General features: G+C 38.4%; 6 protein-coding genes across 14 annotated transcripts in view; 4 read left to right on the forward strand and 2 right to left on the reverse strand.

Annotated features, from left to right (window-relative positions):
- The first annotated feature begins 1,960 nt into the window (after positions 1-1,960).
- itprid1 (ITPR interacting domain containing 1) lies at positions 1,961-16,162 on the forward strand. 3 transcript variants are annotated; one of them, XM_057323361.1, is made up of 17 exons: positions 1,961-2,095; positions 3,507-3,677; positions 4,094-4,142; positions 4,302-4,339; positions 4,707-4,763; positions 6,268-6,316; positions 7,111-7,185; positions 8,376-8,578; positions 8,878-9,296; positions 9,381-9,441; positions 9,970-10,094; positions 11,080-12,018; positions 13,660-13,787; positions 13,875-13,986; positions 14,071-14,349; positions 14,737-14,785; positions 15,434-16,162. In XM_057323361.1, exons 2-16 carry the CDS (start codon positions 3,581-3,583, stop codon positions 14,782-14,784), a joined length of 2,679 nt encoding a protein of 892 aa, XP_057179344.1. In that variant the 5' UTR covers positions 1,961-2,095; positions 3,507-3,580; the 3' UTR covers position 14,785; positions 15,434-16,162. The 3 variants fall into 3 exon arrangements, with proteins under 3 accessions (XP_057179344.1, XP_057179346.1, XP_057179345.1); XM_057323362.1 differs by lacking the exon at positions 1,961-2,095 and adding an exon at positions 2,108-2,284; XM_057323363.1 differs by lacking the exon at positions 9,381-9,441 and having other exon boundaries at positions 8,878-9,333.
- Positions 16,163-17,339: 1,177 nt separating this feature from the next.
- ppp1r17 (protein phosphatase 1 regulatory subunit 17) lies at positions 17,340-19,430 on the forward strand. Its single transcript, XM_057323014.1, has 4 exons — positions 17,340-17,387; positions 18,322-18,403; positions 18,543-18,665; positions 18,762-19,430. Exons 2-4 carry the CDS (start codon positions 18,334-18,336, stop codon positions 18,830-18,832), a joined length of 264 nt encoding a protein of 87 aa, XP_057178997.1. The 5' UTR covers positions 17,340-17,387; positions 18,322-18,333; the 3' UTR covers positions 18,833-19,430.
- Positions 19,431-19,530: 100 nt separating this feature from the next.
- pde1ca (phosphodiesterase 1C, calmodulin-dependent a) lies at positions 19,531-88,466 on the reverse strand. Of its 4 annotated transcripts, XM_057323012.1 has the most exons (19): positions 88,177-88,466; positions 82,651-82,701; positions 82,111-82,276; positions 36,540-36,653; positions 36,093-36,275; positions 35,362-35,428; positions 32,087-32,203; positions 31,751-31,891; positions 30,416-30,516; positions 30,210-30,338; positions 29,611-29,712; positions 29,320-29,440; positions 27,716-27,797; positions 26,972-27,092; positions 25,509-25,681; positions 24,908-25,249; positions 23,888-23,944; positions 22,918-23,001; positions 19,862-19,977 (listed from the first exon to the last, which is right to left on the reverse strand). In XM_057323012.1, exons 1-18 carry the CDS (start codon positions 88,259-88,261, stop codon positions 22,943-22,945), a joined length of 2,211 nt encoding a protein of 736 aa, XP_057178995.1. In that variant the 5' UTR covers positions 88,262-88,466; the 3' UTR covers positions 19,862-19,977; positions 22,918-22,942. The 4 variants fall into 4 exon arrangements, with proteins under 4 accessions (XP_057178993.1, XP_057178996.1, XP_057178995.1 ...); XM_057323011.1 differs by lacking the exon at positions 19,862-19,977 and having other exon boundaries at positions 22,049-23,001; XM_057323010.1 differs by lacking the exons at positions 22,918-23,001; positions 23,888-23,944 and having other exon boundaries at positions 19,531-19,977.
- Positions 88,467-100,303: 11,837 nt separating this feature from the next.
- On the reverse strand, positions 100,304-105,600 carry vim (vimentin). Its single transcript, XM_057322456.1, has 9 exons — positions 104,955-105,600; positions 104,225-104,285; positions 103,487-103,582; positions 103,134-103,295; positions 101,633-101,758; positions 101,323-101,543; positions 101,131-101,174; positions 100,802-100,878; positions 100,304-100,726 (listed from the first exon to the last, which is right to left on the reverse strand). The coding sequence occupies exons 1-9, from the start codon at positions 105,485-105,487 to the stop codon at positions 100,691-100,693; spliced, it is 1,356 nt and encodes a 451-aa protein (XP_057178439.1). The 5' UTR covers positions 105,488-105,600; the 3' UTR covers positions 100,304-100,690.
- trdmt1 (tRNA aspartic acid methyltransferase 1) lies at positions 105,592-111,155 on the forward strand. 4 transcript variants are annotated; one of them, XM_057322460.1, is made up of 10 exons: positions 105,592-105,667; positions 106,888-106,997; positions 107,720-107,796; positions 107,891-107,962; positions 108,425-108,490; positions 108,923-108,992; positions 109,082-109,165; positions 109,319-109,632; positions 109,765-109,952; positions 110,909-111,155. In XM_057322460.1, the coding sequence occupies exons 3-10, from the start codon at positions 107,723-107,725 to the stop codon at positions 111,007-111,009; spliced, it is 969 nt and encodes a 322-aa protein (XP_057178443.1). In that variant the 5' UTR covers positions 105,592-105,667; positions 106,888-106,997; positions 107,720-107,722; the 3' UTR covers positions 111,010-111,155. The 4 variants fall into 4 exon arrangements, with proteins under 4 accessions (XP_057178443.1, XP_057178441.1, XP_057178440.1 ...); XM_057322458.1 differs by lacking the exon at positions 105,592-105,667 and adding an exon at positions 105,674-106,173; XM_057322457.1 differs by lacking the exon at positions 105,592-105,667 and adding an exon at positions 106,182-106,570.
- cubn (cubilin (intrinsic factor-cobalamin receptor)) overlaps positions 110,974-123,103 on the forward strand; it is a 31,251-nt gene continuing 19,121 nt past the window's right edge. The window contains exons 1-26 of the mRNA XM_057322455.1: positions 110,974-111,085; positions 112,181-112,310; positions 113,106-113,234; positions 113,335-113,436; positions 113,523-113,626; positions 113,715-113,841; positions 114,736-114,904; positions 115,002-115,133; positions 116,054-116,149; positions 116,584-116,708; positions 116,815-117,001; positions 117,114-117,232; positions 117,928-118,162; positions 118,289-118,470; positions 118,560-118,722; positions 119,479-119,669; positions 119,752-119,908; positions 120,001-120,179; positions 120,280-120,445; positions 120,565-120,790; positions 120,905-121,035; positions 121,181-121,367; positions 121,442-121,602; positions 121,773-121,954; positions 122,054-122,210; positions 123,069-123,103. The exon at positions 123,069-123,103 is cut by the window's right edge and continues 153 nt beyond it. Coding sequence (XP_057178438.1) covers positions 111,084-111,085; positions 112,181-112,310; positions 113,106-113,234; positions 113,335-113,436; positions 113,523-113,626; positions 113,715-113,841; positions 114,736-114,904; positions 115,002-115,133; positions 116,054-116,149; positions 116,584-116,708; positions 116,815-117,001; positions 117,114-117,232; positions 117,928-118,162; positions 118,289-118,470; positions 118,560-118,722; positions 119,479-119,669; positions 119,752-119,908; positions 120,001-120,179; positions 120,280-120,445; positions 120,565-120,790; positions 120,905-121,035; positions 121,181-121,367; positions 121,442-121,602; positions 121,773-121,954; positions 122,054-122,210; positions 123,069-123,103 — 3,774 coding nt within the window. The 5' untranslated portion in view covers positions 110,974-111,083. The remainder of the gene's footprint in view (positions 111,086-112,180; positions 112,311-113,105; positions 113,235-113,334; positions 113,437-113,522; positions 113,627-113,714; positions 113,842-114,735; positions 114,905-115,001; positions 115,134-116,053; positions 116,150-116,583; positions 116,709-116,814; positions 117,002-117,113; positions 117,233-117,927; positions 118,163-118,288; positions 118,471-118,559; positions 118,723-119,478; positions 119,670-119,751; positions 119,909-120,000; positions 120,180-120,279; positions 120,446-120,564; positions 120,791-120,904; positions 121,036-121,180; positions 121,368-121,441; positions 121,603-121,772; positions 121,955-122,053; positions 122,211-123,068) is intronic.

A 123,103-nucleotide genomic window follows, 5' to 3' on the forward strand; every position in this document is an offset into this window, starting at 1 on the left:
CGAACACAGTCCCATTCCAAACAGCATCACTGTTGTGCTCAGATCTAAAATTGTGAGATTTAAACCCACACATGAATATTGTAAATGACTACACAGAGTGTAGGGAGGTTAATATTAAACATTCCCATCTGAAATGTTCTGACCTAAGAAATCAAGAATCGTACTGGCAGGGTATATATTTAGTTATTTATTGATATCAGAGCAACAATGCAAGATCCTTTGAAATATGGGATCCTTTATCAATATTCTTTGTTCTAAAGCTTAATACTAACAATAAGCACTCTGCATTCATGTTTTGTAGGCAGATTTGTGTGTGGAAGCCGGAGTAATTGTAACAGATGTTGAATGATTAAATTAGCAGTTGCGGGCTGCTCGAATATTCATGTCGCGTTGAGAACGCGTACCATTACGAGCAAACCCCATCGAAGACTGCTTGCATGCTTTTGTTTGCATCACGTAAGGGCGCAAACCTCTCCAAGACTTTCTAGGTGAGAACGATTCCTTCTGCTGGGTTTTCTTCTGCTTTTCTTCCTTCAGCTGGGAAGGACGATTCCTTGAGACATCTTCAATGCTTAATACGCCCGTTTAAAACATTTTCACATGGCTGTTAGCTCTGAGGTTCATGAAAGTTTAAGACACAGATTCTTAGTGATGGCATGGGAAGCATCTCGTACAGCAGAAAGGCACGCCCTGGAGAAAGGTACATCACACCTATCTGCTCCAGATGCCCCCGTCAGCACGTGTGAAATCCCACACGGGATTTGTAAAGTAAGAAATTTGCTTCTGAGGACTTGTGCAAATAGAATTTGAAACGAGACAAAAGAAGAGAAACACCAAAATGTAACAAATGCATGCCATTGTATCATTATTTTATGAATGACAGTAAGCAAAATTACATTTTATAATTGCATCTGCTTCCTAAATGTACAGTACATTGTATACATGGAAAAGTCATGAAATTTTGAGACACCGTGTGTTATTGAAAATAATGTATCTTCTTGGTAATCCACATTGGACTCATGGTGACATCTAGTGGTTAAAGACTAAAACTGCAGTTGAGTTGCATCAGTCGAGCTAAATGGCTTCATTGTGGTTATACTACTTCAGAATCTATCCTTCATGTCAGAAAAAAACTAAAAGGCAAAATGTTGAACATTTATGACCTTTACATGATCATTTAAAATAAATACATAGATAAACACATGTAACAAATAAATAACAGATCATTTACATTTAGGAACTAGGCAACAAGAAAGAAACCACAATAGAGCTCAGTTGTTTTGAGCAAAATGACGTCTCCCGTTTCGCAGGAAAACGTCTACTGATCTCTTCCATGTTATTTAACAGTGGCCTTATGCCAAGATACAAAAGTTTGCAAATGTATACAAAACCTCCGAGATTTACATAAACTCATCAAATCCAACCCAATTATCTGAGCTACTGTATACAGATTGATTTAATTGTTCTGTATGTCTGAATTCTTGTCTTAGAAACGTTTGATACAATGTTGATACTTGTATTAAACGAAATGCAGACCTCCAATAATTTTTTTGAGCATTTCTGCGCTGGGTGTTTGCACATATGGGATATTGTAATGTAAGTAGAACAAGTTTGCTTATTTGCAAAGTATATTGCATAAACAGTGACTGCAAAGTGTAATGCAATCAACTGCGAGAAAAATAAATTTGCAGAAGATGGTATGAAAAAGCAACTTTTGATCTAAATGTTAAACGCATAAAATCAATTTAACTGTCGCGTTTGTTTATCAACTTTTAAACTGCCATTTGCGCTATTAGTAAATCCTCTCCATTATTTTTTTTTTTACTAAAGATACGTTTTACAAAATACAAGCATCGGACTAGTTTGTGTATTTTTTAGTTTTGTGGACAAGAGTCTGTCTATCTCAAACTCCTCCTCGCGCTGCAGGTAGCAGGTGGAGCGTGGAAAGACAGTATTGTGAAATTCACACACTTGCTATTATCTGGTTAAGTAACAGATATCATGTTCATCTTCAAACAGAAAAATACCCTCTTTCTTACATGCAGAATGTTGAGGTGTATTAGAGAAGAGCGGAAAAGGCTGCGGATTTAGACAGGTTTGTGTGGCTGTTGTTTTCCTCTCGATTTGCATACACTTTCTGGATGTTTTGTTAGCAGACCTAAATGTGGACCAAAGCAGAAAGGCTGTTCTTTTTTAGCCTTTGATTAAGCGATAAGCATTCAAAACACAATAGTCGTGTGACAGGTGCTCACTCACTCACTGCTCAGGACCCACAGACGCGCCGGTGAGGACTTTATTTTTACGCCTAAAAGCGTAATCTTTGTTGGTCGTATTACTGTCAAAAATGGGCAATTACAAAAACGCTATTCTATCATCGTATTCTTTCACCTTTTATGATATAATTAGTGTACTCTGCATTTGGCTTAGCCTATTGAATGTTGTAAATCATTGTATTTACTAATATTTTGTTAAGAGATACGTGGGTGAGTTTTGTCAGTATTATATGGAATCAATGCAGTTGGTAGCAGGCTTGTCTTGTTGTGGTTGGTGGTGCAAGAAGCTTCATGGCTTTACTGTTACAATATAATGGTATATACGTACAGTAGATAGTACTATAACTATAGTGTACTATGAAGTAATTTTTTAACTTACAAATATTGACTATGTTGTTATTATGTTAATTTTCCTACATTTATTTAACACAATGTACGCTACTGTAAACAAACAATATATGCAAGACTTCATCAAACACATTTTAAACACATATTAAACTTTTAAATTCTGTGTTTAAACATTTTAGGAGCAGCTAGTTAGATACTTGAGACTTGAATATAGTTGCTTATATAAATGTAAATGTGACCCTGCGAAATCCAGGCTAAGGTTTTATAATGTAATTCAAAGTTTAAGCTCTAAATTCAATGAGCTTTGACATGGCCTTACTCGGTGGATATTAAAGACATCCAGGTTGTATTTTCACACAACGTTCTTTAGGATGATTTTATGTAGAAAACAGTAAATCACAAGAAAAACATGATTTTGGGGGTTGTTTTTACAGGCAGGGTCACAAATGTTTTACTGAATTTGAGATGTCAAGTTGATCTTTAATAATTGTGGTCAATGACATTTGACTGTTTTAAATAAAAGGAAAGTAACATTCACATGAATGTAATTTGAGTTTGAAATCAGAAATATATTTTTATATAGAAAGATAATATGTATTACATGTAAATATACTTTGTACCTTTGTGAATGCATGTATTCATATTTCAGATTCAACAGTAAAGATTCCCCCAAATAATGATTACAGGTAGTAAAGAAGTACAATTTCTTAAGTATTTTTGCCATGCTTAATATAGTCCTTTCTAAAAAATTCCCAAAATATCAGTACATTTCTAAAACAAAACAAAGCGCCAAACAAAACACACTTAATGCAACAAGAAAGTGTCGTTTTCCTGATCTGACTGTCGCCAGCTTGGGTGAGAAATATTTGCATTTTTCTCTCTTAGAGCGTCTTAGAAGAGTTGACACGTCTTATATCGTAATGTGTGTTGGCACTTGATGTTTAAATGGGGCGGACCTCATGACCACCACAATGGCTGCAGATTTATTGGCCAACAGAAGAACGACCTTACGGACTTCAAGGAGCAGATGGAGCAGGACGGACAGATCTGAACTTGGTGAGATTTTGAATCCTAACACAAATGGATATCTAAGATGTTTGTCTTTAGGATTTTGTGCTAGTACATGAGTTTATGCATGGATAGGTTGACTTGAAACAAAGCTGAGGAAGCTTCAGTTCAGACAGTTTTTTTTCTGTCTGAACAAGAGCGAATGGATTAGTCAAATGTGGTTAGTGTTAGCCAATGTTGGACAAATTGTAATCCCATGGGCCGTGCAGACCTCAGGTCTGGCATATTTCATAGAACATGCAAAGCGATTCAGAGAACGCCACCTCTTTTGAACTGCACCTCTTTATTCCCACCGATTCTCTCGTCGATCTAGATCTTTCTCATCACACCCGTCGTCTATGAATCGGTTTGTCTTTGTATATCAATGGAGGTCTTTAATGCTTGCTCTGTATTGTTTTAAACAGAAACTTTTAACGAAGACATCGTACAGAACTGGCTTACGTCAATCTACAAGTAAGAGCCGAATCTCATAAATGTACAGGTCTGTTTCACTCTGGCTTCATTTAGGATGGCCATAAAATCTTTGTTGACGGTTTTGACCTTTTTTTCATTGTGATCTGTAAAGCTTTTCCTTGTAGTGACGTGGTAATACAATGTAAATTCTTTGTTTAGGGAAGAAACAAAACCAGAGGTTGCCCTGGAGACGACAGGTAAGGTTATTACTGCATTTGCAAAAACAAAAAGTCCTTTGATGTTCAGTTAAAGGGGTTTAGTTTAGAAGCCATTGGATAAAATGTGGTCCTATAGAAGGAAATTCATTAGATTTGTGTATTTTTATAGCATAGTTTCTAGTTTACATATGTAGGTTAACAGACTAAAGTTGGATAAATCATTTTCCATCCCTGTTTAATCCCAGAGCATGTAAATGTTGTGTTTATATTATTAACACGATCTGTTTGGTAAACAGTCTGGTTTAGTTTTTTGTTTCATCACTAAACCAGCAGGTGATCCGACTGTATTGGTTTTACATTTCGCTATTTAAATACTGTATTGTAAACAACGTCGATTTGCTTTCAGCGAAAACCGTAAGGGAAACTGACAGCAAAGATGATGACCTGGCATTGGGAGTGGAAGGTAAGCATTCTTTATTTTATAATATTGGGTTTGGTCACACCGAAACACAAGCAAGTTGCATCTCAGAATAGTTCAAATGATTTAGAAGGACCGTGCTAATCCAGTATTTTAAACACGGCAAACCTTTCCATACCTTCTAACACAAACACCAGCGGAGTGTGAGACATTCCAGCCCCGGCTGTCTCCTGCTTCGGGGCACAACTTGTTCAAAGTGTGCCACAAATCATTTGTAGAAACATCTGCTTCTGTGTGGTTTCCAATCAAGCGAAACAGATAAGGAGTAGATAAAGCAGGGAAATATGTGCTGTTTATCAGAAAGCGATTTACCCAAGTAGGACATGTTCCTGGATCCTTCTTGGACCCGAGACAACTTTCCTGTCAGTGTAGTATTTTATGGCGGACGTTTCAAGGACGTTGTGATACTCCTGTGAATTAAAATGAAGAGAATAGTTTGGATTATAGGTTTGGACCAATAATGGATGTTTGAGTTGGTACCTGCTTCTTGTGTTTTTAAAAGAAAATATAGATATTAAGATTGTCATGATTTACCCACCCTCATGCCGTTCCAAACTCTGATGACTTCCTTTAAAGGGATAGTTTGGCCATTTACTGCCATAGGGAAAATAAATGCCACGGGAGTCAATGGGGGATGAGATCTGTTTGGTTGCTGACATTCTTCCAAATATCTTCCTTTGTGTTTAGCAAGTTTTGAACAACCCGAGTGTGAGCAAATGATGATAGAATTGGATCCCTTTAAACGTAACACAACAGCATTTGGATTTGTAATGACGTGAGGTTGAGTAATGACTAAATTTTCATTTTTTGGCTGAGCTGTTCCTTTAAGCGCACACACTGAGGCTGTAGGGAAATTTACTGAGGTTTACCTACGAGCTTTCGTTTAGACCAGGCGTCCTTTCGCCTCAGTACACGGGACATTCAACAGCTTCCTAAACTTTTAATACGTAATTTAAAATGTCTCAATATAGTGTTTACTTTGCCCATCCGCACTTGTTTTCTTGCCATCTTCTTTATGAGGTTTGCTGTTATATTTTGGCTCTTGTCTGTTATCATCCACCTCTCTTTGGAAAATGTTGCTTACCTCCTCTAAATCTCTGCTTCCCATTCCGTCAGTCAGATTTGGTCAGTCAGACACGCCTCTTGTAATGTGGTGCTTTGGTTTCGTAACACAGTGGCAATGGACGCTACAGAATGGAATAGATTGTTACTCTTTGGAATCTGCTACGATTTAAAAAATGATTGCTTGGACAGTATTAGCTTTCCTTTCTGGACCAGCTTGTGCTTATAAGAAGACATCAAGACCCGACACGTCCCTGACAGCATGCCAAAGTCTTCTGTAGAGTTGTTTATGAGAACATCAACATGACAAAGAAGAATATTTACCTAATATAGCTACCGTACAACCGTCCGGAGGTGTTTAATTGAAAGCGGAGCTGTTTTCCATCTTTAAATGACCTCCTCTTTTCTTTTCCTGTGTTTGACGCAGCATCTTTATATGGTAAACGCTCCTTCAGGACTGTACGCGAGTTTCTGAGGTAAGAACTCGACTGGTCTTCTTGCTTTGCTTCATGCTATGTTTAACTTTTGCAAAAATGAAAAACTGTCATCATTACTCACCCTCAGGTTGTTTCTAACCTGTATACATTTCTTTGTTCCAATGAACACAGAGAAAGATATTTGGAAGAATGTTAGCCATTTTCAGTTCTGGGACATCATCCACTACCATAGTAGGAAAAAAATGTATTTTTTTGTTCTGTTGAACACAAAATAAGATATTTTGAAGAATTTAGGAAAACTTCTTCCTACTATGGTAGTCAATGATGTTCTTATACAGGTATGAAATTACATGAGTGTGAGTAAATCATTTTTGGATGAACTATCCCTTTAATTATAGTCAGCGATATTACACTTTGACGATTTTAGTGTTTGGAAAACCCAATGTAAAACATACGGTTATGGTGTGTATATAGATGTATATGCGTGTATATACAGTATATATATATATATATGTGTGAGTGTATATAATATGTGATGAAGTCATGAAGGCACGAATATGTATATCTATGTGAGCTGTGGGTCTCTAATTTGGACACCTGTCAGCAACCCGAGTCACATTTCCCATGCAAATTCTTATCTGGTGGCGTTCACCTGCTGTCTCATGGGCTGCTGGGCTGGTTTGCATGAGGTGGAATGTCGCTGATGGAGAGAAGAGCGATTCCAGGAGTGACTGTAGGGATGTGGAGTGTTGAGTGGAAACTAGGGGATAGGTCAGCAGTGTTTAATCACGTCTCGGGGTCCTCCTCCTAAAACTTTCCGATGTCACATACAGGTCGTCTCAAGATCTTCCTGCTCTGTGCAGGTGGAACAGCTTTGCATCTGCTTTCTCGACGCAATCTGAAGTCAGGTCAGGACCACCTTCACCCCCCACCCCATCCATAATAATTATCTTAAATATATCGATGCTGTCCTTCGGAAAACGTGTATGTCCAAATTAGCTTTTTTTCAGGAAATGAACTACTTCTTAAACGATTAAATAGCGTGTTGTCAAAGTTGACAAGCACTTACTTTTTATTGGTTAGATATTTGCAAAACCCAAAGGGTGACTGTAGCGAGGAAGGTGGGACGAGAGCCGTGGGGCAGGAAGGCGGGGCCGGTGGCGTGAGTGATAATGAGTATCAGCTGTACGCCACCGGCCCCGCCTTCCTGCCCCACGGCTCTCGTCCCACCTTCCTCGCTACAGTGACTAATAATAATGATTTATGACAAAAAAATAAAAGTCATGAAGTATGGAGATACAAGGTTTCAGAAGGACAGCGGCGATGTATTTGTGTCTACACGTGTTATGCCTTTATTGACTAAAATAAAAATATCGAATGACTTATGACTTGATATCTCAAGGATTCTGTTTAAATTCTATTTTGTTTACATTTACCAATACCAACGCTACTTCAATAATGTTTTCATAGTTTGTCTGTGTAGCCTTTATATTCAAAATTGTAATATTTTGTTAAAAAATAAACTTTTCAACTAATTTTCTGTATTGTAAAGTATCTATCAGACCCAGATTATTTCTTTAAAGTCCCCGTGAACCGGAATCTGCAACCGTTTTTACTTCCATATTCTGACACATTTCCGAGTGAAAAGGAAATTCAAAGGAGACAATTAGTGGGCGTGGCTTGCGTTTTTCACTGCGAATTGATTGGATGTGTAAAAACAGCTGTTGCGTTGATTTTGAAATGAAACTGGCAGCAGACTGACAGTTGAAGGGGAGGAGTTAACGGATGCTCCGCCCAAGCCGCTAGTTTACGTCATTTCAGATGGATCGTCACTACAGGACGGAAGTGCATTTTCAGATTTTAACTGAAGAATATGAGGGCACGTGAATTTAAAAAAGAAAATGACCCACATTGATAAGCTATTTACTATAAACGCTGTAATATTTCATGAAAAAATAAGAATTGTCATTTTTAATTTCACTGGGACTTTAAACCACAGAGTTTGTCTCATTTTTCTGCACGCTTCAAAGGGGGCAGGGCTTAACGTGCACGTCCAAATTGCTTTGAAGATATTAATTCAAGTGTTTTTCTTACACAGCGTTATGGATGTGTTGAACATGATGAAGGACGACCCTGAAGAATTCCTGCTGGATTTGGGGTTCGGCATTGATGAGCCTGACATCACGGGAAGAATTCCGGCACGATTCCTCAGTTACCAATCCAATGCCCGTGGCATCAGCTTCCAGCTGTTTCTGGATGCTCAGCAAAGCCGAATTGACATCGAAAACCCAGACGTCAGGAGTGAGCAACCAGTTTGCAGAATATAGGAGCTAGTCTGACCTCTATATCCATCGATCTTTTCAGTAAAAGTGGTTTAAATTGAACGTTTCTTAAATTGGGGGAGGTGCAGAACTACACATTGTTCAAATTGACCTCAATACCTTAGCCGTTGGATGACTAGTAAACGATCGTAACCATGAAAACACACTTTTTCTAAAGATTAAAATTTGACATTCATTTCCTGTACAGTATGTTGAAGGTCTGATAAGCGAGCCAAATGTTTTTTGAAACTTCATCTCTCTTCCTCTATCTGTTTCCAGGTCGGTTTAGACAGCTCGAAGTTCTCCAGCAGGTCACCACAACGTTCTCCAATCTGGTCGGTGCTCAGGGTTCAGACCCATCTTTCTCCCAGACGGAGGCACGTGAAAGAAGAAAGCGTGTGGCCACCATTCTGCGTAGGGCTGCCAAGAAGACCCTCAGACAAGAGCGAACGTCACAGGCCAAGCCTTCTTCCGCAACCTCGGCTCAGTCCGATCCAGAATCCTTAGTAGATAAAAGAATCCCTCCAAAACGCAGCAAAGTGTCTGACAGCAGCAGTGTCTCTCCTCTAAAAGAAGAGCACGGCGTTAGTTCGGAGCCTGTTGTGAGAGTAACAACAGACCGGTTGAAACTTGACTCGGTCCCATCGTCCGTGGGAAAGGGGACGCGAGAGCCCTTGGAATCGTTCGAGCTGGAGGAGGTGAAGTGTAGTGGATCTGCTGTGACATCGTCCCTGTGTAGGTCCACGTTGCTCCGTTTCTAACGTTGATCTGTCTTCTCCCAGATTCAGAGTGTAGATGAGGGAAGTGTTCTGGGGAAATGCAGCGGTCCTGTGGATCCTGGAGGTCTGTGCTGTTGATTTTAAGATGACTGAAAGGGATAGTTCACCAAAAATGAAAAGTCTTTCATCATCACTCACCCTCATATCAATTCAAACTTTATTCAGACTTTATTCTTCTGCAGAACACAAAAGAAGATATTTTGAAGAACGTTTGTCATCAAACAGCATTGGCCCCCATTGACTTCCATTGTATGGACGCAAAAATCGTATTTTGTGTTCTATGGAAAAAAGCTTTTTTTTGGGCGAACTATCTCTTAAAAGATATCGTTTTATTTGCATGAGAAGTAAATGTTTTCTTTTTAAAGTCACCGTGTGGATTCAAATAAGTTACATGCAACAATTTCCATCTTAGATATTATGCAAATGAGACTCATGAGATTGTTCAAACACTGTCATGCGTTCAGTTTGCGTTACGGCCACGAATAGTTCAAACTTCCGACCTATCACTACAACAACATGTTTATTTAGTCTGAATAAGACGCTTCAGTGTTCTTTTGAAGGACTGGTGATAATAGCTCTTGGTTCTGTGTAGGTGGACTTTTGGACTCTCAGGTGATGAGAACGAACAGCTGTCAGTCTGACAGCAGCGGCTTTTTAGAAGAACCGTTCATACCTGCCCTGCTTCATCACAACAGCCCTGGATCTGAGCTCAGGAAGGTGAGATATGCGTTCTTCAATACATTTAACAGAGGGTGTGTGCCATCAAACAGTTTTGAATCTGTGCTTTCTTTTATAATTTAGGCTTTTAGCATTTAAGAATACCATATCATTCATGATAGCTAGTGTACTTTCAATGGTAAGATACTCAGATGTATAGTAGCTTGGGATGATTTGCTCACATTTATTTAGTGTAAAGCTGCTTTGCAACAATTCAACATTGTAAAAAGCGCTATAGACATACTTTTGAATTGAATTAGACAAGTAGACCAAACTTGGCTATAAATAGTCAGTTTTCGAAGTGTTAGTATCAGATTGTACTGTATATAAACATCTGTCGCTGTTGCTGTATTTATAAAAAAAGTAAATATTATAACATATCTTGTGTGTGACTTCCTTCAGAAAACTAAAAAAATAACATTTACGGCAGTGCATCTTCACCTTTGTACTTTAAGGCTCCCTTAAGAAACAAAAATATATGGGAATATACTGGAAAATATAATGCAAGATATTAAATAAAATATTTCCATATTGGAACCAAGTGATTATAGTTTTCAAGATATGAAAAGTGGCAATTCCTTATGTATTGTTCAACATATTTTGATATTGTAATATATGAACATTGTATTATTCTATGTATTTTCAAACATATAAGATGATTTAATATATTGTCAGTTAATGTATAGAAAAATATATTTTCTTTGCATAAAGGGTGTTGTCCACTTACAATTGTTATTATATATAATATTCTACCTAAAGATGTATATTTGTTATATATTGAAATATGTATATAAAAAATCTAAAATAAATATAATAAATATATATTGTTATATATTTTAGATTTTTGGGCCCTTTAGATTATTTTAATGCTAGTTTTGTATTATTTCAAATATTTTTAAGTCATTTGAGGCCCCCTAGTTGGCCATTTAAAAGACATTTATTACTTACTTTGGTGTATTTATGAATATCTGATATTGTTTTGCAGAGGCTGAATGGCATTTCACAAGACGATACAAAAAGCCGGCAAAAGAACTCGGTACACACAAAGGAACATGCCGTAGAACCACACAGAACCACAGAGAACCACAGTCACACCGACTCCTCCACATCACCCTCTATCAACAGTGTTCTGGGAAAAGAAAACTCTGGAAGTATTCACAACATAGTGGACTCGCACACTGTTCTGGGAACAGCAGACTCGGACTCGGGCCAGACGGAAAGAATACTGACTGAAAAGAGAAATTCAGATTCTTCGTCACCAGATATTAGTCAAATGAACAGTAATGGTGTTTACACACTAGCATACTTCGTTCAGATGGATCCTGTGAGTTATCCGATGGAAATTCGTGACAGACTACAAACCCCCGATCAGCGTTTTTATACTCAAAGCACATCCCTTTTTGAGGAACTACAATCTGCTGAGACAAACTACTCTCCGGCTGTTCCGGGAACCATTGTGGAGAATAGGGTGACCACTCATGAGGCATGTGAGCCGGTTGTGTCCTCAGAAACCGCAGTCTCCGATCACATACCAGAATCACAGTATCAAACCGACCGTGCTGTCGGACTCAATTCCCCCACGGCGCTCAAATGCAGAAGAGAATCTTTCTCCAGGAGGTCCTGGTCTGATGTCTTCATTGACAATGACTCTGGAGTTGAGCGAACGCCCACCACATATTCTCCTTTTACATCTGTGGAGACCTCCACTCCTTACTTGTGGAACTCTATGGAGCGTTCTAGAGATGTCAGATGTTTGCACGTGCGGTCCATGTCTCTGGATACGGGGTTGTCTTATGAGGAGGAAGACCGCAGGTGGGAGTGCACGCTGTGGGCAGGGACGCAGCGATGCTTTTACTGCGGGTCTCCGGTCAGATACAATAACAGCTGGGCAAAAATTCAACCTGAGCTGCCGTCTGATCTGCCTGTGAGTGATTCACACCATTCATTTATAAGGTGCTGTGTGTCATTTTTTAAGATGATCTATTGATAGAAATGCAATATAGTATATATAACTATGTCGTCTGAGGTGTAAAAACAGCCTTACAGAATGAAGCGTTATGTTTTATTACCTTAGAATGAGCTATTTCTATCTACATACGCCGCGGGTCCCCTTGCATGGAAGTCGCCATGTTGTTTCTACAGTAGCCCTAAATGGACAAACTGCTCTGCAGAACGCATTTCGTAAATACATGATCTCATCTGGAAAAGACGCGAAAACATGATGACATCTTAGTACTGTGTCAGCCGTTATCCTATCTGCAAGCTATATTTAACATAGCCTTGATAATATTTTACCAAATGTAGATTTGTGTGTTTTGTTTCGTTTCTCTCTTTAAAAGTTCATGAACCTGCAGTATTTCGTTTGCTGTCCTAACCACGGTTAGTTGTATAGTTTAATTGTTGTTATTTTTAACTATCATTATAATTGTATTCTCTCTGCTGACCATGACCCTCTCAGATAGAGACCCTATCAAACATGCAACCAGTGTTGGCCAAGTTACTCTGAAAAAGTAATGAATTACTAGTTACTAATTATTACATATTCAATAGTGTAGTTAGATTACTGTACAAATTACTCTCTCCAAAAAGTATTTAATTACTTATTACTAATTACTTTCTATATCCCATATCAACCTTGATTAGTTAAGTGAATCAAGGATAGACATGAAACGGCTCTTTTAATTCATTCAAATAAATAATATAAAACTACATAAAGTAGTATTATTAACTGACCAAAGTACTAATAATGTGAGAATGATACATTAAAGCATGGATTTTGAATCCACTTTTGCACACAGTATTTCGTTTAATTACATCAGAAGTAACTGTAGTTAAATTACAGAAAAATGAGAGTAATCCCTTACTTTACTTTTTCAAGGGAAAAGTAATTAAGTTACAGTAACTAATTACTAAGTAACTAGTTACACCCAACACTCCATACAACCCACTTTTCAGGTTTTGACAAACCAAAAAACAACTTGTTCACAACTACACTAGTATCTTTCTCCTGGTTTTAAGAACAAATTACGATTAAACATGTTCTATTCTTGGACAAACTCTTGTACCTCGTCCTCTTCAGTCTGTGAGATTAAAAGCTGCATGCGAGAGGCTTACAGTATGTTTAATGAGGCTCATTGGAATTTGAATACTTCATTTGCATGCGTAATGGAAAATACTAGAACGCGTCGACCACTTCAGAATCTTCACACCCTTTAAACACAGACGCACACAACTAAACCTCTGTAGCTCACATCCTCGCTCGAAAACACTCAAGTGAAGCTCTGCATTTAGAGGTCAGAAGTCCCAGATCGACCAAAAAACCTGCTTGCGATCATTTACCCCAAAATCTCAATTCCCCAAAGTCTTCTGTGGAACACAAAAGGATGATATTTTGAGAAATGTCTGTGTGGTTATGTGCTCATAGAATGGAAGTCAATGCGGGTCCGTGTTGTTTGCTTACCGACGTTCTTCAAAATATCTTCTTTTGTGTTTGAAGAAGAAAGTCACACAGGTTTATATTGACACAAGGGTTAAGTAAATGAAATATATTCTTCTCTGTTCTCAGTACTCTCTGAACGAGCTAGAAGACATGATGAAGTGCATGAGAAAGTTTCGGACGGTTTTGACTGAAATTGAATTGAGGCTAGATGAGGAGCAGGCGTCTGTGCTCGGCACTCTTTCAGAGTCCTACAGGTGAATTTTGGGTCTGCATGGATGTTGTCGTGTTGTTTTAACAGTGCTGTTAAAGTTTCGGTGTTTGAAGTTGAGCTTGTGTTTCAGCGAGGAAGTGGAAGATGTTTTGAGGCTTCGAGCGGCTGTCAAAGAGGAAGCCGGCGTGCTGGAACAGCAGTTATCTGATTTGGTTCATCACTATGACGACAGCATCAAAATAGTACAAAAATGACGTATACGGTTAATGAATCTTTCTCATACAGCAGTAGTGGGTTTGCTTCAACCTTGTGCTGTTGTGTTGCAGAAGCTGAATCGACTCTTGGACGAACAGTCTCAGCTGTGTTCCCAGCTGCGGATCGTTCCTTCTGACCCACCTGGTCCAGAACCCGCCTCCACCAGGAGCGTCGCTGTCCAGTGCTGTCTGATCCCTGTGATGTCCAGCCCACAGAGATGTTGCCATCATCACTGCACATGTCACACACATCAGAGGACATGGCAGGACCCTCACAGGTCCCCCTATCAAACCCAGTGGGATTCAAACTACAAGCCGGACCAGTTGGACTTTGTAGCCTTTATTAAAAGTGTAAGTTCTCGGACCGTCTTTGACAAAATAATAATGACTTAATGTTTATTAAAGTGTTCATTAGAGATGTAACGATATTATCGATATCATGTTATCGCAATAGCAAAATTGTGTAGATATTATCGTGGTCACATGACTGGATGAAACAGTAGGTCTTCCGGGCCTAACATAAAGTTGGAAAAAATAATAGATGTTACCTTTGTCAAGGTCCATCTGGTGCAATTCTTTTATTTTATAGTAATAGAAAGACACGTTTCCAAGTCATCGTTTGCCATTTTAATTAGTGCAATAAATACCGTACCGTGGACTTCATACCGAGGTATTACCTACAGTGAGATTTTGATATCGTTACATCCCTAGTGTTAATTGTGCGTTTTTATCTTTCAGTTGAAAAATTCATTGCAGCTGTCTCTGAAAAGTACCTCGTTGGAATAAGGTATGTGATTTTTTTGAAAACGTGTTTAACGTTTGGAATCTAAAAGAGGTTATTTTCAACTTAAAGATCCCCAAAATTCATAAACTCATATTCTTTTCCTATGACCAATGTTATATATGGTTGGGTATTTTAAACCCTCTTCCTAAGAGAGTCAAGGTTATAGTAGTTTACTAAATGTACAAAACTAAACTAAGGCATTTTTTAAAACATATTAAAACATTTCTGTGAATTAAAATAAAAATAAAATGCCTAAATCTATAATAAATCTGCCTAAACATATCTGGAAAAATAAAATAAAAACATAATCCAAAATGTATAAAATAGAAATAAACTTATATAGCAAAATAAAAATAAACGAATAAATAATAAAATGACAAAGCGCATAACAGAAACAAAATTGCTAAAAATTGAACAAAATAACTATTTGAAAACTAAAAATGTGAATAAAAATATAAAACTGAAAACAAAACTATTTTTCTGAGAGAGAATGTACAGTATATACAGTATATGTATCTATAATGTGTATGAATCTGAATAACAGTTAACACACATGGATTAAAAGCCACAAAACTTTGAATTTAATTTCATGGACTTTTTCACATTTATATCAAAATTTATCATATTTGTCTCTCGTCTTATTTTTTTTAGTAATGCAGCGACACACTGTGACGTCCTGCAGATTCCTGCCAATCTCTGAAGTGTTAGGAAGTGCTGACTCCCGAGTTCAAGACTAATAAAGAATGATGTGTAAACTGTCTAGATGAATTCATGTCTATACGTATCTTCTCTGACGCAGCACAAGCCCCCCACAATGACCACCCGGCAGCTTCACTCTCCCTCTTATTCTTTACCTCTGTTTGTCGTCATGTGTAATGAAGCACTTCACTGTCACGCTGTGTGTTGACCGTATAAGGAAGCAGCTGCTCTCCTGACCGACCAGAGTGTTTCACATCCCTCAGAGCCAATCCTGCTGCTTCCTGTTGGATCCTTGATCTCATGCCTCTTCCAGTGTTTCAGAGACGTTCACATACATGTATATTTGATGTTCCTGGAGAATCCAGGAGATACATATACAATAGCGTGGCTTGTTTTCAGTTTTATTGCCATCAGAACTGATATTTTGGTACCACCATAGGGAAACCCCCTACAATAAATAAACTGATGAACTTTATGAATGATCGATTGTTAAATTGTTACATTGAATCCTATGGTAAATGTTATTTGTTACTTTACAAACTTTAGAAAATGAACCATGTTTTTTTTTTGTAGTACAATCATGGTTAGTTTTCGTAAGAGATGGTTACAGCCAAGTTTTCATTGTTACGGAGTTTAACATTAAGTGTTATTTTAATTAAACCTTGTCAATTCTGTAAAGTACATTTTGGTTGTTTTTTTCCTGCATATCTTGTTATAAATTGAACATCATGATGCCTTGACTTTTTCAAAAAATATATTTTGTACAATGAGATTTCAGTCCTGTTGCAGAACAAAATGCTTGAAATGAAACCGGATAAAAACATGGCTAATAATGGTCCTCAACTCGATTAATCGCTTACAAAAAAAAAGTTTGTGTTTACATAATATACAGTATGTCTGTGTACTGTGAATGTTCATTTTGAAAATATAAACACATACACATACATGTATACATATTTAGGTAATATTTACATGTATTTATTTATATTTACCAATCATTTAAATTATACATCAATGTATATACATTTTTATATTTTTCTTAAATATACAGTATGCATGTATGTGTTTTTATATTTTCAAAATGAACATGCACAGTACACAGACATACTGTATATTATGTAAACACAAACTTTTATTCTGGAAGCGATTAATCGCTTTGTGTGCACTTATGATGTTGTTTCCCAAATATGATGTACATTTAATAACACTTCCATCAACAGTGTGACTAAATTCACTATCTGTAATTGATCTTATAATTATATCAATACTACGTCATGGCAAAACAAACTAGACTGTTCTGGGCACGTTTCCTTATCACTCATTGGGTACGCATGTGTAGTTTAAGTCCTGTATAACAGGACTTGCGTTCAATGAATAATAGAAAAATATGAAAACCACTTCACATGCACTCCATACACACTCAACACAGGAGGAGGAAACAAAACTCACATCAGAGGTGAATAGAAAGACATCAAAGCATCTCAGCCAACAATGCATCCACATTATTTTCCTTCAATATTAATATTATTCATTTACTCTCAAGCTTTGGATGGGTCGTAAATATTGGTTATTGCTAAGGCAAACATGTTTCTTTATTATGTGGTATTTATTAATTTATTTTAGATAGGCTGAACCACATTTCCGTGCGTCCATCAAAAACAAATGATCACATTGAGAACATTGTCTAGTACGTCATTTCTGTGTGCAAACTGCTGCTAAAATGGTTGGAGTTCATTTGATGACCTCGATGACGGAATGATAGACACACCACAAGGACCTCGGTCACCGTGACAACCGCCTCTAATGGAGACAGAATTAGAGGAGACCCCTCCTCCTGCAGTACATAACCCCTCTCTCTCATCTGGTCTGCACTCTCTCTCGCTCTCGAGCTTTCTGATGCACTGAGGTAAGGCCTTCCTCTTTAGGTTTTCATACTAACATGAATTTCATCTTTGAATTCAAACTTGAATAATAAAGCACTTTAGTGAATGTTTGCTTGGTTACAGACATTTAATTTGTGGAAAGTTTTTTGTGGCATGTAATTGTTTGTATTCACTGTGCATGTTTTCTATTTAAAGCACAAGCAAAATGGATTTGTGTAAAGTGCGTGTAAAATCATTCTTACTTTAAAATGTAATATTTTACCATGTATATAGACATTTACTGTAAGTAACACTTTACAATAAGGTTGTATATGTTAACATTGAACTTACAATGACTCCTACACCATTTATTATTCTTAGTTCATGTTAATTTCAGCATTTACTAAAACAATTTTTAAAATATATTGTTGAAACTGTTAACGATAGTTATTTCATGCACTAACAAACATTTGCATTGACATAACTAACATTTACAAATATTACTAAATGCTGAAAAGCTATTATGCTCATTGTTGGTTCATTTCTGTTGATGCGTTTAACTGATGTTAACAATATAACCTTATCGTAAAGTAGTACTGAAATCTGCAATGCATATTTCATAAATGAAGCCCATTGTGTGTAAATAGTTGTATAAATAAATACATAAATAAATTATAGTAGAATGTCTTCATGGGGCAACCGATTTTTGTCAATTTATTTTCTTTATTATTTTATTTTCTTTATTTAGTTATTATGGCTAAACATAAAAAATACAATTTACTTGGAATAAGCATAAATAGCATATTATTAAATAATTTTCTCAGTACAAAAACATTTAGCCAAATTTTATTTTTTGGTATTTTGTAGTAAGGTCTATAAATATGCCTTCCAGTAAATAAAGCAGAGCCTTTGTCATGTGTCTGAGTGTGTGTGTGTGTGTGTGTACTGAACACGAGCTGTTATCTGATATGTGAACAGACCGTGCAGAGCATGTCCACAGGCTGTGTGAGGTCACTCTCAGACAAAGCCGAACACACGCTCACCATGCACGAGCATCTCTGTAAGTACTGCTCGGTTTGCCACTCAAACTCTGTTTTTATATATATCCTATATATATATATACTGTATGTATGTGTGTGAGATGTTTTAGATTCACTTGAGAAATAAATGTTGATAGTGAAAGGGCTGTTTTTGTGCAGATGGGAATGCAGACATGGACAACCAGAAGCTCAGCTCCGAGGAGCATCAGCAAGACAAACTGACGCAGAAGAAACCTCGCAGGAAAGACACTCCTGTCCTCAACAGCCCTCCGCTCATACCAGGCAAGACTTCAGTTTCTCACTGTACCATGAGCCTGTCTTACTTACGGTCTCTCTTTGTCTCCACACGTCTCAGTTCTTTGCGTTTGTCTTTCACAGGCGTGAGATTGATGAAAACAGAAGCTCGGATGATTCATCAGGAGGAGGAAGAGAAGGAGATGAAAAAATAGATGTGTTTTAGGTCTTAAAAGCTTTTGTTCTCATTTTTGTCATCGTGTCATGTCTGATTGCTTTATTAATGCAGGTCTCGCAGGTATATTTTGCATAGTCGTCATCATTGCTGTAATGTAGAAACACAACTTGCACTGAAGTTAAACACTTCCTTTTAATCACAACACAAACATTGCGACGCTGACGCTTGTACAATGCAAATGAATTTGCAAATTCATGTCTTACAGAGCAGAGATGATTCAGTCAGTCTCTGGCAAGCTGTGAAAGCTGTATTTTCTGTATGTTGTATGTGTTGTGCAGGTGTATCGGTGTTTGATATGTACAGCAGGTATAGTAACTGGTTATATTTGGTATATGCATAAAGAGAACTGTTTTTGGACTGTTTGATTTCTTGTGATGTGATTTTCATGATAATATTACCCAATTCCCTGTAGCACAAACATAATTCTCAATACTGTAATGTGAAGAAATATCTGCATCAAGCATTTGTTGTGTTGAATTTATGCTAAATAAATAACTATAAATAAGCATTTAAATAAATCCTTCTGTCACAGCACAAAATAAAGATTTATATATAAATACTGTAATAAAATAAACGAGAATCACTATTAAAATAGATAAGATGCAAATACACTGCACTGAAAAAAAACTAGTTGGATTTACTTAATTTTTGTTTTTTGTTTGTTTTAAGTCAATTTAAAGTAAAGATTAAGGAAATTTACTACAAAAACAGTAAATTAACAAAGTTTTTTTTCAGTGTGTACTATTTTTCTGTTTTAATTTTTTAAGTACAATCAAATTGGCTTTACAAGTCATTTATCTAACTGTTTTAAATTTTGACAAATTTTAAGTTGCAGTAACTTATAAAAATTTAAGTTGAAGTTACAGTATGCAAACCCATTTATGGTATGTGAGGGGTGTGCGAGATTTACCCAACTATTGCAGTATTTAAAACAGACAGGTGCTGAGCTCAGATGAGGTCACCTGCCCCATCTCAGAGAGATGCTCTGGAGATGTCTGGCTTTGCTGCGGGGGTCAGCGGGCCTGTTGTCCTCTCTCTGCGGGCGGGACGGTAAGTAGGAGTTGGCACAGTAACTGGGTTTCTTACTGTATCGGACCAAGTGGTATTTGCGCCGAGTGGGGCCTGCAAAACAACAGCAAAATCTGTATGAAGATATGCTTCAGAAGCAGCGTGATAGTTTCATTTTGAAACACATACACAACACAGGTCCCAAATAAAGACTCGAACTCATCATCTGAGCCCTTTGAGTAAAGATTTATTGTCACAAAAGTGCAATTACGGACAAGCATGATCACATGACCACACCTGCTGTATGAGTTGACATTTTCATTTAAAAATTAAAAACTTAAATTCAACATTAACAGAAATATTTGTTGGAAGAAATTATTAAAAACAATATTATGGCGAAAGATGCTTTGGGAATTAAAAATTGGAGGTTTTAAAAAAATCTGGCAAGTTTTGATTGCAGTGGCGCAAGATATCCACCAGATGGCAGCACAGCATTAGAAATTATATGTTGCTTTATGTCCTGATCCAAGTTTTCATTGTTTTCAGTTTATAAAGTATTTGACTAACAGAAAATGTTGTTTTGTGCCAGAGAAATGACTTCAAATTCACACAAAAAATTTTGACAAAAACATAAAGTCCGACAGACACATATACTAAACTGAGTTGGACACATAAGTTACTACAAAGCAGAGAAACAGACACATTAAGGCAGATCTCATTGTGCCATATCTACGCTTGTCAACTTCACTACAGCATTTCATCTACAGGATCTCACATTCCGGGTCCAAACATGCGATTGAAAAGATAAAGGACAAAAATCGAAAAACATTCAATCTAAAAGTAGAACAGTAAATGGAGTCAACTTTAAATGTACAGATTTCGCCAACTTTCTTCTCTGCTGGTGGAAAATGATCACAAAAGCCTGTGCACAAATAAGCAAAACCATTCCAGCGAAACAACAATGATGAAGTACGTTTGATATAAACAAAACTTTGACACAAGCACATTAAAAAAGAAAAAAAATGTTTCGTGACCCATTACAGACTCAAGAAAGGACAACAACCAAATCATGATGGAAGATCGACAGAAACTTTCTCTGAATATTCTATTTTACGTAATGAATTCACAACAATCATGAATTAATAAAAGATTTAAGGCAACAATGCATCTTTCCATCTTCTCATTAAAAGTATGCATGTATAATGGCTTCCTATGACCTTCAGTTAACTGATGAACAAACATTATTTATCATTTTCTTTGGTTGAGGCATTTACACAAGAGACATTTACACGAAGACTGTGTTGGCTATTTCTATCAGCCTATTGACAAGGAGGCCTTTACCTATTTACTGTTCTTTACCATTTGTGTATCTTACAGATTGTATAATAGTAACTACGAGTGCACACTTTCAAAAGATGGACGCCACAGTTTTCTCTAAAGTTCATTAAGGCAGACAATCTAGATTCGATTTGGGACATAAATACCTCAGCAGGACATGATATCTTTCTTTACACACATGCTGTGTGCAAGCTCAAATTAAATACACTACTTCTTAATTCGTCAAACTGAACAGCAAAAATAAACTCCCTTCACAGCTGGATTATAATTTTCCTCCCTAAAAGTATCATATATTGTTACTAAGCCTATATTGTTCATACCAAATTTAAGAAAAGACAATTCTTATAAACAACACTTCATAAATAATGTCATCTTTTATATACATTAAAATACAAAAATAGAAGAAATTTCAAAATACAACCTAGTGTCAAAAAAAATACATTTACTACACTTTGATAAGCCAATAATGTTTGAAGGGGTTTGAGAGAAAGCAGAGTTGGCCAAAAAAATGAGTAGGCCTATTATATGATCATGTCAGACGGAAACCTTGTATCTCCATTTTTCATGATTTTTATTTTCATAAATCATTCATATTGGTCAGCTTTCATGTTTGCTTGTGGATTTATATAATATTCACTTATTATTCAACCAATAAAAAGAGCTTGTCACCTCTGACAAAACGGTGTTAGATTATTGAAAAAATGCAGATTCTTTTTCTAAGTGCCAGTTTTGGAGATACAAAGTTTCACTCCAACAGTGATTAATATATAACATAAACAGCCATTTCAGTGTTTTCTAATCAAATGTAGCATTTATACAATTATATTATATATATTATAAATCATATGTATTCTTATACAGTATATACGAATATTTAAATAACTCAATTTTGACAAAAATGTCAGATAGAACCTTATTATTCTGAGGTGGCGATATATCATTACAATAATATATATATATGTATATTCAGCTGATATACTCTTTGCTGTGTCATTTACAGTAACATCATTTGAATGGTTACAGTCGAAATTGGGGTATTTTATGAACTAATAAAACAAATTATTTTTATGAATTAGTTCAAATCGTCTCTGATTGAAGTGACATTGGCAAAGGATATTGGCAAAGAATTACTGATCACTGTTCTAAGGTTCAAACCCTCGATCACTTACATACGGTTTGAAGAAGCTCCTGACTGGCGTTTGTACAGATTACACACACACACATTAAAACATGTACAGTCTCATAGACACAAAAAACAGGATGACAACAACATCAAAACTACTACTACAAACAAACACTTAACAAACAATACTAATAATGCGCAAAATAAGAGGTGAACAGACAGAGTTCTGTAGACATTCTTTGGATGCTGTAATGACAGTCTGTGATCTGGCTGTATTATGAAGGAACTGAAGATTTCTGAGGTTCTTCTGTAGATGCGTCTGATGTTTGTGAAGGTTTGGCGCTTTCAAACCACTTCCACATACACGGGCACACAGTATATTATGTTGTACGTGTCCATTTGTGTGAAAGCCAAAGTCTCTGTTCTTGAATGCAGACTTGTGCATCTCTGACCCAACACCAGGTTCGCAAGTGAGGTCATGAAATCCTCAGTCAAACACGAATTAAAGAGAAACAACGTCCCTCAGAGAAAGACAGAAACGTTAACTTTTCAGAGAAAAAGAAAACAGATGAATAATGAAAGAAAGTAACCACCAGGTGACAGCACAGAGCAGGGTTTCTAGTTTGCATCAGGCGCGGACCGGTGTGGAGGGGAGCTCCCGCGCTCCTCTTCTGAGTCTGCAGAGGAGAGCAGATGTTTAGAGCTCGTGTTCTACAGCTCTGACGGATGTGTGATGGGGGAATGACATGTGACGTGACGAGGAATCATGGAAAAATGATTTAGGATGAACCGATGTATTTAAGCATGTTGTTATTGTTAGCATGTTTGGTGAGATATTCCTTTAAGCAGAGAAAACCAAAGAAAACACAAAATGAAAGATAAAAGGAAACGCACAGATTTTTGACATGTGGCCATGCTCGGATGAGAAGAAATCAATCTAAAGTGGCCGAGTCCCAATTCGCTTTTACAGTCAATAGTATTTGAGATTAAAGGATTAAAGTGTCCGAAATTATTTGGCCCCCATACGACCTGCAACAGCCCGTCAAACCGTTTTTGCCCAAATTGTCGTTTTACTATTTTATCGAAATTGTGTAAATTGTAAAAGTGGTTCAATCGCACAGGAATTCATAACTTTTCTATGAGTTAACAAAATCGTATGATTTCGCATGATCTTATTCGTTCCTTTTAGTACAATTTGCTTTCGTCCTGGTGACGTAAGGTTTACGGGTGTGGTTAGGGGATGGGCTTCAATATTGCTTTTCTCTAAGAATCGTACGTTTTTGTACAATTCACATCATACGAATTCATACAAATTAGCCACTTCGTAAAATAGCTACGAATTCTCGCGAGATCAGGTTGGATGGTTTTAGGCAACACGCGCAGCAGACGTTCGTGTTTTATAAACAAGTCTCTCAATCTTTTTATTTAATTTCTTTGTTGCGTCACATCTGGTCAGGTCATCGCTCCGGCGCACCGCTTACGTTTTATACGTATCAGGACTCTACGAATTGGGATTCAGTCAGTGAGTGATGCTGACAGCAGTTAAAGCAATGATGTTGTTACCGTCTGATTTCTTGCTTTCACTGTCGGCACTGTCAGGAGAGTTCAGGTCTTCATTCCCTGACATTCAGATGAGACACGGGTCACTGATTTAGGCTTAGCCCGATAAGAGCAACAATAGACAAAAAACAAACAAAACAAAACATTTTCCTCGCTACATACGGTTTACTTTTAGTACTCACTGCCGCAGTAGTCATTAAACGATAGTATGTAAATGTGTGCACCACACAGATTAGATAAATTGTAGTAAACTACACCTACAAACCACAACAGGCTACATTTAAGAGTACATTACTGATAGATACGATGCAGCAGGTAGTGCACTTGTAGTGTACATTGCACTCTATTTGCCATCAAGCACACAACACACTATACAACATAGCCCACAGTAAAAACTACAAAACACACCATACAGATAAGTCCACTACACGCTTATAAAAACAAAGCCATATCGAAAATTGATATTCAAGATTTTGCTGTTAATACCGTTTGGTTACAAAAACACATCAGAGAAAATAAATAGTGCATTGAACAAACAAAGTAAAGTTTAGTGATCGACAGAGACATTGGTCATACTGAGATTATCAACATACATATTATGAGACAATTATGAGAAATGATATTTTTCAATTTACTAGGTGAAAACTGCAAAAAATAAATTCAAATATACCATTTATAAATATACAAGTATATACTGTATTATACGTAAAAATATTACTCCCCGTTAAAAAAAACATTTCGTTCACGGTTACATATGCGTTCAAACTATATAACAGGTCTGCACGATAAATCGCTCTAACTACTTCTTCTGCGGCGTATATTTGGGGTTTCTGCGCAAGAGCGCCCTCTGGCTTTCAGATGCAGCAGCATTTAACCGTACTTCACTGCCAAACTGCGCAACAAAAAAGAAAATCGCAGAATCTCCAAATCGCGTGCGGTTTTATCGTGCAGCCCTACTATATAATAAAAGTTGTGTGAAAGTTTTTAATGGATCATAGTTTAACGGAGCTTTCTGTCACTCACAGTTGTGTGCTCGCTGACTGTTGTCCGTGTTGCTGCTCGTCTCGGGCTCTTTGGCATCCGATCCCGGATCTTTATTTCCCTCTTGCTCTCTGGGCTGCAGTTCTGCGGGTTCAGCATCACCTAACGTAGCGTTGTCGTCTTGAGTCTTTGAATCTTTCTCATCTGTGCCTTTGTCTTGCCTCTTGTCCTGTAATTTGTCCGATGAGTCCGTGTTGTTTTGGTCTTTGTCCTGTGTTTTAGTGTTGTTCCCTATTTCTGAAGTGTCACTGCTCTGCGTCTCCGTAGGATTGTTTGTCTTCTGTTTCTCCTCCATCTCATCCTGTTTGGCCTTTTCTTCTAGATCTAAAATCAGAGTTCAACAGTTGTCAATGTAATGCAATTGTAAGAAGACATCAGCTGTCAAGTCACTTCAGTCGTGAATAAATATTTTAACACACTTGATGTACGAAATCTGTGCTGAAAAAAGACATGGTGTTACTTCATGAGCATTCATGTTTTTATGTTATTCTGTTTTTGTGCATAAGCTGCTACATCAGTGCTAGGGTGTTGTGGGTGGTTGTCTATAGAAATAAACTACTGACAATTGTGTGTGTTTGTGTACCTTTAGCGGCCTGTGCTTTCCATGTTTCTCTGTTTTTGAGCACCTGATCATTCCAGGTGCTCCTGAAGGACTTAAAGTCAAGGGCGTTTACAGGGCAGTTGGTGGAAGTGCCGCCTTCAGAACCCGTGCTTCTCACGCCGGACCGTTTACTGTCTGATGGGATGTTATTCAGACTGCACAGAAAGAAAGGGCTTCGTTCATGTTTGTCTATGGTTAATGTGGTTATACCTCACTTTTAAGAGTCATGTCATTATTTTCAAGTCAATGAAGGATCTAGTGACTGTAAGATAGATGTGAGGTTCACAAGCTTTAGCGCGGGGAAGATTATTTAGAATGTATTGCACGGCTTCAGAGTACGTGCAATATGAATCATATGTAGCCTACTACTCATAATGACCAAACCTTTTTATTTCAGGTGAACGCAAGCCTTACACACCATCTGCAAAAATCATTTTGACTCGTCTCACCGTTTTTGTAAACAAAATGTAATAAAAGTCTAAAGGGTAATGCATTTGAGGGGTTTTAAAAGCAAAAACGTGCAGCTCTGTACAAACGCAAACGTCTAAATTTGCTTTTAGTAATGGGACCGTTGTTCATTTCACATGGATGAATTCATCATTTTGTCAACAGCTTTCTGGTATCCATGCAAATATAACACTAGTGAAGTTATCATGCTTGACTGGATAGAATTATTGCTTTTTTGATCACTTAAATTTTTAAGTTAGTAATGTAGATAAAAACATAATGTCATGCCTATACCAAAAAAGGCATATTTAATTACCAGAACAATGCATCATCAAGTGAATTAGCTACTGTATGCACATACTCATATTTTTTCTAACCACACTCTGAAAGTGTTGATTATATATACACTGTGAGTGTTAATTTGACCATTTTTAACACTGGCGATTTTGCTGTGTACTATTAAAATACAGTAATAATAACAACGTAAACTTAGCACCCAAGATTCCTGTTCATTGTACACACATGCACTATTGCACTTGCTCTTTTTGTGCATATCTGACTTACTGTAAACATACTGTAATCAGTGTTATGTGTTACTAGTAACTAAGTAATTAGTTACTGTAATTTAATTACTTTTCCCTTGAAAAAAGTAAAGTAAGGCAGTACTCTCATTTTTTCTGTAATTTAATTACAGTTACTTCTGATGTAATGGAGCTAAATACTGTGTAATATATTCAATAGCGGAAATGACATCAAAATTATAAGTCTAACTTCAAAATGTATGCTTTAATGTATGCTTCTCACGTTTGTATACTTTGGTCAGTGAATAAGAATCATTTATGCAGTTATTTATTATTTATTTGAATGAATTAAATAAGCCGTTTGGTGTTCATCCTTGAATCCATTCTAATCAAGGTTGATGTAGGATATAGAAAGTAATTAGTAATAAGTAATTAAATACTTTTTGGACCCGTTGCTGCCCATTTGGTCATTCTCACCTGGAGCGTCTAAATCCAGCGAGGCTGGTGTGTGACGACTCTTCAACCAGCGGGGTCACGATTTTTTCGATCATGTCCGTGAGAACTGTGAACGTCGGCTCTACGATGAAATCGATGAAGCCTGTGTGGATGACATGAATGATGCGTCATGCACAGATTTCTCGCATCTCCCTAACACGCACGCACGCACACACAAAACCAACACATGCACGCACACACACACATGTCTGGTTTATTATCTCCATGGGGATAGTCCATAGGCGTAATGATTTTTATACTGTGTATATTTTATCCCCTAAACCTAAAGATCATAGAAAACTTTTTGCATTTATAGATTTTTTTTAAATATTGTTCTGTAAGATTTATAAGCTTTTTTGCCCGTGGGGACCAAAATTGAGGTCCCCATGGGCAAAAAAAGCTTATAACACGCTTGTGACACGACTCCCCATGTGTTGGTGTGTATTCAGGTCTAGGTCCCGACCGGGATATAAAAACAAGGCCACACTCACACACATAGGTGTAATGATTTTTATACTGTAAAAAATGTATATTTTATGCCCTACCCCTAAACATCATAGAAAACTTTTAGCATTTCTAGATTTTAAAAAAATATCATTCTGTACAATTTATAACCTCAATTTTGGTCCCCTTGGAGTCCTCACGAGCTGGTGTGTATTCTGGTCCCCACCGGGATACAAACAAGGCCACACACACACACACACACACACACACAGATTGGCTCACCAATCTGAGACTGCGCCACCATGGTGGATTTGCGGTCACACAGGGGGGAGAAAGGAAGTCCGAGTTCTGCCTCCTTATCACCCTGTAAAACACATCAAACAACAGCCAATCACATTCGTGCACTGTCTATCATGCAGGTATTTCCAGTTACTGCAGGGGTCATTTTTTATTGACTTGGGGGGTCGTGTGTTAATTCGCTCGCCTGCCTGACGTCAAAAGTTTCAAATCCTCATGCGTTTTTATTGATTTAAAATTCCACCATGCATATCATGATCCCTCATTATTTCTCCGACTTTAAGTCCACAGCATTTCATTTGCAAATATCAGAGTTAATCCTGAGAAACAATAGCTGTAATTATCTTTGCTTGATTAACTTTCGAGCGAATAATAAAGCTACGACCTCTAAAGAAACAAATGACTTCAATCCTGCAGCAGACATTTCGCTGATCTCAATTGTTACAGTGTCACCATCAATTTTCTGAGGGTGATGTGTCACTCACGCCCATGAAATTACAACTATAATGTCTGGAGCTGTCTTACCTTGTAATGAACTGATCAGATATTAACATAAATACATGAATAAATCACGTTTTCAATTTTGTTCTTTTAGGAACGCCAACATGGGACTATTTCGCTACCAAATTCGACAATGAGATATTGAGTTTGGCGCTAGAAGAAACCTCGCTGTGTTGGGTTAGGATGTAAAATCTTTTCATTAAGAAAGGAAATTGAATTCCACTGAATGATTTGTTCATATGAGACTAAAATCTTGGTTGGGAGCTATTCTGAATGACTACACGCAATCCAGAAAGATGAGGATCCTAACCCACACAAACCAGCCGAGATTCAAAGGTTGATGTTAAGATTCTCGGAACGGGTGTTTAGCGGAGATTAATGGGATTTTTACAGTGGACGTTACGGCCTTGGAATGCTAAATAAGATTAGGACTCAATTTGAGATTAGATCAGAGAGATGACCAAAGTGATGAGAAAGTACTCCGACTCTGTTTGTGATTTAAGAACCATAAACGTGTCAACGGGAACCGCTAACAGACCGTCTGATGCATACTGCGGACAAAAGTAGTGAGCTTTTATTGAAACCATAATCTCTGATCTTATTACGAACACAATTTCACGGTACAGGTGTATTTAAAGGGATGGTTCATCCAAAAAGAAAAGTTCTGTCATCATTTATTCATCCCCATGTCATTCGAAACATGTTTATGATATTTTTAACACAAAAGAAGATATTTTGAGAAATGTCTCCGTGGTTTTGTGTCCATACAATGGAAGTCAATGGGGTCCAATGTTTTTTGGTTACCAACATTCTACAAATAATCTTCTTTTGTGTTCCGCTGAAGAAAGAAAGTCATACAGGTTTGAAATGACATGAAAGTGAATAAACGATGAAAGAACTTTCATTTTACGGCGAACTTTCCCTTTAACACTCCACTAAAAAAACTAGTATTGGGCCGCTGTGTTTTGCATTTCATAGGACGAAAAAACTCGACGTAATATAAATAATATCTATTTTTACATTATATATATATTTTGTCTGCAACGGTTTAGTATAGTGAGAAACTCAAAGACAAACTTGAAACCGACCTGTCTGAAGAACTCCTCCAACAGCGAGGTGGTCCAGCGGTGATGCATGTTCCAGATTTTGGCAGGGTGGCTGATGTCGGCTGTGTGCAGTAACAGTGATAATGCCTTGGGTTTGTCGATCCTGTAGAGGACAGAGACGTTCAGGCCCTCAGAGCCGTTACAAACACTCTGTCCAACCTCTCATTATGTGGATATGAGGTTCTGTAGATGCAGAAATGTGCTTGCGTGAAGATTGTTTGATAAACTAACGCCCCTCCTCCTCGCTACCTGGACGTGCACCACCAAACTTACGCTTCTGGCTGCTGGAGGAAGTTCTTCATGGCTTTGATCTGCTGGAAGTGGCAGGACATGTCCGTGGCCAGGACCATATCGACCACCAGGGTGCGGAATTCCCTGGGACAAGAAGATGCTTTTAGACAAAAAGTATTTCAGCTCAATCTCATTTTGATCAATTAAAAAAAAATCACTATTTTATGATGTGGAAAATTTGGAAAATTGGGATAGTCTTAACCCTAAAGACTATGAATAACTATGTCTTCAGAGGTGTATAAAGACCTTACATAATGAAGCGTTATGTTTTTATTACCTTAGAATGAGCTATTTCTACATACAGCGGGTCCCCTTACATGGAATTCGCCATGTTGTTTCTACAGTAGAACATAAAGGACAAACTGCTCTACAGAACAATTTCGTAAATACGTTATCTCCTTCAGCAAAGAAGTGAAAACGTGACGACATCTTAGTCCTGTGTCAGGGGGAGGGGTGAAGTGAGCCATTGGTTGCAATTTGCAACCTCACCACTAGATGCCGCTAAATTTCATACACAGGACTTTTAACAGAAACTTTAGTGTTTATTCGATATTTATTGATCTGATCTGTATGTTTCTAACCTCCAATCGTCCTTGGACAAATTGTTGAGGATGTTCATGTCGTCGTCATCTTGCATGAGGCGATACGCAGCGCTCACGTGGTGGTTCTCCTGAAAGGCGCGGTCATTGTACAGTATGGCAGAGTCTGACCTGTGAAGCGCACTGTACTTAATATCATTCAAAGACACAAACTACATCAAAATGGTGTTTTATTGTAATGGACGCACTTGGTCTGAATGTGGAAGTTGTTGGTGGTGCCCGTGTGTTCGTAATCGTGCACGACTGCGGCAAACAGCATGGCGAAGATCTCTAACTCGGTCAACCAGTGCTGAAATAAGAGATCAAAACATTTGTAAATTATGTGTTGGAGCATTGCATGAATTGAGAAAACACTCAAGAGAGTTTTGCATGGGCATGCAATGTAAAAATGTTAAAAATTCAACCTTTACGACATCAGATTTCATTACATACGCTTCAATAAATAATAACGCCGTTCTGCTGAACTGAAGATAAGCGTGAAGGAAATGAAATCACATTACTTCATCATTCTTGTGAATTAATGCACGTGACGTTGTTTTATATTAGCACTAAATCACCCGAGTGCCAGTATGACAAAAAGAAATAATCTGTGGTGTAAATGCTGGGGGGCAAATCATTTGTCAGAAGTGCGGTGTGATGTCTACACATCACCGAGAGGTTAATGAGCCCACGACGGGAGTGACACGAGCCTGTTTTGAGACGTCGGGGGAGATTAACTTGCTATTGATTGGCATGAGGTAGCTGCGGACCGCTGCACATACTCACATTCTGAGGGTCTCGAGCCTCAATAAACACCACGAGCGTGGTTTCAGGTTTAATAAAACATGTACGGCACACAGATCAGAAGTAATAATAGTCATCTCTGGGAGCACAGCAGTTGGTTATATTTATGGGGCTTGGGACAAATTATCCATCTATGCAATGCATTTTTCCTTTTTAAAACTTTCTCAAACTTAATAGTACTATACATTTAAATTCCAAGTTTCTTGACATTCCAGATATTCAGACAAGCAGCAACAATAAAATAAAATAAAAAAATATGATGTAAAATTCTATGCAATAAAGTTTTTCATTTTTATTTCTTTCTAAAACTTTATATTATATAAGTTTCTTGACATTCCAGATATTCAGACAAGCAGCAACAATAAAATAAAATAAAATAAAAAAAATATGATGTAAAATTCTATGCAATAAAGTTTTTCATTTTTATTACTTTCTAAAACTTTATAGTACTACACACATTTTTATTCCAAGTTTCTTGACATTCCAGATATTCAGACAAGCAGCAACAATAAAATAAAATAAATTTAAATAAAATAAAACAATGTATGCGAAAATCTATGCCATAAAGTTATTTATTATTTTATTACTTTCTAAAACTTAACAGTAAGTTTCTTGACATACCGGATATTGACTACACAGTATGAACAAAAAGATTCAATTTCATAATTGCGATTCAGTTCTAAAAATTTGAAACCAAATGTGAACCGGGTTCAGTGTGAATTGAAGGGTTTTTGACTTACCACCATGCCGGTTTTAAGCAGAAGATAATGAACCGTCTGGGTGACGTCTGCGGCATGGATTAGGTTGTGGTAGGGGTTCCTGAATTTAGTGTAGCCCACCTCCAAAGCCTCCACAAAAGACACCAGAGCAGAAACGGGTATCTGAAGAGACAAACGTCAACAGAAAAGACGAACACAATTTTTGTAGATCATTCAGTATCTGTCTTACATTTTCATGCAACTGGTTAAGTCAAGTTTGTTTGTGTAAAGATTAAAAAACAGAGCTGCAACCATTCTGAGGTTTAAGGGTTTGATATCCGGTTTGGACTTCTTATACGAAGAAATAGAAAATCCTACCTTAAAGCGATTGATTAAGTCATATCTGGTGAGAAGTTCATAAAAAATAAATTTCAGTGAATGATCTCCGCTGGCATCATTCAGTGTGAAGACATCAAACGACCACGTGTCCACATGCTGGAATGACAAAACACATCGGTCAGTGCCATAATATTTTTACCATTATTGCAGATTATATTTAAGTTGGAACATTGGCTTAGTTCTCTTTATATCTCTGATATTGTTTTGGGTATCCTACTGTATTTACAGTACTAAAGAGATTAAGTAAGTTATTTGTGACGTGTCTTTTGCTTCTCAGCTTTCTTCCATCTAAGGAAAATACCTCACAAATAAAAATGTGTCTATCAAAGATTTTCAGAAGAGATCTCAAAAAACAAGCGTATTTTGTGTTACACACATTCATTTTATAGCTGTATCATTTAATATATTTGCATTTGTCTACTGCATATATCATTTATTATATACTTAAATAATTTATAAGTAAAATAACAAATACAATAAAATACAAATGCAACACAGCTGAATTAACAACAAACTATTAAGTCTTAATGTCTATACAAGAACAAGCATTAAAGCAGAGACAAAACTTCAATTTGGAAAGTAGTAAGGTTCAGGTTCACTGTCACAGCTTCACAAAGCACTAAAAAAATCACTTTTTATTTTTCAACATAACAAACATTTATCCAACTTAAAAATAAAGACTCTGATACATGATTTGTAATTCTATTCTTCTTTGTATTTAAACCCTGAATCATAAGAGTTGGTCTACATCGTGTAATTCATTCAGCTGCATTTTTCCCCATTCGCTCATAGTTCAGACCCTCATTTTTTATTTTCTCAATGTTTCTAAAGCAAAGTTCTCTGCGGGTTTGATTAGTTGGTTGCAATGAACATTTGGAAAAGGCTACATTAAATATTCAGATTGGAAGGTTTGTCCTGTGCTCCATCACAGTCAGTGCTGAGAGCTTTCAGTAGCTCCGGGCTCCGAGAAATTTATGCAGATTCATTGACTGCTGCGAGAGAAAAGCTAAAATCCTGCTGTAAGGCCGGTCAGACAGTTAGCGGGCATTCGGCACAAACCTGGGGCTTACTTTATAAAACACAAGCAAAGTTTATACATGAAAAGTTAAAGGTCCAGTGTGTAATTATTTTGGAGGATCTATTGACATGCAATACATAACTATGTCTTAAGAGGTGCATAAAGACCTTATATTTTAATTACCTTAGAATGAGCTAATTCTACATACGCCGCGGGTCCCCTTACATGGAATTCACCATGTTGTTTCTACAGTAGCCCTAAATGGACAAACTGCTCTGCAAAACGCGTTTCATAAATACGTAAATACCTTCGGCAAAGAAGCGAAAGCGGGACGACATATATGTTCTGTGTCAGCCACCGTAGTGCTTCGAAAGGGAGGGGTGAAGTAAGCCGTTGGTAGCAAATTGCAGCCTCACCAATAGATGTCGCTAAATATCATACACTGTACCTTTAAGCAGCTGTTGATGCACCAGTATGAAAAAGAATGCGTATCGACAGTCTGATGACAAAATCTTTTATGGCAATAACTAGAAAATGATCATGTGTTCACACAAAGTATACTGCACAAAAAAACTAATCAGAAATTTGAGTTTAATACCTTCATCATTTTTAATTAAAATTTATTATAAAACGGTCAGTTCTTGTCCTTGATTCTAATTGGTTGAGCCGAGTTCTAAGCCGCTATAAAATATCCCGATTTGACAAACTAAAAATCATTTTATTTACTTTATTTCATGAAACCTTGCTACGCATATGGAATAATCGTTTTATAAAAGCAATAAGCCCCGAGAAGCAGTGGGTTACAAGTGCATTTTATAAGAGCTAAGGGGGTTTTAGCCACGACGCGAATGCTGTTATAAAATGCACTGTAAGCCACTGCTTCTTGGGGCTTATTGCTTTAATAGATTTAAGGGGATCCAGCCAGTAAATAACTACTAGTGTTGGTCTAGAACTGTATTAGTATTCAACTACTCATTCGTGCAACTTCTTATATATTCATATATTGCTTAAGATACAGTTTGATATATTCATATATTCTTTTTAAATGATATATTTATGCATTACACAGACAGTTTATTTATTTAATTGCAGATAAAGCAATGAGAAGCAAATTGCTTAGCTTAAGGGCATAAGAGGCCTGCAGGACATATCTACTCCATTTGGTTTCCTCTCTGAAGTTGGAACCTCTGCCCTTTGTGATAGCAGCCGAGATGCATAAACCACTACGACAGCACATTATTCTGTTCCTTTGACTTCCACGCAACTGGGAAGAAAATTTCTGCCACGTGGCTGGAATTTCAATGGGTTTGGATGTGTGCAAATACGGAGGCTTTCCTTCGAAATCTAACAAATGCATACAATGCTCAACAGAACTGTTCTGTCGATAAAACGATTTTGCTTTCTTTTGTAGCATTTTACTTTACTCTCTCTTCAGTATGCTTGGAGGGTTTCTTGAACTACCAATTTTGAATGAAAATTTGATATGCAATAACTTGCAAAATAATGTACAATATATATTTTTGTACAATATCTAATGCTTAAAGTTTGTCAAATAAAATGAATTTGGAAACATTAACATCATACTTTCTTTGTTAACAGCATCAACCTAAATTTCGAACACAAAAAAAGTAGTTTTGTAGTATTAAAATCATTCAAGCACCTTTGCTATATTTCTATAATTTATGTATATCGTACGGCCATACTGTGCAGTATAGATTGTATAGAGCCAACTGTTTTAGCCAGAAAACTCTAAGATCACACCTCTTTTGTTCGGTCGGCAGTTTTACAATCACAGCGGGACAGTGCATGAGTATTTCAAACGGCAGACGTCTGACTCATGTGAAAACGGAGCAGTGAGAAAAGTGAAAGATATAAAACTCGAAGCCGTGCCGCCGCAAATTGCTGAAATCAAAAATTAATGAGAGGCTGATGGGAGAAGAGATGGCGAGCGACACAGCTGCTCTCTGTCAAATCATGGCGAACTGCTGGACGGATAATTTGGACTATAATTTCACGAACCCAGCAAGACAAGTGTGAGACTTACTTACCACATGCTAAACTCTCACGCCCTGATCAATCGTATGCATGTGTGTGTGCAAGGTTACCCAGCTGGCTGAGAGGAGATCAATTTTGGACTTTGGTTGATCAAACAGGGCATTCAAAATGCATCAATGTGTATTGTGATAACCATCACGCTGTGACCAGGTTGTGTGTGCGTGCCAGTCGGTAATATTACCTTCAAGGCTGTGATCACGCTGGGCGGATAGCTCAAACCCACCATGTTGGAGGTCCGTCGGTACATCCTGTCAGACACAGATAACACATCTTTGTTAACACATGCTGGAGGAAAATGGGTGGAAATCCTGTTGCTATTGGTCCTGATTTCTTTAAGCATTAACAATTTAAGGCCCACGCAGTAGTGAGAAGATGGCAGATAGGAAACGATGATAGGAAATGAACGGCACGGGACATCAGGTCAATTTATCATTGCAGTGAACAATCCATCAATGTCCCAGGTTGAGATGTACATCAATACTTTGAAGGTTATTATCTACTGTCTGCGGGATAGAGAGGGTTTAAAGAAGTCAGGTATTGTTTTATTGGTTGTTCTATGATGTTGACAAATAATGTTAGTCAAAACTTTTTATGACCGTTTTCACCCTCTTTTTATTCTTGCTACTGTGTCTTTAAGAAATGCCCTTTTGCACATTAAAGAGATGATAATTTTTGCATCATTTACTCAAACTTATGGTCATTCCAAACTTATTCTGCAGAACACAAAAGAAGATATTTTGAAGAACGCGGGTGACCAGACAACATCAGCCCACATTCACTTCCATTGTATGGAAACAAAACCACTGAGACATTTCTTAAAAAAATCTTTTGTGTTCCACTGAAGAAAGAGTCCTACGCAGGTTTTGAAGATTTCTTTATTTAAATGACCTTGGAAGGACTCCCCCCACTCACCTTTCCACAAATATCCCAGCCTGCACCGCGTGCACGATGCTGCGAAATCGCGGCTTCTCCTCCGACCGCCTCAGCATCAGCCCCATCTGACGCGTGAACGTCGACGCCAGCCAGTCGCGCACTTCTGAGGGAACGGAGTCGGACTGAATGTCACTCAGCTCATCTTCCGTGTCCACCAACCGCCTGCAGAAACACACGCACACGACACAATCGCCGTCTGAAGAAACTCAAATGGGTAACTCGTGTCACTCTTAATCACGTCAGATGAAATTTCAGTGGAAACGCCTCTGAGGAAAACATAACATGTGATGGAGGGATACAGTGATAAAAATATACATTTTAAACTCAAAATACCTTCACAGTGACCTAAACATAATTGAATGGATGTCCCAAAATTTGTGTGTCATTTCTTTGAAGTGTCAGTTTATGTATGTGTGTCCACATTACCTCGTCTCTTCTATATAGACAGATTCTAAAACGGATGCAGCATATTCGAGATTCTTCTTTAGGTCGACGACAGAAGCCTCGCCTCTTTCCAATTGTTTCACCAAACATCTCAGCCTGCGGACACACACAAAAAAGACCAAATCTGATTATTACAGAGGAAAAAAGATATTTGTTTTATGAAATGTTTAAACTTTTCTTTGTTATGTTATGTTGTTTAAATGCATGTGGCTCGAAAAGCGGCAACAAAAGCAAATAAATAAAGATCAAATAAAACAAAACATTCAAAAGTTACTACACCATCGCTGTCTGCTGGATCCTGAATGACAAAAATGTGTTTTATACTTCATTTTTTCAAAGCTAAAATTATTAAATTATTCAAACTAGAGATTAATATCAAATTAATTTCGACATGGATCTGACATTGCAGGCACTGTGGTAAAACATATTGTCCATTTACTTGCTTTATTTTTTTTTATTCTGTCTGAAGTCAAAACTATGAGCTGAAACTCACTTGTGGTTTGTGGCAGCCAAAACCTTCATCCATCATCTTTATCACTAAAGATGATAAAAACTCTTCTCGTCACAAATCCTTTATACTGCCAACCACTAAAATTAGCTGTTCACTGTAGATTTTGACAAAGTGTGCAGCAGTTTTGTAAACACAAGTACATTAAAAGTACATAAAACAGATAGTGCCAATACCAGATGCTGATGTTAAAATTTCACAAAATATATTTGTGTTACTTCGTTTTCTTGGCCATGTGACCGAACAAGAGACATTTAAACTGACCAATCAGGGCACAATTAACTCCCGATATACTGGGGGTCTGACAGACCCTCAATGTATAATATATGTCACATACATCTCATAAACATATGCTTTCTATTACTAACAGAAATTATTGTGACAGAAATTATTTTTTCAAATTCAATCCTAGAAAAAATAAATAAAATATGTATAGTTAATGCGGACAAAAACAATGCAAATAGAAAAACTCAATAAAAAATATATATGTTTAAACCTCGAATATGAAAACACTTGGTAGTAGCTGTCTATGTCGTGCCCTTTAATCAATTTCCACCCTAAGTAGCAACTTGACGTGACTAGTCCGGATGAGTCTCTCGTCTTCTAACTTCAAGGAGTCGGCAGCTGTGTTATTTGAATGAAGTGCTCTCGTTCGACTGAGAAGCGTGACGTTGGAAACAGGGTCGAGGACACGCTGTTTGAACAATGTTATCAAAAGCGGCGAGGCAGAACAGAAACACATTCCACTGGTGTCCCCGAGGAATCCCTTCCTTCAGACCAACACGCAATCGATGCTGCAAGTCAATGCCATCCCATTAGAGGATAAGTACTTCCTAGAATCTGTCCGGAGCACAAATGATAAGAGCAAAATTCTTCAGACGCGCGAGCCTACCCGGCCAGCGGCGCCCACAACGCGTGACCTTTATAATGCGGAGAAAGAGCACAATTAGATGCTTACGATTAGACCTTCAGACCACGCCTTCCGTCTCAGAGTCGGGATCATTCATATCAGATTTCACATGAAACGCTGCGAGTAGAATTGTGGGTAAAGACGACAGGAACGCATACATGCTTTAATCGTAATTGCTATGGTGACGTTAGCGAACAGGAAAGGGTAAAGATGACGTCCACAGATGTTGACGTTGTCTGCTTTCTTTTCACATTAGTGTTCTGACCAGGGGCGATTCTAGGTTTTCAATATTAGGGAGGGCACAGCCTCCCATGAGGAGATATACTGTATATACTGTGTATATATGTATATATATATATATATTACATAGCCACTCTCTAAGCACCTCGCACTGTATACATTACTTAAATAAATAATTAAGAAAGAATATGCAGAATAAAGTTATTGTTTTTAAAATTAATATCACATGAATAGATCAATCTGCAACATTTATAATTCAAAGTGACAAAACAGCCACAAATAGTAGAAGGAATAAATTGATATGATGTTTCCCTGCCATTCATTCTGATCAGCACGAGCACTGTCACTCCTATCACATCCACAATTTGTTTTAAATTAATAATCAAAATACTGAAGCGTCTGAAAAATGACAAAGAGCTTCTAGGTACACTTTTGTTCGGAACTCAGAACAATGAATAACGCAGCCGCACCAGGCTGCCCGTCGTCTTTCCGGGGCTCTCTATAACTAGGTGCAGAAAAATAAAACAGCACTTCATTCATGAAGGACACATTTCTGTTCCCTACTATATCATCGTGATCGTTTTCTAAAGTATGCCGTCATTGGTGTGAAGTGCTTTCCTTTTGCTGGACGTAAACAACTAACGTTAAAGGAACATTCTGTCATCATTTACTCACCCGCAGGTTTTTCCAAGCCTGTATATTTCTTTATTCTGCTGAACACAAAGTAAGATATTTGTAAGAAACATTGGTTAATCAAGAACCGGTGGTAACAGATGGTATCATCCTTTTAACGAAATATTTACTTTTTATTTCTGTTGAACAAAAAAGATATTTTGAAGAATGTAGGAAAGCAAAAAGTTGGGGGGCACTTTTGACTACCGTTGTCATTTTTCCTTACTACGGTAGTCAATGGTGGCCAAGAATTGTTTGGTTACAAGCATTCGTCCAAAAATCTTTCTCTGTGTTCATCAGAACAAAGACATTTATACAGATTTGGAACAACTCGAGGGTGAGGAAATTATGACAGAATTTTCATTTTTGGGTGAACTGTTCCTTTAAGAATAATGTACCAAATGTAAAACAAACTATGCTAAATAGCTAGCATGGCTAGTTTATTAGTTGCCCATATTTTGTCTGACATATCATTCAGCCCAGCAGTGAAATCACACAGTAATCTCCAAGTGAGCATCTGTGCTGATGACTCATCACAACTCTTCTGTGTTTGCAAAGCAGAGCAACTCCAGCCGAAGGTTTTTAAACAACATCAGAACCATTATACGGTATTTACAGACGTAGACAAGAATACTGTACATTAAATACGTTATGCTAAGACTAAGGTCCATGCAGAGCCTTCCAGGACTCTCAAAGGTCATCCAGGATAACGGTAACAGAGAAATGCCATTAAAACCCGAGGTCCCTGGAGAGACGCGAGGATATCTGGGCTTCCTTTTCTGTCGTCTTTCAGCGCTGTGTCACGGCAAGGTCACTTTTAATCCATACTTTAATCTCCCCTCTTACTTTTTCCTTTCTTTTTAACGTATTACACATGCAAACATGCACAACAACACAGATAAATGACTCAACTAAATGCTTTTCCCATACCGTCTTTATTCCTTCCTTCTCCACACTGAGAGATCTCAATCAGACGGTCAGTGGTTTTAAGGTCAGTCATTCAAAATCGGGATTTATCATACTTCTCTGACATTTGTTGGATGTCTAAGGGAGTCTGGTTAGGATTTCCACATCCCCTTGAGTTCATGAATGTATGACTTTTCTTCAGTGGAAGACAAAAGAAGATATTTTGAGAAATGTCTCAGTGGTTTTGTGTCTATGCAATGGAAATTAACCAATGGTTATCGATGAACACGTTTGTGCTGAGTGGACTATTTAGACGACCTTGGTGGGGCTGGTGAGCTCATTTTTGTGATTCCATTCACCAAGTGCCACCCTGAGCTCTGGCACTGCCGAGGTTGCCGTGGTGATGTGTGATGCATCAGTCTGGCACATGTAGCCTGAAACATATGTGGCTTCCATGGGGGGGACCCAAATGCCTTCCTGTCGCAAAGTGGGGGACTGGACCAAAGGGACATAATGGGAATCAGGTCCCAAACAATCAGGACTTCATTTTCCCGACGGATGTGGCTTTAGAAAGGAAGATGGGTCAGGACCCTGATTTCTCATTAGTTCTCCATTTCTGACTCACTACCGGAGAGCCACGGGGAAGCATACTAACCGAGCCAAACTGAACCGGAAACCTTTGGATTGAAAACAGTGACATGGTACTCTCTCCAGTGACTTCTAAACATCCAGAGTTCACATTCGACATAAGAAACAACTAAAAAAAAGTTGAATAGTTTATTTACACCTGATAATGACCAACGGTTTGAAGTTATTTGTATTAAGCTTTTTTGTCGCTTTAATTAATAGGCACAATAAAAAAGTACAACGGATAGAAAGAAGAGGGGGACCCGATTAGTACAACACAAAAATACATTTCTTAGTATTTTCATCTGGTTTTCCAGTAAAAATATATTTAAATAAAATAAAATAAAGTGCATTCACTACAGAAGCAAAATGACCTAGCTAGCCTTTTGTAAAAAACATTAAAATCAATATAAATTAATAAATAATAATTAAGTTATTGTTTATCAATAAACATATTATAAAAAACTTAAATTGAACTTAAAATGCATTTACTACAGAAGCAAAATGACATAAGTTAGCTAGACTTTTCTAAAAGAAAAATTTAAATAGATAGATAGATAGATAGATAGATAGATAGATAGATAGATAGATAGATAGATAGATGATAGATAGATATTCAGTTGTTGTTTTCCAGGAAAAAAATGACATAAGTTAGCTAGACTTTTCTAAAAGAAAAATTTAAATAAATAGATAGATAGAGATAGAGAGAGAGAGAGAGAGAGAGAGAGAGAGATAGAGAGATAGAGAGATAGAGAGATAGAGAGATAGAGAGATAGAGATAGAGATAGAGATAGATAGATAGATAGATAGATAGATAGATAGATAGATAGATAGATAGATAGATAGATAGATAAAAATTAAGTTGTTGTTTTCCAGTAAAAAAATTGTTTTACTTAAATTGCATTTACTACAAAATGACCTAAGATAGCTAGTCTTAAAAAGATAAATAAAATTGTAATTATCGTTTTCCAGTAAAATATGTAAACAAAAAACAAATTGAACTTAAAATACCATTATGACCTTGTCTTTTCTAAAGTGATTAAATAAAAAATGACTATGCTTAAAACAAGAAAATCTACCTGCCAATGGGGTTCAAAAGAATTTGAATGAGTTTATTTTTTATTGACTTTTTTTTAAAGAAAACCAGACATATTATCTCAGGTTATCTAACTTTTTAAATGAATGTACAATAATTTTTTGATATTTGCTTTGGGAAACAAATGTAAACAGCAGTGTAAATGCGTTGAAAGCTATAAACCAAAGCTTGCCTTTATATTATAGAAAAATGGTCACATTTTACACAAAACCAAAACATAAACAAATTCTATTTAGCATAAAACACACATAAAAAACAACCACGATTATGTTATTTATTTATAACGTTGTCTTTAATTATTAAAATATTACATTTATTGACAGTATGTGGAGATTCACACTAACCGTCAAGCCACAGCTCTGACGCAACCGCATTGATATCTTCACACAACTGTTTATCCACCGGACCAGAGATGATACTAAGCCTGTCAACAACAGGTTCAGAACGTTAAGCATAGTGCCGGATGAAGCATAAAAAACTGACGTTGGGCCGACCCTCTCAAGCTCACAGAGTTTAAACCGGATTGAGAAACCCAAACACAGTAAAAGCTCTATAAACCCTTTAATCAGGTTGGGCAGAACAGGACTAAGTGGACCATAATCTTCTTTAACGGCTCACTAATTGGATTCTGGTGGAACTACTCGTGCACAGAATTGAAATGATGTCTGTGGCTCCTGATAACTCGACATGGACAGATGTGTAAACCAGCCACCAGAAACACGAAGGAACTGGCATCTGATACATTGTGAGGGATTATGAATAAATTCCGGTCACATCCGCTAATACAACATTACAATATCACATTGAGCCATATACATGTGGGAATGTCACAGGCTGAATATTTTATTAAGCTGTCTGCTAGCACATCTGTTATTAGGAATAGCATGCTAAAGGTACAAACGCAGACGAAGCGGGAGAAAATCCCCGATCAGGAAGTTGGAGATCTTTGAACTCTATTAACCAAAAGCAGACTTTCCTCCCCGTCACTAAGGCCACTTTTACACGATGAAAAACGGAAGTTTTTCCTTTGCAGTAATCAAAAAGTAAGGTTTAGAGAAGGGGATTCCCCTAGCGCACACGCAATGTCTGGTTCCCTCCTCTCAGCGAACCGAGGTTCTGTTTCATTCCTCCTGACCGCCAGAGGCGGTGCTTAAGCACTAGTGGATTATCGCAGCCCCAGCTCGATAGGTCAAGATAATATACCGAAAAAGTCACGTAGTGACGTAGGCTGAGCAACAGTATAATACACACACTCAGCCCACAGCCTCTTTCGCTTTCTCGCTTGTCTACGATAGGTCATTCTTCTCCGCTGTCAGTGCAGCATACTAGAGCAGCGAAGTTTCATCCTCGCAAGCTGTGACAGCGTTCTCTCGAGGGATTGATTGGTAAGTCTTTGGTGCACTTGTGCTTCTCGGTTCTACCCGGTACCTGGTGTTACCAAGCTATTACTGCTTGATTTGTTACTGATTCTGTACGTCTTGCTACTCGGTGCTATCCGGATGCTACATTGGCTACATTAGCGGTTCCTTGTTAACTTATCACATCAGTGGCAATCTTGTGTATGAATCAATCGTGCTTCTCGGTGCTATCCGGAGGCTACATTGGCTACATTAACGGTTCCCCGCTGATTTTCACGTCGGTAGTGATCGCTAGTTGTGACTCGAGTGAGCTTCTCGGTGCTATCCGGAGGCTACGTTAACGGCCTCCCCTACTTTTTCGAAGAGAGACGGCTGGCTCCTCGGTGCTGTCTGCCGGCCGGTTGTCAATATACTTTGCTTACCTCGTTATTTGCCCTCGTTTCCTGCAGCGGACATGGCTCATAGTTCTATTGCCTCCGGGTTTCCTTTAACATGCAAATTGTGTCCCAATGCTCTTTTGCCCGACGAAGGACACGAGGTTTGTCCATCGTGCTTGGGGATTCAGCATCTTAGAGAGGATTTCACAGACCCATGTATACACTGCAGTGTTCTACCCATGTCAGAGAGACGGCTGGGTCGCGTCCAGCCACAGGCCTTCGGAAACGCGGCGCATCTGCGGCCGTCGGTACCCCCCATCTAAGGCGGCGGCAACCCGACACAAAAGGATTGATGAGGCGGCTTCTCTTTCTAATACGGTTGCTGTCCTTTCGTCTGAAATGACAGAGATAAAACACCTCCTACAGACGCTCCAGCCGAAGTGTGCTTTCCTCACCTGTTGATATTACACATGAAGAGGAGGAAGGTTCCAGTAAGAGTATGGGTGATGAACCTTTCAGTTTCTCTGCCCCCTTACATCAGGCTGATTTTGATGCGCTCTCTACAAGTGCATCTGACTCCTTTTTTCAAAGTGCAGATGTGGTACATGCTGCTGCGCATTCTACGCCCCGGGAAAATAAGGCTTCTTTGGCTGATGGGGGTTCTAGTGGGGATTCTGTTAATTCGGGACAAAACCTATCCTCCAATGATAATACCTTGGCTGTGCTTAAGATGGCTGTTGCTCGCTTGGGGCTGGATGACTCGCCAGTGCAGCCGCTCCAGTCTAACGTTTTTTCAGACAGTCTTCAGCTGGCTCTACTTTTGCCATGCCACCGTGCAAAGATTTTGTGGCAGAATTTTCAACCTCCCTTACGGGGTCTAACGTATCTAAACGAAGATCAAAGACTGCCCGTACGTTGGCTTCTATGGCAGACGACAATACCATTGGGGTTGGCCATGCTCCAGAATTAGAGCAAAAGGTTGCCGCTCTGGTGGTGTCACCCGATGAGGCTATGTGAGGCAATGTGCGTTGCCCTAGCGCTCAGTGTGGTCGCACAGACTCGTTACTCAAAAAGGCATACGAGTCTACTGCATATATCACCCGTGCAGAGAACACTATATGTCAACTACTCCTTGCCACTACTAGCACGCGTGAGTCTGCGAGTGTGGACCCCTCAGTGTCACAGTTCCTCCAGACTGCCCTTTTTGGCTATGGGCCATATCACCCGTGAACTGGGTGCTATTACGGCCACGCTTCTGGCGGCTCGTCGGCAAGTGTGGCTCGCCCAGGCAAAGCTGCCTGAGGACTGTAAAAGGACTCTACGAGACCTCCCCATTGTTCCTGGCCACCTGTTTGGACCGAATGTTCCAGAGCTTCTGGAGAAAAGGTTAAAGTTGTCTGAGGCCACTCATCAGTTAACTCAGCCTCAGTGCACTCCTGTTTTTAAGGTGCCAGGCACTCGGGCTCGCCATCGTTTTGCTGGGCCGGAGCTACGTTTCCGCCAGCGCTCTGTTCCACAACCCCAGGGCTCTCAGAGGCCCCGTGCCAATGAGGACATGCAGGGTTTTCGACCTCATCAGTGGCAGTTGCCAGGGAATTCACGTCAGCGCCCCCATACTGCTGTTAAAAGCCGAACTCAAAAAGCTTGAAGTCATGGGGCCGGTGGTCGATCGTTTCTCGAGCCTACACCTACAATACTGAAAAGATGTGACCGTAGATCCTTGGGTCTGGACCACATTGAGCAGGGGGTATGTTCTGCAGTTTCGACGCCGGCCTCCCAAAGTTTTCAAGAATTGTTCCTACAGTGATAGGAGACCCAGTTCGTTCAAAGGCTCTCTCTCTGGAAATTTGTTCTCTGTTGGAGAAGAGAGCAATAGAAAAGGTTCATTCCCATGTTCAACGGGACGGGTTCTATTCAACTTACTTCCTAGTTCCGAAAAAAGACGGTGGTTTTCGTCCAGTTCTGGACTTGAGACGTCTCAACGTGTTTTTGAAAACTCCTCCCTTTCGGATGTTACGGGCAGTCGAAGTTCTTCGGTCTGTCAAGAAGGGAGATTGGTTTACAAGCATCGATTTGAAAGATGCTTACTTTCATGTGCCCATTGCTCCGCACCACCGAAAATTTCTTCGATTCAGTTTCAAGGGCCAGGCCTACGAATTCAAGGTTCATCCATTCGGCCTATCTCTCGCTCCTCGTGTTTTCACGAGGTGTGTAACTGCAGCTCTGCATCCACTATGGTCCAGGGGGATGCGAATCCTGCCTTATTTGGAAGACTGGTTGCTGAGCGCAAGCACAAAACAGCAAGCGATCCTCAACACCAGATTGCATTTGGAACATGTTCAAAGGCTAGGTCTTGCTGTGAACATGGAAAAGAGTTGTCTGAGTCCAGTGCGGGAAATAACTTACATCGGAATGACTCTGGACTATTGTGCAATGTCCGCCACTCTCTCGCAGGCTCGGGCGGACGGTATTCTGCGACTCCTTGTTCGTTTCCGGCTGGGAACACGATTGCAGTACAGGACGCTGTTACAACTTTTAGGGATGCTGGCCGCGGCCACTTCTGTGATCCCACTGGGCCTGCTCCACCTCAGGCCTCTTCCACGATGGAACAACGGTTTGCGGTTGAACCCTGCCAGGCATCTTCATCGACAGATTGTTGTTTCAAATGGTTGTATCCAGGCATTGGTACTGTGGACTCATCGGGAGTTCTTGATGTCAGGGGTTCCTCTAGGGGTCACTCCTTCTCGTCGGGAGGTAGTCACGACCGATGCTTCACTCCTCGGGTGGGGAGCATCGTGGAATCACAGAGGTGCGTGTGGCCGTTGGTCCCCAGCTCGGTCCAGGGATCACATCAATCTTCTGGAGTTGCGTGCAGTTTTCCTGGCCCTGCGGAGTTTCTTGCCGGTTAGGGTGGGCCATCATGTCCTCATTCGCTCCGACAACACCTCGACAGTGTTTCACTTGAACCATCAAGGTGGAACAAGGTCCCTCAAGTCGCTGCATCTCACACGCAGAATACTCACGTGGTCTCTGCCTAAACTAGCATCATTGAGGGCGGTTCACCTGACAGGAACCCACAACCAGGTCGCGGATGCACTTTCGAGGGATCTAATACACCCGGGGGAATGGAGGCTTCACCCCGATGTGGTGCAGATGATATGTCAACGGTTTGGCGAGGCATTGGTGGATCTTTTCGTGACACGGGCGAACGCTCACTGTCACTTGTGGTTTGCAAGGACGGAGATATCCAGTCCGTTGGGACAGGATGCTCTGTCCCACGACTGGCCAGACTGTCTGCTTTATGCATTCCCTCCCCTTCTGCTTTTGTGGGACACGTTACACAGAAAAGTACAGGGCAACCACAGAGTGTTACTTGTGGCACCTACTTGTGCTTCTGTCACGGTTAGTGAACAGGCCATGGCAGCTTCCGCTTCGGAAGGATCTGTTGTCACAGATGAGCAATGCGGTTTGGCACCCGGATCCGGCCCGTCTTTATCTTTGGGTTTGGCCGCTGGGACCGACTGTCTCTTAGCCACCTGCGAACCTGCGGTGGTTCACACCATAGCTAATGCTAGAGCCTCATCTACACGCCTGATCTATTCGGCACGTTGGAATATTCTCTCGTCATGGTGCAGAGAGCGTGGATTGGATCCTGCACGTAGTGAGGTTCCAAGAATCCTTAGTTTTTTGCAGCACCTTTTGGATTCAGGCAAAGCTGCCTCCACCTTAAAGGTTTATGTTGCAGCCATCTCCGCGCATCACATACCGGTTGATGGTTCTTCCCTTGGTTCTCATTCTCTGGTGTGCAGTTTTCTGAAAGGTGTGAGACGGCTGAGGCCAGCTCGCAACCCTCATTTACCTGGATGGGATTTGCTGCTTGTTCTTGAATTTGTTTGTCGGCCACCATTCGAGCCTTTGCAGGCGGCTGGCCTGAAATGGTTATCTCTGAAGACTGCTTTTTGTTGGCACTTGCTTCTGCCAAGCGTGTAGGTGAATTGCATGCTTTGTCCGTTAGCGAGTTATGCATGCGTTGGTTGCCGGATGACTCTGGGGCTGTTCTCCGGCCTAACCCATCCTTTCTACCTAAAGTCCTACTTCCTCAGTTTATAAACCAGTCCATCAGTTTGGCCGCTTTTCAGTCTGTGCAGCACTTGTGTCCTGTGAAAGCCCCTCCGGTGCTATGTGGCTGCTACTGCTCAACTTCGGCGCACGGATAAGCTTTTTGTGAGTTATGGTGGTGCACGGAAGGGGCATGCTCTGTCAAAGCAGAGATTGTCAAACTGGATTGTGGAGGTTATCACTTTGGCGTACAGGGCTTCCCAGAAGCCTTTGCCTATGGGTGTCTCTTGTCATTCCACTAGGGCTGTGTCTGCATCTTGGGCTGTTTTTAGAGGAGTCTCTATGGCAGATATCTGTGCGGCGGCTACCTGGGCTTCTCCGTGTACTTTTGCCCGCTTCTACAAGCTGAATGTTGCTTCCCCTCATGCGGTCAGTTCTGCTGTTCTGCAGGAGCGCCCTTGAGTTTTTTAGGTGAGTTGCATTCCTCATGACTATGTTGGTAGGAGTCATCCACTAGTGCTTAAGCACCGCCTCTGGCGGTCAGGAGGAATGAAACAGAACGCTAGTTACGTATGTAACTGTGGTTCTGTGAATTCCGGATGACCGCCAGAGTTCTTTGTCACTCGGAATGTGCGAGAAAGGCTTCCGAGGCTATGGGCTGAGCAGGTGTGTGCATTATACTGTTACTCAGCCTACGTCACTACGTGACTTTTTTGGTATATTATCTCGACCTATCGAGCTGGCGCTGCGATAATCCACTAGTGCTTAAGCACCGCCTCTGGCGGTCATCCGGAATTCACAGAACCACAGTTACATACGTAACTAGCGTTACTTAAGACAGTAACCGGAGACGGTCTGCATTTACACGGATCCAGGAAAACGGATAAAAACGCTGTAGTATGCAAGCCAGGCCAGTGGATGGCGATGTTGTTGTGTAAAGAAACAGGACGTGCCTTGGCACATACACAGTTATAAGCCAAAAGTGCTTTTTAATACCGTTGGTCGACGTATATGTGTGTTTAAAGTCTGGCGAATCTAAATAGTGTGTCTCTGCTGGTCTTATTGGTGCATTAAATCCACATTTTGCTGGGGAAACACATAGTCGAACAGCGAGAGCTCACAGTACTGGAAGCCGCCATATTGTTTTGGCTATACTCGCGCACCTGAGCAGGTAAAACGCATGCGTGTGACGTCATCGTTTTCAGAAAGTTCCGTCTTGCAGTTTACATGGAAATGTTGCACTTGGAGACCTGTTTTCAAAAGTTTGCGTTTCAGTCCCCAAAAATGCCGTTTCCGTCTAAACAAACGGCTAAAACGCATAAAAAGTTTTATGTTGTATACACGGCCTTTTAAAACACTCAGTCTGAGAGATCAGAAACTGAATCAATGGAGAGACAGAGATCACACAGAGAATAACTTCAGAAATGAAGGAACAGGAAAGCCTGAATTTAAACACATTTACAATCTAAACCAGCTCACGAGTCCAAAAGATTATTAGACAAAAAAGACTTATTTCCTACTGTAAGACTACTGTAAGCATACAACACTTGAAAATGATGGAATTTATACAGCATACACACTCAATGGTGGAATTATTACAGAATTGAGCATATTTAATATGAAGCAGTTCACATCATCTGTCAGAATCATTTTCAAAACTGTTGGTAATATATTCACACACTGTCTGCTCCTCTGAAGCAGTAAAACAGATTCACGCAACGAGTAGATGTTCTGCATAAAATGACAAAGAAGGTCATAAAGCTTGTCCGTTGCTTTGTCTGAAATCAGTTTGAGAATGGTAGCGTGGAACGACAGACAAGATGAACAACTAAAAGCTAAGACAGACTACATAAAGACTAAACCAAATGCTATATACTGTATATATATACTGTATATGATGAACAGAGAAGAGCGAATGCTGCATGAAACGCCTCGTGTAACCACACCCCCACAAATCTACGTCAGTTCGTGGTATGATTTAACTAAGACCGCCCAAATGTATACGCAAGTAAGGTGGGCGTACCTGTACCTGTCAGTACAATTGCTTTGGAACCTGATGTTCAAGATTTGAGGTTTTGATATGCAGAAGTAAAGGGCATTACAATAGTCCAGTCGTGAAGTGATAAAGGCATGGATCGCAACCTCTAAAGAGCGTTCAGAGAGAAATGGCTTAACTTTCGAAAGAGAGCGAAGATAGAAATACTAAAGTGCTAATATTTTTCAATATATTTATCAAATACCACACTCAGATTTCCAATAGCATCGCGGTGCTTAAGCTTCAAAATACCGGCGATGCCGCTCTATTTTTTAAACGGTAGTATCGTAGTACCCTATGAATATGTTGAATATGCGCATTAACATTCATTTGAACATCTGCTTTTTGCGGCGTTTCTATCCTAAATGAATCCGTGTTTTGAACGACTAGGACGAGATAATGATTCAATGAGTCATTCATCAAGACACTTGCTTTGTTCTTGAACAAATCAGTCATTTTGAACGAATTGGCTGAATGATTCACTGACTCCGCCCACCTACTGGCGTTTTAGTTTCACATTTAAATCAAGCCTCAACATTTACCTTTACAAACATTGCTGAATAAAGGAAATTCCCACCTGAAAAACATTGCAGTGTAGCCTACATCAGTATTTACTACAGTAAACTTTACCAACATTCCTAGACACTAGTGGTTTTGAGTCTTACCATAGTAAATATTAAGGTATACAACAGTGTTTGCTACAACTTATCCAATTACTATAGCTAATACTACTAAATGTAGTGTTCAGTTAACATAGGTTTACTATAGTAAATAAAAAGGTTTCATTTAGATCCGTGTATTAAGAAAATGAGTTTTGTACATGCCAATTATGAACATGACACAGCACCGTGATATTGCTTGGTACCATGATACTTTGGCTGGCATAGTACCGCAAGATATGTAAATACCGTGACAACCCTACTTCAGTCCAGTGTCATATACCTGTACACACCATTAAATCTGACCAAGCTATATACAAAAATCTTTTCTCCGTTGAACAATTTCCTATTGAAAAATGACATTTGGAAAGAACACATGCATTGAAGAGCCTACAGCTTACACCCTAGCCATTTTTCTTTGGGTGTATATGTGCATTTAAATTTAAAACAGGGATGAAGTCAGCAGACAGCTGTGTTGCAAATGGCACAACGCAACAGGATTTTTAGCTGGCATTTAAAAATAGACACAACTCGGGCTGATTTGAAGTGACCATCTGTGGTATAATGAAAATCGTGTCTGAGATTTCAAGTCTCTTCAGTAAAAGTGTTTATCTACGCTGCCGGGGCGTGCGCAATGCTGGCAGCTCTGGAATAAGAGCAGTTTGTTTACCGAGCAGATACCCGGCATCAATCTGGGGCATAATATCTCACAAATGTTATAGCAGTGAAGGTCACACAAAGCTTAAGGTAACAGGTTACATGCTGATTTTAATTGCGAGTGAGAGAGGGCAGAGGGATAGATAGAGAGATATAGATAGAAAGAGAGAGAGAGAGAGAGAGAGAGAGAGAGAGAGAGAGAGATTCATTAAATATTCAACCTTCTATTTTGTTCAGTAACGCTCGAGTGGAGCCGTTGGATTGATAATTGATAAAGACTCTTCAGACATTGAACTGTCACTCAGCCCGAACAATCCCATTTATCCTCAACCCCCCCCACCACCACCACGCTCTTTGCTCTCTTGTGACAACATGAAGGTCAACCGGTATATAATCACTTACGTTTGTGAGTGCACGCACACACAGTCCACAAGTCCTGTGAATGTCATTATTATCATCCAGGATACATTCCTAAAGACATTTGCAATATTTAATACACATTCATGCAAAACGATCAATCCGTTTCATCTATCAGACATTCCACATGCAACTTTCTCGACATCTATTAAGCTGTAGCTCCTACAAGACCTTTGAAATATGACCTGGGCATTCGTGGCTTCACCGTACTGTGTTTTATATATAGCCATGTGACGTGCAGAACAGAACAAACAGGATTCCATATGAATATGAATCCATAACCTTGACCCCCTAAAAGCCATCTAACAATTCTGATGGTGACCACTGCAAAATAATACAGAACCCAGCATACAAGTTGCTTGTGTAATTTATTAGAAGGGGAACATGTAACTTCTTTCACCTGCACTGAGATAAAAAACAGCTTTAATGATGATCTGACAAAATACAAGGGCACCCTATATACACTCTTAAAATGAAAGGTTGCTAAAGGCTCTTTGTCGGGCTGTATGGTTCTATAAAAAAAACTTTGAATATCCACAGAAATGTTCTGTTGTTCACAAACGATTCTTTGTAGCTGAAAGCGATTCTACAGACTATAGACCACTTTGCAAGATGTAAACAAGCACTTCCAGTTTCATTTTTTAAAATCTTAATTAAAACTTAGAGATATTTGTTTAATATTTTGATTCAGCTAGAAATGTTCTGTTGGTTGTATTCTGTTCAAACGTTTGTGCAGTGTTACAAAACCGAAACAGGAAGTTCTGCTGGACCAGCGTTGTTTGAAGTGGTCTATACAAAGGTAAGAAAGAAACAGTTCTTTTAAGAACTAAAAGGTTCTTTGAAAAAAGTTATTGATGCATCGCTGCGAACACACATAATATAACAGATTGCAGAGTGCACATGTAAACAATAGGCAAAGAAGGGCATACGAATATCATCGTTATACAGCAACAATATAGCAGTCAAAATTTACAACAACAGCTATCGTACTTCTGTCATCGATTCATTTATCAAGAATGTAAAAAAAATCTTAAATAATGTCCAAATGTACCCTATATACTATATACTAGGGTTACCCTCACAGTTTCTATGTCAACCCAAAAAAAAAATATGAAGAGTTTGTTTCCAAAATGAGATCATTCTGTTTTTTATCATGTTTTTTATTATGTTATCATGTTTTTAAGTTATTATGGCTTAAATCAAAACAAACCAACTGCAGTGCAACTGATATTAATTGGAATGCACAATAAAAAAAAACTTATCTTAAAGTTATCTCATTTTGGAAATAAACTCTTCATTCATATATATATATATATATATTTATATATATAGAATATATTAAAAACAAGAAAAGCAATTAGAACAACACAAGGACAACAATGCAATAAAGTGCAATAAAACTGGTCTCAGTTAGCCTAACACGGTGTACGAAATATTCTTAAAGATGGCCACAAAATCAGCTGATCTTGTAGCAACAGGCAGATCATTCCACAGTTATGGAACAGATCCAGAGAAGGTACGTGAGAGTGATTTTTTCCCGTTTTGGGATGGCTCCACAAGACGTTGTTCTTTAACGGAGTGCAGGGATCTAGAGGATACATACAGTAAGTCTGTATTAGCGAGTGAAGGCATGGGGGTGCCGAACCAGTGGTGTAAGCCAAGAGCAGAGCTTTGAATTTGATGCACGCGACTATAAGGATTGAACATATTCATAAAGAGAAAGAGAATATTTATATACAGTAAATAAGTATGGCCAAATCTAAACGATAAAATACTGGTACTGCTGGACTACCATGAGCACCTGGCAAATGCTGCAGAGAATCTGTGCAGTTAGGGAAGAAAAGACTGGTGCCCCTGTAACTGTGGAGACAGAAGCAGTGGCGGTGCATAGACAGCAAAGCCAATGACTCTAACAGTGGGTGAAAAGTTTAATGGGCATAACAACACACCATTTACCGCCGTCATATCTAATTAGGACCGGAGTGGATGGAGTGGAATTGGCCAGGGTGAAGAAACTTTAAATGCCCCCTCTGTTGTCTGCCCAGCAGCTGGAGGGGCTGACACGAGCGACTCTGTTGTGGTCACGCTCGCCCTTTCCAGGTCACAGGTCTCGGGCCAGCGCTCTGGTGTGACGGTCGCAAGAGATTGTGAGCCAGCATGTTGACACAGCGCTTGCCAGGCCCATCTGCAGTCTTTCACAAACGTCCATACCTCCAGAAACGCTCACAGGGGACAGAACCAATTCCCATTCTGACCCGACTCATTCTCCCGCTGCAGGATATGACAGCATATGACATAATACATAATGTAATTCTAGAAGCGCAACGAAAGGCAAATCTGACTCCTCACACGCCGTAAAAAAGATAAATGCCTGGGTTTAAGGTCAGGAGCTTTGCATCGCTGCGATTGCGATAGTTCATTACACCACCGACCGGCCATTTTCAACGCTGTAAACTCTGTTTCACAGTATGTCGTGTTGCCAGCCATTCCCACGGAGTCAGATATCTTATTTTATTTCACACTGGGGGCATCACAGCCTGTTGCAGAACTATGAATATTAAATGGAGCTCAGAAGCGAATGCAGATAAGCTGCATAGAAGCAGAATAGATGACCGTTCATTTCTCTGTCATCTTTCAGTAATGGCCAAAAGTGATGTCTAACTTTAAAAAATGTACATCGTTGAATTTTGTTCAAATATACTTTAAAAGATTTATTAAAAATGTACTCTATGTGTCTTGCGTTGTTTTCTTGGCGTATAAGCTGAAGCTCAGCTTTGAGAAGAATTTAAGGAGGTTTGGCAAAAATAGCACATGCTCAAAGCTCTCCGAGTCAAGACCCAGGAGAATGACTGCAGTAGTCAAAAACAAGAGAGGATCAACTGAATATTAATAAATGATAAAACTGAAGACAATGTTTGCTTTATTACCTGTGAGCTTTTTCTTTGCTTTTTACACATTTGAATAAAACCCATTTGCTGTTTGCCAAGTAATTATCAAGTGTTTTCTCCATTTTGTACCATAAACCTCATATTTTATTGTCTTCATAAAAAGCAAATATTGGATAAATATGCCCTCCGGACATCACTTTTGGCCACTACAGCAGATTTTATTCAAACAGTTAGATTGCTTGGCTGTTGGAAGTCGTACAAAGTAAAATCTGGCACTAAACATCTGAAACATTTCCAAGCCTGGCACATCATACTTGTTGAAATGATTCAGGAACAGGTTCGAGTGAAATAGTATTTCTTATTTTCTGTAGCAGACAACAAGGAAAAGTGGACAGTCAGGTAAACCGACAATGATTTGCACTGTAAAAAAAATCCGTAATTTTCTGTAAACTGGAAAAACAGAAATATACCGTAAAATGTTGTTTTTTTCTGTAAAATTATAGGATACGAAGATATATATTAAATTGTTTTCCCCATTTTTCTTGAAAATGTGTTGTCTTGATCTGTAATTTTATAGTTTTTGACCGTATTTCAAAAACAAACTGTAAAAAAAAGAAATCTTGTTAGAAAAACGAGCTGGGGCACCAGAAATAAACTGTAAAATAAAAAATTACACTTTCCCCCTGTTTTTCTTGTAAAATCTGTAATTTTACATTTTTTGACCTTATTTAAAAAATACATTAAAAAAATAGTAAACCTTTTTTTATATTTGATGTGGAAAATCTGTAAAAAATAACATAAAAACTCCGTAAAATTACAGTTTTTTTACAGTGTACCATAGAAATTTCTTTGTGCACCGCATCGTCCCGTGAAATCTGATTTGTAGATGAGCTCTTATGAGCTGTTATCATAGTGAAATCCTCAAAAATCTGTTTAAAACGTATGAATCATACACTTAAAAAGATTCACTCACACTATTGGTCAGGCAGTTCTTAACTTACTGAACCATAAATACATTTTGTAATATACATAAAGATAAACACTATGTGTAGTTGACAAATAAACCGTACCATGTGGCCTATGGTGTCTCAGCAAACAATTTGAAAACAAACCTATTATTAATATTAATATTTATAATTTAAAATAGCATAAGGCTGCTGTCCTTCTGAAACATTGTATCTCCATGTTTTGTGATGTTTGTTTTTTGCCATAAATCATTATTATGTTTGTCACTGGGTTTTTCAAATATTGCAATAAAAAGTATTAAAAAGTGCATGTCAAATTAAACAAAGCAGTATATATCCATTTAAAAAGTGCAATGTTTTTTCCATTTCCTAAGAAACAGCCAATTTGGACATACAAGATTTCAGAAGAAGGACACCAACGATAAGAGAGATTTATTATCATTTTGTTCGTTCTTTTTCTACATTTTTACACCACAGGACACACGTGCAGTTAATTTGTCAACGTCTCATATATTATACTATAAAAAGGGGATGTTTATGTCTTCTAAATAATGCTATAGTGTTGGTGGTGGTTGTTAGGTCATTTCTATGTACAGTAGTTGAAGGTATAATTTCTTCACCAAAGTTGAACGTTTAGGGTTTGGTTACAAGTATAAGCAATAGTAATAGTGATGCTTGGCACAGTATTTGAAAAACATGAAGGATTACATACAGGATAGAAGATTAAAAATATACTTCATACCTGAGTATTCACAATCCGCGGCTGCAAAGCCCATCGAATCCTCCATTTGTGCCTCATAAACCATAGCAGAGAAGATCAGCTTTAAAGCAAAGCTCTTCCAACATTACCGCTAACACCTCAGATCTCCTTGTGGATCACTGACATTTCCAACTAAAGGTTTCTGCCAAAGAGCGATAATAAAGATGCCGTTCCCCTCCATGACAGATTGGCAGATACTCTCACGACCTTGAAATCAAATAAGTACAATGGTTCTAAAACAGTTCAGTTCACGGTAAACTGACTCATGAGGGCCCTGAATATCTGACCTGTGAGATTTCGATATACACCATAACACAACCACATAAAAATATAAATATACTGTTGTGAAAAACGTCATATTTTAACATTTTCTGAAAAAAATGATGTGGTGTCCAGTGTGTAAAACTCACTGACATAATGCTGGGGTGTTGTGTGTTGGATCTACATAAAAATCCTTGATTAAATTGAACAATTTATAATATGTGCTAAAGAAATATAGAGAACAGAGATTAACATTTTAAACTGGGCCTTTTTAAACATTCATATCTTTCACGTACAGTATCAACTTTCTTCCTCCAAATATTCTACAGGAAAAAAAACTTTATTTCCTCTTCAGAACACAAAAGAAGATATTTAGAAGAATGTTGGTAACCAAACAACACTGACCTCCATTGACTTCTAATAAATGGACACAAAACCACGGAGACATGTCTTAAAATATCTTCTTGTGTGTTACATAAAAACGATACAGAATTTTAATTTTTTTTGATGGACTATTCCTTTAAATCATCTTTTGCTGTCCATTTCATCTCACCGCTGTCTTGGAGAAATAACTAAGATGCTCAAGAAATCTCATCTGTTATTTTTCTTTCCTATGAGGATTACTCGGTTGTCAAAGTGCTCTTGTAAATAACGGTTTTAAACATCACCCGCGTTCTGCTCCCACGACCCAGGCCCTCCAGGAGCCCGCCGTGTACGACAGGTCATCTGGAGCCAGAATCATCACAGCTGTGCTCATTTTACAGAGCTGAGATGCTGTGCGACACTGAGCCAGGGTCAAATCGTCCCTTTCAAAAGAGCATTTTACGCATCAACATTGTATTTGTGGTTGGAGGGTTTTATCAGCATGCCCTATCGCAATCTGCATCGCAATGAAGAGCGAGGTCAGAAGTCACGGCTCAAACTGCAGATTTTCTATGTGTCATTATTTCAAACACTTCTATAAATCTGATAAACACAGCTGTTCCAAGAACGCAACTTTACATCACATCCTCTGTCCATGCAAGCAATTTTTCTGCAAGTCATCTAAACCAGCCATAAAGCAGAAACTAAAAGACACAGTAGAGAGAAAAGTGGACAAAAATTATTAGGTTGGGCAATTCCATGAAAATGTCAACCTTAAGGTTCAAAAATAAAGTTTTTACCAACGGTTTTTACTATGCTAACAGCACAGATATCAACATTTGGTGGTTAACGTCCCATGCGAGGTCTCTCTTTCAAGTTTTTAAAGCATTTGTTAAAGTGCATGATTTTTCATAGTAAAGTAAGTGCCATTTTCCGGATTGTCAAATCCATAACCGTACATATTCCTCATAAATGGGCGCATGAAAATTAAAATAAAGTAACTATTCAATGTTCTATAAAGAGTCATCCCTTCTTCATTCATTGGGTATTATTGCTTCAGGTTTGCGCATTTTAATTCACAGAGATCCTACAAAGTGTGTTGTCTCCCAATTGTAAAATAGAAAATTTGTTCATATACTGACATTTCTCTAATGTTTAGACTATCAACAAGGGTTTTGTTAAATATAAACAGATGGTTCAATATACTCGTAACAAATACATTCTCTGAGCAATTTTATGTCACATCCATAACGCTGGAATTACCCAGTTGTGGTATTTTTGATAGAGTACCATGTTGTAGAATTTATTTAAAAACATCTGTATTATGTTTACTATTCCTTTTAATTTGATCCCTCTGAAATAGATTCCCATATGAATCACAGATGAGATCTCTTTAATATCTCAATGATTTCTCCTAGACATCAATGAGATTCAATGCAGAGCAAATGGAAACTTTTGCTTGAGTCTACTCAGAAATTTCTCCTGAGAGAAAGAGGCAGAAATTTGACAAATGTCTCCATTAGAGTTTCAGAAGAGAGCTCAGATTTGTCAAGTCTGCAATCAAAAATCTATAATATTGAATATCTCTATATGAAGTCAAACATTTCTCATTAAATTGATCCAAATCCAGATTATTTTACCTCCACAGTCTACATTCACTCTTCATGTACTTTAACAAACAGCCTTGTTTCTATGTTTATTTCTCCTAAGCAATTTTAGGAGAAACATCTGAGACTAAGTTGATACTTAAATGAAACATAAATGAGATCTCATGAGCCACGAAAGAGCAACTTTGGAGTACCTCAATAAAATGTTCCTCTGGGTTGGACTGTGAAAAGTGTTCATTTCAAGCCAGAGCCGGCTCCAATCTCTCTCTGACTGTTTCTATCATCTTGCAAAAACTTCCTCCTGAAACATTACATTTCGTAAAATTTCTGGTACTTTGCAATACACAAACACCTATTGTATTATCTGTCTGGGTGGTATGTTGTGATGTGCATGGAAATCATCACAAATTAATGCCAGTCAGAATCCCATTTTTGCGCGGGAGAATGAGGAGTCGTCGAAGGCCGGGGGCTGCTCCCTGTTCGGGGAGATAAACTTAGACTCATTTCAGCTCTCCGACTAACTGCCGGCGAACCGAAGGACATATCAGAGAGCGGCGAAGCCACAATCAGCGCAGCTCTCCTCAACAGAACGTCACATTAAATCCCTGCGAACCCCAGCGGGCACGACTCTTCAGGAATATGGAACAGATTGATGAAGAGAGCCCTCTCAAGGTCTACGAGACAGCCGTTTGGACAAACTTAAACGACGCCTAATAACAATGACGTCTACTTCGTGTTCCTGTTTGGCATTCAATTGAAAAAATACAGCATTGACAGCAGCTTAAACGACTGCTGTTGGGGAGGGCCGTTGGTATTGCACGGTGAAATCACTTGTTAAATCCGTCAGTTTTTGACTGGAGTAATTATCTTGTTCATTATCAGGTGCGGGGCTGCGATTCAATAGCTGTGAAGCGATCAATTAACAAGACGAAATCGTGGAAGGCAGGCATGCAAAGACAAGACCTTGGCTAGATGAGCGCTGGAAACCGATCAAGCGACTGCCAAAACAGTGCTGGATCACTGACTGACTCAATATTTCAAGACGTTATAACGTCCTAATATAAATGCCTTGACGTGGAAGTGTTTTTATCCATTGTAAATATTTATCTCAGTTTCACTCCAGGTGGTACAGCAATCAAGGTCGCTCTAATTGGAACAAAACTGACCTGAACACAGACACCTCAAAGCTAGTTTCCGATGTATAAAAAAGAATTAAAAAATAACATTAAAAATCACATAAAAGCCGCAAAACAGGGTGGACATAATACTGTACATTACGTTTAAAGGAGAACTAGACCTCCTCAGCAATCTTAACACAAAAACCCATGAAAATCACAAAACCAATAAGTTCAAAATAACATAAAAGCCACACAAACAGGGTTGACTTGGAACTAAGTAAGGTTTGTCTCCTGACCAAAATGCTTCTCATCTTATGAGAACTAGTAATTTTCACAAAAAAAATCAATCAATTAAAAAAAGCATAAAAGCCACACAAACAGGGTGGACATGTAAGTATGTACTTCACATCTTTCCATCTATAAAACGGAAGCAGATTTTCATATTTCCATCTGATAACACTTTAAAGCCAGTTTCTCAAGTATAAAAAAGAATGCAAACCTCACAATAAGCAAACCCCATCCGCAGGGTGCTCGGTTCGGCTTGAATGCCTCAGTGTTCATTACACCATGTGTCAGAAACAGATTGAAGTGCCATTGGGCCGAGGTACTTTGTAATGGCCGCGTGCTGCTTCAGACTGGGCCGCCAGCCCTAATAAGATCATCAGAATAGAACACACTGATGGCTGTTACACCCTCTCTGAGCTGTTTCTCAATGGCTGGGATATTATTTTGAGTCGAGATGCACACGGCAGAGTGAGATTGCAAACAAGCCCAGTGGAAGCAGAACCCATAAAGTAAAACTTTGCTTGAAATATGCCATATGGGTGAGACACATGATTGTGTCCTTGCGGTCAGTGGGAGTAATCTGATATATTAAGCAATTTTGTGCTTGAGTAGCTAAACGAAAATCTAACATCTGACACTTTTGGGGATAAGATGTAAGTATACATCAAATCAAGTCAAGGCCAGTGTGCATTAAACATCAAACATCAAAAAAGGGTAAGACACAGGTCAATACTGTCTATGCTGGAAAGCTAACATGATGTATCACAGAAGGAAAATAAATGCGTTAGATATCTAAAACTTGCAGTGGTGGTGGTGTCTTCAGGACAGGGTTAAGAAGTACTAAGCCAGACTAACAGACATCTCCAAAAATCCTGTTTTCAACATCAAACAAGCTGTCCACCGACCAAACACTTCACATCTTTTCAAGAATCTGAAGAGAAGATAGAAAAACGAAACCTCCTCAGCCATCTTCAAAAAAAAATCTAATATAAAATAACAGTGCAGACAAAAATCACAACAATCACAAAAAATACAATAAAAATAACATAAAAGCCACAAAACAGGGCGGACATAATAATGTACAGTAAGGTCTTCTGACCAAACAAATCATCACAGCTATATCTCAGAATTTTAGCTTAAAGGAAAACTAGACCTTCTCAACAATCTTAAAAACAAAAAAACACAAAAACAATCAGTTAAGTTAAACAAAAGCCACACAAACAGAGTTGACCTGTAACTTAGTAAGGTCCATTTCCTAACCACATACTTTACATCTTTCCAACCATTTATGTGAATTTCAGCTCAAAGAAAAACTATACCTCCTCTGCAGTCTTCCAAAAACAAACAGACAAAAAAAAACACATAAAAGCAACATAAAAGCCACACAAACAGGGTGGAAACATAGTACTTCACATTTTTCCAACTATAAAACAAAATCAAATTAAAAGCAACATAGGGTGGGACATACACAGTGGCGGCTCGTCAACAGGGGTGCAGGGGCGCTGCCCCACCAAATTATCCAGAGAAGAAGACTGTTAAACATAAGTTCAACAAATATTATAAATTGCAAAATAATTTAGAAATAAACAGATTTATTCACACTTTATAAAACAGTCAGTTCTGGTCCTTGATTCTGAGTTCTAAGCCGTTATAAAATACCTCAATATATAACGGCTGACCGCACCACATAGCCTAAATATCATTTTATTTACTTTATTTTATGAAACCTTGCTAAGCATATGGAATAACCATTTTATAAAAGCAATAAGCCCCACGAAGAAGTGGGTTACAGTGCATTTTATAACAGCTATGGGGTTTTAGGCACTCCGCTTCGCGTCGTGCCACAACGCCCTTAGCTGTTATAAAATGCACTGTAACATACTGCTTCTTGGGGCTTATTGCTTTAATATTCGCCTGGTAGTTCGCATTCATTAAAAGTATTATTTAAATTTGTATTTGGTTAATTTATGTGACAATACATGCGGGGCGCTGGACAAATGAGTGTTTAAGCAGATACACAAACATTTGGCAGGCAGGTGACCCGAGGCTGCTCTCTAATACACGTCAGAACGTCGAGCTGCGCCCCAGACCCTTCCTACTTTTGCTGATAGCGTATCAATATTTGTCCTCATGTGATTCACAACCGTTTCAAAGAGAATCCTTTACTCACCCAGAACCCCGGTACGAAACAAGTTTAAATGAAGTTTAAATACAAGTTTAGAAGTATACATTGCATGAACGTGATTTACAAATTCACTGCAACAGTGATAAAGGATGAGCTTTACTCACCTTTAGTATAAAGTGTTTACACTGCACGCGAGCAACGCGACAAAAGCAGAGAACCCACTATAATCAGTGATGCTGTTTGCATTGGATGCTGTGCGCTGCGTAAGTAATCCCTGTTATTGTTTTTTATGTTTACTCTGTAATACTGTAATACACTTGTTGGTATTTACACTAGTAAACTGTAGTAAATTGTAAGGTGCTGTTATATTTTATAGCTATATATGAAGAGTTTTAAAAACTCCATTTTTAAAATTGTTCAAAAATCATGTTTTTTTATTATGTTATCATGTTTTTATTGTGTTTTATTGTGTTAGTTAGCTGTATTTTTTTAGTTATAATGGCTTAAATCAAAGCAAACCAACTGCAGTTTGATTGATATTAATTGGAATGCACAATAAAAAACACGATTGATGAAACATGACAAAATGTTATCTCATTTTGGAACCAAACTCTTCATATATATATATATATATATATTATAAACGTTTTCAGTAGTACTAACTATAGTTGTTGTGCTTGTATACCTTAACACAAATAAATGACAAGACACCTGATGGACTAAAGTTAACTATAAAGTTACTTGTTACAGAAGAGATGGATGGCCAACCAAAACACTAAACAGGGTTACTCTCTCTCTATGGTCATTATTAACAATTCCAGAGTTTCAAGAACACTCCATACACTACAATAGTGAATTGATAAACTGTAGAAATACTGTATTATACCTTAATATTTACTATGGTACAGTTCAAAAACACTGTAGCATCTAGGAATTTTACTACAGTTTACTATAAAAAATAATAAAGTATACTGCAATATTCTTTTTTAATTTGGACTGGCACCTTATTACTGTAAATAAACACCCTTACATGCTTTGTCTTTTCAATGCAATGATGCTTAGTAGTGCATACTATGACTATCAAGCTCCAAAAAGCAGGAAAGAGTAAAACTATGTTGATGTTGTACAGTGTTTAGCAATAAATACTGAAAACAAGACCTCGTATAAAAAAGGTTTTAGTCTACTGGACTATGTCTGGTTTATTTTCTGTTCATACAAAGCAGTGTTTACAGACTCCAGCAAGGACAACCTGGAGGTTTTCTTTCAAATATAGATATAAAGATATAAAGTATGTGCAGGCATGTGACATTTTCTAAGGGAGCAGTGACGTAAGAATGACGTTTTCTCAGGCAAAACAGGGCTCTGTTGGGGCGGCAGCTGTTTAATTTGACATCATTATCACTGTAACCCTATTCCTTTACGCAATCTGTGTCTCTTGACAATCTCAGTTGGGTAAAGGGAGACCCTTGTCAGACTGCTGTGTACTTGTATAAAGAGAGAGAGAAACGTACTGTACTGTATATACAAGACAAAACAAACACAGGATAAAGACTGATTCAAGCTGATTCTTGCAAAACCATTTTTCAATCTTCCATGCACAAAACAACATAAAACCATCATGATCTAGCTTTACTGAGACAAAATATTATAAAGATGTCACATGCTTAGATTTACAGCGATGTATATGAAATGCTGTCTGAATGATGCATGGCCTTTAACCTTGATGCGCCTATACAAAAACACATCCAAACACACGCACACGCATCCCTCTGAGCCTGTACACACAGTCATTCGCATCTCCAGCCTTATTCTGTCAACCCATCAAATCCTGACAAATCCAGACATTCTCACAAACACAATGGGAAAGCTGTGAGCTTGTTTGTGTGTGTGTGTGTGTGTGTGTGTGTGCGTGCGTGTGCGTGTGTGTGTGTGCGTGTGTGTGTGTGTGTGTACATGCTATCTGGACCCCCGTCATTATTGACCGCTCATTGCGCCTCTATGGTTTTGTCTCTGGTTGATGTCAGCACAGAATGTCTTTTGCTTTTCATTTTGCGTGTGGGTGTGCATCACTCACATTAAAACATATTAACACACCCACACCATTAAGAAACACATATACCCCTACACACAAACCACGCATTCCCAAATATCAGAAGTGGTGGAGTCACCGCAGAATGACTGTATCAGAAAGTAATACCGTGGTCATTTGGTGTCTCATGGTACTGAATGATTAGCATATTTATGCACTTTTATACTCTACTTGGTACTACAAGATACTTTTAAAGAACGTATTTGTATTAAGATGATACACATCTGAAAAGCACCGGGCACCACGAACGAACATTCATGATATAAGTAACTATCAGATGTTGGTACATTTTGCTTCTAATTTGGTTTAAACTTGGTAAAAACTACAAAAAAGACTCAATAATGTAATATAGTAATACCATGTTTTTGTTCCATTGTAAAATCAAAATACACATTGGAGTATCTTGAAGCATATGAAAATAAAATGAATATGGTAATCAGTACCATAGTATATATGAAATGTACCATGCTTTTTCCACCTTATGCCATCTCTATACCCCCACAGTACTGTTTCTAATGATTCTCATATGCTAATGCACAACTGCGCTCCTTTCACAAGTGGTTATGAATGCAAACTGTTTGTTCCTTACTGACAACCAGTAATTAAAAACCCATGCCAAAACCCCGTTCTGCTTTTGTTCTCCGTTTCCAGCGTGAACAATATCTGAACGATGCAACCAGACCTGTTACACAACAGATGTGAAATTGCTCAACGCATCTGCTCTCTGATTTCCAAGTGCAGAAAACAACTCTGTGTACACAATATGTTTGCAAACAATTTTATTCACTGGAAATCGATGTTGGCATTTCATGTGCGGATGATGGGGTCTTAAAATCACATCAGTCAGAGTGAACCTCTTACCTCTGTGAAGTCTTCTTATATTTTCGCCTAAAAAAAAAAACACGGCAAAAACAGATGCTTTAGTTTGTTAACAGGTAAATTATTCATTCACTTTGATCTTACAACAAATGCTCTTTTCCAACACCTAGGGATCTCCCTACATACACTCTTAAAAATAAAGAGTGTTATTAAAATTAAAATAATAAAAAATCCTCTATGCCATAGAAGAACTATTTTTGGTTAAACAGAACCATCTCTTTCCTACTTTTTTATCATCTGAAGAACCTTTTTTTGCTACAAAGAACCTTTTATTTGTGAGACAGAAAGGTTCTTCGGATGTTAAAGGTTCTTTATGGAACCATTTAGATAAAAAAGGTTCTTCTATAGCATCGTGACGCACCTTTATTTTAAAGAGTGTGGGGAGCATTTAAAGTCTACTTTTAGCCAAATTCTTATATTGCATGTACATTCCTGCGTGAAGAGCGATCCCAGAATGCACTGCAAAAAGCAAACCCAAGATTACAGACAAAACAAATTGATAAGATATTAAAAATATATTTTATTCAACGCTGATGAATATGTCTACAATGTCTTAAATACTGTAAAGGTCCTGTATGAAATTTGCGAATACGCCCTTTTCACATGACGTCACGCATCTTCCGTTCTGCCGCGAAGCAGTGTATCGTTACTTCCGCTAGCACTCCAGTTCATAAGGTGGCGGTAATGCACCTATAAGCTGATTTGCCAACCGCCAGTACAACTCAAGAAGAAAAAGTTACTTCCACTAGCGCCTCAGAATGGAGTTTACCAAGTCCCTTGCACATCTGCCACAAATACGGCTAGATGATGTACAACGTTGTGACAAGCAGAGCGTGACGAGAGAGATGCGAGACCGGTGCGACGCTTATCACTCGTTATCACTAGCGTCAACGGCCTCGCGCAGTTAACTCACGGCCCTTGTCCCGCTCTGGAACAAACGTCTTGCAGACAAATTTTCGCTAACGACAAGATCAAAGCTAGAGAAAGGATACAAATTCTTCATTGAACAGTACCTGTTTGATTATGAAAGTGTTAATTTTGTTTTCTTTTTGTGTTAGCGAAAGTGCTAGGATAAGTAGTTGAATACGTGTTCTGTCAGTTTTTTTTTCACTGTTGTTAAATTCCAGCGCGACAGCAAAACGGAAGTTCTTCTTCTTATTGTTGTTTGTTGCAAGACGGATGTTATGATACACTGCTTTGTGAAAAGGCGGAAGTTAAGTGACGTCGTTGTGAAAAGGGCCTATTGCAAACAATGGTTCACTCCACCTTTCCGCACTCCCTTTCGAAGCACTATGTTGGCTGACACAGGACTAAGATGTTGCTTCTTTGCCGAAGAAGATAACGTATTTAAAAAATGCGCCCTGTAGAGCAGTTTGTCCATTTAGGGCTACTGTAGAAACAACATGGTGAAATCAATGTAAAGGGACCCGCGGTGTATGTAGATAGAAATATTTTAACTGCAGCTGCTCTCAAACCATGTGAAGACCGAATCTCTGATCGGTGCTTTTTATGTGATGGGAGGAAAAGAAGCAATGCGATTTATAATGGACACTGGTTTGATTAGAACATCTCAGTCTTGATTAAGACGAGACGGGCCGGTTAATACTGTAAGTCTGCTCAATGCTGTGCATTCTGTATTGCTTTTTTTTGTTCTTTCTCACTCTTTTTTTTATTTAGATAAAAGACTATCAGACACCTTTTGTGCATGATGCATTCTACTAAACTATGTGAGACTTTATCTTTGACTTCCGATGTAAAATATGGTAAAAAAGTACAATATGGCCCGTTTCACAGACAAGGCTTAAGGCTAGTCCCAGACTAAAATGTGTGACGTGTCTTAACTGAATTTAACTTGACGAGAAATATCTTAAAATATATCAGTGCCATTGTTTCGTCTCAAGACGCACACCGGTAATGTATTCTTTTAAGGCATTTTTCTAAAAGCGACATAAATATCTGAATTCAACTAAGGCACAGTCCTGGCTTAAAATAAGATGTGTCTGTGAAACAGGGCATATAATACTGCTAGCTTTTGTTAGGTGGTTGACAATTAAGACAATACCTTTTTAGATACATTTTCAAATAAAAGGTTTTACATCAATCTGCACATGAAATGAATATTCATAATTTACTCATTCTCTGGTAACCGAACAACTGCGGTACCCATTCCTTCTATTGTACGAACACAAAACCAATGCAAGTCAATGGGTACCGCCGTTGTTTGGTTACCAACATTTTTTGAAATATCTGTTTTCTGCAGAAGTTGACAGATTTAAAATGACAAGAGGGTGAGTTTATAATAAAATAATTTCCATTCTTGGGTCAACTGTTCCTTTAAGTAACCTGTTCTCATCTGCCGGTTTGTCAATATCAGCCTCAATGTTCACCCATCTAATCTGTTTACTCTTACTGCGAGCGGCGTCTCGCTTTATTACGGACTTAAACTTTTATAGATGTGTTTTTCTCCACGTCCATTGGTGTCGACGTCACTCTCATTTCCCTTAGAGCTGCCATTGGCACAATTAAATTCTTAATAAGCTCAATAAAACAGACTAAAATGGGAAATAAAGCTGGGAACGATGCGGCTTCGCTTTCCTTCGGGTCAAATGCGTCCTGCACGCCGCCCTGCTCTCGACAGCGTCGCCGTTATGACAACGTTGATGAGCCTTAAAATCGTTTCGGGACAAATGGCAGCTGTCTGATCTTCACACCTGAGTCCAGGGACTCGACTGTCAGGGCGAACGCATAAATCTAAGATGAGACCTGGAGGATCTTGTTTTATAATTACTGTATACTAACTGGGATTAGTATACAGAGGCTTAATGTGGAATGACAGTGAAGGATTAGATCAATCCCTTCAGTAACAAACTATAAAATCCTGCTGTGATAACATATTTTCCAAATAATTTTAGAGTAAACGGCTTCGGGAACCGTGAGTATAACATCTAATAATCTTGCAGTCTGAGCTTCAATGGCACTCACAATAGAAAAGTTCTGAGACATTAAGTGCTTGTAGATATCTTGTGAAACCACATTGTGAAACTGTCCAGTTTGATGAAAACAACTTTGTTCTTACATTTTAAATGTAAGGTACATATCTTTTTCATAGATGCATGTATCATATAAAAAATCTCTGTTTGTGCCTTTTCTGCTTTGTTATACTCAAGAGCATCTGAACTTAACTACCATCCAAATACAAATTTATGTTAACAATTGATTCACAGTTGAACAAAGGTCATTCTTTTTTATCATACAAAATGGCATGCAGTTATTAGCTTTTCCATTCCGAACAATTTCAGCCCATGTATTTACGTTATCTGAATAAACATTTGATTTTTATGCCTAATTCCTTTGCAGCTTCCTTCATTTCGCTAATATTTTGTTTTAATTTGTCATTTCCTTTTGCAGGCCAGTTTTCAAACAAATTCACCTCGAATGGCGATAAACAGAAATATTTTTGATGGAAGACGAGGCTTTGTTCGTGTCTGGGAACCGAGCCACACATGAAGAGGATGTTTGTACTGAAAGTGACCTGTTGACCCTGACCTGAAACTCACTGTCAGATTCCAACAACTACTGAAAGATCAGCATTTACTCATGTGAAAAACGCCTCCATGATCAGAATTTGAACATTTTTACATTACATTTTATTTTGCATTACTCTTTTAATCTAACAATATAATAATATAAAATATAATATAGTATAATTACTATTATTAATAATAATAATAGTAATAATAACCATATGTTTCATAACTGAAAATATTTATACTTTTTATTTTATTTTTAATATTTTCACAAACTTTTTCTTGCTTGTTTTGGGTAAAATGAATAACAATACCCACAAACATGTTGCTCTCTCATGCACAGACACAGAAAGTGTAAAACTCTACTCACAGTCCTCTCAGCCTAAGCCAGATCTTCTCTATCTGCTCCGGTTGTAGATACTTCAGCGAGTTGTTCTCGAAATCCTCGATCTCTTTGGTAGGCGACTCCATGTCAAAAAATTTGACCAGGCAAAACGGCATGAACAGGTTTTTTCTCTGGCCAGCACGGACACGGGCAGTATTGGTTCAGGACGACCGTTTCTGTGGACGATGAATCTGTCACAGAGACAGCTGTAGCTCGTCCCTCATTCTGAACCCCCCCTCTCTCTCACTCTCTCTCTGTCTGTCTGTCTGTGGTTGTGGGCTTGTGTCACCAGCTCCGGTCAGGTGTGGAGAGAGAAGCGCGTATGGCAGAACTGTAGGGGGCCGTTCATGAATATAATGTGGGGGGTGGGAGGGGGATGAGGAGGGGAGGGGATTAAACAACTGCTGCTGATCTCAGTGTAGGAGTCCCGGCTCAATGCGGTCACGCACAGAAATAAAGAATAAAGCTGATGGAATAAAAGCAGGGAGCGGTGCGCTGTTAGTGATGAGAGGAGAGAGATTAACAACAGAGGGAAGAAAAATAGGAACTTGAAAGAAAGGGATTTGGAGGAGAGTGAGTGAATGAGAGAGAGTTTCTGACTGACTTCATCAAAGGTATTCTTAATTATAAAATATTCATAATGGTTTCCAGTAACTCGACTGGCAAAATATGGCACTATAACCACAAGGGCTGGGGTTCAATACCCATGTAAATCATATAATAAAATGTTTATTTTGAAGTCACGCTGCAAGAACGTGTTTGCCTAAATGCATAAATATAAAGAGCAATAAATGTCACATTTATCACTTAATTATTCATGATAATTTACCTTTAAAGATTTTAATGCATTTAAACAAAGGCATAATAAAAACAACAACAATAATAATTTTATATATTATTATAAGAAAAAAAGTTAGTGTACATATAATATTAAATATAAAAAATTATTACGTTTATATACACTTTCAATTATTGGTAAATAAATATATGAATACATACATGTAAGTATTTCCTTAATATGTACACATCTATCTGTATGTGTTTGTAAATACAAGATTAAAGTGCACAGTACACATACATATACAAAGTATTATGTAAACACTAACTTTTATTCTAGATGCGATTCATCTTGATTAATCGTTCGACAGCCCAATATGCATGTGTTTAAATAACTAATAATTACTAATAATAATTTTGTTATTGATAATATCCCTAGGTTCTGTCATTCAGAAATGTGGCTTTTCCTATCACTGCTATGTGGATGATACACAACCCTACCTGTCATTTCAGCCTGACGATCCGACTGTTTCAGCACGCATTGCAGCATGCCTGAGTGACATTTCTTTTTGAAAAATTCAAAAAAATAATAATAATAATAAATTATAATTAATATGATTACTAATTACACTCCTCAAATCATCATAAAATCTTCTATTTACTTTCTTATGTCCCTGGCCTAAATTGTAAATAAATACAATTTTTTTTAATCAAATCAATCAATCAAAATGTAATCATGTAAAAATGTCATCAAACTTGCTCCGCCTCCAAAGCGACTCCCCTTTTCAGCTGACATCACCAAACCCTCTTATTTTTACAACCTTCCACCACCTGTCACACAGACAGCACAATATAACCACAGCCTGCCCTTATACCCATGTATAAAAAAATCCACAATATCAAACAAATACTGACAGGACAGGACCGCAGTTACAATTATGCATTTGGCAGATGCTTTTATCCAAGCGACTTACATTGCATTGTCCTATACATTTTGATTCGGACTATGTGCAATCCCCTGGGATCGAACCCATTACCTTGGCAGTGCTAGCGCCATGCTCTAACCACTGAGCCACAGGAAAGCTGTGTTGTCATTGTGTTTAAACACGCAGGCAAGCAGCAGGTGTTTAGCACAGAGATTGTATCTCTGACTGGAGAAAAGCCACAAATACAAGTAAAACTTGAACTGAAAAAAGATGTGATACAACAATACAATCACAGAAACAATAGAGCAGAGGACACGAAAACCCACACGGTTAAATCAAGACATCGATATCCGACTGCAATTTACACTAAAGCGAAATTAGATTGAGTTGTTGGGATGAAGGCTGGTGATGAACAACTGAACGGACTCTTTTAGCATCTGCCAGTCAACTGCACATCTGCGCTGTTACTTATAGGAACTCCCTTTGAGGTTGATGTGGATAATGAATAATTGAGTTGCCCGAATAATTTCATTAAAGGTTCTGGATTTCTGTTTTGTTTAGGTGATGAGCGGGTTTGCAGGATGATACACTGAATGTATGAATCAATGAGGATGAGACCGAACAAGATTAGTGTCTGTGAAATAAATCCATCGTGTGAGAAATAACGGGCGGTCAGAGAGGTGAGAGAGAGGAAAGGTGCTGGTGGATGAAGTGTTGAAAAGTGTGACCACGATGATAACAATTGAATTTAGTGTGGGTGAAGGGAAGAGAGATAGAACTCTTACTATAACACATGTTTAGTTATAGTTATGATCCAACAAGCATCTAAAGAAAGATTCTTTCAAGTCATTTTAAACAATCATGTTATAATGAAAAGGGCAGTATTTACATATCTACTTTTAAGACCACAAAAATGAGGACTAGAAACATATAGTAGCAGATGTACCCATTAAAAATAAAATTCACTCAGAGCGCAATGTTCCAGAGCAATGAACCAAGTTGTAATGTTAAACCGTATTAAAACAGTTCATCATAAAAACTCTGCTTGCCAACTTTCTCTACAATTATTACGCTAAGCAAAAAATGTTATTTCACCTTACATTGTTTCACACTTGTATTGAAATTATAAGTATACAGCATGCAACACGTACGGTATGGATGTCACTGTAACTTGTTCATGTAAACTGTTGTTGAGAAACAATGACAGCATACAGGTGAGTAACGACATGACAAGGAGAAAAACTGGTCTAGGTTCTCTGGCTATCATGAGCTTTGGGCAACAGCAAAACATGCAAAAAGCATGACTGCACAGAATTATTCAAATCTGACCTTCCCAAAATGAACGTGCAGGTAGAAAGCACACAGGACATGAATATTTAACAGGTAACAAAGCAACAAATATGAAAACCTCAGAAAACCTAAGAGTGGGTGGAACTATAAGTACAAAGAGAGAGAGATCAACCTGTCCATAACCAGAGAGAGAGATCAGCTTGTCTATAACCAGAGAGAGAGATCAGCTTGTCTATAACCAGAGAGAGAGATCAGCTTGTCTATAACCAGAGAGAATCAAAACAACCTGAGAGAGAGAGCGAGAGAGCGAGAGAGCGAGAGAGCGAGAGAGCGAGAGAGAGAGAGAAATCAACCTGTCCATAACAGAGAGAGAAAAGAGATAGAAATTGCACAAATTCACAGCAATGCCATAAAAGAACCATTTTCCACCTTATTATATAATTTGGACGTTAAAGGTTCTTCATGGAACCATTTGGACAAAAAAAGGTTCTTCTATGACATCGTGAAGCACCTTTATTTTTAGGAATGAAAGCTCCTTTAAAGCACCAAATCATTTCAGAATACATAAAATCATCCATTCGTAAAATTACAATTCTAGATTTCACCAAATTAAAAAATACTTCCTCCAAACAACTCGAATTTTGTTCAATTTTGTTTTTCCTAGTAACATAAATTGCCATTTTAGCTTCACGGGTTGACAACAAAACTGATGTTTTCAAGAATATTTAAAACCACAGAAAAGAAGTTCAAGTGATACAAATTCACCAAAACGACAGAGACAGAGAGAGATCAACCTGTCTATACAACCACAGAGAGAGAGAGAGAGAGAGAGAGAGAGAGAGAGAGAGAAATCAACCTGTCCATAACAGAAAGAGAAAGAGAGACTTATTGTATGTACTTTGTTATTTGTTCAATGCTTTAGCAATATTGTGAGAACACGCAATCATGCCAATAAAGTATCTTGAAATTGAAAATTGGGCGATGATGATCCTGCCATTAACCAAACAATCAATATTATTTATTGCTTGAAATTGTAAGAATTCTGTAAATTACATTTCATCCCAATAATGACTTCTTCCATTAAAGAATATATAAGGATGACAGAACGAAAAAGAGAGGGAGAGAGAGCTATCTGCATTATTAATTAACATTGCTGGCATTGTTAATCATGCAGTCATTGGTCTGCCTGTGTGGATTGATGACCTGCCGGAATATTCCCTGTTCATTAAAAAATTATTCAAATTGTTCAGTAACTAAAACCAAGTAGCGAATTTTATGGAAAGCATCCATATAAATTCTGCCATCCGGACAGGAAGGGTCAGATACGGCATATGTCAGGAAGAAATGTCTTCACCAGCTCTAAAACTTCATGAAATAAGGGAGACCGGGGCTAAGAGTCACAGAGGCTATACAAAAACAAGTTTGGAGTTTGAAGTTCAGATGTAGGGAGTTACGTGTATGGCTTTACGGCATAAACAAAACATCAATATTAGTTTACTACAAGTATGTAAGCAATGTTTAAATCAAATTAATATTGATTAAGCTATCCAAAAGAAATCAAATGTGTAATACACTCACATGAACACACACACAACCGTAATGACTAGTCGCAACTCGAGGGCACAAATACAAAGCCGGACTGGACAAGCTAATTATCATCCAGCCAGCACATGAATTATTGAGTTTTTAATCCCGCCCGCTCACAGTCGGGTCCGCACCGGGCAGGTCAGGTGACTAGCGGTGGGGGAGAGACTCATATTGAGTAACACGCCCCCAAAACACGACAGCCAGCGGTTCTTTAGACGTATAGGTCGAAGGTAACAAATAGCCTCTCTCACGGGTTTCTTTTGTGTAGGAATGAGAGGAAAAACAAAGCTTGTGAAAGAAAGAGCGCTGATATCTGTTACAGGTGATTAATCGCACAGCATGCAGTGACTCTAATAACAAATCCCTGAAAATGTTTCAAAGGTATATTTATTTGATTTGATTACAATGTTAGTATTGTTTGGAAGTTCAGTTCTTTCGTAGCTCAGCAGATTTGATGGAGTTCTCAGTTGTGTTGCATTTAAAGTCCCCGTAAACCGGAAGATGCGATTGTTTTAACTTCCGTATTTTGACGCATTTCCGAGTGAAATGTAATTCCGAATGAGAAAGTTTGTGGGCGTGGCTTGTGTTTTTCACTGCGAATTGATTGGATGTGTAAAACAGCTGTTGCATTGATTTTGAAATGAAACTGGCAGCAGACTGTCAGATGAAGGGGAGGAGTTAACGCATGCTCCGGACGAGCCGTATAATTTCCGTCATTTCAGATGGACAGTCATTTCAAGTGTAGTTTGAGATTTTAATTGAAGATTATGAGGGTACGTGACTTTTAAAAAGAAATTACCCACATTGATGAGCTATTAACTATAAATGCTGCAATATTTCATGAAAAAATAAGAATTAACATTGTAAAGAAGTCAGAATGCATGACACACCGTTGCAGCACCCCTTTAATATAACCGGTCTGACCCAATCGGTCCAGTGTCATTTCCCTCGCCATAGTAGGAAAAAAATCGCAATCTCTAACAAAGATTGACATTTGCATATGCACTAGCAGACCTCCGTTACACTTCGATCGATCCGCATGTGTTTAACTGATGAAGTGAAGTTGACGCCATTGTTACTGTGTATTGCTAAAAGCCAAAGCTTATGAATACACAAGCACTGAGAGGGGACCGACCAATCACAACAGCCTGAGAAGCGTAAGCTCGCTGATATGGTATGGGTGGGACATCTTCAGACACACGCTCTAAGCGGGAAACCAATCACGACAGACCTGGTCAGCTTTACCAATCAGAGCGTTTCAGAAGGAGGGATTTTATATAGACCGGAAGAAATCCAGTCGATTTGTTAGAAGAGGGACAGCGTGAACAAGACTTGAAATACGTGAAATATAAAGCATTTTTTGAAACTAGAAAGATGAACGTCCATTGTTAAATAGCCAAAACACATAATCAAAGCTTCAAAACAGCAAAAGAATGACTCCTTTAAAGAGAATGACCCACATTGATAAGCTATTTACAATCAACGCTGCAATATTTCCTGAAAAAATAGGAATTGTTATTTTTAATTTCACTGGGACTTTAAGTATCAGTCTCAGATGTTTCTCCTAAACAAATGATTGGGAGAAATTAGAATAGAAACAATGAGACCATTGTTAAAATGCACGAAGAGTTTGGACTATGGAGGTGTAAAATGAATGCAGATTGAAAAGGTAAAATAAACTGGATTTGGGTAAATCTGACAAGAAATGTTTGAGTTCATAAAGAGATCTTAAAGAATATTGACTTTTTTGCAGACGTGACAAATCCGAGCTCAGATTGAGACATTGTTGAGATTTCTGGCTCTTTTTCTCAGGAGAAATATCTGAGACGCAGGAAATGTTCCCATTGCTTTCCATTTAATCTTATTGATGTCTAGGACAAATAATTAAGATATTAGAGACTTGATGGAACTACAAGTTGCCAGTTCATTGAAAAGCAGCTTTATAATTTCATCCCTAAATTTGAAAAAAGTGTCACGAATGTTACTGAAAGAAAATAGAAGATCTGCTAAATGTTGCATGTCTGCAAAACGCTATAACTCTCCTCCAAACACGCATTTGTCATCGAGCTTGAATGGTGTTTATCAGCAATGCAGTTCTAACGATCGGCCTGCACGATCCCCCTCAATCTCGCTTTCATTCACTCACTTCATTCTACCAGGAAGGGCTGCGCTCACCTGGAAAATGAGGTTTTTCCACTAAAATGAGCTCTGCTTGCTATAGACCTATCAGGAAGCCGGAACAGAGCTGGGCTAAAAGAGAAGCAATAATGGAAAGGAAACCCGAGGTGAGGGCCCGTTCGGACGAGATGAGAATGGGACGCCCGCCTGTGCGCGCCCCAGCTAAAGATCGGAGGCGCGAAGGTCAAATCATCCATAAGTCAGGAGGAGCGTCGAGGACAGCTGATGTGAGGAGACACAGTCGCTCTTCTGAAACAATCCCGCTGTGTCTCTCACCTCAGAAGTAATGAGTTCATTCAGAGGAGATGAACCTGAGCCCGTTGCGTTACACATGAATTTACTTGGGAGCGAAAAACAAGAGGGAGAAAAATGAAGCGAGAAATGAGTCTCATTCAAACAATCATCTTTTGCAAGGAGGAAATGAAGATGCATATGAGCATGACACGGATAATCAAGGTGGAGTTGCAACCAGCTATTTTTGATAACAGATTCATCCGGTAATTTTTGTTATAATTAATCTGATTTTAAAAAGCAGGTGCTAAAAACAAAGACAAAACAAAAACATCGCGACTATTGTTGCTCTTAGTTGGGGAACCAAACAAAACTCCAACAAACCAACTCATATTAAAGAAACATGAACCCAAATATTTTTTAGTGAAGTCATACCAAATGTATATAAATGTATATGACTTCTTTCTTTAGTTAAACAAATAAAATTATATTAAAATGCCATCATGTCACCTTCTTATATGAGACTTAAAATGGAAAAGCTCCAAAAAAACACAAACATCTGCCATAAAAGTAAGAAAAAAACGTGTAATATTTTAAGTATATTTAGCAATTGATATGTTGTGTATTTCCATGAAAACACAATCAACGTGCAAAATTCAAATATGGCAACACGTCAATAACTTTCAATCTCAATCTCAATGGTTCTTCTGTGTTTTGTTACTACTAGGGCTGGGTATCGCGACCAATTTGTGATTCGATTTGATATCCATTTATCAATATTTCATTAAAAATGTTAGATTTGCAGACACAGAAATCATATTTAAACATAAATGCTGGTTACTGAAACCCTTCAACTAAGCTATATTACTAAAAATACACATTTACGTGAACAGTAAATATACACATACAATGTACAGAAAGCAAGCGCAAACTGCAAATGCACATTAATGTAAAAAAAATAAAAACTTTGTGAATGTGCAAGGAAATTCGTTACCAACTTAAAACAAGTTTAAGAAATAAAACAGTTTTCAAAACATTTTAAAACATGCCCACATAAAGCCACCACAATGGACGATAAGGTGACAGCATGTTATAATTAAAATTATTCATTTTTGTTTTACAAAAAATGAAAGTCGCACACATCTGGGATAGCATGAGGGTGAGAATTTTTATTTTTGGACAAACTACTACTATAAAGTGCCCTTGAAGTGGAAGTTGCGATTTTTTTTACTTCCGTATTCTGACACATTTCCGAGTGAAAAGGAATTTCAAAGGAGAAAATTAGTGGGCGTGGCTTGCGTTTTGCACTGCAAATTGATTGGATGTGTAAAACAGCTGTTACATTGATTTTGAAATGAAACTGGCAGCAGACTGACAATTGAAGTGGAGGAGTTAACGGATGCTCCGCCCAAGGCGTCTAGTTTACGTCATTTCAGATGGATAGTCATTTCAAGGCGGAAGTGCATTTTCAGATTTTAACTGAAGATTATGAAGGTTCATGAATTTTAAAAAGAAAATGACCCACATTGATAAGCTATTTACTATAAACGCTGCAATATTTCATGAAAAAAAATTGTCATTTTTAATTTCACTGGGACTTTAAAGACAGGATCAGAATACCATGGAGACTTAGGGGTGGACTCTTTAAACTTGGTAGTATACTTTTTTGGGAGGGCATTATTGTATGCATGTGTAAAGGAGAATGTGCGTCACTTCTCGGTAAATGAGGATAATAAATGCAGCTGACACTCTGATCTGTGAGGGTCACGCCAGATCAGCTCAACTCTTTAGTCACGCAATTTTCAGATAAGACTAATGGAAGAGCAGCCCTGTCAATCTTAATGTACCACCCAGCAGAAAAACAACATAGACCCAGGCGAGATCAAAGATAAAGCTGGTCCTCTTCAATCGCTCACTTAAACAGGCCTCCATGTTACACACACACACCTTTTAATTAAATCCTCACACACAGCTTCTCATCACCCTCTTTAGCTTCTCACTCACGTAAACACACAATCAACACAACTCCATTACCTCATCACTTGCTGCTTATTCTTCTTTCAGACAAAACTTGCCGTGCATTGTAAGTGATACATCAAATCTTGCAAACTGAGTAGAAGAGCTGTGAGTTTTTGAAGTGACTGTCAGCCAACTTAGCTACAACCAACATACTAGCAACCACATGGCAACACCCTAGCAACCATTCAGAACATTCTAACAACTGCATGGCAACAGATGCAAATATTAGAATATCAAAGTAGGGCTGCAAGATTTTAAAAAATGCAATACGTACACGAAAATTTGGGTGAAATGTTTCTCGTTGTCTTAAAAGGATTGTGATATGCTGAAATTTACATTTGAAATTACAACAAATACAACAAAGTGCAAATACACACTTTTTTCCATTACAAACAAAATTTGTATTCAATAAAATTGTCTTTGAAATTGGTTTACTTTTTATTATATGGATGACTTTTTATTGTTTTTTTAGTCGCAACACATTGTCATGGTTCCCTTTGTGTTCTTCCACAGTTCTATTTCAGTTTTTAAATATATTTAAATATATCTTACATTTTCCCAACAACAAGCATTATTACATCACATATTGCATAACATATAATTTAGCAAGTTATCGCATATCACATTTTTCTTCAATATCATGCAGCCATATCGTAGAGTTACATACTCTGTAGATTCATCTGGGGATCTCTCTCACCTGCAACCCATCACCACACCCACCATACGAGTCTTACACAGTCACCCTCAAGTGCACAATAGTACACTAATAGAACATTAAGGACTCACTGGAGCACACTTTACAGGGGATATTTATAGCAGAAGGGGTCTGGTGCAGACGTCATACGGTCCCCCCTCTTCCTCACACTGGGGGATTAATGAGGAGCTGATCGCTACACAAAACACGAGACCGCCGGAGTCTCCCGGTTTAACACAGCAGGGCGCGCCGTTAGACAGCAGAGTCCAAATATCACAGTATCATCATCTCTTTCACTGTCATGTGCTGGAACGACAGGTTGCATGGCAACCAAGTGAAATCAGCTTTGTAAACTAATATTACTTCTGTACACATTGTGCAGACATGAAACCCTTAATCTTAAGAAACAAGATTCAAGGGCGTCTCAACTCTTTAAATCTCTGGTAGTGTATTTTAAAAACACAGACGTCTCATTAGACCCAAACTGACTGGACTTGGATGAATTTGCTTCTCTGTCACCACACGGCCATAAAAAATGTTTTACTACAACACAGCACCTGTAGGGGATGCCATAACCATCAATCCCAAACTTGATGGGTGTGTCATTACTGTGATTCATTATTTTTTATATATTACAGTTTTGGTGGTGACCTGTAAACAGCCTGAGAACAACACTATGGTGACCAACCGAGACAATATTCTTTCTTAAAAAGACTACCACAAACCATTTTTGCTATAAGATTATCAAATCAATGGGCAACATCAATCTATTTTTGTAAAAATGTATTTTTGTACTACCAACCTGTGTTTCTTAGTTCCTTGGTTGCTTTAAAGCGGATGTAACAAACACAGTTTCTGCCAATATCATATAAATCTCGAGTGCCTATAGAGTAGTATTGCATACTTCGTATCTTCGAAATCTTCACATATTTATTTTTTACGTTTTGTTACCTGTGCCTTGTCACTTTTTTAACCTGTATGTGCACTGGAAGCTTCTGTCACTAAGACAAATGTCCAAGCACACTTGGCAATAAAGCTCTTTCTGATTCTGATTCTAACTGTTGATTCACTATAAGTTTGTGTTGTGTACCTTATGCACATACGCACCTATTGCCAACAAAACACAGACATATGACTCAGTTTCACTTACCGCCTGCGGTTCATGACCGGCATCTTTTAGCGCTGGGACCGCAACATCTGTCAGTTTCAAACCATCTCTAAATCCAACGTTATATCCACCGTTTATATAACATTCCTCACCGAAATGCAGTGAACAAACAAACACAGCTGAACTTCGCGAACAAACGGGCACATTCCGGGCACACAAGAGCATACAACGGGCGTGCTCTTTCTCACACTCTCCATGGTTGATGCGTGGGCGTACTCTTTTATCCCGCTCTGGCAGGTTGATGCATGGGTGTGCTTTTCCGGGAGAATTGTCCAATAAGGGACTAAGAAAAGTTGTTATGAAACGGAATTTCATGTTCGAAAAAAACTTTGCGAAACCTATACGAACACTGGGGGAGTGAATCGAGCACAGAAATACTACATCATACGTCCATCTCGTTTTTGAAAAGTTGACCATGTCACGCATGAGAAGACAGCACGTTTAACATAGTAAAGAAGTCAGAATGCATGAAACACTGTGGCACCACCCCTTCAAAAGCACAAACGATTAAAAATCTTTGTGGGACGTCAAGGGACAGTTTAGCCAAAAACAAAAATTTGGTAATCATTTACTCACCCTTGAGTTATTCTAAATCTGAATAAACTTCTTTGATATTTGGAAGAATGCTTGAAACCAAACGATTTTTGGCCACCATTGACTTCCATAGTGGAAAAATGTATAATGGTAGTGTCTTACTGTTTGCTTTCCTTCATTCTTCAAAATATATTCTTTCATGTTCAATAGAACAAAAAAATATATTAAGCAATTTTTCCTACTATGGTTGTCAATAATGGCCAAGCATTCTTTCAAATATCTTTCTCTGTGTTCATCGGAACAAAGAAATTTATACAGATTTGGAACAACTTGAGGGTGAATTAATAAAGACAGAATTTCCATGTTTGGGTGAACTGTTCCTTTAAGCAGATCCTCCTATTGCCTCATGGTCCAAAACCCTTTGTAGTCCCAATTGAAACCTTTCTTTTTAAGATTGTGGTCTTACACCACTCAGACAACCACTTTGATCTGACCACACAACAACCGTGAACAAATCAATAATTCAATCTTGGTCCACCAGATGTTAACTAAAAGTCAATATGTCCGCTCCCCAAGTTTGGCTTTTAGCAGTTCCTTTAAGGCAGGGGTTCTCAACCTTTTGCAACTCATGGCCCACCAAGGACTGTTTAAAACATTCCGAGGACCACATTTCCAAATATGATAGTATGAACACAAAATATTCAAAAAATACAATTATATACTCTGCTGTTAATCTGTTATGCCACAGTAGCAGACTTAGTCAAATCAGCTATATAGATGAAAACTGTCCTTGTATAATCATAGAAAAGACTTGGCAGGTTTACTCAGTAACCATTTATTCCTGTAACAATAACAGGGCAGGTGTCAGACACACAAGGGGGAATAATCTCTCCAAAATTTAGTTATTCCTCTCTTATACCAACAAAACAGACACTACATTGTTTTACAAACCAAAATAAAGAATAAAATAACAAATCAATAACAAATTAAAAATACAACACCAGATCAAGGCTTATATACCTGTAACAGGTCAGACACACAGGAGGGGAACATTCTATTCATTAGCAGAAATGTTCATTCACACCAAGTTACATACTGTAATAATGATCAAATACAATTGGTGTTATGAGCATTATGAACTGTTTAAAACATCTGAAACTTTTTAAAATCTTACATATTCAACAAACTTAAAGCATTTCATACATGTTATATGTATTATGTTATTTTTTTACAATTCAACTGGAGATAGACTGGACACAATAGACCCCTTCCCAAACATCCAAAATTGAGGAAGCCTAACTGGTGTGTCACAGATCAACAACACAGTTTTCATCAACAATCACTTTAGGACCATTAATAAATCCCAACACATTAACATGAGCTAGCATGAGAAAAACAATATATACTGAGACAAACCTTTATTCGTTCCACGAGTTGGCATTCAATGTCATCGCTCATGTCAACAATTCTTCTAGCCACGGTGTCATGGGAAAGTGGTACTGACCGAATTTTGGTTACAGCTGCGTCACCCAGTAACTCTCGACACATCCACAGCACTTGGCAAAATACGTTCTTCAGCGATCGTAAAGGCTTTCTTGCTAAGAGCAACACGAGCGGCAACCATATAGCTAGCTTTCAATGTGACTTTTGATTGAGTTGTTAACGATGTTATGGCTTTTTGTTGAGCCTGAAAAGCGTCTTTTTCCTTAGAAAATATTATTTTGGCTTCTCAACACTTTTGTGTTTTGTGTCAAATGTGTCTGTAACAGTTAGCTATGATGGTTTTAGCGCCTCGTTTGACAAAATTTCGCCACATTCAACACACTGCCTTCAGCTCAGTCTCAATACCTGCCCTTATAAAACCAAATTTAATGTATTCTGCATCGTATTGTCTCACACAGGACTTTTCTTTTCAGAAAACGATCCATTTTACAGTAACATAATTTACTGTAACGTCATTTATATTTGAATGTCGCAACACCAATCACGTCACAACGTCAGATTGACGTTCAATCTGATGTTGTGACGTGATTGGTGTTGCAACATTCAAGTATAAATTGATTTTTAGATAATGCATCTTGACTTGACTTTAGTGTTTAGTGCAACATGTAAATTCATAAGCCTAATTAAATCATTAGAAAATAACCAAATGTGTCAATTTAAAAATAAATACAAATTAATTTGCCGGTAGTCTACCACTGCCTATATGGCCCACCAGATGGCGTTCCGAGGCCCACCAAAGGGCCGCGGCCCACCGGTTGAGAATCACTACTTTAAGGAAACAAAAATTGCTGCAATTCACGCCGATGCATCGATTCAACCAGAGCTCACAAGAAAGTGGAAGGTGAATGTAAGGTGTATAATGCCCTCCCAAACCTGATGGCGGTCTTCTCCATGGCATCAGGAGTGTCGACAGAGGGCAGGTCATCAGCCAGAATCTCCTCTGGACTCCTCGGGTCGATCAGGATGCCCCGCTTATCCTTATCCTTGATCCCGATGCCCGCTGTGATAGCGTTCCACAGAGCATTCTGGGACTTGGAACCTGATGCAAGAGTCGAAGATCAAAGGCTCAGATGGGTTTGGACAACAGAATGTTAGGTCAGGGCAGGAGACAGACATTCACTATCTAACTTTACTATAAAGATCTGCAGACATGAACTAAGTAGTGTACAGTATAAATATACTGTATAAAAATCTGCCACTTCTGTCACCTGGCCTTCTGACAGCACACACACGAGCGATTTTTAACACCTCCCACAAGAGTCAATATTGCAGTTCTGCATGTCTGATCGAAAGAGACTGTGACTTCTACTGTGTCACCCCCAAACTTGTTTTATCACAGTCCCTAAAACACATTTTTAAAGTCAACAGCTCAGTTTTGTCGTTTCAAACACATGTCTGTTTGTAAATGCTCACGTGCGAAGCGTGCCAGGGGTCTCGCGCAGCTTTCTCCCGCCTCATTCGCAACTGCAGAAAGAAATAACAAAAAAACACACAGACGTGCGAGTAAACAACAGTGATGACTCACCACAAATTATGCATTTCCACAAGCTTCACAAATGTCAAGTTTAGTCACAAACACAAAAATTCTGCAAATGTAATTTCCATTTCATTTGAAATGTTATTTGCGCTTGATGCATACTAAAACCTATAAAAAGCATAAACCTTCACTACCCAGGTGTTATTTGCATATAACTTATATGCAGTGTTGGGTAAGTTACTCTGAAAAAGTAATTAATTACTAGTTACTAATTACATTTTCAATAGTGTACTGTAATTTTAGTACTGTACAAATTACTCTCACCAAAAAGTATTTAATTAGAATTTAAATCAAGAATAGACATGAAAAGGCTAATTTAATTAATTTAAATAAATTATAAATAACTACATAAATAATTCTTAATAACTGACTAAATTATACAAATGTGAGAAGGATACATTAAAGCATACATTTTAAAGTTAGACTTATAATTTGGATGTCTTTCCACTATTCCATATATTACACAGTATTTAGCTCAATTACATCAAAAGTAACTGCAATTAAATTACTGAAAAATCAGAGTAATCCCTTACTTTACTTTTCAAGGGAAAAGTAATTAAATAACAGTAACTAATTACTTAGTAACTAGTTACACCCAACACTGTTTATATGAATATGCTAAAGATACAGTAATGGTGAACATGGGCTACTTGATGCACATTTTTACAACAGCGAATCTCACAGGATGTCAATGCACATAGAGATGGCTATAAAACATCTAATAGACATTTGTTATCCTTTTTATGACACATTTTGTGACAATAGCATTAAACAGACTATTACAAACCTATTATAAACTTTGCAGCAAACTTAAACAATCACTTATGGAAATGCAAAGATAATGTAAAAAAGTTAAATCATTGTCGCAACAATTTTAAACATCAAAATCATAAAAAAACAATGTAAATGCTAAGAACACCGTCTGACAGAATTTACTAATGATAGTTTTTGGCTGTCCTGCCACCATCTCTCTGTGACAACTAGCCCCGGTCTACCCTACACTAACAACACAGTCCACAGCAGAGAAACTGACGAGGACAAAAAGACGAAGAAGAACGAGAGAGAGAGAGAGAGAGAGAGAGAGAGAGAGAGGGAAAAAAGAGAACAAAGGCTCAGCTGTATGCACTTTGATTTGTAGACAGGAAAAAACAAGGTCACAGAGATTGCGAGTGTGACCATGAAAATCCCACAATACTGCAGCGTTAGACTTTTTTAGATGCTGAGAAAACGGCATCTTAGAAATCTAAGCTTTTATTATGCTTCTTAATAATAAGACTATCGACGGCCATAAATGAATGGCTAGTGTGAGGTTAAAGAAAAATAGGTGTTATTGCAATCAAGAAAGTGCACTGCTATAAAAACTGAATACACAGCTCCCCCTGCAGGACCCCTGCGGGAAGTGCACAACACATGCACAAACCTTTTACAAATATTAATAACAGAGAAGAACATCTCAGATATTCAGAAAAACATCACCTTAGCAGCTACCAGTACTGAAGACCGCAGATACGTGCATAAAATTTCAGATATTTTTTTTTTCCGAAAAAATATCTATCAAATTCACAAAATTATAAAGCGACACATACATTTTAAGGCTTTTCTTGACGTGTAATTTATTTTAAATAAACTTATTAGAAGATACATAAAATTACACATATAGCCGCAGAAAAAATTAAGAGACCATTCACAAATGTCCATTTAATCTAGATTCCAGTCCAGTGTCTGTTGAATTTCAACAAAATGAAACCTCAGGAGTGACAAAGTCATCAAATAGCAATGTGAAAGACTGACAGATTGACAAGACACATGAAAACTAATAAAAATCCAGGTTATGACATAATTTTTTAAAACTTTTGCTACAGTAAATACATGTAAAAATATTACTGTTGTATTGCTTAAAGGTAAATATGAAATAGTTTTCTTTGTTTTGAGGTCTGAAAAAATACACAGAAAAACACATATTTTCTGCTATATAACCTTATCTTAAACACAAAAAGTAAAAAAGTTTATTATGTAAAATTTGCTGCTATAATTCAAGTACAGCTTACTAACCAGAATAAAGTAAATTCTACTTATTAAATAAATTTAGTTTTTGTTAAAATATCAAGTAAATGTTAAAGTAAACAAAAAAATCAGGCTGAACAAAAACATTTGTCTAGCTCAATCTTCACGGATCACTTACTTTTCATGTTTTACAACATAGACGGTCAATTAAGAAGAGACTGGTGGTCTCTGTACTGACATTAGCACAGTTACTGCTCAAGAAGTGAAATAACACACTTCATGACTAATATCGTGCCTCCCTCCGCCTAGGCACAAGCAAAAAACCCAAACTTAAAATAATACCAAAACTCTACCAAATCTAAAAGATAAATCAACAAAAAACACGAACAAGTCTTTCTTTTTACTGAATAACATTTCAAATGAATCTCCTAATGCAGTCAGATACAAAGCATGCTGGGAACAACAGATCAACTGCCAAGGTAGTAATATCTACAAAAATGGTTTATAGTCTCAACACAGAATAAATAAGTAAACTTAATTTGACCAATTTAAATGGATTAAACATAATACAATTGAGTTGGATTTACTTAATAATTTGTTCAATTAAAATTACTCAAAAAAATTTTTTTTTAATCTTAACAACCAAAATTAGATTTTATTCCCAAGATTTTTACGTTATTTTAACTCAATTTTTTTGGTTAAAAACAGGAACATAATTATATTAAGTGTATTTAAATCAATTCTTTTCATAAAAATCTTTTCAGTACAGATACAAAGATTAAAGGATTTGTTCACCCAAAAATGAAAATGATTTTATCATTTACTCACCCCATATCATTCCAAACCTGCATGACTTATTCTCATTTGCAGAAAAAATAAGATATTTTAAAGAACGTTGTAAACCAAACAACAATGGCTCCCATTGATTTCCATTTTAAGTACACAAAACTACTAAGAAATCTCTCAAAACAAATCAAACAAAGTCAAACACGGGTTTTGAACGACATATGGGCAGATAAATGATGACACAATGTTTGTTTTGGGGTGAACCGTCCCTTTAAGTGATGTCAGTCGCTCATACTTTACAGAACATAAATGTTTCATAAAAAACTAAAATATTTCTTAAATCAATACTTAAATCATTTATTTGGCAATAATGTTCATCTGACAGTACCTTATCTTTAAAATGTATAAGAGCAAACGCACATCATATGAGGTGCCGGTTAAGAAAGGTAAATATATAAATAAAAAAGAAGTCTAACCGCACACCGTCACTTGTGCAAAAACTTTTTTAACCAATATTGACAAAGGCTTGGAGCCGAAACGTTGGTTCAATAAAAGTTTGCACAAGTGAGTGTGCGGTTGGATTTCTTTTTTCTGGTACCTTATCTCTAACACGAGTATAACTTTATCGAAATATTGTAATAAACAGTGTTATTTGACTTTAACACTAAATAACATTTGTGACCTTATAGAATACACTTTTAAAAATGCTTGTTGGTTGTGATGGAAGAAACACCACAACTTGTGAAAAAATAAAATAAATTAATTAATAATATAGAATAAATATTGAAATATATTCTCACTCTTTAAGTTATTGCAGTTGTAAATCTATTACATGACATTTTCTCATTTTAGAGAAACTAAATGTATAGAAGCTTTGCCTAAAAAAACATTTGATAAGCAGTGAAAATTATCATAGGAAAATTGAATATATTTTATTAAAAAAATGCTCAATTTTTGTTATGTTTACATAGCATACTTAGCTTACAATAACTATATACAAACCAGGGTTTGCATTAAAGGAAAGGCAAAAAAAATGTTCATAGAAAACTAACCAAAAAAACAACGGTAAAATAGTGGCAAGCTTCAACTGAATCAAAATTATCATCGCTACACAGTATATCCCAGAGTTAAAAACAACCAATTTTGGAAATGAAAGCAAGAAAATACAAAACACATTAAAAGAGAAAGAACCTCTACATAAAAAAAAAAGAGCAAGGAGATGATAGTTGTTAAATGGAGGCTGCCAGGTGGGTTAAGTGGAGTTGTCTGCGGGGGGGGCGCTGAGGTAATGAGAGGGAAATCAGAGAACCTTTAGCACAGCGAGTTCATCAGGCAGCCGTGTCCAAAGAGTCAGTTCTCAGGAGACCAGATTGAACTCTTCATTAGCGATAATGACTCCCGCTGGGCAGCTCACACTACTCTACTAATGTGCTGATGACAGAATCGCCCCCGGCACACGACGTCACCCACACCTCCTCTGTCAGGTAGCTGGAAAAGACCCCTGTTTCCATCTCCTCCCCCCTTTAGTTCTCCGTGTAGACCGTGCACCTGACCCATGAGCTTTGGTGACAATTCAACAGGTGCTTTAATGAGGCCCCGCCGGGCGTCCACACAGAGACAGCCCTATAGGGTGGAGACGGGCTGTTTGTCATGCAGAGGTGAGCATCACTAGGTCGTGACATCACATCCTGCCTCCGCCGGTGACCATGGAGACGGTAATCGCGCAGGCAGCATGGGAGATCCACGAGAGAAAAGCCTTTAGGCCCGGTGAGGGTTAAAAGCATGACTGTTTGTGTAGGCTCCTGCTTTTATGATAAACACTGGTCGCAGTGAGAATTGGACTCATCGAGAGAAATTAAACCCACAGGTTTGAACCGACTCTAATTGATCATGTGACCACAGACATGGCTGACGTACGACTTCAGCACCAGTTCAGTTCTTCATCCTCTGATTGTGTCTGTTATACAAGCCCTTGACCTTGAAGAAATAATCACCGCCATCCAATGTTCTGCCACAACAATTGTCACGTCACGACGTTGCCGTTGCCGTTCGGGGTCCGTATTGTTTTGCCTGAAATCAGACTTTCAAAAATCTCTACATTCGGATATTGTGTCCCTCACTATCTGACAGGGCGATAAAAGAGCTCAGGATTTGGAAGAACACAGAGCCTAGTGAGTCATTTTGTGAAAAAAGTAGTTCTTACGTAATCTAATTGTACTCGGGCAACTCGCTGAGGGAAACCCTGAGAGACTCGACTAAAAGTGACTCTAATCACTTCGTTGCTTTCATGTTACTATGACGCACCAGGAGGAAAGCGTTTAAATGCGAGAAAGGCGTCTCGAAGTGTCTTGAAGCAATTTACCAAAACCTTGTGAAGTTCACTTGGCGCCTCGAGAAACGTCCTTTCTGAAACCTTCACGCGTGCACAACGACAAAAGCAAACACGTATTTCATTTTATATCCAAAAAGAAAATTGAAATCTGGATTTAAACCACACCGCTCACAGCAACAGCGTGCTCTCTGTGTCTCACACACACACACACACACACACACACACACACAAATCAGTGTTGCCCACAACTGCCCACGCACGCCTGACCAGCTGTTCTTACCGATAGTGAAGTTGAAGCCATCGATGCTAAAAGTGGCACTCCGGCATTTTTTAAATCCTTGTTTTTTAGAGCTCAGCTCTGACATCTTGGCGCTTCGTGAGGGACGAGTCTTCCGTTTGTGAGGGGACGGACTCCTAAAAGCGGACTCCTCAGGTGGGAAAGTGCGCTCTGAGCGGAGACGTCAAAGATCATTAGGCAAAGAAGTCACAGGCTTGACATGTCCTGTAGGGACCGCATCCCGTCTGTAAAAGTCTCTCGAGCGTCCTTTCTTTACCTCTTTCTGGGTTGGCTGCCTGTCATACACTGTACAGAGAATAAACACACAAATGGGAGATGTGTGTCTCTCTCTCTCTTTCTCTCTGCCTTGCTCTACCCCTCCCATTCACATTGTGACCCTTCCCACTGCTGCACTGTGCTCTCTCTCTCTCTCTCTCTCTCTCTCTCTCTCTCTCTCTCTCTCTCTCTCTCAGTGAAACTAATGTTTAGTTTGTGGCTCCTACATATGTGTGGTTACTGTACATGTGGGCACGTGTTTACAAGCACCAGCGAATGTGTGATGTCGTGAATGTTTACCCTGGCACAAATCCTTTTTACGATGTTTAAACAAAATTCAGAAATGTCGCAAGAGTGAGCTTAACAGATGCTTTGTAGAGGGCCTCGAGGTATAAACAATAAAAACGAGCAATTACACACTCAGAGAAACTACCTCACAGGACCAATTTTGAGTTACATTTTCTGTTTATGGTTTCTAGTTTAAAGGTTTACGGTGTTAGAGTTAAACGCTTCTAGTAAGGTTGGTTTTACCCCGGTTGCGTTTTAAAATGTGCTTTAAAAGGGAATTAGGCTTTACTGTAAATTGTATTTTTCTACAGTTATACTACTATATAGCACCTAAGGCCGTGTTCAGACTTGACTTCTTTTTTGACAAGAAAAACGCTGGCAGCGTTCGGTTACAAATAGCAGCCGAACGCCATGACTTTGGAGGCAGCATCTGTGCACGAAGGCAGCCCAGAGAAACAGGTAGGCAGCGTAACGGAAGTCTATTTGAATTATAAACAGAGAGCATCTTTGCAATAACTAATCACATATTTAAAAACTATAATACTAATTTCTCACATCAGTTGTTGAAAGTGAAAATGAAACTTACATTTATACAAAACTATGCTCTAACGGGCGTTTCGGCTGCCATTTTATTTTTTGAGCTTGAGCCTTCTCGACCAATCACGTTCCTCGCATGTTATTGTGGAAACGACAGGTCTCTGTCATTGGTTAGCTGTGAAAAAGGAGCGTGACGTAGTGCGTTTTTTTTCAGAAAAGTTTAACTTTTTTCAACCTGAAAAGACGCTCTGAGTTGCAGAAAAAGATGCTGGCGCTCAGGACGTTTTTTGGAAACACGGTTTACTCATAGGATTATAATGTAAAATAGAAGCTAGCAGCTTCAAAAAAGAAGTCAAGTCTGAACACGGCCTTAGTCATCCCAAAGAACCGCTGAAGAACCACCAAGATATAGTCCTTTATAGCACTTAAAGTGGTTCCCCTATGATTACAAGCCAAGAACAACTTTTAGTGCTATATAGCACCATTCGTTTTTGGTGTACGTCTCAAAAACCACACACGCCAGCTATCATCATTGTGCAGGCATTTGCCAATATTACAATTAGGTGTTTCTCATGTATGCATTGTATAGACTAGTTCTTCCTCTAACAGGCTCTTTAAAAAGGACTGATCTCATTTTGATTGTAGAGCATTAACCGGTTTTACGTTACAACCCTGTGGCACTTTAATTCAATGATTAGCACCTTGAAAGCTGCACGTACACAAACCGAGGCATATGCGTTCTGTATCACTTACAGAATTACGCTTCCAGTCCTGCGTTCAATAGTGCTTTTGAATTATATTCTCAAAAAACATTAATGCACAGATGTCTGGAGATTGTTTTGGAGTTGTTTATTCGGTACTGAGGCTCTCATTGGATGATTCTATACTGCTGTAGAGGCAATTTTGAACTCCTGTTTGAATATTAATGATGTCGTCAGAAATGAGAGAAGCGGTTATGTTCACCCGGTTAAGTTGTAAAAGATGCTGGTAACCATAGTTTCAAACATAAATCATAGTTATTATGGTTGTTTTGCATTAACACCAATGTCTCACTGAAGTTAATGTGAAATGCCATATTGCTAATAATAAGTCACTTTGGATAAAAGCATCAGCCAAATGCGTACACAATTAAAAAGTCTAAAAATATATTTTGCTGCACATGTGAGTGGTCAGGTCTTATGAAGCCAAAAAAACTCCCTTGGCAAAACAAAATAAAAGTCCCTTGGCAACCACAAAAATATACTGGTTTCTTTATATTGGAGTCTTATTGCTGCGATCTGTTTTCACTATGTTCCCGTATGGTGTCAGCAGGTGTCAGATCGAAATCAGATGAGAGCATTTAAACAAAAATGATATTGCCTAGGTCTATGTTCTCTTAAAAAAAGAGGCAAGGGGACCATCCTGTGTGTGGTGTTCAGATACAGCTGGCTCATGGTAATAATTAGTCCTATCAGTCCAATCTTACAGAGCTCTTTGGTGATGTTTACCTGTTCACGCTGTATTAAAACAAAGCGCGTGCTGTTGCTGGCGTATGGATGTATACCTAACGCATGTGGCTGCAACGTGATCCAGCATGCTTGCCGTGTTGAGTTTATGAAGCTCTCCCAGATCAGCTGTGTCTTTGAGCACCTGTTCATCAAACCCCCCTCACACACCTGCAAAGATAGCAGAGACCAAAGTACAGCGTGATTACCCAGAAACACCTGCTTTAAAGCCCTGCCGAGATTAAAATCTAGGAGTGATGATTCTGCATGAATCTCTCTCTCTCTCTTGCTCTACCACACACACATGCACATGTTTGTTTGCACCCTTGCACTATTTATAGATATACACATATCCGTTTCTTAACACTTGTGAAAATTTACCCACACCTTTAAATCGCTGAAGTCACAAAGAGAGAGAGAAATGAGGGATGGATGACGTCCCTTGCTGAATCGCATGTCAGTGCTGTTATTAAAGGGGTGGTTCTTCGTTTACTTGCACTCATCTTCTTTCAAAACCCGGATGATTTTCATGGTTCTGTGGAACACAAAAGAACATGTTTACCAGAAACAGTGTTTTCTACATATTGAATGTTAATAGACAGACACTATGGAGTTTCAAAAAAAAAAAATCTTGTTGCTCATTCTCTCCTTGGCTTACTCCAGCTTTAATCCTCCTAGTAGCATGGCCTTGTAAACTAACGGTACAGTTTAGCGTGTTGACAAAATGTTTATATGCTCTCCTAGTTGTAAGTCGCTTTGGATAAAAGCGTCTGCCAAATTAATCAATGTAAATGTAAAAAAGCATACGTACTGTATGTAAGTACCGTATAAATTCAGCTGAAATTAGACAATTTAAAATCAAATAAAACGTAATTAAATAAAACTAAATTAGGTTATTTACTTATAATCTGTGATCTGTGTCTGTCTCTCTACATTCCGTTATAAAATAATTGAGCTGTTGCCTAAAATGTCAAGCCCTGTAAAGATACATTTGTAAAGCAGCTTGCAACAATGTTTCAAACAGAGATTACGAATTTACGCCCCGGTTTCACAGACAAGGCTTAAGTCACAGACTAAAAGGAATTTTGAGCTGTCTTATCTGAAAATATCTTGCCCTGACATATCTTAAAATATGTCAGTGCCATTGTTTTGTCTCAAGATGCACATCGGTAATGTTGTTTCTAAGGCATTTTAAAAAAAGCGACTTAAATAGCCTAAATTAACTAAGGCATAGTCCTGACTTAGGCTAAGCCTTGTCTATGAAACCGGGCCTAAATGTTACACAGATTTAAGACGCTGGTGGATTTGAAAGAATAAGTACTGTGACAAAAGCTATACATAAAAAAAATCTTGTTTCTCACACATGGCTGTTGTATAAAAAATGCTATTGAAACACATATAATGTTTGGTTTTCTGGATTTTTTACATTTACATTCACACATTTGGCAGACGCCTTTATCCAAAGCGACTTACATTGCATTATACATTTGTCTCTGACTATGTGCAATCCCCTGGGATCGATCCCATGACCTTGGCGTTGCTAGCGCCATGCTCTAACCACTGAACCACAGGACAGTGACAGTCTCAATGGTGACCACTCATCGCTTCATTTGGACCTGTAGTATTTAACGCAAACAAAAATATTACAACGCATCAGATGTCTGCCTCACACATAGGGCTGTCACAATTATTAAATAATCGCCTCATCGCCATTATTTCAGATAACCGCAATTATTGTGAATCCTTAGTCTGCAGTATATCTTCTGCGTTTTACATCCACTGTCCTTGACCTGCATTCACTGTTACATTCAAATTACATTTCTCCATCATTTGAGTTATGTTAGCTTTGTGTTTTTTTGTTGATTTGTTTTGTTTCCAGACTTGCTGCAGCTACACAGCAAGACCCTCATATCTAGTTTAGTTTCATTTTACAAAATGTTCACATTTCTAAAGTATATCTTTCCATTATTCAATAAATTAATCGTCATTAATAGTTATATTGTCAAAGCCTTAAAACAAACAATTAATCGCCATAATCGCAAATATTTAATAGACAGACAAATTTCATAATCGTGACAGCCCTACTCACACATCTAAGCAGTGGAGTGATTGCATTCACGGCTGGATTAAACTTTACCGATTCATTCGAAAAATGCAACAAGTGAAAGAAAAACCAGGGTCATGTGCTCTGAAAGAGCGCTTTTGAGAAAGAGAGAAACCTCAAGGACATTTCGAGCAGACTATCTTCACTGTCCCTGAGTAGGTGTAGCAAAAAAAAGCTTGGTTTATCTGATTCTGAAAAGACCATAGTCTACAAAACTCCACCCAGGACTCCAGGCTCACGGTTTTCCATGGCAACCAAACACAGCGCTCACAGGTTAAAAAGCTACTTTTGAGGTTTCGCAACATGCTACATGTCTGAATACTTGCCATCTAATGTGTTTACTGAGGTAAGCACCCCAGAGCCTGTGTGATGGGTTACATTTTGTTTGGAAAGGTGAATTATCGTGAATAAGCCCGTAGGAAAGAAAAATGACCAGTGAGATCTTTTATATTTCTCAAATCTTGATCCTAGTTAACAATGAGCTTAAACAGAAAACGGCAAGCTCTGTTAAGATCTCAAGCGACGAGTGACCTCTGAGCAATAAACATTTTGTTTAAACTAGAATCTGAAGATCTTGACATCGCGTCTTATCGGCTCATCACTCCTGGAGTACTATCTTATCACAGCCATCTGAACTTTGAATGTCTTTTTAAATCGCCCGTAAACACAAAACAAAGGTCAGGCGTAAAGTTACACGCTAATTTTCATTTAAGATCACCAAAACCTTTTTATTGCGCTCATGAATGTTTAAGAGGCTAGGAGGAGAAGCGCTTGCCTCTTCATTGACACGTCCGGCTCTGGTTACCTGCTCATCCCAGTGTGAACAACATGCACACTATCACTTCACAAAAGCCACGATAAACCACTACATTATAGCTTCTGACACGCTTAGCCGAGTCCGTGGCATCGGATGTCTTTTTCAATGGTCTGTGTGACCGAACCGCTGAAAGCTGCGTGTCAGGTTCAAGTGGACAATCTAGCTGGTTTAAATGCTGGTAATGGGCACAAAGTGCATTGTGGGTCTTCTGCAGAGTCTGTGATCTGTGGATGTATCCTGCCCACCTCGGTACTCTTAGACACCTCCACATCTCATCTGATGTAGATCTTAATGCTGAATTTAAATATCTTCATAACATTGCAACATTTGGGGTCACTGTAAAAAATAGCTATGTATCGTATTATTTTACATCATCTAAACCTTAGGTTTTATTGGTTTAATCTAATAAAGTCAGGTTAATTCATCCATTTCATATTAAAGTTATAATGATATTTAACGAATAATATTTCTGACTTGGAAAAAAGCTTGAACCAAAGTCAGATGACAAACAATCTACTGTCTAATTCTACTGTCTTCAGTCAAAGTCTGTCTTTAAGTCAATGACTGAATCTTGGGCCACTTGGGTGTGTTCAATCTGTGACATACACGTCTCCAGGAACATTCAGCACAAATCTAAACAATTTAATCCCAAGTCACCATCTGTCTGCCATCAAATGTTGCTTCCTTCCAAAAGACCTTCTGAGAAATGCACACACAAATACAGACCGCTTTGTTAGTCACAAAGTCAAGATCATCACATGTGCGATACAGCCTTGCTCTCTCTATGACAACACGGCACAATCTCCAAACAGATTGGCCGAAATACCAAAGTTTGCCATCTCAAGTCAAACATTTCACATCAAATTCTTCCAAGACCAATTATTTGCTCCAAGATGTTAAATCGCTGTTGTAAATCTCTAACAGCTGTAACAAGGTTGATTTTTAAAAGTCTCCTGAGCTTTAAGGTTTTTTTGAATGCAATGCATTTAAAAATGATATAACTAAAAAAGGTTTACAGGATCAGACTGTATCATGCATGTTCCTAGAACCAATCAGACGGCAGACCAGATAACAGATGTGATGCTAAACAAGTTAAACTCTCATCTATTGAAATCCCAACATGCATTTTAACAAAACAAGTATGTAAAACACACAGCTCTCTTTTGTATTATAATCAGACGGCAGAACTCAATTATAATGCTTCTCTGATTACGCTGACCCGCCTGAGCACAGCAATTAATTCGGCTCTCACAGCTGAGAGTTAAACAAGAAAACCAGCGTTTTAACAAGCACTACTGTCATTAAAGGCTCATCCCCAGCTATTAGCCTCTGTATCACGGAGAGGAAGAATTGTGCAGAAACACTCATCTTCATTAAGGTCAATGCATGTCAAACATGAATAAAGCTTAATGAAGCTTTCCATCGTATTCCATATCAGAGATGTCCAAATGTAAATGGGTCTTCTTAATCAAGTTGTTTTCTTTTTAAATGCATTTTTCTGACAAGCTACCTTAATACAATTTAACGTTAGCGCAACCATGTCAAATATTTTAAAGGAGCAATGTGGAGATTTTAGCAGCATCTAGTGGTGAGGTTGGAGATTGCATAAATCAATTGCATAAATCATAAGGCTGCATTATGTAAAGTCTTTATACACCTTTATAAAACATAGTTATGTATATTATATTGCATTTCTGTCAAAAGATCCTCCAGAAAATTACACGGCACCTTTAATGGTAATGAATACAACAAGAACACACTTATAATAAAAATACTTATGTATCCCACAGTGCAAAGCATTCAACTTGACCTTCCATTTTCAATGTGTCTGAATGAACCAGAGTTACAAATCTACTGTTTTTTCTTCACTCACCATGTCATTGAAGTGTGAAAGACTTTTACAGAAAATAATGAGCAAAATAATCAAGAAAACTAGCTTGAAATGCTCTGTGGTTTCATATGCTATATGTAAAAATAAAAGAAACACCAGGCAGCCTACTACATGTACACATTAAGCAGAATGCTAAAATTCTGAATAATTTCATCCAAGACAGCTTAGAGCCTCTACTGACCCTCCTTCCTTCCCACTAATATGACCTAAGACTTTGGCCAGAAGCAAAGGTACACCTCTTGAACCCGGGAAAAATGGCATTTCTGGTATCTGGCTGATAGCAGGTTTCAAGTACAGTTTTTCAATACATTCATTTCACACTGACCATAGGCCTTAACAGAAGATTAAAATCTCCATTTCTCTGCCTCAAAGCTCTGAACTCTCAACTACAAGGTCACTGATTCATAACCACTTCCTTAGCAAAACACAGCATTTGGGTGAATTAAAAATACAGGGCACAGTAAACCATAACATTTTAGTACCTGAGGCTATTACGTAAATACATCTGGGCACAAACTGTTTACTATTAACCATAAAGCAGTTTAACAGAACACAGATATGTGAGTGTTCACTACAACTCAAAAATGGCAAAATTAATTAATTATTTTGGTTATTAAAGATTGGCTAACACACATAGTTTCTGCCAATCTCATATTAATCTTGAATACTATACAGTATTGCATACGTCGGATCTTCGAAGAGTATGTCGTTTGAGGCCCACAGTGCAGCCAATCTTGATAAGCAGGTCTTCCTATTGCTTGTCGGTTGGCGCGTGGGCGGGCCGGGAGAATTGCCCTATAAAACGATTAGGATCCATGTTACGAAACAGGGTTGGAGTGCTGAGGGAGTGTATCAAGCACAGAAATAGTACGTAATACGTCCAACTCGTTTTTTAAAAGTTGACCATGTTAAGCATGAGAAGCCAGCACGTTTAACAGTGTAAAGAAGTCAGAATGCATGAAATTGCATGATACTCCATCTTTAAAGTGTGAATGTTCTCTGTGGCGTAAGAAGTTCTGCTTTAACACTTATGAAGAAATAAAAGCTGTTATATAAAAAATGTAGGCCCTAAATGACGCGTTATTGCTTCCAGACAAAGACATTTGATTTGTTGTCTGGTAAAGGATAATGCGCAGTATAGTCCACCAGTGTTTATTGCAAAACAATCCCCAACAGGGCCATCAAAGCTTGCATCACCCTGAAGGGCTTCATTTTGCCATTAAGACCTACGCCTACTCATTTTCCAGATTATTACATGGCTACCTACACAAATAAATAATACACGCATAAACTTTAAGTTTCAGTAATATTATATATGAAAAAAAGAGAGAAATGAGACTAGCATGGCTATTAAGAAGTGGTTGCTTGAGCGGTCATTATATAAAAACACCAAAATGTTGAGATTGACCAGTCAACTGTGTGACAAGAGTAATCTTTAGCCACATGGTGGCAGTGCATTATGGGAACATTACAAGTCAACATATCAATGTTTGACAGCACATTTTGGCAGCTGTTAGACCCTACAATTACTGAATCAACAAACACAAGAGAGACACTTCCATGCTAAAGTTAGTTAAGCACAGTATCAGGGCTGCATGTCAAGTCATTGTGCCAAAACCAATGTAGCAAGCCAGCATCTACTTTAAATATATTTTCAAAGATTTGATAGGGGTAAGGCTCTATAAAAGCTCCGGCAGTCATGTGACCTATTCTGTTCACACCGCCATCCTGGCAGGCAAGGACAGCCGCGAGCGAATATGAAATGAATGGTGCCAGCATGAGTTTCAAGGCAACATAGTTCACTGCGCACATAAATTCAAAAGAGACCTGTGCATAGCAAAACTTAATAGATTAAACATAACAGATCAATATAATGCCCCCGGGGTGCTTTTAACGTGTATCAATAAAGAAACGGATACATTTCCTGACCTGCAGGATCCTAATATCTACAACGAACTACGTCGTCAACTTTTCATCGACCTACTCCGGAGACTCTTTAAAAGCCTAAGTGGTAAAAATTGACGTGAATTTTCTAATGGATATTCAACTTTGGAATCTGCCGGCTGTGTTGTTAGCTAATGTAATCGACCCTAGCTGTCCTTGCAGGTTAAACATTCCCAAAAACACTAAAGACCCTCCATTGAAGCCATTGGGTGGTGGTCAGACACGATGTTGTTGTGTTAGGAGCCCACTGCGATTGCACAGCTGGACTAGGCGAGTGCTGCTTTCATGTGTCTCGTTTAGGATTTGGCAGCACAACGATAGAGAGGAAGAGATAGCGGCGACGTGTTGGTTAGCACGTTTTCATGCAGTTAACCATTTTATCATCTATCGGGGATTCGGGATCCTTAGGAATATGATAAAATGATTTGCCCTTTGCTTTTCTCTGCCTGTTCTGGCATCCTGGCGCACAGCAGCTGTCCACCATGTTAAAATAGTACGATTTGTAAAGTCTATACAGCCTGGTTTTAAATTATTGTTTGACCACTGTCAATACCACTGCTACAGCCGCACTAGCGCTCTCCTGAATGCCTGCCAAAATGGCGGAGTTCATATTGCGTGACGTCAACCTCCGGAGCTCTATAGATGATCCAGGACTGTGCATCTACTAACGAGACCCTGTGTGTGTGTTTATGATTGTAATCAAGCCTAGATCATTTCCTACTGCTCCACAATTATCAAACACTGTGAAAATGGAGAATGAGAAAACAGCAGTTTGTAGTTTCATTCATCTAATCAAGGTGTACCATCTTTATGTGGGACGTTCAGGTTACAGCACTACAAGTATAGGAGAACGACTACAATGTCATAAAAAGTATCAGAACTTGTTATCAAAAACTCTCAGAAACTCAGAGCTGTGGTTGTCATGTACAGTATGACTTTCGAGTGAACATAAATTCAAAGAGAGCTCACCATGACAACAGTTTCAACATGTCCATGAAAGTATTAACTCTTACAACTTTTGTCTGTCTATAAAAGATATACAATAAACCAGCTAAGTGCTTTCTGGATGTACAGTTAATACCCAAATAGGTCACATAAATTAAGTAAATGTCTAGATGCATGATATAGTTCGCCACATTTGAAGAGTTCATTTGTACAAACAGAAAACGTTAACTGTAATCTGTTTTCGCAAATAAACTCTTCATTTAGTTAGTCATGTAACTTACCACTGGGATTGATGGCAACCATCTGTTTGTGAAGTTTAATTAGATTCGTTTTAGTTAATTAGCGTGCTTGTGCTTTCTGTAAAATAAATGGCACGTGGATAAAATGCTGTTGAATAATGAAACAAATATACATTTTCAGGAGGTTTATATATCACATTACGTCACTATATGTCAGCCAGTGGAATTAAGTCTCACCGAGGAGTGATATTGTCATATACAGGTATATATTTACAGATTTCTCAACCTCGAACTCGCACCGGAAACACGTCACGTGCCCTGCCCTGATATGGGCTCCTCCATGAGGAACTGCGCAGACTGATCCTCATATGATCTTAAAGTACCGCGAGAACAGAATACTCTGTTTGCCTTGCAATCGCTCTCGCGAATCCCATTTCATACTCTCAGCAGTCTGTCCGAGGGCATGCATGCAGTCGAACACACCTCAACATTCAGGTGATTTTGGGAAAAGAGCTTCACTAACTTCTCGAAAGATTTTTCTAACATATAACTTGATGTTTTAAACTGGAAAGAAAATAACCTTAAATACATTTAGTCATTTAGCAGACGCTTTATCCAAAGCACAATTACACTTCATCGCAAACAGTACAGACATAAGGGAACGTTTTATGAGTAAAGTTTTAAGAGGTGAAAAGTTTACCATTTAAAGTTTATACGGTAATCCACATAAACACTCACATAACATGTGGAGTTTTAAAATGTCCACTAGAGGGCAGGCGAGTAAAGGATTTGGACTAAACACATTTTAAGATCTTTGGGGTGGTTTCCCGGACAGGGTTTAACCCTATAGTCCCATACTAATTTAAATGTTAGAGGTGTCTTAATCGAAATCAATTTGCACTGACAAATCTTGAAATATACGAATGTGATTGTTTTGTCCCAAGATGCCCACCATGTTTTTTTGTAAAGTATGTTTTTAAAAACGATTTAAAAATCCTAATTTAACCAAGGCCTGGTCCTGGTTTAAACTAATCCCTGTCCGGGAAACCACCCCTCTGTATTTCCCCACACTTAATTTGGATTAATCTTGGATTAATACTTTTTTCCAAAAAATAAAGTTGTATAAGGTTAATCATGCTTTTAACTTTAAATGTATATATAAATGTTATTTGTGTTTATTTATTTTTTATATTGCACAATATTATTTTCCAAACTTTATTCCCTGTACAGTCAGGCAACCTAACATTTTAAAGTGAGTTGGTTAAATACAAGTGAGTTGGTTTAATATGTGTGTGTGTGTGTGCGTGCGTTCTGTATGTATTATACACAAATACTTTAACTCTTTTGTGATTTCTTTACAATGTAAATGTGTGTGTGTGTGTGTGTGTTATGTACATGAATATTTCCGGACTTCCAATTCCATTTAACCGAATTCCATTTAATATCCTAATCCGACCACAGTACCAAATGCCTAAAATACCTAATCTTTGTACTTTGCCTTCCACCCTCAATGAAACAAACAAAAACAGATTAACATTCATCATTCATTACTGATTAAATACAAATGGTGCATATAGAGAATGATATCAATGATAGGCAACAAACTACATGTTATTTTAAAGGTTTATTTGATTTGTGGAAATGTGTTGACAGTTTGGTCTTCTTAAGAAACACAAGCTCCTCAAGTTTTTGGTCAACCGCAATAATACAAAACAGAAAGTTTGCAGCAGTATTGCTGTGGTCTTCAACAGTGTAAACTACAGACATCGTGGTAAACATAAACCCAAAAAACGCTGGTTTACTCAGTGGCCTACAGTGTGTCTTCAGCTCTATCAACATACTTTTCTAATGTGGCAATGCAAAAAAAGGCACTTTAAAGCTGTTCTTTTTTACTTTCAACAGAAACAACGAAAAGAAACGTCTTTAACCTCTTAAGTCTATGCCAGTGTTCAGCTCTCTTCTGCCTCTAGTGGTCGGAGCCTCTTCTGCAGCTCATTCCAGGTCATTTTGGGTGGACTCATTAATTATCTGAGGAATGAGAGGTCAAAGGTCATCGACTGTATATAATAGCTTACAATGGTCTATGACGTTCATGTCACTTACATGTCCGTCTCTTGTCTCGATGGTCTTGATCACCACTTTCTTAGTGTCAGTGAAAGGTTTGGTTTCCTTCATGGACTCTGCAGGCAGAATAGATAGATATATATTTAGATATACATGTATAGATTCATACATAGATATAAATTTACAAAATACGGTAGAACTTAAATAAACAGACAGAAATTAATGTGAATGACAAAAGAGGGTTTTTTTTACTTTTGTCCTATTCTCGCCCATTATAGTGCTTTAAAATAATAATTATTCTCTCAACACAACTCTAAAACATTTCTCAGTTCTTCATAAGGATGTAGTTGTTACAAAACGTTTTGTACCTCGCAGGGATAATGATGCGAGGTTGGGCAAAGGCATGGTGATCCTAGAGACAAACAAAGAGAAAATCATAAAATTCTTTAAAAAAGTATTTTCTTTTAAAAAATCTAATTTATTTTAACTGCATTTTTAAATAACATATAATAATCCCATGAATAACATAAAATATTTAAAGGTTTTAAGCAAAAACTCGCCTACTCTCCTCTCCCTCCAGCAGCTTCCTGTAGGTGGCAATCTCAATGTCCAGGGCCATTTTGACATTCAGAAGATCCTGGTATTCACGAAGATGACGGGCCATCTCATCCTTCATGTTTCGGATGTCGTCCTCAAGATGTGCGACGGTGTCCTGGTATCCGTTTGCCTCCATGGCAAAGTTCTCCTCCATCTCTCTCATCTGACGGTCCATGGACTCATTCTGAGAAGATCAATAATTGATTGACGTAGGAAGTCATATATTACAAAGAATTTAAAAAATGTAATAATATGACATTTTCCTGTACTCACGGTTCCTTTGACAGCTTCTAAGTCACAGGTAAGAGATTGTAGCTGACGGCGGTAGTCATTGGCCTCTTGCTTGGCCAGACGGATGGCGTCGTTGTTACGAGCAGCAGCTTCGGACAGGTCAGCAAACTGCAGGAAATGAGAGATGAGATTAAAAATTGCACAATAAACTAGGGCTGTCGCCGACGATGAATATCACGTGATTTATGCACAGCTTTTGAGTGAAGAACGGGAAAATGCTGCTGCATCCAAAAGCCAGAGGGCGCTCTCGTGCGGAAACTCCAAATACGCACTGCAGAAGACCATAACACGTTCTAGAATCTAGGAAATGCCTATGGACATCTTTTTATCACTGTTACTCAAGCCTCATCAGGTATTTTTATGATAATAAAGTATATTTATAATGATCATGTTTGACGGGTGTTGCTTTTTCAAATGCACATTATAAGCGACTCAAACTCGCACTGCTTTTAGATCGAGAAGCATTTCCTACTGATCCCAGAGCCGTGCTTCACGAACAAGCTACGCATTAAAAAAATATCGACATATTGCATATCGCAGCCAGCTTGATTTCAATAGGATTTAGTGGTATCGCGATAAATTATCATGCAGACCTACAGTAAACCGTGCTCAGACAGATTTAAAGGTCCAGTGTGTAATTTTTGGGAGGATCTATTGACAGAAATGCAATATACATAACTATGTCTTCAGAGGTGTATAAAGACCTTACATAATGAAGCGTTATGTTTTTATTATGTTAGAATGAGCTATTTCTATCTACATACTTAGTCCTTTTACATGGAATTCGTCATATTGTTTCTACAGTAGCCCTAAATGGACAAACGGCTCTACAGGGTGAATTTCGTAAATACATTATCTCCTTCGGCAAAGAAGCGAAAACGCGACGACATCTAAGTTCTGTGTCAGCCACCGCAGTGCTCCGAAAGGGAGGGGCGAGCGGTGGAGTGAGCCGTAGGTTGTATTTCGCAACCTCACCACTAGATGCCGCTCAATTTCATACACTGGACCTTTAAAAGCTTTGGTGTTTAGTTTACCAACACTGATTCTATGACATGTGTGCTTATTTTATGTTTGGAATCATGTCATTATGATGTTGAATACTGATACAGAGAAGCAGATGGTGTCTAGATCCACAGAAGTCTCTGTGTCAACCATCTGCTGTGTCTTCAGAAGCTTATCCTGCACTGAGCCTGTCACATTCATTCTTTAAACATCTCTTGCTGTTTTACTATAGTACTTCACCATAACTACCATTAACAGATGTTTGACACTTGCAAGAAAGTGAATTGTCTCCCATTTTCTTCTCAGAGGCTGATCCTTCATAGCTTGGGAGACTTGACAGAAGTTCTCAGGTGTGATTTTTTATTCATCTTAATTTAATCTCATTTCTAACTAGGAGAAACAAGTGAGATGATAATGTAACTCAACAAAGGATTTTTTTGTGATAGAAAAATAATCAACATGATAAAGTTGATAGACAGACCTTGGATTTATACCAGTCCTCAGACTCCTGGAGGTTTCTGGAAGCCAGGGTCTCGTATTGTTGGCGAACATCTTTGAGTGCAGAGGTGAGGTCAGGCTTGGCCACTTCCATATCAATCTGCACATGCTGCTCCTGGATCTGAATCTGCAGCTCGGCAATTTCCTGTAGAAAAATGATTGAAAAGACAGATTTTGAGCCCATTACTGTATATTGCATCTGATATATTGCATTTTAACAGTAACATGTTTGATTCAAATGCAAGAGAAGATCTGATTTTTACATTTCAGAGTCGCCATGATCTGATTCTAAAGCAATGTTTTAGCCCAATGTATTCACTGTCAAAGTGGTCGAACCTCATCGTGGAGTTTCTTTAAGAAAGCGATCTCCTCCTGCAAGGACTCCACTTTTCTCTCGAGATCCAGACGAGCAAGAGAGGCGTTGTCAACATCCTGCGAGCAAGACGCATTAAGAAAAAAAACAAATCTCAGCTCTGTATGCATAAATGTAAGACGTTTCACTAAAACTCTAAAACTGTGGTTCTTAATAATATCACTGAAATTGTATTTCCTTCCCAACATCTAGAGTTCCTTTTCTCAACTTTTGTTTCTTTGTGCTCAAAAAATCACATTAGGTGTCACATTATTCTGTCGAATAACAATAGCATGCCTGCTGCTAATTGTTTGTAGAGCTGCAGCTGGTGATGGCAGATGCATTATAATGCGTACACACACACATCCACTTAAGTCGATGCCCACCGTGTACCCTAACACTGACCCCTCCCACCTGTATAACAGTTTGCTTTGTCATGACCGCACAGGCAGACAAAGCTCTCTGTTGAGCTGTGTGTGTCTAACCCTAACACCAAACCGGAGCCCACGCTGACCCTTTTATTGTGAGGAGATTTAGATGGTCATGTTTGGTTGTGATTTGCAAACATTGTAAACTAACACAACGTAACTGATGTAGAACAGTTTCGATATCCGAAGATAGGTTTCAATTAAGAGCAGATACAAGTCTAAAATCGATTACCTGAATATCTAACAATGGCCGTTTTATCTCTGCGGATCCAAACAGAAGATAAACACACAAACCTGTCTGAAACTCCGCAGAGTGTTCTCAGTATCCTCCTTTTGAAGCATCTCTTCTTGTAGTCTGAAAGTGATAGGAGCATCACAGCGTGAGCCACACCCTTTACAACACAGCCAAGGCCATGCACATTGTTCTCACTGTATTCCAACATCTCATCAGCAAAACAATTACATTTCATCTCCTTATTTCCTTTATGTAACGCCAAATCATTTGTGCAATTTCTTGTTAAACTGAGGTTAGAAAAAAATATGGTAAACAGTGGGAGAAAACTCCGCCCTTTACAGAAGCATATATCTTATTCCTAAATGAGCCTATAAAAATCTAGGCTTTTCATCTACATCTTTCAGTTAAATTACAATATTAAGACTTTGCTCTAAGACATGCAAAAATAAATAATGCATTATTTATTTTTGCATGCCTTGCAGTAAACGCAATGTTATAAAATAAATGCATCATTAAAATACATTTGGATACACGGATGTCGATATGGATCCCATTATAGTTAGTTTAATACATTTTAACGTGGAAGTTATTTTCATTTTTTGTTGTGTGTTTGAGATCTTTATTTTTGAATATAGAAGCCTTATCTAGTTGAAAGAAAAGTTTGTAAACGTGTTAGATAAATGTAGTAGTTATAAATGTATACCCACTTGTGATTTATCAGATATGACACATTTTAAACTCTTAATCTAGTTGGAAAGTTTTTGTCTGTTTGCACAACATTCAACATACTTTTCTTTAAGGCGCTCGATGTCCTCTCCCATATTGTCCCGATCCACTTCCACCCTGGCCTTCTCGTTGGTGAGCTGGTCCATCTGCCTCCGCAGTTCTCTCATCTCATCCTCGTACAGGTCTCCGACCCGGGACTTTCCCTGGCCCTTCATCTGCTCCAGCTCGGCGATCAAGATCTTATTCTGCTGCTCCAGATACCTCACTTTATCTATGTAACTGGCGAACCTGTCGTTGAGGTGCTGCATCTCCGCTTTTTCATTGGTTCGGTTGACTTTAAACTCGGTGTTGATGGCGTCAGCGACCCCGAAATCCAGAGTGTCCGTGGAGAGTCTAGGCATGGGCGCGCTGCTGCGCATTCGTGCGCTCTTGGACATGTACATGGATGGAGGCGCGGAGGACACGCTGTAGGAGACGCGCGATGATGCGCGCACCGGGCTGCCGTACTGACGGCTCGAATAGGTGGGCCGAGTCATCGCTGGACGCTCCCCACCGAAGATCCTTTTATAAGAAGATGTGGTTGTTCGGCTTGCCATGTTTTAATCCTGAGGTTTGGGGTTTTTCTTGAAGTCAGCGTCTACTTTTACTTTTTGCAACTACTGGGAACCGACGACCCTGTCCTGCCCAACCGAGACCACTGCAGAGGTTCTGCGAGAATTTATAGTCCACTCCCTATGCAAATGACATAACGGTGCGGAGGGTTTCAGTGACGCACGGTAGGAGGGCAGTCTGGCGGAGGGGCACAATGTCTCCGTCTAAAATCAATAAGAGAGTTTCACAGCTGCAAATACGGGAAGACACTATTTATTTATATTTTATTTATTTATTCTTTAATCAAAGTAAAATATTCTCGTTTATTAATATAATCTGATTTATATCTTTCTATCTGAAAAATGAATTGTTGTAAATTGTAATGTACAAATTCAATAGTATTTATTTCATTTGTTTTACGAAATTAAAGGGATAACCTGTATAAATGTCTTTGTTTTGTTTTTTACCAAACATGCCTTACTAAAAACATTACTTGTGTGCAACTTGTTTTCGGTTTGGACAGCTAGGACTAGTTTAATCCCTGTCTGGGAAACCGCCCCATAGTGTTTCTTTTCCGTGCTATGGCAGTAAATGGGGGATGGGATCTGTTTGGATACTGACATTCTTCCTAATATATTCCTTTGTGTTCAGCAAAACAAAGACATTTATACAGGTTTGGAACAACCTGAGGGTGAGTAAATGATGACAGAATTTTCATTTTTTGGGTGAACTATCCCTTCAAAAGTAGTAATAGCAAATAAACTCAAAAACGGTAGTTTGATTTTATATAATAGTGATTATTATTATCATCAAAAAAAGATTGTATGGTACAAAAACTTACTCGGAACCTAACTTTTCTGGTTTGTTTCCGGACGGTCGTTTATTCTGGAACTCACGTTCCATGCTTGGGAAGCGCACCCAAAAAAACATCATTCATTCGTAAAAAAGAGAAAATATGGATCTACTGCGTGTTTTGGAGTTATACAGTGGTATAGGAGGGATGCATTATGCTCTGAAGGGTTCGTCTTTTGGCTTTAGTTTTGTTGACAGCCTTTGTTTAGCAGCAAAATGTCTGTCACCACTGGCAGGTGAAGAAAGTCCATCTATTAAAACCTTTTGCAAGAGTTGGGTTACTTTTTAACCCTGAAACCCAAAGGTTTAAAAGCTCTTGGACCTGATACACTAACTCTTTCTCTGTTTATTTGTACGTCCACACAGATGTCTCTGTTCCCTTATTGAACATTTCAAAACGAAAAGTATTTGCTTTTTAAATAAAATGTTGCAAGATGATAAAATCTGTTAATTTCCTGTATGTTGGAAGATGGAAAAAAGATACGTTTTATACGTTTTAAAATAAGAGACCGACAAAGATGTATATTATATATGTATATTTGTGTGTTTTTAGAGAGCTCAGTTTCAGCTGAAGTTGTGGCTGCTGTGGATGTCAACACAACAGCAAATGAAATATACAAGCACAATTTTACTAATACTCCACTTCTACCTAAAACTATTGAGGTGAGCCAATATCTGAAACCCAACTGAGAGTTTTATTGTTTTGAAAAGGTATTTAATGGAACTCATTTTATTCTGACCTTAGTGTGCGACATTATGTGCGTTGTATGATTTATATATAAATCTTTATTGTTGTGGTAAATAATTACAGACATTTTTGAAACAGTTAACAGTGGGAAGCATCGTTTGAAATGATAGAAACGGTTAGAATGAGTTTTGCACTTTGCCTTTATTTTAACACGAAACATTGCTTCCCAAGCACACAAAAAAAAACGTATTTATTGTTTCTTATTCAACTGATTTATTACTTTCGACTCAACTTTCTTTAAACATCCTAAAAAACATTCTGTGTTAGTTCTACAGCACATAGTCTCATGACAAGGGCTTTAAAATCATATTGAGTGTAAAAATGTAACTGGGTAGTTTTTGTAGTGTTTAAAGGTTGTGTGCTTGGTCAGCAGGGTAGTTATGTATCTGTCACCGGTCTTGTTCACAAGCGGTATTACATATTTTTTTAGACTCTTAAGACTCGAACAATAAAGAGGGGTATAAAATAAAAATACCTTGATGTGAATTAAAATATGGATTCACTAAGATCTTTTCATTTTATATTAGAACCCAACTTAATTTTTTATTGCTTTATGACATAAAATGTTGGATCAGTTTTTCTTTTAGTTTTGTAATTTATTCTCAGTTAAATCATTTTTTTTGTGTGTGTGTATCAGGGAATGACTTTACAGGATTTTGACAAATTGAACTTTGACATGATTCTGATGAGCCCCCCGTGTCAACCATTCACCAGGTGATGGGAATGTTTTTTTCCAGTAAACCTCCTATCTGTGATGTAAAGAAATGCAGTTCAATTGTTAAAATTAGCTACGTACATTTTTCTGTAGGATTGGTTTACAGGGAGATGTTACAGACCCCAGAACAAAGAGTTTCCTCTATATTTTGGATCTTCTGCCAAGGTCTGTTTATTCACTTTATTACATTTATGCATTTGACTTTTATCCAAAGCAACTCAAGTTCAGTTCATTCGTTCATTAAGTTATTCAAGGTATACATTTTTTTATTGGTATGTGTGTTACTTGTAAATCAAGCCCACAACTTTGTTAACAAATACTCTATCAAATGAGCTGCTGAGCTATCTCTTCTACTCACTGAAGTGAGTTAATATGTCTCTCTGATATTAAGATATGAATTTGAGTACAGAATACTGAACAAGTTTCCTATTTCCTGGAAATGTACTTTATATTTATGCACATCATTATTAATTCATGACCATGGAAGGGATGAGGAACTGCTTCTTCCCTCACTCTATTTCTCTCCGTTTACCCTTTCTCACGTCTGTAGTGTTTTTTGCAAGCTCTTTCAGAGTCATTTTTGAGAATCCTTTTTGTAAAAGAATGTTCCTCTCCTCCTCCCTGCAGGCTCAGCAAGTGTCCACAGTTTGTTCTTCTGGAGAATGTGAAGGGCTTCGAGACCTCTGCTGCAAGGTAACTAGGGAGCCGTTTGCACAGGGCGATCGCTATGGTTACGGGGCTGTGAGCCAATGGGGTCATGGTCTCCGTGGGGCTGTCTCTATGGTTTTTGTTAATGAGAATCTTAGCAGGGATGATGACAGTGGAGGCGTATGCCAGCAGGTTGTATTAACACTCAAAATATTATTCAAAAACAATTGTCATTGTCATATTTAAGCATTATAACAAATCTTGTGTTCTGGTGACATGGAACATTTGTCTCCACAACCAAGTTTCTCTTTTTTGGCATGGACTGCCCGGTATTTACGATTCACTAAAGACCTAACCAACTGTTTTTTCTTGAATATATTCGGTTTTACCCTCAATTATCACATTACACTGGTAAGAAGTAGCAAATTTATTTTTTGTCAGAAAAATAAATGTTTTTTTTTGGTCTTGTAATTGCAGAGATGCTTTGCTTAACACTTTGAGACAGTGCGATTACAGCTTTCAGGAGTTTCTGTTCTCACCAACACATGTAAGCATCACTTATACCCAGAATCCCTTTAACACGTTTAAACAGAGCTTATGCTGAATTCTTGTTTTGTGACGATTTTGTTACCACAGCTCGGGATACCAAACTCCAGGCTTAGATATTTCCTTATCGCGAGGAGACCACCAGGATGCTTCTCATTCCAAACTTCAGCAGAGGTAGATGCTTTTTTTAAACTTGTTCTCAGATTCTACGACAGATACTGTACTTTATATGCATTAGGTCCTGGTTTGGAATAAAAGAGAAGCCGCCATGAGAAATTTTATACATTTTTTGCATTTATGTTTGATTTAATAAAGGTCTCTTAACAGATAATGGAAGGTTTCCCCAGACCAGTCTCCAGCGAATCATCAGACAACCCGGCTGTTCCAAACAACCATCCCACACCGTCAGATTCTGAAAGTAAAAGCTCTGGGCCAATCATATTTAAGCTGGAGACTGCACAAGAGTTAGAACGGAAGAGGAACCAGGACAGCCAGGAGACGGTCCGGAGGCTGCAGGAATTCCTGCGTGAGGACGACGACATGGATCAATATCTTCTGCCTCCCAAAACTCTGCTGAGATACGCTCTACTGATGGATATAGTTCAGCCCAGTAGCAGGAGATCAGTGTGCTTTACTAAAGGGTAAATAGCTCAGTTTTATTTTGACCCTTCACCTGATTTGCGATCCCACCCTATTACAAGCACAGCAAATATTTCTAATGCAGTGATTTACCCTCACAAAATGATCCTAAATGTTGACTTGTGTCTGTGTAGTTATGGTCATTATGTGGAGGGGACGGGCTCTGTCCTGCAGTCCTGTGTCGATGTGGACTTAGAGAGCGTGTTCAAGAGTCTGGAGCTGCTTTCTGATGAAGACAAACTAATGCAGCTCCTCAGATTAAAACTGAGATACTTCACACCCCGAGAAATCGCCAACCTCATGGGCTTTCCGGAAGATTTCAGTAAGACGTGACCAGTTGCTACACTTCATATGTACACACATACTCACAAACCAACCGAGTAAAAGCCTGCAAGCAATATAAAATAAATACAGCTAAAGTAAACCTAATTGATATCATTAGTTATTTTTTGATTATTCATATCAGTTGACCAAACCAAAATAACTCAACTGATGTGTGTGCATGCGTTTAGGGAGCCGTGCATGCGTGCGTGTGATATTTTGAGAAGCTCTTCACTGGGGTGTGATGAGATTAAAGGGATAGTTCACCCAAAAATTCTGTCATCATTCTTCAGATTGTTCCAAACCTGTATAAATGTCTTTGTTCTGCTGAACACAAAGGAAGATATTTGGAAGAACGTCAGTAACCAAACAGATCTCACCCCGCATTGACTCCCATAGTATTTCTTTTTCCTACTATGGCAGTAAATGGGGGATGAGATCTGTTTGGTTATTGACATTTTTACAAATATCTTCCTTTGTGTTTAGCAGACCAAAGACATTTTTACAGGTTTGGAACAACCCAAAGGTGAGTAAATGATGACAGAATTGTCATTTTTTGGTGAACTGTCCCTTTAATGAATAACTACCTATCATTTGCTTCTGCATTTCTGCTGGATCGTTTTATTTTTAGAATCCTAAGCATATCAAAGTCAAAATAGTCATTTGATATTTCTTTACATAAGGAATTTTGATTATTGTAAGAGTAATTGTAATGGCAGGGTTCAAAAAGCTTTTATTTGGAAGTTGTTGTGGTGCTATTAGAGGACACCAAGGTTGGGATGAGATGTTTACTATTTTTTTTAAACATACACACACATCACACAGTGATTCATGCTTTCAAGAAGAAGCTACTGAAAAATACTTGAAACATTCAAGGCTTATTTGACAATGTAAACTATAGTGAATTTGTCTGAAATATCACATTTTTATATCAAAATCCTATTTTGTGTGTTTCAGCATTTCCAGAGCACATTTCTGTTAAGCAGCAGTACCGTGTGCTTGGCAACAGCCTGAACATCCATGTGGTTTCGAATCTAATCCAACTCATGATGTCATAAGAAACATTTTGAGATCAAACAGTGGAGGAACTGAGCCATAATGCCACTTGGAAAGGCACTTGGATATTATATACATGTATGTAAATATATACAAATATATAATTATGTTTTGTCATGTTTGTACATTGTTAATAAAGTTGTTTTTATGACAGTATTTTTGTTTTAATACTGCCACAGATACAGTAAGTACCCACTTGTACCCACCTATTTATTTTTATATTATTATTATTATTTTAGGAGAGTAGAGAAGCCATAAAAAATGTGCAACAGCGTTAGTAAGAAAATGTAGGGTGACCAAAGCAGTCAGTGAGGTATGTTCATTGACTGGTGTTGCATTTGAAACCACAGATACTCCTTTATGGTATTCTACATGCAAAAGAAAAAAATAATGTTAAGTAATGCTAGCAACAGATTTGAATGCAGCAGGTGTAAAGCTTTCCATATTCCAAGGAAATGAGTCCTGGCTTCTTTGATAAAATCAGCAGATTCACAGCTTTAACTTCGGTTACTCATTTCCGAAAACATGTGATGAGCCCTGACGCTCAATAAAAGGAATTAACTGAGTTAAAGGCCCTATGGCTGTTTTCCTCTTCTTTATGAGTGACTTTGGGAAGAGGCAGGACGGTTCAGGTGCAAAGTGCATCTCTGGTCGGTTGGGCTTTAGGCAGAAGTGAGCGTGAAGGTCCAGTAAAGTGTCTGATGAGCGTCCTGAGATGAGCTCTCTCAGTATGGCTCGGACACTCAGGTTCTCCTGGACTTTTCTTTTACTTCTCTTCCTCTCTGGACTGCAATGTGATGACGGTGGTCAAACCCACAATCGACAAAAAAGAGACATCAGTAATGATCAGTATGTATTTAACTTTGTTCTTAGAGAAAATGGATGATTGAGATGTTGGATCCTAATGGAAACCTTCATGTTAACGTTTTTAAAGATCATTTGGTTTTCAACGATGTCCAGGGTTTGGATTGTCAAAATGTTTAGCAAACGTCTTGCTATTTTAGTAAAGAGTTGTTTTTATTTGTTAATCTTATCGTGCCAAAATACACAGCGTATTAGGAGAGTATGCATTGTCTGCAATGTTTAATTTTTACTGCAAGTTAGAAATTAAACAGAAAAGATCAGTGAAATTTCGAACCTTTAGAAGTTTTCCAGTAACTGATTGATTTGCAGGCCTCGTATGATATCAGAGAACGGTCACCTCACCTTCTCCGCTGGCTACAACAAAGACATTCGCTTCACCACCTCAGGTTCAGGGAGTCTCAAAGTGGGGGCCGAGGACCTTGTCCAGCAGATTAATCAGGTGAGGTCATACATACGCTTTTGCCTATTGAGTCAAATATGATGGCTTGCATTAGCGTGGTCATTATTTGCAAAACTTAACATACAAGCAAATCGCTGCTGACCTTCTGAAACCTTGCATCTCCAAATGTTGTGATGTTTTTGCCATAATCGTTTGTCACTGGGTTTTGCAAATATCTAACTAATAAAATGCATTAAAAAGTGATTGTCAACTTTGACAACACAGTATTTAATCATTGAAAAAGAACAGTGTTTTTTTTTTTCATTTCCTGAAAACAGTGAATTTGGACATCCGAGGTTTCATAAGGACAGCGACAAAATGTTTCTTTGGGTTAAAAATGTTGAAATGTGCGGTTTGCTGCAATTATGTCTGGATCACAAAACTAAATCTCAAGTGAGCTTTAAAAAAAACATTGAAAGGATTTCATACTGTGAAATAAACATTTTGTTTTCTTTTTGCTTTTTATTTGTTTATGTTGTTATTTAATACAGATTTATTTTTTATGTGTTTTGTTGATTCATTTTGGTTATTATGCTTTATTTGTTTTGTTTTATGTTCATTTTACATTTTCATCCCAAGAACCTAATTGTATAGTCCATAAATACTGTATTCTACATAGTACCTAATTTTATCCCTCTCTACTATATATATTATGTACTTTTATGCATTTGCAATTGTGAAAAGTGCTGTAGAAATACATCTGAATGGGATGGAATAGCCGGCAAACATCCGGTGTGTGCACGCGCATGAGTTTTAATGAAGCTTATGTGCAAGTGAATCTTTTTCTTTCTCCAGATCAAAACGAACAAAGCTGACATCGACACCATTAAAAACAGCGGCCCGTCTCCAGACATCACAAACCAGCTGAATCAGCTGAACACCAGAGTCACTACACTTGAGTCAAAGGTTCAGACCATAGAACAGGTACTGGTGTGATCATCAGCTTATTGCTCATGTGACTAAACCCATAGCATTTCAACCTTTACGATTTAATATCACTTTTATGATGTCCTGTGTTTCACAGACGGTACAGAGGAAAACATGTAGCAGTAATCCATGTCAGAACGCAGGAACCTGCCTGAACCTGCTAGATGCTTTTCACTGTATCTGTCCAGACAACTGGCAGGTCAGTAAATCAAATCAGCAACATTGGTTTCTTCCGTTTAGATACTTTTCCATTTAGATACTGACTAACGCCTGATTCTCCTGCAGGGTCCCACGTGTGCCGTAGATGTGAACGAGTGTCAGATGTTAGCAGGAAGTCCGCTGGGGTGCCAGAATGGAGCCACATGTGTGAATACACCCGGCTCTTTCACGTAATTCTCTGTTATTTGTTTCCGCTCCTCCACTGGTTTTTAGCATATTATGATACTTATAGATGCATATTTTTCTTTTGGTTCTCAGTTGTACCTGTTCTCCGGAATGGTACGGCCCACACTGCACATCCCGCTATGATGACTGTGCAGGTGGAAGTCAGGACCTGTGTGTTCACGGGACGTGCATTGATTCAGACAGAGTCACACCCAACCAGGTGATTCACAATTATATGCATTTTTATCATTTCATGTACATTAATATAAGTTACACACAAACAAAATATGTATAATTAACCTAACATCAATGGTGCAAGAGCAGATCATACTAAAACATACGGATTAGGCACTTTGTAAAATAGCATTGTCATGAGATTATTTTAGACATGCAGTTATCTATTTAATTATTTTTCAATGTTAGTTAGCTAATAACGTATAAAAACAAATAAATGTTTGTTTAAATGAAGAGTTAGTTTAGTTTAGTTTCTATTTTTTTCTCTTGTGCATAATTTAATGTCAATCAAACTGCAGTTGGGTTGTTTTGAAGTAATAACTCAACAAATAGCCTACAGCTAACTAACACAATAAGACACAATAAAAACATGATTTTTAAAATATTTGATCTGTTTTTGCAAATAAATTTCTCAAATACAGAAGTAAACATAATTTTAATGCTATTTCCGCAGATCAGATTAGATGGAGTTATGAAGATAAATCTGTATTAACTGCACACTTATGATTGTTTACTAAAACGATAAAAACATTTATGTTAATAGAAATAAAATAAAATATTAGTCTAAATATCATTTTAAAAGTATTAGAAACGTTGTTTTAGCATAAGTTTTCAAAAATTATTTACGGTCAATAAATAAAAACAAAACTACTGTTGAAATGAAATGTGTATTGCGATATAAAAAGAAAAAATAAATAATAACAAGACAAAATTGCTAAACGTTAAAGTAAAATGAATGTAAAGATATTAAAATAAAAGCGAATTCACAATATTCATAAAACTTAAAACAAAACTAACTCTGCTGTACACTCTCAACCACACTGAAGCATCTGTCAGACATCACAGATATTTTATGAACAGATTTCATGTTCCATTCCAGCCCAAATATAAGTGCATCTGTGATGCTGGTTGGATGTCTCCGCCCGGAGAGGCAGCGTGTACAGCTGATGTCGATGAGTGCAGTCTTCCCAACAAACCCTGCTCCACAAACCCACCTGTACAATGTTTTAACACTCTGGGCTCTTTCTACTGCGGCTCCTGTCCTGCAGGTTAGACGATTCATCGAAAGTCTTTTCAAGTTTGTGTGCAACATGCATCAGATTGTTATTAGATTAAATGAACTGTTTCTTTCTTTGGTTCTTCCAGGATGGCAGGGTAACGGTTACAGCTGTCAGGATATAGATGAATGCGCTACAAACAATGGAGGCTGTTCTACTTCCCCGATGGTGCCTTGTCTCAACACTATGGGCTCCTTTCACTGTGGACAGTGTCCACCAGGTCTTATTCTCTTCTCATCCTCGTATGCGTTGTAAAAAACACCTGTTTGACTTAAAGGGATAGTAACACTCAGAAATGAAAATTCTGTCATTACTCACCTTGTCTCAAACCTGTATGACTAAAGAAGATATGTTAGGGGTTGACCATGTCAGAGGTAAATACAGCACATTTTTCTACTAAAAATTGAACATTTTATGTTTTTGCTATTCATTTATGATTCAAAAAAGGCATTTTGGGGCCTGAAAAACTTTGAAAGTTTGAAAAACTATGCCATTATCATCCAAAACGATGAAATCATGCAAATGCGTATTACGTGTTTTTTTTTACAAAGATACAACTTTTGTAGTCATTTTTGCACATCGGTGTATTTTTTTGTTTGTGTTCCTCAGAAGGAAGAAAATCACACAGATTTGAAAACGTGCGACAATGTTTTATTTTTGGGTGAACTATCCATTTAATCTTCAGAATCTAACCAATGGTGCTCATCTACAGAGCCTTGCTTTCTGTCTTATAAGATTTTCTTCTCATTCAATATTTAGCCTCCAGCCACGGGTGAAAAATGAAGCACAACTATTTTTAGTTAGCCTGATGCTTGTGTGCATCATCTGTCCAATTTCCAGAGCAAACCAGTCTGTAATACTGCTGATTCATGTTTGTCCGCTGTAACATGTTTGAAATGAGAAGCATATGCAGACTTAGATGATGTTTCATTATATTCCCTGTGGGAGAGATTTCTCTCTGTGGTGGAGAGATGCATTAGATGTGTTCATTGATGAAACTGCTGTCTGGGAGTCCTCCAATACTTGACACTTTACAAGTCTCAGTTGACTTCCAGATTGCAGAGTAGAGCAGACAAGATTGAGCTGGAAACGGTCATTACTGGTAAGATGAGACCGATGACCCCATATGTGTGTCCTCAGGCTATGAAGGAGACGGGAAGACTTGCACTGAAGCTGACATCTGCTCCACAAACAATGGAGGATGTTACCCGCTGGCTACATGCACGTCTGCACCAGGTACACAGCACACACCGCACGCTTACTGTAGTTCTTCTTTATGGCAGCGCATGACCGGTAGAATTTAACAGGATCTTTTATGTTATTATGCCATTACAGGATTTTATAACGGATTTAAATGCAATTGCGTAAGGTTTAAGATTACACACTCATGAGGTGCATTCTGGGATGCAACTTCTGTGTGTGCTGTATTCTATTGGTCTGTCTGTCTGTATGTTTTGATCCTCGTAAAAAGATGGTAACACTTTACAATAAAGTTGTATTTGTTAACTTGGATTCTGAAATTAATTTGCAATGAATTGCAATTTGATCGATAAATGCTGTCGAAGTATTGTTAGTTAGCTAACGAATTTACTAATGTTAACAAATGCAACCTTACTGTAAACCGTTTCTGTATTACATTTTAAATTGGTTTATTTTTTGTCTCTTTGCAGGCAGTATTATCCCATCATGCACCTGTCCTCCTGGTTATGTAGGTAATGGCTATGGACCTGCAGGTTGTACCCAAATCAGCGACATATGTGGCACTAATAACCCCTGTGTAAATGGACAGTGTGAGGTCAGTGTTTTGCTAATAGCTGTTATGGGTTTTCATAGTGTCCCTGTTCTGTGGATATGACAAATTGAATTATGCCGTAGCATAATTGTTTTGTGTGTGTCTGCAGAACACAGCTACGGGATACATCTGCCGCTGTGACCCAGGCTGGGCAGGTCAGAACTGTGATCAGAATGTGAACGAGTGCTCTAGTAATCCCTGCCAGAATGGAGGCACCTGTACTGATGGGATCAATGGGTACACCTGTACCTGTACGTCTCAATGGACCGGCCCTCAGTGTCAGACTCCACAGCAAGGTGTGTGTCCATCCAGTTTTTTTAGTTCGAAATAATGTTTGCAGTGTGTATGTATGTGTTATTTTATGTTTTTTAAGTGATAACGTCGTGACCTTGTGTTTGCGTGTGTTAGAGTGCGGAGGAGTTCTGGAAAGTCCAGCTGGGACGTTCAGTCACCCCAACAATCCTGGAACTGGAGATTACGATCACCAAGTCAGCTGTGCCTGGGTCATCAGAACCGACCCCAGCCAGGTTTGTCAAGTTATCCATCAAATCTGTGATTTTTTGTGATGGGACCAAGAGGAATTCTCTTTCGAGCTTATTGGAATTTCGTGCTAAGTATTACAGTACACAATTTCTGGTGTGCAAAAATCGTTTGGATGTGGCTGAAAAATTTGTAAAATGTCTTCGTAAAATGTCGGCCGTAGGTGCCTGACAGCATTTTTTCAACCGAGACACTCTGGTTGCTATGATACAGAACATTCGCCAAAATAACGTGGTACTAGTATCTGATTTCGCGTATAGTTTGTTTAATCAACAAATACCAATATTGTGGTAGTCCAGAGATATCATCTGGTACTTACATGAATATTCTGAGAAAGAAATATTATCATGTGTTGATTGGTTGGTGTGGTATTTGTCCCTACACTGTGATTGGACGGCTAAGTAAAAAGCGACTTTAACTAGCATTGGCGAGCCAGACAAAAATATGTGTTTTCTTCTATATGAAAATACAATATATTCAATGCGCCCCCTACTATATAACAGTGAAAACATGGAAAACTGAAAAAAACTTATGTCATAAACTGCAGAAAATTCCATCAATGGCGGGGAAAGAGTTAAAATCGCAGCACTTTCATTGCAAACAAACAAAAATATACACCGGCCTTATGAAAAATGCTTTGGTAGCTATACACTTCTTAATTCTCCCAATCTGTTTTTCCCAGATTCTGCGGATCACCTTCCCTTTCTTTGACCTGGAGAACAGCGCCTCCTGCAGTTTTGACTTCCTGCAGGTCAATGATGGTGACAGCGCCTCCTCCTACATGATCGGGAAATACTGCGGCACGGCTGCCCCAGCCGAACTCTTCAGCTCCCATAATTCCCTGTACTTCTGGTTCCGCACTGACCATTCGGTCAGTCGCCGTGGCTTCACCGTGGCTTGGACATCACAAGCACCTGGTAAACCAAGAACTAGTTCAAATGATTGACATCTGACTAAGCACCATGACAGATAGTAGATAACCATTTCCGTCCATTCCATTGTGATGGATGAGATTCTTACATTAATACACTTTTGTTTCACAGTGTGTGGTGGGGAGTTGACCAATACATACGGTGACATCAAATCACCCGGTTACCCAGGTAACTACCCACCTAATCGTGACTGCTATTGGACAGTAAATGTGAACCCGGGTCTCCTCATAACATTTGCTTTTGGGACACTTAGCTTGGAACACCATGATAACTGTAACTTTGACTACTTGGAGGTACGCGAAGGTCTGGGTCCACATTTAAATATAAACCACTTACAGTGTGTACGCGTTAAATAGCTTACATTTCTGGCTTTGCATTATAGATTAGAGATGGGCTGCTCCCTGAGGATCCGGTTCTGGGAAAATACTGCAGTACAGCGTCACCACCACCCCTACAGACAACAGGACCGACTGCCTGGATTCACTTTCACTCTGACTTTAGCGTCAGTGATCGAGGATTTCACATGACATACACCACATCTCCATGTAAGTAAAGGCCATGCAGACAAAATACATTGAATTGTGGGATACTGTATGTTTGGGACCATTGAAGTTATAGTTCACCTAAAAATAAAAACTCTGTCATCACTAACTCACCGTCTTGTCATTTCAAACCTAAATGACTCTCTTCAGAACATAAAAGAAGATTTTTGGTAGCCGAACAACAGCGATACCCATTCACTTCTATTGTATGGACACAAAACCAATGCAAGTCAATGGGTACTGCCGTTGTTCGGTTACCAACATTCTTCAAAATATCGTCATACAGGTCATAAAGGTTTGAGATGACCATAGGGTGAGTAAATTATGAATTTATTTTTAGTTTTGGGTGAACTATCCCTTAAATGTAAGGTGGATTTCGTTCATACCTTCATATACCCTAAATACAGTACCTATAGGGTGTAAGTGTAAGTGTTCACTAATTCCTTGTTTACTCATATTTATGATTATGGTTCTGAATGTGTGGTACTCTTAATGCATTATCAGTAATTCAGTAACCCAATGATGGGTAAACAATTCAGTTAAATGTATCCATCAGTGGAATGCTATCCTTTTATATGCACTCATAAAATGGTTTATAGGAGTTATATAATTATTAAACATCAAGAGTCACGTTGCAAATGTTGGAAATATTGCAAATGTTATGACTCTGATGCTTTGGGTTCATCATGATGCCAAAGCTAAGAGTCTTGCAATATCACATCGGGACTGTGTGTAATGTAATTCTCTTTGTGCCATCAGCTGACCCGGGCTGCGGCGGCGTCTACACAGAGACCGAAGGAATCATCATCTCTCCCAACTGGCCTAATAACTATGCTCACAACAGACAGTGCATTTATATCATCAGAATGCCACAAAATGAAGTGGTAGCCCTTAACTTCACGCACATGGACCTGGAGATTCATAGTGGCTGTCTTTTTGACTTTGTGGAGGTGTGATTTGTGCGTTCATGTGTGTTAACGTGTATGAGAGGTGCTCGGAGTGTTACACTAAGTGATTTTACTTCATCCTCAGGTTCGAGACGGAACCAGCGAGACTGCCCCTCTTATTGGGAAGTACTGTGGAAGCATATTGCCAGCACCCATTTTGTCCTCCACTAATGGACTCTGGATCCGTTTCCAGTCCGACAGCTCTGTGTCCCGGGCTGGTTTTAGGGCCACATATGAACTTGGTGGGAGTCCATAAGAGATGAGATCTCTTTGATATCTCTTAGACATCAGTCTCTGCTTCAGATCTATTTATCTACTCTTTTTTTTTGTCCAGCTTGTGGTGGAACCCTCTCTGGAGCCGGTCAGATCCGTACTCCCCTTCACCCCAACCCGTACCCCCACAACAAAGTATGTGAGTGGGTCATTAACCAACCTATGGGCTACGTGGTTACTCTTAACTTCCTCGCCTTTGACGTTGAGGGAAGCAGCACATGCTTCTTTGATCATGTAGAGGTACATTTATTACCATTAGATTCATCGATGAAAGGATTTGCAAACGATGAAAGCTTTTTTGGGTAAACTATCCCTGTAACTTCACTTTTTGTCTTCTCAGGTGAGAGATGGTCCCAGCGAAAGCTCTCCTCTGATTGGCCGATACTGTGGAACGGAGATGCCCCCTATGTTGCAGTCTACCCAGAGGTCCATGTTTATCCAGTTCAAAACAGATTCGTCTGTCTCCAACCATGGTTTTACTGCCGAGTATGGATCTGCAGAGCAAGGTGCGCAGATTTTTTACTTTGAAAATCGATTGTGTATTTAAATGTATGGTGTATACAGTGTTTTCAAATCTATTGAGATCTGCAAAGTGGCTTTGCTCACTTTGTGTTCATTTTTACAGGTTGTGGAGAGACACTCACAGAACCAACAGGATCTTTCACCAGCCCCGGTCATCCCACTGACTACCCTCACGGAGCCAACTGCACCTGGTACATCTCTGTTGAACCTGGAAACCTCATCCGTCTGTCCTTCACAACCTTCAACCTGGAGTACCACACCAACTGTGCATATGACTATGTGGAAGTCTATGATAATGGCACCGCATTGACCGGCACCCTTCTGGGCAGGTAGGAACCCAATTAGAGGCAACATTGCAGACCAGCTTCATTCTTGAAAATGATTAAAAGATTATGATATTAAGGGACCTCAAATGAAAATGTTCGGTGTCATTCTGTATTCAGGTTCTGTGGACGGTCCGTTCCTCCATCTCTAACTAGTACTGATAGCTTGATGACTGTTCTGTTGGTCTCTGACTCGAGTCTTTCCGCTGAGGGCTTTTCTGCCACTTATGTCTCAATCAATGCGACCACAGGTATAATTTTATTGCAGACATTTGATACAAGAATCCCATTTTCAAAGCCATTAGGAGTGTAGGCTGTGTAAAGGTTGGATTTGTCTTTCACTCATCTTGGAAAATCAGTTTCTGAATTTTTCCCTTCTCTGCTCTCCAAACACAGACTGCAGTATGGTGTTTAGGACTCCTACCGGACAATTCAACTCGCCCAACTACCCCGACAATTACCCCACCAATCGGGAATGTGTCTATAGAATCATAGTGGAAGTCAATATGCAGATCATGCTAAATGTCACCAATTTTGAGCTGGAGGGCTCTTCTTCCTGCTCATTTGACTATTTAGAGATCAGGTATGAAAAATGAGTAACTTGAGTCATAATTTGGGTGTTTTACTTGGTTTAAAACACTTTCCTTTCTTTAACAGAGATGGAGGCTATGAAACGTCCCCTCTGATTGGTAAATATTGTGGAACAAATGCTCCACCCATTATAGTATCGCATAGCAACAGGCTTTGGTTGAAGCTGCGATCCGACCACTTGCTCACCTACGGGGGATTTGCTGCCCACTGGGATGGAACACAGACAGGTATGCATTTAGCTAGAAGTTTCCTTTTGGTTGTACCTCTAGAAGTTTGCTGTAGGGTCTGATTTTCACAATTCTTTCACATTTTGGATACAATATGCATCAGACTGTCAGTACCCAATAATAGGTGGCCTTTGGCTGAGATGGTTGATTACTCTGTGTTTTGGTCATAGGTTGTGGTGGTACACTGACCACCAGCGTTGGAGGTTTTACCTCCCCTAACTACCCGCTGCCTTACCACCCCAATGCCGAGTGTTACTGGCAAATCAAGACCAGCGCTGGAAGTATGGTGGAGCTTAGCTTTGCAGACTTTCACCTAGAGTCCAGTTTCAACTGTGTCTACGACTACTTAGCGGTCAGACAATGTTATCTTACAACTTCCGGTTGCTGAGTGCTCTATATAGTATTGAGCTTGATTGTTTCTCTCATGTGTGTGTGTGTTCAACTACTGTAGGTGTATGATGGATACAGCACCAATGCTCCACAGTTGGCCAAGCTGTGTGGAAATCAGATTCCCCTGCCCATCAGATCATCTAAAGAGAGGATGTATGTCAAACTGCGAACAGATGACATCGTCCACACGGGTGGATTTCTGGCTAACTATCAAACCAGTAAGTGGCACAAACACAAACATACACATACAAGCATCAGTCGCTGGCAGGTGTGTACACTTATTAAATAGTGAAGCCAAAGTATTTTCTTTGCCCCCTGGTGGCTGTATACAGTATAGGTCATAAACCCCGCCCTCTCTCTGTAAACAAAATGTTTTGAGTCAAACAAAAAAATCAAATTTCATACATTTTTGGCAAAGATTTCTCTTACTTTAGTTTGTTCTTTTCACGGTAATGTATGTTCAAGTGTTTATTTTTCTAATGAGATTTAGTTAATTATAAGATGATGTTATAAAAATCTTATTATTTATTTGAGTCTAGTACTTACAATCATTACTTACTTATCTTTGGCGCAAGATGTCAGCGTCCATTTTGGGTGCTTTTTTCCTTAAGATTGTCTAAAGTGGAAGGAAGTGGACACATGTCGGCCATCTTTTTTTAACAGTCCATGGTAGCTGGTGGTTAAGTTCACTCAGAGGACGTTGACTTTTAGACTGGGCTGTGTTTCTAGTGTTTTGTCTTGTGTTAATTATGTTTGTGGAGGTGAAATGTCACAGCTCAGTACAACACTATTCATCGTCCTTTGTGTGCTCTCTCAGCCATTCACCTTTTATTTGGCTCTCAATGGTCACATGCTTGCCTGTTGCCCAGACTCTTAAACTTTACTGCAGGGTCAAATTCTCTCGCCTCTAAAACTAGCTGTTTCAATTATGAAGTCATTCATCAAACCATGTATGTGTAAAATGTGCTTTAAAAATGTCAGAATTTCTAGACTTCACAATATTCTACCCATCACATGTTGATATGTTTGTATGTTCTGTAAATCATATATAATCTGAATTGCCGTTGTCTCTTTAGTTTGCCATGGTGTGCGGATCGCCAACCAGACCCGG

Source organism: Triplophysa rosa, linkage group LG23 (assembly GCF_024868665.1).
Source record: "Triplophysa rosa linkage group LG23, Trosa_1v2, whole genome shotgun sequence".
Taxonomy (NCBI): domain Eukaryota; kingdom Metazoa; phylum Chordata; class Actinopteri; order Cypriniformes; family Nemacheilidae; genus Triplophysa; species Triplophysa rosa.

What these genes read in the sequence shown, in the direction of transcription:
- ppp1r17 (XM_057323014.1), top strand. Translation starts at nt 18,334, where the DNA reads ATGTCCACAGGCTGTGTGAGGTCACTCTCAGACAAAGCCGAACACACG. An exon ending in CACCATGCACGAGCATCTCT is followed by an intron (nt 18,404 to 18,542) that starts GTAAGTACTGCT and finishes GTTTTTGTGCAG; the next exon opens with ATGGGAATGCAGACATGGAC. An exon ending in CAGCCCTCCGCTCATACCAG is followed by an intron (nt 18,666 to 18,761) that starts GCAAGACTTCAG and finishes TGTCTTTCACAG; the next exon opens with GCGTGAGATTGATGAAAACA.
- pde1ca (XM_057323010.1), bottom strand. Translation starts at nt 88,261, where the DNA reads ATGTCAGAGCTGAGCTCTAAAAAACAAGGATTTAAAAAATGCCGGAGT. An exon ending in ATGGAGAAGACCGCCATCAG is followed by an intron (nt 36,654 to 82,110) that starts GTTTGGGAGGGC and finishes GTGTGTCCGCAG; the next exon opens with GCTGAGATGTTTGGTGAAAC. An exon ending in TGCTTAAAACCGGCATGGTG is followed by an intron (nt 30,517 to 31,750) that starts GTAAGTCAAAAA and finishes CTCTTATTTCAG; the next exon opens with CACTGGTTGACCGAGTTAGA.
- vim (XM_057322456.1), bottom strand. Translation starts at nt 105,487, where the DNA reads ATGGCAAGCCGAACAACCACATCTTCTTATAAAAGGATCTTCGGTGGG. An exon ending in AGGACTGGTATAAATCCAAG is followed by an intron (nt 101,759 to 103,133) that starts GTCTGTCTATCA and finishes CATTTCCTGCAG; the next exon opens with TTTGCTGACCTGTCCGAAGC. An exon ending in CGCATCATTATCCCTGCGAG is followed by an intron (nt 100,879 to 101,130) that starts GTACAAAACGTT and finishes TTCTGCCTGCAG; the next exon opens with AGTCCATGAAGGAAACCAAA.
- itprid1 (XM_057323361.1), top strand. Translation starts at nt 3,581, where the DNA reads ATGACCACCACAATGGCTGCAGATTTATTGGCCAACAGAAGAACGACC. An exon ending in GACGGACAGATCTGAACTTG is followed by an intron (nt 3,678 to 4,093) that starts GTGAGATTTTGA and finishes TGTTTTAAACAG; the next exon opens with AAACTTTTAACGAAGACATC. An exon ending in CTGGATCTGAGCTCAGGAAG is followed by an intron (nt 10,095 to 11,079) that starts GTGAGATATGCG and finishes ATTGTTTTGCAG; the next exon opens with AGGCTGAATGGCATTTCACA.
- trdmt1 (XM_057322457.1), top strand. Translation starts at nt 106,438, where the DNA reads ATGGATCTACTGCGTGTTTTGGAGTTATACAGTGGTATAGGAGGGATG. An exon ending in CCGTGTCAACCATTCACCAG is followed by an intron (nt 107,797 to 107,890) that starts GTGATGGGAATG and finishes ATTTTTCTGTAG; the next exon opens with GATTGGTTTACAGGGAGATG. An exon ending in GGGCTTTCCGGAAGATTTCA is followed by an intron (nt 109,953 to 110,908) that starts GTAAGACGTGAC and finishes TGTGTGTTTCAG; the next exon opens with CATTTCCAGAGCACATTTCT.